General features: G+C 42.0%; 8 protein-coding genes and 2 pseudogenes across 16 annotated transcripts; 4 read left to right on the plus strand and 6 right to left on the minus strand.

Moving 5' to 3' along the window:
* Window positions 1–24,222: 24,222 nt before the first annotated feature.
* LOC135650629 (glutamyl-tRNA(Gln) amidotransferase subunit B, chloroplastic/mitochondrial-like) lies at window positions 24,223–45,714 on the plus strand (annotated as a pseudogene).
* Window positions 45,715–58,759: 13,045 nt separating this feature from the next.
* On the minus strand, window positions 58,760–72,200 carry LOC135651578 (ATPase family AAA domain-containing protein At1g05910-like). Its single transcript, XM_065171767.1, has 11 exons — window positions 72,073–72,200; window positions 71,565–71,885; window positions 69,590–69,694; window positions 67,663–69,456; window positions 67,394–67,582; window positions 67,150–67,292; window positions 62,324–62,569; window positions 61,532–61,718; window positions 61,249–61,314; window positions 60,908–61,154; window positions 58,760–59,195 (listed from the first exon to the last, which is right to left on the minus strand). Exons 2-11 carry the CDS (start codon window positions 71,772–71,774, stop codon window positions 58,792–58,794), a joined length of 3,591 nt encoding a protein of 1,196 aa, XP_065027839.1. The 5' UTR covers window positions 71,775–71,885; window positions 72,073–72,200; the 3' UTR covers window positions 58,760–58,791.
* Window positions 72,201–73,013: 813 nt separating this feature from the next.
* LOC103999960 (large ribosomal subunit protein eL38z/eL38y) lies at window positions 73,014–75,956 on the minus strand. Of its 3 annotated transcripts, none has more exons than XR_010501802.1 (4): window positions 75,873–75,956; window positions 75,353–75,536; window positions 73,964–74,051; window positions 73,014–73,786 (listed from the first exon to the last, which is right to left on the minus strand). XR_010501802.1 is itself a non-coding variant. In XM_009421867.3 (3 exons), exons 1-3 carry the CDS (start codon window positions 75,873–75,875, stop codon window positions 74,029–74,031), a joined length of 210 nt encoding a protein of 69 aa, XP_009420142.1. In that variant the 5' UTR covers window positions 75,876–75,956; the 3' UTR covers window positions 73,843–74,028. The 3 variants fall into 3 exon arrangements, 1 of the variants encoding a protein (XP_009420142.1); XR_010501801.1 differs by having other exon boundaries at window positions 73,014–73,827; XM_009421867.3 differs by lacking the exon at window positions 73,014–73,786 and having other exon boundaries at window positions 73,843–74,051.
* Window positions 75,957–82,703: 6,747 nt separating this feature from the next.
* LOC135650637 (chromatin assembly factor 1 subunit FAS1-like) lies at window positions 82,704–90,291 on the plus strand. Of its 2 annotated transcripts, none has more exons than XM_065170128.1 (13): window positions 82,704–82,842; window positions 83,015–84,024; window positions 84,162–84,261; window positions 85,197–85,344; window positions 85,445–85,568; window positions 87,051–87,421; window positions 87,698–88,057; window positions 88,159–88,240; window positions 88,318–88,455; window positions 88,895–89,302; window positions 89,379–89,516; window positions 89,612–89,666; window positions 89,812–90,291. In XM_065170128.1, the coding sequence occupies exons 2-13, from the start codon at window positions 83,269–83,271 to the stop codon at window positions 89,988–89,990; spliced, it is 2,859 nt and encodes a 952-aa protein (XP_065026200.1). In that variant the 5' UTR covers window positions 82,704–82,842; window positions 83,015–83,268; the 3' UTR covers window positions 89,991–90,291. The 2 variants fall into 2 exon arrangements, with proteins under 2 accessions (XP_065026200.1, XP_065026202.1); XM_065170130.1 differs by having other exon boundaries at window positions 82,705–82,807.
* Window positions 90,292–93,565: 3,274 nt separating this feature from the next.
* LOC135581682 (large ribosomal subunit protein uL18-like) lies at window positions 93,566–98,401 on the plus strand. 2 transcript variants are annotated; one of them, XM_065169881.1, is made up of 9 exons: window positions 93,566–93,651; window positions 94,324–94,393; window positions 94,471–94,562; window positions 94,661–94,787; window positions 94,858–94,937; window positions 95,014–95,130; window positions 97,151–97,285; window positions 97,786–97,955; window positions 98,121–98,401. In XM_065169881.1, exons 1-9 carry the CDS (start codon window positions 93,649–93,651, stop codon window positions 98,239–98,241), a joined length of 915 nt encoding a protein of 304 aa, XP_065025953.1. In that variant the 5' UTR covers window positions 93,566–93,648; the 3' UTR covers window positions 98,242–98,401. The 2 variants fall into 2 exon arrangements, with proteins under 2 accessions (XP_065025953.1, XP_065025954.1); XM_065169882.1 differs by lacking the exon at window positions 93,566–93,651 and adding an exon at window positions 93,805–93,867.
* A 14,488-nt stretch (window positions 98,402–112,889) lies between these two features.
* LOC135650630 (uncharacterized) lies at window positions 112,890–116,408 on the minus strand. The gene is made up of 6 exons (XM_065170119.1): window positions 115,910–116,408; window positions 115,240–115,696; window positions 114,273–115,173; window positions 113,781–114,095; window positions 113,298–113,663; window positions 112,890–113,201 (listed from the first exon to the last, which is right to left on the minus strand). Exons 1-6 carry the CDS (start codon window positions 116,406–116,408, stop codon window positions 112,890–112,892), a joined length of 2,850 nt encoding a protein of 949 aa, XP_065026191.1.
* Window positions 116,409–119,534: 3,126 nt separating this feature from the next.
* On the plus strand, window positions 119,535–124,090 carry LOC103999956 (formin-like protein 1). Its single transcript, XM_009421864.3, has 4 exons — window positions 119,535–121,490; window positions 121,565–121,764; window positions 122,354–122,598; window positions 123,117–124,090. Exons 1-4 carry the CDS (start codon window positions 120,238–120,240, stop codon window positions 123,900–123,902), a joined length of 2,484 nt encoding a protein of 827 aa, XP_009420139.2. The 5' UTR covers window positions 119,535–120,237; the 3' UTR covers window positions 123,903–124,090.
* A 554-nt stretch (window positions 124,091–124,644) lies between these two features.
* On the minus strand, window positions 124,645–129,621 carry LOC135651747 (acyl-coenzyme A thioesterase 2, chloroplastic-like; annotated as a pseudogene).
* Window positions 129,622–130,925: 1,304 nt separating this feature from the next.
* Window positions 130,926–134,650, minus strand: LOC135651887 (acyl-coenzyme A thioesterase 2, chloroplastic-like). Of its 2 annotated transcripts, none has more exons than XM_065172471.1 (5): window positions 133,739–134,650; window positions 132,710–132,890; window positions 131,798–132,285; window positions 131,398–131,526; window positions 130,926–131,307 (listed from the first exon to the last, which is right to left on the minus strand). In XM_065172471.1, the coding sequence occupies exons 1-5, from the start codon at window positions 134,567–134,569 to the stop codon at window positions 131,164–131,166; spliced, it is 1,773 nt and encodes a 590-aa protein (XP_065028543.1). In that variant the 5' UTR covers window positions 134,570–134,650; the 3' UTR covers window positions 130,926–131,163. The 2 variants fall into 2 exon arrangements, with proteins under 2 accessions (XP_065028543.1, XP_065028542.1); XM_065172470.1 differs by having other exon boundaries at window positions 131,798–132,288.
* A 1,144-nt stretch (window positions 134,651–135,794) lies between these two features.
* LOC103999953 (probable thiol methyltransferase 2) lies at window positions 135,795–142,736 on the minus strand. Of its 4 annotated transcripts, none has more exons than XR_010501550.1 (9): window positions 142,468–142,736; window positions 140,758–140,888; window positions 140,151–140,237; window positions 139,241–139,311; window positions 139,059–139,158; window positions 137,240–137,286; window positions 137,012–137,090; window positions 136,423–136,646; window positions 135,795–136,060 (listed from the first exon to the last, which is right to left on the minus strand). XR_010501550.1 is itself a non-coding variant. In XM_065169867.1 (9 exons), exons 1-8 carry the CDS (start codon window positions 142,712–142,714, stop codon window positions 136,209–136,211), a joined length of 825 nt encoding a protein of 274 aa, XP_065025939.1. In that variant the 5' UTR covers window positions 142,715–142,735; the 3' UTR covers window positions 135,795–136,060; window positions 136,202–136,208. The 4 variants fall into 4 exon arrangements, 2 of the variants coding, with proteins under 2 accessions (XP_065025939.1, XP_009420136.2); XR_010501549.1 differs by having other exon boundaries at window positions 139,241–139,341; window positions 142,468–142,735; XM_065169867.1 differs by lacking the exon at window positions 136,423–136,646 and adding an exon at window positions 136,202–136,241 and having other exon boundaries at window positions 139,241–139,341; window positions 142,468–142,735.
* Between the last annotated feature and the right edge of the window lie 326 nt (window positions 142,737–143,062).

Below are 143,062 nucleotides of genomic sequence, written 5' to 3' on the forward strand. Positions count from 1 at the left end.
TAAATACCAACCAAGTCCAACCACTGCTTGAAGTTGTAAACCGGAAGAGGCTTCGTAAGCATATCAGCTGGATTGTCCTTCGTATGAATTTTCTGAACAAGGACTTTCCCCTTAGCAATGGTATCCCATTTGTATCCAATAATTTTCTTACTCGAAGGCGGCTTCACAAGATCCCAAGTTCTATTCTGATGGAGAGATTCTATTTCTTCATTCATCGCAATCAACCACTTAGCGGAATTATCACAAGAAACTGCATCTGAGTAGGAAGTAGGCTCACCAACTTCACATGTTTCTTCTGCAACAGACAAAGCATATGCAACCAAATTTGCATATCTCTGTGGTGGTCGAATATTTCTCCGTGGTCTATCCTTGGCTATGAAATATTGCTCTTCCTCTGGATTAACTTTGTCAGTAGACTCAGGACCATCTACTGGTATTTTTTGAGTAGAAGAGTTTGACTGAAAAGAATTAGAACTACCAATCTCAAGCTCCACCTGCTTCTGCGCACTATCATTTGTACAACTAGTAGATTCTTCTTTAGAAGATAACATAGATAATTCATCAAAAGTAACATCTATACTGATTATAAATTTTGAGGATTTGGGATCAAAACACCATAATCTGTATCCTTTCACCCTAGAAGCATACCCAAGGAAAATGTACTTTTTCGCTCGAGGCTCTAATTTTCCTTCATTTACATGCATGTATGTTGGACACCCAAAAATTTTTAAATCAAAGTAATCAACAGGAGTACCTGACCAAACTTCCTCCGGAGTTTTAAAGTTAAGTGCTGCAGACAGAGCGCGATTGATAACATAACAGGCCATATTAATTGCCTTTGCCCAAAAGTCCTTTGTCAACCCTGCATTTGAGATCATATACCTTGCTCTCTCCAAGAGTGTTCTGTTCATATGTTCAGCCACACCATTTTGCTGAGGCGTCATCCTAACAGTGCGATGTCGAATAATTCCTTCATTTTTGCAGAATTCATTAAAGTCACATTCACAAAATTTCATGCCATTATTTGTTCGAAGTCGCTTAATCTGTTTACCTGTTTGCTTCTCAATCAAAGCCTTCCATTGTTTAAAGGTTAGAAAAATATTATTTTTATGCTTCAAAAAATAAACCCAAACTTTCCTGGAATAATCGTCAATGAAAGTCAATATATATCTAGCACCACCCTTAGACTGAACATGAGCTGGACCCCAAAGGTCTGAATGAATATAGTCAAGAGTACCTTTTGTTTTGTAAACTGCTGGAGAATTAAAGCTGACTCTTTTTTGCTTTCCAAAAATGCAGTGTTCACAAAAATCCAGTGGCCCAGTCCTCTATCCGCAAAGTAGACCCTTTTTGCTCAATATGCTCAAACCTTTTTCACTCATATGACCCAAACGCATATGCCATAATTTGGTGATGTCAGAATCAGATAATGATGATGACGAGACTACAACTGAGCCTGTGACAGTAGTTCCCTGCAAAATATACAAGCTACCAGACCTACAAGCTTTCATAACAACAAGAGCACTTCTAGAAACTTTCATAACTCCACCTTCAACTATGTATTTACACCCAAGGGTCTCTAGGGTGCCTAAAGAGATGAGATTCTTTTTTAAATTAGGAACATGTCTAACATTAGTGAGCGTCCTCATAATACTGTTAGGATCGAGAGCACTAAGAGGGGGGGGGGGTGAATTAGTGCAGCGGAAATCTTACAGCAATTTAAAAGCTAAAGCTGCGTTCGTCCGATAAAAAATGATTTCGATATAAAAGCAGAATCACAGTGCAGTTTGCGTCTAAGCGCAGTTTTGCGTCTAAGCGCAGTTTGCGTCTAAACACAGTTTGCGTCTAAGCGCAGTTTGCGTCTAAGCACAGTTTGCGTCTAAGCGCAGTTTGCGTCTAAACTCAGTTTTACGTCCAAACGCAGTTTTACGTCAAAACGCAGTTTTACGTCTAAACGCAGTTTTACGTCTAAACGCAGTTTTGCGTCTAAACGCAGTTTTACGTCTAAACGCAGTTTTACGTCTAAACGCAGTTTTGCGTCTAAACGCAGTTTTACGTCTAAACGTAATTTTACGTCTAAATGTAGTTTTGCGTCTAAAAGCAGTTTTGAACCTTGAAAAGCGTTTTACGTAGAAAGCAATTTGCAGTTATAAATGGAATCCGAATGTAAGCGTAAACTGCAGTGTGAAGATCGTACGAAAACACGATTTACGTTTGAATGCAGATTCTGAAAGATCAGAGCTTGAAAACTCGTTCGTAAAGGCGCTGAGGGCAGTAGCAATGTAGGAGGTTTGCAGTAATGATAAAGTGCTCAAGGTAAAAGCAAACCAGAGATTTAGAGTGGTTCGGTCAGTCTTGACCTACTCCACTTTTGGCTTCCTCCTCCGACGAGGTTGCCGACGTCAACTAGCTGCCTTCCTTCAATGGGCGAAGGCTAACTGCCCTTTTACAGTTTCTCTCCTTTTGACAGGCTCAGGAGACAACCTTTACAGATCCTTTCTCTCCTCTCTTTACAACTCAAGACTTGAAGAACAGAAGGAGGAGAACTTTAGGACTTTACACAAATTTGAGCTCTTAGAATCACTGAAAAGATCAAGAATTCGGTGTGGATCTGTATCTTTTCAGTGCTGAATGGGTGGGGTATTTATAGGCCCCAACCCAGTTCAAATTTGGAGCTCAAATCGATCAAATCCCAGAATTCTGGGATCAGGCGGTTGCACCTCTTGACTGGAGAGGTGGCACCGCCTGGCAGAGCTCGAAGACTGAGCTCAGGCGATTGCTTCTCTCTGCCAGAGCTCGAAGACTGAGCTCGGTGATTGCATCACCTGGCAGAGCTCGAAGACTGAGCTTGGTGATTGCATCACCTGACAGAGCTCGAAACTGAGCTCGGTGGTTGCATCACCTGGCAGAGCTCCAAACTGAGCTCAGGCTGATGCACCTCTCTGCCAGAGCTCGAAGACTGAGCTCGGTGAAGGCATCACCTGGCAGAGCTCGAGACTGAGCTCAGGCTGATGCACCTCTCTGCCAGAGCTCGAAGACTGAGCTCGGTGGTTGCATCGCCTGGCAGAGCTCGAAACTTGAGCTCTGGCGGTGCTACCTCTTGGCAGAGGAGGTTGCACCGCCCAGTCTAGCTCGACGACTGAGCTCTGGGCGGTTGCACCTCTCGGCTGGGGCGGTTGCACCTCCCAGCTTCGCAGCCCTGGCGGTTGCACCTCCTGGCTGGGGCGGTTGCACCTCCCAACCTCGCTGGAAGACATAGCCTGGGCGGTGCTACCTCCAACCCTGGCGGTGGCACCTCTTTCACTATTCCAGCTCACTTGGTTTGGCTCCAAACTTGGTCCAAACCAGTCCGAACTTGGGCCTAATTGGCCCCTACTTGGGTTATAGGATTAACACCTAATCCTAACCCTAATTAACGTGCTAACTATGAATTTAAAGACATTTTCTAAGCTTTTACAAAGTCCGCAAGTCAAGACTTCTTTTGGCGAGCTTCCGGCAAACTTCCGGCGGTCTTCCGATGAACTCTCGGAAACCATTCTGCGGACTCCCGGCAAGCTCCTAGACTTCACGATTTGTTCTTAGCGAGTTCCAACGAGCTTCTTCGGCAAGCTCCGATCTTTCTCGGCGAGCTCCGCGAACTCCCAACGAATCTTCGAACTTCCGTCGAACTCTCGAACTCGCAACAAATCCTTCGCGCTTGACTCCGACACTTTGTTTCGCTTTATGTCTTCATCGTTATCATAGTTAATCCTGCACAATTAAAACAAAACTTCGATCGAGACAATTAATCCTTAGCAATTAACCAAGTTGTCCGGCATGTCATTGGTCCCTCGACGCTTCGTCTGATTCTTCGGCGCATCGTCCTCTCCTGCGGCCTATTGCCCAATCGGCCAGTTGACTCCGCAACTCCGATATCCTTGGCACAATACCCGCTCTTCTTGGCCTGATGCCCGAGTCCACGGCCCGAAGCCTTCTGTCGATACGTCGACCGATCCACCGGCCCGACGTCCAATCTTCTAACATGTTCCTCCGGCACAACATGATTTTCCTGCTTTAATTGTCTCATCCTGATCAAAGCATCCTGCGTCACTCAAAACGCAGATTAAATCATAAACATATATCAAGTAGTTTCATCATCAAAATACGAGATTCAACAATCTCCCCCTTTTTGATGATGACAACCACTTGATGACGGAGTTAAACTTAACTCCCGGAGTTTAAACAAACTCCCCCTATCAATATGCCATATTGATAGAACCTTGAATTCAAACTGAATTCAAGCCATTGCAATATTCATTTTGAATACTTGCAACACGTCAACATGAACATATGCATAAACTTATGCATCACATGTCATGTCATCAACATACTTCTCCCCCTTTGTCATCAACAAAAAGGAGAAGTACCACAATCAAGTGTTTGTGATATTGGTTCAATTCATTGCATGAAAAACATAGTATCAAGTTTTATCATAATGCAATCTTTGGAGCTAGAAGATTTAGCAAGTATTTCATCATGCTTAGAACATTCATGCTATCAAGTTTTAGATATGCAAGTTTTATAGCATATGAGATAGCAAGTTCTACATCATGTAAGCTAGCAAATTAGAGATGTTCAAGAAGGCAACTCTTGCTTCTTGAAAATTTTGCTCACTTTGCTAGATGCGCAAGTTAGCATTTTTGCCTCTTTTGAGATAGCAACTTTTTGCTTCTCTTTAGACCAACAAGCTAGCAATTTTTACGATATACAAGTTTCACAATATATAAGCTAGCAAAAATTTCGAAAGCAAATACAAGATAGCTTTCTTGTGTAAGCTCATGATTCTTGCTTCCTATTGCAATGTGCAAATTGCAAGTTTTGCTTCAACTAAGATATTCAAGATAGCGATGTTCAAGAAGACAATTTTTCTTCTTGAAATGAGCAAGTTAGCAATCTTTGCTGCTTAAGATAGGCAAGCAAGCAGTCAAGTTTTTGCATCTTCTTGACTTGTACAAGCTAGCTATCTCCCCCTTTGTCATTGTAAAAAAGGAAGAGAGAATACAGTTTTGTACTTCTTTTTTCCTTTTACAACGATTTCAAAATCATGACAAAGGATGAATAATCAAGTTATGAATGTCAAGACAATTTTTCATCATGAATATTTTATCATTGCATGCATCATTATCATAAGTTAAAGTATTACATGCATGATATCATATCACCATTCATAATTACATTAATGTTTCAATATAGCAATTTCTTCTCAAAATGTGTAACTTGGCACTCATAGCATTTTAGATCATGATTTACATCATATGCAATACATCACATCATAATTAGAAAGCAAGTATTGCATGCATAATTGCACATCATAAATGTTTCATATCATGATGGTATCAATTTTGTCAAATTATATCCTACCATGCATGATCAAAACTTCTCCCCATTTTATCATTGAAAACAAGAAGAAGGTAGGGGTAAGAGCATAAAAGTGTTAAATATTTCAATTATTTCAAGGCATTTACATCATAGATCAAGTCATGATTCATGATTCATCATAAATCAAGTTAGTTTTCAATCATCACATAAGGCATTTAAGGAATTTTTGAAACATAGGAGAATGATTAATTTAAGCACACAATGTTTCAATCCAATCCAAGTCATGAATATCAATGCTTTCATATTGTGAGTATCAATTCATGAATACCACAAGATATTATTTGTGACTTCAATTTTGCAAGATCAATATTATGATTTAAATAAAACTTATTCAAATCAATTCATAATCAAGTCATTAAAATTAATTTCGAGATTCACAAAATATCATGAAATCAAAAGACAAGTTGCATTTCATTTGAAGAACTCCTTTTTGATAAATCTAGGGAGCATAATGAACGATCTTGATTTATAAAGAGCTTCATGTTATAATTATCAAGATCATGATTTTAATAATTATTCTCTTTAGCAAAGAATCACAAAAGCACTTTATTTTTGCATTAGAATTCTCATTGTATTATGATTTATAAATTCTTTTTCTGCACATGAATCATAGGAGATATGTATGTGAAACAAATCTTTGCAAGCAAAGACACTATCATTCATATTTCAAGATGGAATTTATAAGCAGGAATCATTTCATCAAATCCATTTTAGAAAAATATTTTTCATAAGTGTATGAGAAAACCCGATTGTTAGGATACCAATTGTTAAGTGAATCCGAAAATGAAATTAGTACTTTCATGCATTCGGATAAGATTTTGCTATAGATTTTCAAGTTCAATTATGAAGATAAAACATGCTCATGATCATAAAAATTTATGTATCCAAAACATATAATTTCCAACATGTTATAGTGTAAAATCATCATGGCAATTAAGTGATTTGAACATTGAATCAAGAATGTCCGAAAAATAATCTTAACACGTTCATGCATTCGAGCACATTTTTGCCATAGTTTTTCAAATATACTCATGAGAATAACACATGCTTATCATTGGCTTAAAACCTCATGCATAAAATTGTTAATCAAAATATTTAATTTCATCATTATGCATTTCTTCAAATCAAACATGATCTTTAATTAAAGTCGAGAAATATCAATGGAAATCAACGTAATACACATTTTTACTTCTTAACCATGATTTCATATTTTCAATCAAGATCATTTTATTTATTTATTATAGCATATGCAATATTATCATTTTCGAAATTACTAGCATGATCATGCAATTTTCAAGAAAATTAATTCTAAACTAAAAAGAAAATACATCATGAAAGCGTCAAGTAATTTCAAAATAAATCAAAGGCATTCTAATTACCTCAACGTCGTAGGCTGTTAAGGCGTAGTTTGCCACCTCGCTTTTGTTGATTTTTTCTTCGTCTTCGGAGGAGCTCGATTCATCCCAACTTTTGTTCTTCTTCTTGCGTTTAAAGCAAGTAGTTCCATTCTTTTTGCTTTTTAATTTTCGTTTCATTTGTAGTTTAAGTTCACCATCACTTGAGCTTATGCTCGAGTGGTCTTCAAATGTTCTATGTCCCAAATCCTTCCTGTTCTTTGGAAGGTTGTTTTGTTCATCATTGTCCTCATCACTTGAGTCATCGCTCAAGTGGCATTCATTTGTCCGGAGTTCCAAATCCTTCCTGTTCTTTGGAAGGTGATTGTGTTCAACATGTTCATCATGTTCATTGTGCACCATTTCGTATGTTATCAACGAACCAATTAGTTCTTCAAGTGGTAAGTTGTTTAGGTTTTTAGCTTCTTGTATTGCAGTTACTTTTGAATTCCACTTCTTAGAAAGAGAACGCAAAATCTTGTTTACGAGTTCAAAATCCGAAAAACATTTTCCAAGAGCTCTTAAACTATTGACGACATCCGTGAAACGGGTGTACATGTCGCCTATAGTCTCGCTTGGTTGCATTCGAAAAAGCTCAAAATCATGCAATAAAAAGTGAACTTTCGAGTCTTTGACTCTACTAGTTCCCTCGTGCGTGATTTCAAGTGTTCGCCAAATGTCAAAAGCCGTTTCGCACGTAGAAATCCGATTGAACTCATTTTTGTCCAAAGCGCAAAATAAGGCATTCATAGCCTTTGCGTTTAAAGAAAAATACTTCTTCTCCAAATCCGACCATTCGTTTGTTGGTTTAGAGGGAAGTTGAAAACCGTTTTCAATGATATTCCATAAATCCAGATTTAGAGAAATCAAGAAAACTCTCATTCGAGTTTTCCAATAAGTATAGTCCAATCCGTTAAAGAACGGTGGACGAAAGACCGAAAAGCCCTCTTGAAGAGCCATTTCTCTCGGGTGTAAATCCGAAATGACAAATACCCTGCTCTGATACCAATTGTTAGGATCGAGAGCACTAAGAGGGGGGGGGGTGAATTAGTGCAGCGGAAATCTTACAGCAATTTAAAAGCTAAAGCTGCGTTCGTCCGATAAAAAATGATTTCGATATAAAAGCAGAATCACAGTGCAGTTTGCGTCTAAGCGCAGTTTTGCGTCTAAGCGCAGTTTGCGTCTAAACACAGTTTGCGTCTAAGCGCAGTTTGCGTCTAAGCACAGTTTGCGTCTAAGCGCAGTTTGCGTCTAAACTCAGTTTTACGTCCAAACGCAGTTTTACGTCAAAACGCAGTTTTACGTCTAAACGCAGTTTTACGTCTAAACGCAGTTTTGCGTCTAAACGCAGTTTTACGTCTAAACGCAGTTTTACGTCTAAACGCAGTTTTGCGTCTAAACGCAGTTTTACGTCTAAACGTAATTTTACGTCTAAATGTAGTTTTGCGTCTAAAAGCAGTTTTGAACCTTGAAAAGCGTTTTACGTAGAAAGCAATTTGCAGTTATAAATGGAATCCGAATGTAAGCGTAAACTGCAGTGTGAAGATCGTACGAAAACACGATTTACGTTTGAATGCAGATTCTGAAAGATCAGAGCTTGAAAACTCGTTCGTAAAGGCGCTGAGGGCAGTAGCAATGTAGGAGGTTTGCAGTAATGATAAAGTGCTCAAGGTAAAAGCAAACCAGAGATTTAGAGTGGTTCGGTCAGTCTTGACCTACTCCACTTTTGGCTTCCTCCTCCGACGAGGTTGCCGACGTCAACTAGCTGCCTTCCTTCAATGGGCGAAGGCTAACTGCCCTTTTACAGTTTCTCTCCTTTTGACAGGCTCAGGAGACAACCTTTACAGATCCTTTCTCTCCTCTCTTTACAACTCAAGACTTGAAGAACAGAAGGAGGAGAACTTTAGGACTTTACACAAATTTGAGCTCTTAGAATCACTGAAAAGATCAAGAATTCGGTGTGGATCTGTATCTTTTCAGTGCTGAATGGGTGGGGTATTTATAGGCCCCAACCCAGTTCAAATTTGGAGCTCAAATCGATCAAATCCCAGAATTCTGGGATCAGGCGGTTGCACCTCTTGACTGGAGAGGTGGCACCGCCTGGCAGAGCTCGAAGACTGAGCTCAGGCGATTGCTTCTCTCTGCCAGAGCTCGAAGACTGAGCTCGGTGATTGCATCACCTGGCAGAGCTCGAAGACTGAGCTTGGTGATTGCATCACCTGACAGAGCTCGAAACTGAGCTCGGTGGTTGCATCACCTGGCAGAGCTCCAAACTGAGCTCAGGCTGATGCACCTCTCTGCCAGAGCTCGAAGACTGAGCTCGGTGAAGGCATCACCTGGCAGAGCTCGAGACTGAGCTCAGGCTGATGCACCTCTCTGCCAGAGCTCGAAGACTGAGCTCGGTGGTTGCATCGCCTGGCAGAGCTCGAAACTTGAGCTCTGGCGGTGCTACCTCTTGGCAGAGGAGGTTGCACCGCCCAGTCTAGCTCGACGACTGAGCTCTGGGCGGTTGCACCTCTCGGCTGGGGCGGTTGCACCTCCCAGCTTCGCAGCCCTGGCGGTTGCACCTCCTGGCTGGGGCGGTTGCACCTCCCAACCTCGCTGGAAGACATAGCCTGGGCGGTGCTACCTCCAACCCTGGCGGTGGCACCTCTTTCACTATTCCAGCTCACTTGGTTTGGCTCCAAACTTGGTCCAAACCAGTCCGAACTTGGGCCTAATTGGCCCCTACTTGGGTTATAGGATTAACACCTAATCCTAACCCTAATTAACGTGCTAACTATGAATTTAAAGACATTTTCTAAGCTTTTACAAAGTCCGCAAGTCAAGACTTCTTTTGGCGAGCTTCCGGCAAACTTCCGGCGGTCTTCCGATGAACTCTCGGAAACCATTCTGCGGACTCCCGGCAAGCTCCTAGACTTCACGATTTGTTCTTAGCGAGTTCCAACGAGCTTCTTCGGCAAGCTCCGATCTTTCTCGGCGAGCTCCGCGAACTCCCAACGAATCTTCGAACTTCCGTCGAACTCTCGAACTCGCAACAAATCCTTCGCGCTTGACTCCGACACTTTGTTTCGCTTTATGTCTTCATCGTTATCATAGTTAATCCTGCACAATTAAAACAAAACTTCGATCGAGACAATTAATCCTTAGCAATTAACCAAGTTGTCCGGCATGTCATTGGTCCCTCGACGCTTCGTCTGATTCTTCGGCGCATCGTCCTCTCCTGCGGCCTATTGCCCAATCGGCCAGTTGACTCCGCAACTCCGATATCCTTGGCACAATACCCGCTCTTCTTGGCCCGATGCCCGAGTCCACGGCCCGAAGCCTTCTGTCGATACGTCGACCGATCCACCGGCCCGACGTCCAATCTTCTAACATGTTCCTCCGGCACAACATGATTTTCCTGCTTTAATTGTCTCATCCTGATCAAAGCATCCTGCGTCACTCAAAACGCAGATTAAATCATAAACATATATCAAGTAGTTTCATCATCAAAATACGAGATTCAACAAATACCATCATACATTTTAATTCGAATTGTTCCTCTACCAACAACATCACATGCTGCATTATTGCCCATCAAAGCAATTCCACCATTACAAGATTCATATGTGGAAAACAAATCTCTATATGGACACATATGATAAGAATAACCTGAATCTAAAATCCATTCATTTTTAGACCTCGTCTTGTCATCAGTAGCAAAGAAAATATTTCCATCATTCTCATCAGCTGCTACACTAGCTTCAACAGACTCAATAGTTTTCTCAACAATTTTTTCCTTTTGTTTTAATTTATTTTTTAATTTAAAGCAATCAGCCTTAATATGCCCCATTTTATGACAATATTTGTACTCCAAATTTCTATGTCTGGATTTAGATCTACTACTGTCAAATTCCCTTTTATCTGTTCTCCCCTTAACAATCAAACCTTCAGCCTAATTCTCTCTACTTTCCCTAGTAATATCCCTGTCTATTTGCTCTTTAGATTTTAGTGCAGATTTAATTTCCTGATATGAAATTATTTTTTTTCTATAAATCATAGTATCACAGAAATGCTTAAAAGATTGGGGAAGAGAACATAAAAGTAATAGGGCCTTATCCTCATCATCAATTTTTGCATCTATATTCTCCAAATCCATAACCAAGGAATCAAATTTATCAAGATGTGAGAGTATAGATATACCTTCAGTCATCCGAAGCATATACAAACTTTGCTTTAAGTAGAGACGATTCTCTACTGTCCTCTTCATATACAAGGCTTTAAGCTTGTCCCACATGCTCTTAGCCGTAGTCTCCGTAGCTACCTCCCGTAAAACCTCATCAGAGAGATTTAGAATAATGCTAGATCGGGCCTTCTTATCCATACCCGCAAGATCTTCTTTTGATGTACCATCTGGAATGTTCTTAGCTCCCTGTAGTGCCAAATCAACTCCGTCTTGAACCAGAATGGCCTCCATCTTGAGTTGCCACATGCCGAAGTTGACATTTCTGTCGAATTTCTTGATAACAATCTTTGTTATTGTCATCATTGCTAAAAGATCCCGAAACCAGGCTCTAATACCAGTTTGTTAGAGCTAGCCCCAGGAAATTTACCAAAGGGTAATTTTGGCAACCCAACAAAGACAATAAAGCGAAAAGATAAAAGCGACAAGAACACCAGATTTACGTGGTTCGGTCAATTAACCTTGACCTACATCCACGGACGAAAGAGGAGCAAATCACTACTATAAAAGAGACTATTACAAATGCCTTAGGAAGATGTTCTTAGGCCATAAAACACCCGAAAATGCTAAACAAGAAAAAACCCAAACTATAAGCCCAAACTATTTAACTAAGTGTGGACTAAAACCCAAAGCAAACACTTAGGTTTTTCTTGTGGTGCCTCTTGTGGTGTTTCTAACTTCAAAACCCAGACCCTTATTTATAGTTCCAATAGGAGATAACAAGCCTGATTTTCCCAATGTGGGACTATGGGACTTGCCAAACTAACAGGAGTCAGTCGAGCCCTTCTGTCGGTGTGTTGGCACCACAATATTAACGTCTCTTTGTCGAGATGTTGATTGGCGCATCGGAAGGAAGGACGCCTCTATCGATCGAGATGGCCTCGCCTCGGACATTGCTGTTTTCCTGCACAGAAGGCCCCGCCGGGTCATTACCGACTATGGCCCCCTCGACAAGTAAGTCAATGTGAGATTCTCTATCTGCCTCCCTTTTTTCTCCTCCCTGATCGGATGCTGGCCAGGGGCTTTTATACTACTGTACGAGGGTCAGTCGTATGCAGGTTTGGCGTGGCGGTCGATCCTCGAGGGATGAGATTATACCTTTGTGCGGCCGTCGTCCCGAGACATGCGGAACGGCGCCATGCGATGTCGTCCCAGGCTTATCGGGACGGGACATACCAAGTGGCATCTTGATACGGTTGCTGGCTCGACGCATGGGGTGCTTCTCTTCCTGACTTGACTGTGGCATGGCATAGCATCGATTGTGATGTGGCCTAGGCCCGAAGTAGACCTTATCACTTCTCCCCCCACCCCACCCCTCCCCCCCACCCCCCCCCCCCCCATCGAGGCATGTCGTTGGGTCGTTGAGGCGCGCTTGGATTGGAATACCACGGTTGTGTTGATTTCTCGCGGGGAAGCTGGATTGGATTGTCGTGAGGCAGTTCGAGGGTGACGCCTTGTGCTTTGGGAATGATTTTGTGTTGTTGGTTGGGTGGCTGGGCCCATGCAGGGTGATGCTGGCGAGTCATTAGTCAGGAGACCGAGCTGTGTGAGCTGAGAGGAGATGTCCTGTTGGCCGAGTAACTAATCTCGAATTTAGGATTGTGGTGGGCGAGTCGTAAGTCGGAACCAATCTGGAGTGACTCGGGCAAGGATTGGACCTATGGGCCGAGTGACTGATCTCAGGCTCAGGTTTGGTGCCGACGAGTTATAAGTCAGGAAACGATCTGGAGCGACTCGGGCAAGGACTGGACCTGTGGGTCGAGTGACTAATCTCAGGCTTAGGTTTGGTGCTGGCGAGTCGCAAGTCGGGAACCGATCTAGAGTAACTTGGGCAAAGATTGGACCTGTGGGTCGAGTGACTGATCTCAGGCTCAGGTTTGGTGCCGACGAGTCGCAAGTCGGGAAACGATCTAGAGCGACTCGGGCAAGGACTGGACCTGTGGGCCAAGTGACTGATCTCAGGCTCAAGTTTGGTGCTAGCGAGTCACAAGTCAGGAAACGATATGGAGTGACTCGGGCGAGGACTGGACCTGTGGGTCGAGTGATCGATCTCGGGCTCAGGTTTGGTGCCGGCGAGTCACAAGTCGGGAACCGATCTGGAGTGACTCAGGCAAGGACTGGATCTATGGGCCGAGTGACTGATCTCGGGCTCAGGTTTGGTGCCGGCGAGTCGCAAGTTGGGAACCAATCTGGAGCGACTCGGGCAAGGACTGGACCTGTGGGTCGAGTGACTGATCTCGAGCTCAGGTTTGGTGCCGGCGAGTCGTAAATCGGGAACCGATATGGAGCGACTCGGATGAAGGCCAAGGGGCATCGTTGGGTGGCGTGTCAGATTTTGCTCAGGTGCCACCGCGCCATGTGGTGGGCCATGTGGAGCGGCGCGGGGCCTAGCGGGAAATTTCTTGTTCCAAATGGCTTTTGGCGGGAAATTTTGTGTGACGAGGCACCTCTGGCGGGAGCTCCGAGACCGACGAATCTGGCAAATCCGAGGAGTTATGATGGGTTTTAAATGCTGCAACCATCTCTCTCCTTGGGAAGCTCAATCGTCGTCTCGTGATGGATCAGCCTACCCTTTATAAGCTTCTTTTAGAGTAGTTGCCCTTTACTTTGCTCATCTGCCATTACCTTGCCCGGCTGCCATTGTCCTACTTGGTCCTTCGTCCTGCAACCTGGCTTCTTTCTTCCAACTTCGAGGTCGGGATGTCTCCGCCTTCTTCTTCATCTTCTTCTTCCTTGTCTTCTTCTTCTTTGTCTTCTTCTTCCTCGTCTTCTTCTTCTGGGGGTCCAAGGGTTAAGGTTGTCAGTTTGTCTTCGGGAGGTGCACCTTCAGAGGCCACAGGGAGTCCCACTGTGCTTGCAAATCTCAAGTTGTTGCACGATGTAGATTCGGTGGTGACCGAGGAACTTTTGGGGGAGCTTCGGGATCGCTATTGTATCCCGGAGTGTTATGGCATTTTTGCCCCTCGGCCTGGTCAGTTGTCTCACGATCAGTTTCTTGATGGGTTCGGGTTGACCGTGGGTGCCCTTGAGGTGGACTGCAGTTCCCGCTGCATCCTGTCATCGAGGCATACCTCCTCAAGTGGGGGATATCACCGTCCTAGATGGCGTCGAACTCTTTGTGCTATCTGGTGGATTTCCTCAGGGAATGTCGAGGGACAGAGATAGAGCCATCCAGGACCCTTTTCCTAGCCTGCTTCCGTTTGTGTAGAAGGTGAGGGTATTACTTGACCTCCCATAGTGGCTTTAAGATTAGCGACAATCCTTCCAACAATAAAGGTTGGAAGAGCCGCTTCTTCTTCGTCAATTGTAGTCGGGGGTGGGGTTTTAGTATTGGATGAACTTCTCGAACCATCGACAACGTCCCGCCGTTGCTTTTTGTTGGAGAGATAGCGGACGTGAACCGATTGAGGGGCATCTTGTCCTCTTCTCGAGCAATCAAGGAGATGATCGAGGAGTGGCTGGTCGAGGCGGGACTGAGCCCAGCCACTAGGGGTATGGTTATTCGAATATTATGGATCGTCCACTCGTCCTGAGCTAGCTTAACTGACCGGGCTTTTGCTTGCAAAAATGGTGGACCTCCAATTAGTGAAGAGGATGCCTCACGCCAAGGCCGCCACGCCACCATCTCGGGGTGGTGAGGGTTCTGGAGTTGGGGGTGCCCCGCAAAAGGGCACACCAAAGAGGACACCGAGGTCTCCGGAGGTGGGTCGCCCTCAAAAGAAGGTGAAGACTACGGTGCGAAAGACATACGCGAGCTCAGCTGCTCGCGAGGGTGTTGTTCCAGAGTCGTCCGGGGCTGCTCCCCTAGGTGACGGCTTGGGGGGCGCGAGAGGAAAGGGGGTGGCCAGACCATCTGGCAGCGACCCCTCGAGAAGGCCTTTGGTGTGCCCAAAATCGATGCGGGACCTGTGCCGCGTCTGGTCGTGGGCTGAAGGCGAGCAGTACGAGGCCCTAAGCATGGCCGACCTTCCTTTTGGGGAGTCGAGAACCCCATACGCCTCTCGGTGGGTGAACCTCAAGGCCGACAGTTAAATCTGGAGCGATGGGCCGATCGCCCAGGAGTTTATCCAGGGGGCGCTCCACTCGGCAATGGCGAAGGAGCTTTATTGCTCCTCCTTGGAGGCACTGGCGGATCGGGCGACCAAGTCGTTTGTCTAGGTAAGCGGTGGTGTTCCTTCCTCGTTCGATTCTTCCTTCTTTGCATGGGTCCTAATGTCGATCTTTGTGTAGGGTCAGCACTACACCATGGTGCTGATTGACCGGGTCCTCGACGCAGGGCGGGTGATCGGACATCAGTCAGATGTCTATGCTGCTCTTCGTCTGGAGAATCTGGAGTTGAGGAGCATATCTGGCCCGTAGGCCATGGCTGCAGCTGAATAGTGTGCCTCGGCTTTGGACGAGGAAGTGAACTGTCTGAAGGCCGAGCTGGAGGAAAGCCAGTCCCACATCCGGACGCTGGACGATGAGTTGCTGACCCTCTCCCATGACGTCGAGTCTGCTGAGTCTTTGGCTTGGGCCGCCGAAGAGGTCCTGAAGGAGGAGTGGCTGGTGCTATCCAAGAAGATCAAGGGGGTGATCACTGAGTACAAGGCGTCCACCGGGTTCGAATGCGACCTGGTGAGGTCGGGGCGGGTGACATACGAGTTCGAGTATCGAGTAGCTTATGCTCGTTTTTGAGCGAGGTACCCGGACCTGTAATTTGAATCGGACCCATTTGCCGACCAGCTTGTCACAGATTTAGCTGGTTTTGCCTAAGTCGTGCGGCACCCTTACGTGTCTGCCCGCAAAGGTTAGCCTCCCCGAAACCTCCCATAGTCCCTTAGGACCTACAAAAGAGAAAATGGGTTAGAGAAAGTGCCTCACTCGGGATCCACAAGCAAACATTCCAGGAAACACTTCATAGACAATGCAAATTATAAACAGACTTTACAAGCTCTAAACAGTTGCACAACAAAGGGTCAAAATGGTCCACTATAGATCGAAAATCTCTCACAAGTGTCTACATAACATAACCTTTATTTACAAGCCTAAAGAGGCCACCAAACCTAACTAAAATGAGAGTATTAAGCCTTCGACCATCTCTTTATATGCTGTGCAAAGCATGAACATACCAAAAGACATGGATATACATAAGTATTACATCAAATATCCTATTTAGAAGTTTGTCCATGACATTCTCCCCCACTCATTCCTTTGACGTCCTCGTCGAAGCCTTTACTAATACTGCAACTCCTCGTCTTTGCTAAGTCTTCAATCTTCTTCTCCAACTGTAATGCACCTTTTGGCTCCCAGCTGCTCTCCGTTGCTGTTGTTGAGTAGTTGAACTTTTGATCTGCCATATTGCTTCAACTCGCTAATGACTCTAACTCTAGTGTGGGGTTGGCTGAGTTGTGTTGATCCTTGTTGGTTCCTGCGAATCCTTCAGATGAAGGAAAAGATCATCCTTACTTTACGCTAGTCTCTCAAATGACTCATGCTGCTTGAACTGGATGGATGCTTGTCGGAGCTTTGACGAGCATCGTCTCACAAAATTTTGAAGTTTTTGGGTCCTTCCTCCATAAAATTTGTCCATCAACTCTTCTTTCACTTAGTTGTCCTTTCCAAGTAGGTTCGCATCACTTATGCTTTCGATTGGCATTTCGTTGGGAAATGAAGCAGACAATCTACTCTCAGTAGCATTGATCATCGTTGGTGAGGATTTGACAACTATTGTCTTCCATTATCTTCAAAGGGTCTTTGAACCTATGTAGAGATCCTCTGTTGGATAGATAAGAGAATTGGGATACTCGATTTCGCCCATTCTCTTAAGAGTTGAGAAGGCAAAGGTTACTTGACTTCGCCCGCCTCCTCGAGGTTGTACTCTATGCATCGAGTTGGTTACTAGCCTTCGCCTGCTCTTTGCTCATACTTCTGAAGCACTTGAAGTGTTTGCACTCCTTGCGTTGAGTTAGTTACTATGATTCACCTTCTCAATGCCATCGAACTTCTGAAATGCAGGAAGTTTTCACCCCAACTTGGAGTAAGTCTCTAGTAGATTTGGTTGCCTCTGGGATTGTACCATCTTCTCCATTAACTTTATCGCTTACTCCATTGAGTAGCTAAGGTACAGCACTACGTACTGCCTACTTTGTTCCTCGGTCGTGCACTCTTGCATGACCTGAAGTCCTTCACATTCGGCTATCTTGATGAGAATCTCGTTGACACTGGTCTTACGAAGTTCCTTGGCCTCTGCCCTTCAGGCTTGTCTTGGTACTTGGAGTTTGTCTCTACATGCTCTACCTCCTCGGCCCCTTTTATGACCAAGTGCTCTCCCTCCATGAGAGCAAGGGATCAATGACCTTCAAGGAAGTCCCGCCTATGCGGTACCATGGCCCTGTCATGCCCATGGCCCTACTATCCGTCGCCTCGCATCTGCATCCCTTTTCTTCACGATCAGTAGATATGCCTCTGTGGCACTCCTTCGAGTCCACCTCCATTCTAACTAATGCTTGATTTTAGGTAGCTAAGTCCCTTTGGACTCATCGTCGTTTCCTCGCCCCTTTCGATCCCCTGCTTCAACACCTTTGTATTCTCCAAGTAGCTCCCTTTAGTCGATGGAAAGACAGACTGCAACTCCCATGTATAGCCTCTGCCATCACGTTGTAGGGTTTGCACCGATTCTGTTCTCCTTAGCTTCCTTGGTAGCAACGTTCGCTTACTCGACCTTGTCCTCTGACTTGTCGGGTTCCCTTAAGCGAATATGGGCTCTAGAGTAGTCCAACTCTTTAGCTGCTTCGATTATACCTCTACATAATCAAGTCCCTCCCATGGGACTCATCGGTACTTGCATTCGAACTTTTCCCTTGATGGAACGCAGCCCTCATATCCTGATGACCAAGGCTTTCATCCGATGCAAAATTTGATGCACGCACGGAAGACCTGCCTCTGCGGTACAATAGTCTTCCCTCCTTAAATCCATAGCCCTTCTTGCTGTCGTGTTGTTCATCGAAGTGGAGCTTCTAGTAGCTCCCGATCATACCTCTATATGATATAGTCTCTCATGGGACTATGTCGTGTGTGTCGCATTGCCACGAACTATTCCACCATGTCGCCTCCTAGTGACATCTCCATTGCATTCTGATCCTTATAGGATGAACTCGAATTGTGATCCCTTCATGTGTGGCCTCTACCAATACATCACAGGATCTCTTTCACCTTCGATTTTGTTTGCTCCTTTGGCAATCGACCTTCATACACCAATTCTTGGGTCACACCTAGATGAAGCACCACTTTGGGACAGTCCATCGCCTAGTAGCTCTCGAAGTCCACCGACTTCGGTATAATTAGTGCACCATTGTTTGGATCCTGGGCCTCTGCCCCTACCAACACAATCTCTACTGCGCACCGCTTCCTGCCTAGCAACTTGATTGGCAACACTGTGGCATATTCTTCAAGAGTACCCGCCTCCACGTCCTCTTGCCCTATGCCAAGGCCTTCTGAACCCAACTTCGCCTCCGCAAGTTGAGTCGCCTTAGTTCCTCCATCAAATGCTTCTCTAAGATAAGGTGCATGTGCCCAGAAGCTCCCTTCGTCTTTGGCACCATGTAAGATAAGTCTGCTCCGTCAGAATAAAGGACCCATGGAACAACATGATCCTGCTCTTGCCTCTGTAAGAGTTCATGTCCTTGACCTCTGTCCAAGAAAAGCACTATGCCTTCGCTCCATGTTCCATCTTCTATGCTAGCTCCCTTCATGCGGCTTGGGTACTTCGCCAAGTTACACCCAAGTTGCTTCGCTCCTCATTTTTGCATTGAGTTGATGGTGGCCCTCGCATCCACCATTCTATGGGTCAGCCCTCCCTTGAGTCTAATCTTCATATCGACTCCAAGTGTGCCTTCATTTGTGTTGCTTTGGGTCGCTCCTCCACTTGATCTCGCAATGCATCCACCAATGCATTCTCTCAAGCGAGATCATGCGACGACTCCTTGCCGCTTGCTCGGTCCATTGAGCTTCGTGGAGTTATTGTTTATTGAGGTACTCCTCCTCAACATGTGCGGTCTATTGCACATGATTCTCCCTCTGGAGAAATCGGGATCTATCCCTTCTGGATAACTGTCCCATTGGAGCAACATCTCTCTTCACTTCTTTCTCTCTGAAAGTTTTGGAGACCACCATCCCCTTCGGACTACTCCGAATTGCTGAACAAACTATGCGTTATTCTGCCTCCTACAAACGCACTTGCCAGATTGTGACTCCACATCAATACAGCCCCCACTACACCACTCAAGGCCTAGCAACATGCTGAACTCGCTGCACACTTTAGCCTCCTACGGACATATCCTTCACATGTCGAAGAGAAAGTTTCAATGCTCTATGGGCCGAGTTTCGGTCGCCTTGGGATGGCCGCGAACATTCCATCGTTCGTATACAAGCCCATGCATGAGTACCGAATTCTTTGAGTTAGCAATTCCCCTCACCTCTGTGAGCTTTGCATAACTCTTTTGGTCGCTGAGCAACTCATTCCACCTTGCATGGTCTCATCCTTTACCAAGTGCCTCGCTTGCCTTGAGCACCATCAAGTATAGTTGTCAACGTTGAGCCGTAGCTCAAACTCAGCCATCCCAACCTTTGTGCGCTCCATATTCTTTCAAGCTTGCTTGTTCTCGTGGTGCCTCTTGCGCGACGGGTTGGCCATTCCTCTGAATGCTAATCTCATGCGTCCGCTCCTCCGAGTGACTCCTTTTCCTTACATCTCCATGCTCGTTTTCCCCTAAACGGTTGCGTGTGTGCTGACTGACCTCAATGCAATCCCGCTAGGTCCCCCACGTTTGCATGCCAAGTGTTTCTATGAGTGTTTGTCCCGCTCTAATACCATCTGTCATGGACTTAGTTGGTTTTGCCTAAGTCGTGCAGTACCCTTGCGTGTTCGTCCGTAAAGGTCAACCTCCCCGAAACCTCCCATGGTCCCTTAAGACCTACAAAAGAGAAAACGGGTTAGAGAAAGCGCCTCACTTAGAATCCACAAGCAAACATTCCAGGAAACACTTTATAGACAATGCAATTTATAAACAAACTTTACAAGCTCTGAACAGTTGCACAACAAAGGGTCAAAATAGTCCACTATAGATCGAAAATCTCTCACAAGTATCCACATGACATAACCTTTATTTACAAGCCTAAAGCGACCACCAAACCCAACTGAAATGAGACTATTAATCCTTCGACCGTTTCTCTACATGCTGTGCAAAGCATGAACATACCAAAAGACACGGACATATATAAGCATTACATCAAACATCTTGTTTAGAAGTTTGTCCATGACAAGCCGGAGGATCAGAATGTCGACATGCCGGCGAGCGTCGAATTTTGTTTTGGTCGACACGGACATACATAATGTCGACACGGACATACATAAGCATTTCTTTTTTCTTTTGCTTTGGTCGGGTCGAATTTTGAAACTGTATCGCCCGACCACAACATGTACTTCTTTTTCATCAATAAAGAAACTTTTGTTTTGGAATTCTGACTTGTCTTTTTCGGTTGTGGATGTGTATGTTTCTTAATAACACATGTCTTTCCCGCACCTCGACTTACTTCCTTCACGGATAGAACTTCTTTAAGTTTGTTGTATTCCACGTCCTCAGCAGAGGGTTTCCCTTTATAGTCTTGAGTCGGTAGGTCCCCTCTCGGACCACATCATAGACCCGATAGGGGCCTTCCCAGTTAGGCCCGAGTTTTCCTCTTGCTCGTGTCGGATCGCTCACCTCTGCCTTTTGAAGGACTAGGTCTCTGACCTTGATCGCTCGTGGACGAACCTTGCGATTATATATCCGAGTCGTAGCCTTCTTGTATGCCAAGATACAAAGGTGTGCCTTGGCTCTTCTTTCTTTGAGGAGACCTAGGTTTGCTCGTAGGCCCTCCTCGAAGTCTTCTTGTTTATAGTTGGAGGTGCGCAGGGTCGGAAACACCATCTCAGGGGGGAGGATTGCTTCTGTCTCGAATGCCAGGCTAAATGGAGACTCCCCCGAGGCAGTTTTGGGAGTTGTCCGCATCGCCCATAGGATGCTAGGGAGCTCATCCACCCAAGCTCCATGCATGCCCGAGACCCTCTTCTTGAGGCCCTCCAGAATCGCTCGATTCATCACTTCGGTCTGGCCGTTAGTTTGGGGGTGCGCAACCGAGCTAAACTTCAATTGTATCCCATATGACTGGCAATAGGCCTTGAACTTGGCAATGTTGAATTGAGCCCCGTTGTCGGTGACGATAGCCCTCAGGATTCCGAATCGGGTAATAATGTTCTTCCACGTGAATCTTTGAACTTGTTTCTCGGTGATGGAGGCAAAGGGCTCAGCTTCAACCCACTTTGTGAAGTAGTCGACTCCAACTATAAGGAAATGTCGTTGTCCCGAAGCTGGAGGAAAAGGCCCGAGGAGGTCGAGTCCCCATTGGGTGAAGGGCCAGGCCACGTCCATCGGGGTAAGAGGCACTACTGGCTGGTGTTGCAGTCAGGCATGCACTTGACACTTTTGGCCCTACTGCACATATGATATGGCATCTTAGCGCATAGTTGGCCAGTAGTACCCCTGTTTGAGGGTCTTGAAGGTCAAGGTTCGTCCCCCGATGTGCTCCCCACAAATCCCCTCGTGGAGTTCGACGAGGACCGTTTCAGCTTCGGGTGGCGCAAGACAGCGCAAGAGAGGTTGAGAGAAAGCCCTGCGGTATAGATTTCTACCGACCATGCAGTACCAGGCTTGGGTTCACCTCAGTCATTTTGCCGCCGTCGGGTCATCGGGCTTCGTCCTGTCCTTCTTGAAGTGGAGGATCTCTTCCACCCAGTTTGGCGAGGCCTCTATCTTAGCGACCTCGTGAGTTGGTACCGTCAGTACTGTTACGGATTCAGTTGTCAGGGTTGCTGCCAGGCTACGAGCAGAGGTCGATCTGGCCAACGCATCGGCCCGCGTGTTCTGTGCCTGAGGTACTCTAGTGACCGAGAGGCAGTTGAAGTGATGGGCAAGCCTTTTCGCTTCTGGCAGATATAATGTCATTTTTGGATTCTAAGTTTTGTAGCTCCTGTTGACGTGTCCCATCACCAGCTGGGAGTCACTAAAGACTTCAAGGTTGCTCGCGTGCATCTCTAGGGTGAGGCATAGGTCGTGAAGTAGCGCCTCATAGTCGGCCCCATTGTTGGTGGCCCAGAATTGTAATCGGAGTGATCTCTCGTAGGTTTCTCCGGACAGGCCCTTGAGGATAAGTCCGACCATGACTGCTTTGGCAATGGTCGAGCCGTCCACATGCAGGGTCCATGAGCTCTCACTATTCTCCTGTCTAATAGCATGATCTTTAGGAGTTAACACGGAGATGAAGTCAGCCAGTACTTGAGCTTTGATGGTGGCTCTGGGGGAATACTGGATGTCAAATTTGTCGAGTTTGACCGACCACCGCATCATTCGACTCGATGTGTCAAATTTAGAAAGGATTTGCCGCAATGGTTGGTCGGTAATCACTTTGATTATGTGAGCTTGGAAATATGGTCACAACTTTTGGGTCGTCTTCATCAGTGCGAGGGTCAGCTTCTCGATCGGGGAATACCGCACCTCAGGCCCGACAAGGACGTGGCTGACATAATAGATAGGCTGTTGCATCGGTGGTGTTTCCCGAACCAACACCGAGCTGACCGCCCATGCCGAGGCTGCAAGATAGAGGCCGAGGGTTTTGCCTAGCTCGGGTGAGGCGAGTCGGGGCAAGCAAGCGAGGCACGCCTTTAACTTTTCAAAGGCTTCCTCACATTTCGGGATCCATGTGAAGTTGTCGGCCTACCACAGAGCCCGGAAGAAGGGGAGGCACTTATCGCCTGATCGCGATACGAACCTGCTGAGCACTGCCAACTTTCCGGCGAGGTGCTGCACTTCCTTGATCGTGCGAGGGGGATGCATCTCGGTTATGGCCCGAACCTTTTCTGGGTTGGCATCTATTCCTCTCTGGTGGATGACGAAACTGAGGAATTTTTCTGAGCTGACTCTGAAGACACTTTGTGGGGTTTAGGCGCATGTTGAACCGCCTTAGCGTTTGGAATGTCTCTGCCAGGTCGGCCAAGTGTGTGCTTGCAATCTTGCTCTTCACAATCATGTTGTCCACATACACTTCCATGTTTCTCCCGAGCTGTTGCTTGAACATCTGGTCGACCATTCTTTGGTAAGTTGCCTCGACGTTTTTCAGGCCGAAAGGCATCACTTAATAGCAATATACTCCTTTGTCGGTGATGAAGGCCATGTTCTGTTGGTCTTGCAATGCCATTCGGATTTGGTTGTAGCCTGAGAATGCATTCATAAATGTAAGGAGTTCATAGCCTACGGTGGCGTCAACCAACTGCTCGATTCTCGGGAGTGGATATCAGTCTTTGGGGCATGCCCGGTTGAGATCAGAGTAATCAACGCACATCCTCCAACTTCCATTTGGTTTCTTAATGAGGACTACATTCGACAGCCATCGAGGGTATTTCACCTCAGTAATAAACCCTGCCTCTTTAAGGCGGTCGACCTCGTCGCCGATCACCATCTGTCGGTCGGGGGTGAACTTCCTCGACCTTTGCTTCACTGCCCTAGCCTCGGGGTTGATGTTGAGCTAGTGCTGGGTCATGTCTAGGTCGATCCTAGGCATCTCCTTAGATGACCATGCAATTTTCTTTTAGGAAGTCTATGAGCTGGAGCTGATTTGCTTCGGGGAGTGCCGTCCCAATTTTTACGATCAAATCGGGCTGATTCCTTTTCAATGGTACCTCGGTGAGTTATTCGAGAGGCTCCAGACACCTCGATGCTACAGCTCCTTCTTAGGGATCCAAGACTTGACGGGGGCGCTCCTTCTCCGGGAGAGTGACTGCTGTAAGATAGCACTGCCTCGATTCTCCCTGATCGCTTCGGGATTCCCCGATCCCTACCGAAGTTGGAAACTTAATGGCTCGGTGGTAGGTGGACACCACTGCTTTCAACTTGTTGAGCATTGGTCGGCCGAGGGCAGATCGACTACCATGAAGGTGGTCATTATTGTCTTGGCCCTCGGCTCTTCCTCGATGGTGGCAGGGAGGATGGTGGTCCTGAGCTTCTTGAAGGCGTCGAGGTATAGCATGTCGGCAGAGCTCCTGGTATCAACCATTACCCTTTTGACCCGAGCGTTGGCAATCCGAATGGAGATCACCAAAGCATCGTCGTGATGGGAGCCCTCGACCTCTTCGGCCCCGAAAGTGATTTCAAGCTCGAGCTCGGGTCGGGGACATTTCTCGACCGTGCTCCGGGCGTAGGCCTTCCTCACCGTGGTGCTGCAACCATCGGTTGCCGGTCCTCCGGAGATGACGTCGATCTATCTTTCGATGGGTCTCCTAGGGTGTAGGGTTACTTCCCGGGGTTCCTTGAGATAGCACCCGAGGTGACCTCTTCGGATCAGGTCCTCGATTTGATTCTAGAGGTCGCGGCAGTCTTCCGTGTCATGGCCGTAGTCTCGGTGGAACCTGCAATATTTGGACTGGTCTTTGTGAGTAGCTTTCATGGGGTTGGGCTGTTGCAAAAGGCCCTTCTCCCTGATTTGGAGGAAGATCTCGATACGAGATGTGTTCAGAGGGAGAGATGGGGGCCTCAAGAGTAGCAGCTCTTATTGGTCGGGCCTCCGGCGGGGTTGCACCGGGGCTGCTGAGGTCGTTCCTCAGGATTGTTCCGCCCTCTGCCTCTTCCTGTTCGTGCGCTTTCCTGCCACCAAAGCTTTGGCGGCGATGTACTGATTGGGGCGCTGGAGCATCTCAGGGATGGTTGATGGTGGCTTCTCGATCAACGACCAGAAGAACCTTGAAGGCTTCAAACCTATCAGAAATGCCTACATGATTAAAGAAGGATGAGCGTCGGGGAATCCTCGAATTTCAGTGGCGAAACGTGTTAGAGCTAGCCCCAGGATATTTACCAAAGGGTAATTTTGGCAACACAACAAAGATAATAAAGCGAAAATAATAAAAGCGACAAGAACAAACAAAACACCAGAACACCAGATATACGTGGTTCGGTCAAATGACTTTGACCTACATCCACGGAAGAAAGAGGAGCAAATTACTACTATAAAAGAGGGACACTTACAAATGCCTTAGGAAATGTTCCTAGGCCATAAAACACCTTCAGCTTCCTAAACAAAAAGACTTCAAACCATAAGCAGGTTTTCTTGTAATGCCTGCTGTACTTCTTGTGGTGTCTGTGGTACTTCTCGTGGTGTGTCTAACATCAAAGCTCAGGCCCTTATTTATAGTTCCAAGACGAGACAACAAGTCTGATTTTCCCGATGTGGGACTATGGGACTTGCCAAACTAACAAATCTCCACCTTGGCATGTCCCAACAAAACTTGCTCCACCTTCTTCACAAAAGCCCCAACGGGCAATCACCAACAATGAACACCAACCAAGTCCAAGCACTGCTTGAACTTGTAAACCGGAACATGCTTCGTAAGCATATCAACTGGATTGTCCTTCGTATAAATTTTCTGAACAAGGACCTTTCCCTCAGCAATCAACCACTTAGCGGAATTATCAAAAAAAACTGCATCTGAGTAGGAAGTAGGCTCACCAACTTCACTCGTCTCTTCTGCAGGACATCCTTGGTGTCTCAAGTCTAAGAACCAGATACACCACTAGGACTACGGAATCGTTGTCTGACAATAAGGCATCATCAACCATCCAGCATTCCGTAAGCGGATCAATCAGTGAACTCATTCTCCAATGAGCACCTGTACTGTATCCCTAGTGTCCCTACACGAGCAGCTATGAGACCAGCTGCATCCATCATATGGACGGGTATACAGCACACCAGTCTATCCGGTTATCACGATGTCCCTCTCGAGTAACCTATGACCGGGATTATTTAGGATATGTGTTTAAAGGTGAATCGATCTCATTATCGTGATCTCATCACGATCCGATTCCCATTGCACAAATCCAAGGACATCACAATACATATGCATTTATGCAATAGTTATAAAGTGATATACGCCAAAAATATAATAAGCAAAAAGATTCTGTATCAAGTCACACGTGCCATCACTCACGTGATTGGCTTGCTGGGCACTTATGACTAGCAATCTCCCACTTGACCTAAAGCCAATCACCTATGTGTCTGATCCCCATCAGACCCCTGTGACGCTCAAAGACAATCTGAGACAATGGCTTTGTTAGTGGATCTGCAATGTTATCTTCGGATGGAACTCTTTCCACTGCTACATCTCCTCGGGTCACGATCTCTCTGATAAGGTGGAACCTCCTCAGAACATGCTTAGATTTCTGATGAGACCTAGGTTCCTTCGCTTGAGCAATTGCCCCGTTGTTGTCGCAATATAGGGAAATCGGCTCCTCACTATCCGGCACGACTCCCAAATCTGTGATGAACTTCTTCAACCAGACTCCCTCCTTTGCTGCATCTGATGCAGCAATGTACTCCGCCTCTGTGGTCGAGTCAGCAGTGGTATCTTGCTTGGAACTCTTCCAACACACTGCTCCTCCATTCAAGGTGTACACATACCCTGAATTCGACTTGCTATCATCGACATCAGACTGAAAACTTGAGTCAGTGTAGCCTTCAACCTTAAGGCTATTACCTCCATATACTAGTAAAAGATCCTTAGTCCTTCTCAAGTACTTAAGGATACACTTTACTGCTTTCCAGTGCTCCAAGCCTGGATCCGCCTGATACCTGCTCGTGACACTCAGAGCATGCGCTATATCAGGCCTAGTACATAGCATGGCATACATGATATACCATATTGTTGAGGCATAAGGTATCATATCCATGTTCGCCCTTTCTTAGAATTTTCAATGCCAAACATTTTGACAATGGTTTCTATGTACCTGGACTGGGACAAGCCAAGCATCCTCTTGGATCTATCTCTATAGATTCTAATCCCCAAGATATAGGATGCTTCCCCTAAGTCCTTTATGGAGAAGTGTCTAGATAACCAAGTCTTTATTGTGGATAGCATTCCTATGTCATTCCCAATGATGAGGATGTCATCCACATATAACACCAAAAAGCTAATAGCGCTCCCACTTACCTTTCTGTATACACAAGGCTCATCTTCGTTCTTAACGAAGTCATAAGATCTGATTGCCTCATCAAATCTTATGTTCCAACTTCGGGAAGCTTGCTTTAGTCCATAAATGGATCTAAGCAACCTTCACACCTTATCTGGGCAGTTCTTGGACACGAATCCCTCAGGTTGCATCATATACACCTCCTCCTCCAGGTTCCCATTGAGGAATGCAGTTTTCACATCCATCTGCCAGATCTCATAATCATAGTGTGCTGCAATAGCCAATAGAATTCTGATGGATTTTAGCATTGCTACAGGTGAGAAAGTTTCGTCGTAGTCAACACCTTGCCTTTGACGATACCCCTTAGCCACTAGCCTTGCTTTATAGGTCTCTACCTTTCCATCTACTCCGATCTTTTTTCTTAAAGATCCACTTGCAACCGATGGGTACAATACCTTCGGGTGCATCAACTAGGTTCCAAACCTTATTGGAGTACATAGAATCCATCTCAGAATTCATGGCTTCTTTCCACTTCCCGGAGTCTATACTCATAATAGCCTCTTCGTAGGTCTGAGGATCAATATCCTCTACATCCTCTGCTCTAATATGTCCCACATATCTCTCAGGAGGATGGGATACTCTATCAGACCTGCGTAAAGTTGAAACTTGTGTATTAGATACCTGAACAGACTCGGGCTGTAGAGTGGTGCTTGAGCTTGGTTCTCCAACCTCGCTCAATTCTATCATTCTCCCACTGTCTCCGTCAAGAATGTGTTCCTTCTCAAGGAACACTGCTCTCTTAGCTACAAAGACCTTTTGGTCCTCGAGATGATAGAAGTAATACCCACAAGTTTCCTTGGGGTATCCCACAAATTTACATCGCCCTGTCCTTGATTCTAACTTATCGGGGTTGTGTCTTTTAACATGGGCAGAGTAGCCCCAAATCTTAACTACTTTAAGATCAGGCTTCTTCCCTTTCCATATCTCATATGGTGTAGACACTATCGACTTAGTTAGAACTCTGTTCAGAAGGTAAGCTGCGATTTCTAGGGCATATCCCCAGAATGAGATGGGTAGGTCAGCGAAACTCATCATGGACCGTACCATATCTAATAATGTACGATTTCTCCTTTCAGAGACACCATTGAGCTGAGGTGTATAAGGAGGTGTCCATTGGGATAATATCCCATGGTCCTTGAGGAAGTGAGTAAACTCTGTACTTAAGTACTCACCTCCTCGATCTGATCGAAGAGTTTTGATACTCTTTCCAGTCTGGTTTTCCACCTCATTCTTATACTCTCTGAATTTCTCAAAGGCCTCGGACTTGTACTTCATTAAGTACACATATCCATACCTTGAGAAATCATCAGTAAATGTAATGAAGTAGGAGTAACCTCCAATGGCATGAGTTGACATGGGTCCACATACATCACTATGTATGAGTTCCAACAACTCAGTGGCTCTCTCTCCAGTTCCACTAAATGGAGAGTTGGTCAGTTTTCCACGAATGCAAGGCTCACAAGTTGCATATGACACATAGTCGAATGGATCTAGATATCCATCATTTAGCAACTTTTGAATCCTTCTTTCATGGATGTGACCTAGCCTACAATGCCACAGGTATGCACTGTTCAACTCATCTCGTTTCCTTTTGGACATATTTATATTCATGATATGTGGAGTGGTGTCTAACATAAATAAATCATTATGCAATGTTCCTTTCGTGATGATCTTATCATCTAATAATATCGAACAACCATTGTTCTCAAAAACAAATTTATATCCACTAACTGTTAAACATGAAATGGAGATAATGTTTTTGATAATAGAAGGAACAAAATAACATGCATCTAATGCAATAAAAGCTCCACTAGGCAGATGTAGGGCGACCTCGCCAACAGCTAAAACAGCAACATTTGCTCCATTACCCATCTTGAGGTCCATCTCGCCTCTCTCTAGTCTCCTAGGCCTTGCCAGAACCTGCAACGAATTACATATATGATAAGCACTACCGGTATCTAATACCCATGTGTTATCATAAGAGTCTGACAAATGGAGACCGATCATGAATGTACCTGAAGCTTCATCAAGCTTTTGTTTCGCCCTTTCTGCAAGGTACTCTTTGCAGTTTCTCTTCCAGTGCCCATCTTTACCACAGTGGAAGACTGGCCTTTGTCCTTTGTTGGGTCTTTCTTAGCAACCTTTGCTTTACCTTGTTTGCCCTTGCCCTTTCCCTTCTTAAGGGACCTTTCTGCTTTCCTTTTCTTTCTGGTCTCACCAGTGTAGAGAACTGGCTTCTCTTTCTTAATAGTACTCTCTACCTCCCTCAACATATTGAGGAGCTCTGGGAGAGTCACCTCAAGCTTGTTCATATTAAAGTTCATTATGAACTGTGAAAAGGAATCTGGTAGGGACTGAAGCACAATGTCCACACACAAGTTATCCTCTAGGACCATTCCTAGACCTGTGAGTTTCTCTATCCACTCAATCATCTTTAGGACATGGTTCTGAACCGGTGTCCCCTCAGTCATCCTAGCGCGGAAAAGGCTCTTGGATATCTCATATCGTTGAGTCCTTCCCTGTTCCTCAAACAATTTACGGACATGTAGGAGAATGGATCTGGCATCCATCTTTTCATGTTGTCTCTGTAACTCTGGAGTCATAGAGCCCAACATATAGCACTGAGCAAGAGTGGAGTCATCAATGTACTTCACGTAGCGAGCGATCTCATCCTCGCTTGCCCCTTCTTCGGGCGTAGGCATCACTGTATCAAGGACGTACACGATTTTCTCCGCTGTGAGAACAATTCTCAAGTTACGGAGCCAATCCGTATAATTTGGACCAGTGAGGCGGTTGACATCAAGTATGTCACGTAAGGGATTTGAAAGCGACATTTTCTGAAAATAAAGATGTAGCAAAAATGAATAACATGCAGATTTTGCAAGAAATAAACTATCAAGATATGGACTTCTATCTTAATATGCTCCCACTATTTTACTAACGAGTCACGCGACACCCTCAGCACGTGAAACAGAAGTCTCCGGCAGACTTCTAGTGGGGATCAGGATCCAATCAGCGTCTTAGTGTAACCTCGAGGGACTCGACCAATCACACTAAGCCTAAAAGGTAGACAACTCTTGCCGATCACAACTCCTTGTGATTCCCGTCCTGTTCGGCCTCCGAATCACCATGGCCTCGAGAGACTCGACCAACCATGATGCTCGGTTAAGTCAACACCTTCGTTACAAGATGAGTCTGATTTGATGATATACCCTCGAGGGACTCGACCAAGCATATCATGCCCTCAGGTCACCGGTGACATCTCTATGTCGTAAGCAAGATAGCGAATCGCGATATAGGTGAGTCTCGAGGGACTCGACCAACTCAACCTACACCGGGATTCGGTTCCTACTCATAACGATGGAAGGCCACGTGGGTCAATCTAATTGCCTCACGTTTACCGACTTAATATTATCGAGAGATGTTTCTATGATTTGGTCTCCTATTATGACATGTCACACATGTACATATTTAATATATATCTACATCGCATGCAAATATATATACATATCTAGTATGTGTATAAGCAATCACACCAGATGATCATGGACCACAACCTAATATGATTAGGCCCGAGCTAGTAGGCCTAATCACTCACATCAAGATCTATGTGTGCAACGGTGCATCTCCATGCCTTGTGATCGTCCATCTCGTCCTCGTTGGTTCCGTCGACATCTTGATGCATCTTCATGCATCACGATCGTCCGTCTCGTGGGTCCCGCTATGGCTTCCACGCTCCCGCTGCGCCTCCTCATGTGATTACAACTTAATCATAGGCACGCAGGCCCGACAATAAACGAGAAATATAATGGAGGTTCGCAGACCTCAATAATAATAATCACAAGTACACACATCACACGGTCCATGATCATCCGTCCACTCATCATACATCACATGTATAAATAATCGTCATTATGTAGGACTACTAGATAATAAAATTAATAATCAACTAAACCTTTTAATTAATTAATATTTTCTGAAATCAGGGATATATAGGGAATTTCTCAATTCCTAAGGGTATTTTCGTAATTTGGACAAAAGACAGAAACTGGAATTTCTCAAATTCCGAGGGGCAAAACTGTCTTTTGCACAGAAAACCCTAATACCCTTTCCCCTTTTCGCTGCTGCGCCGCCGCCGCCGCCACCCTGCTGGCGGCGGCCTGTGCGGCGAGGGCGAGGGCACTGCCCTCGCCTGCAGGTGGCACGCCCGCTGGAGTCGCTGCCGCTGCAGGTGGGCGCCCCCGCGGGCGCCGCCGCCTTCGCGGGCGGTTCTGCCCGCGAGTCAGCGCCCGCAGGTGGTGCTGTCTCGCTGGCGGCCGCCCCTGCGGGGTTTTTGCCCGTGGGAGCAGCGGCCACAGGCGCCGCTGCCCTGCGGTGCCTCAGCCCGCGCTGCTGCCCCGCGGCGCCTCTGCCCGCGGGCTCAGTGGCCGCAGGCGCTTCTACCGAGCGGGCTCCCAGCCCCGCCGGCCGCAAGCCTGCTGCAAGCAGATCGCCGGCCGGCTACTGCAGGCACAGCGCTTGCGCATGCGCCGGCGCTGTGCTGCCTGGCTGCGGCTGCGGCTGGCTGCAGGCATGCAGATCGAGGGCAGCAACTGTTGCTGCCCTTCCTTGCTTTTGCGTCAACGATTTTGACGTCAATATTCTTCCTAAACACAACACACGCAGTTCAAAAACCAATCATTCGCACGAACAACCTGGCTCTGATACCACTGTTGGAAAATCATGGGGGGCGACATCATATGCGCAGCGGAAGAACAAGAAAACAAAAATCCCCGATTCCCAAAAAGATGTTCGTCGTCGTGCGAAGATTGGTGCGCAAAATCCGTAAAACACAAAACTGCGTATAGAGATTGTGTTACCTAGGGAGATCGTATATCCCTGTTTCCTTGCAGATCCTCAGGAGAGGGTGAAGGAGGTCAAGCGTCCTCCTCTCTAGCGGTGATCCACACAGCAGGGTTGCGACGACGCTCCTCAAAACTCCAGGCCTACTCTGAGGTGGAGAGGGAGAGGAGAATAGGAAGGGCAAGCAAAGACTCTAGCCTATGAGGCTGTGAATCCCTCCTATTTATAGAGATCCCGTGTCAAAACCCTAATGGGTCCTTTCCCTAGTGGGTATTGGATCTGCATCCAATAAGACAAGGGCTCCGTCGGATATCTCATATCCGAACCTCTACTCATCGCAATGCCTACCATATGTGTGTGACCCTCTAGGCCCAATATCGAGCTGGCCGTGAGTCATACCTGTCAGAACTCCTTCTAACTAAGTGAATTATTATCTCTGTAATAATTCACTCGACTCATCGACTACGGAAGTACTAGGCCACTACGCCGTAGTCCCCAAACGATACAGGGGAATCCAATCCATTGGACCTGTCTGTCCTCAGTTACCATGTACCTATAGTCCCTCATCCATCTAATATCCCAGAGACCGTATATCGAGCATGGTGCTGTCAGACCCATACAGTTTCTACTTGAGTCTCGCTCTAATCGGATTCTCCCGGAGAACTCTTTCTCTCTCAACCCGAATGACCCTGGCCAGGGATTTGTCTGAGCAAGAACACATGGGATATTCCTCTCATGATACCGAGAGTGGATGATCCTCTATCGACACTCAATAGCCCTCGTAAGGTCGACTACCACTCCCAATGACCAGTTGTACTAGATCTGGGAACAGCCAAACCTATAAGTCTGGTATCAAAGAGTGGAGCACTCATACAGGACATCCTTGGTGTTTCAAGTCTAAGAACCAGATACACCACTAGGACTACGGAATCGTTGTCTGACAATAAGGCATCATCAACCATCCAGCATTCCGTAAGCGGATCAATCAGTGAACTCATTCTCCAATGAGCACCTGTACTGTATCCCTAGTGTCCCTACACGAGCAGCTATGAGACCAGCTGCATCCATCATATGGACGGGTATACAGCACACCAGTCTATCCGGTTATCACGATGTCCCTCTCGAGTAACCTATGACCGGGATTATTTAGGATATGTGTTTAAAGGTGAATCGATCTCATTATCGTGATCTCATCACGATCCGATTCCCATTGCACAAATCCAAGGACATCACAATACATATGCATTTATGCAATAGTTATAAAGTGATATACGCCAAAAATATAATAAGCAAAAAGATTCTGTATCAAGTCACATGTGCCATCACTCACGTGATTGGCTTGCTGGGCACTTATGACTAGCACCTGTGTCAATCACCCACTCAAGATCCTGACACACACAAGAAAAAATATCATCAGAAGGAGACAAAATCAAATAATCACCACCCTGCATTATAGCTATGATATTATCTTTAGACTCTATAGACTCCACTTCTTTTCCCTTTTTCTTTTCCTTCTTAGGTTGTTTACATTGGTTCTTGTAATGTCCTTTCTCACCACAATTATAACATACAATATCTTTTCTTGATCTTGACTTGCTTCTACCCATGCGTGAACTGCTTCTAGACTTTGACCTTCCTCTGTTCTCTGAGATAAGTGCCTGTGAATTATTCTGAGATGTTGCCGAACTCTTTCTTCTCAACTTTTCATTCAACAAACTGCGTGTTACTTGACTCATAGTGATAACACCATCTTGCGCAGAATTACTGAAGGAACCACCAGTGTCTCCCAACTTTCTGGTAATGAACTGAGAAGTAACAATGCCTGCAACTCATCATCAAGAGATATTTTCATAGAGGACAACTGGTAAGTAATACTCTGCATTTCATTCAAATGCTCAGCAATAGAAGCACCCTCTTTATATTTTAGGTTCACAAGTTTTCAGATAAAAAAAGCTTTGTTTCCCGTTGTTTTTTTTTCATAGAGACTTTCCAACTTTTTCCAAAGAGAATATGTAGAAATTTCAGTAGAAACATAGTGAAAGACACTATCATCAAGCCACTGTCTAATAAACTCAATTGTTTTTAGATCTAACCTCTTCCACTCATCATCTGTAATAGTTGTGGGTTTTGCACTATCCCCATGCAAAGGTCCATACAAATCTTTCCAATACAAGAGATCTTCCATTCTTGGTTTCTATATCATCCAATTGTTTCCATTCAAACTAATCATGCGAGAAACATTACTGGCCTCCATGTTCAAATACAAAAATTAAATCACCAAAACCCCCTGCTCTGATACCAATTGATGGGGATATAAACAGGAATAACCTTTGTATATGAACAAATACTAGAAGACTATAATACGTAGCGGAATTAAATGGAAGCATAATCAAACAAAACACCAAGATATACGTGGAAAACCCCTCCAATGTGAAGGGTAAAAACCACGGGGTAAACAAGAGATAATCCACTATGAGAATAATGAATATACAAATCTTAATCTCTTGCCCTAAACCCTAGCAACAATCTCAAGAGAATAACTGGGATACAAGGATCACGTCACTGCCCACAATATCTAAAACCTCCCTAAGTAATCACAGCAAGAGTCTACTGTAGATTTGATCTAACCTGTGATAGAACACTACAAGATGATTGAGAACAACCTCTCTGCATTGTCCTTGTCTTCTTCCCTTTCTTTCTCTTCCTTTTCTATCTTGTTTTCCTCATTTTCTTTGAAATCTCATGGATGTTCTCTTCTCCCACGTTGCTGCCCTATTTATGTCTTTTTCTGCCTCCAAAACATAGCCTCCATACCCCCCCTAATGTTAATTAGGGTTAGATTAAGAGGGGGTGAGCTGTGGGCTGCCCAAGCCCACTATGGACTGAATTTGTGGGCTGCCAGCCTAACAATTCCCATGTCAGTTTCTCTTGTTATACTTGCAACTATTTGTAGTTTGCTAACATGATATATGCATGGTGATATCAAATGCTTTGTGGTGCTTTTTTGGCAGGTGGATCTGAATAGGGCAGGGGTGCCTTTACTGGAGATTGTCTCTAAGCCCGATATGAGGAGTTGACTTGAGGCTGCAGAATATGCTGTAGAGATACAAAGGCTGGCTAGGTATCTTGGAATAAGCAAAGGAAATATGCAGGAAGGTTCACTTCGTTGTGATGTAAATATTTCTGTTCGTCCAGTAGGATAATCAAATTTTGGAACAAAGGTACTATTTGCTTATTTCATAATCCACATGGTCTACTGTTAGTCTTTCATATAAATAAAACACCGAGTCCTTGTCATCTAGTGTTGACCGGGGTTTTTCTTCTCTTTCATCGGTAGATAAAAGTAGTTGTAACCTTGCAACAGGTCAACATTTGACCATGTAAATGCATTTTTTTCCCAATTTAACTCCTGTTAGTTTAATACAAGTTACCTACTCTTTCACCAGCATTAATCCAGCCTTAACACTCTTTTAAGTCTCACACTGACCGAGTAATTCAAGGGCAGTGGTACAGTAACATGGTTTTTGACATTGTAGGGATATATATAATATATGCAATTTTACATGGGTATATAGGATATTTCATGAAGTTACCGGGTTACACTAGAAAATTTTTCTAAACAAAATTAATATACTGTAACAAAGAAAGATAAACAGAGAAACATAACAATTTATATGTGCTTACAAGCTAACATATGTATAAGTTGCTAAAATGGCTTGTGATATTTATTTTTGAACCCTCGTTATTCCATGAAATCCCACGAAAAGTGATTTTGAAACCCTCTAAATTATATGTACTGTTAGTAAAATGTTTTGTCTAACCTATATCATGCCATAGGAAGACCATTGGACGCTAGTTGGGCTTATAATAAGATCGCAAATATTTCCTAAAATAACTACTAAAATGACAAAATTATTCCAAAAATTACAAGAAAAATGCTATAAGTATCACCAAGAGTCGTTACAATGTAAATCTGCCTTCTTCTTTCCTAATTTTATTAGGAGTGCAATTTGAAGCTGTTTCCCATCCTGACTTATACTAAGATTGGGCTTCTCTTTCCTATCTTTGTCTGCTTCTTCTAATCTCTATAAATACCTTTTTTTTTAATTATTAGGCTCTATTGGGCTGTAACATGCTGAACCAACAAAAAATGTTGGCCCCTTCAATGATCAAGAAGGCTGATCCATGGCCAATTAGACCCAGGTTATGCATAAACTTGATTTAAACTGGTCCTCGATAGGGTTCCACGGTCAATTAACAGTGTATCAGTTTATTATTTCATTTATTAAAGATTTATTATTTGACTGTTGTTAGTGCTTCTATTTGGTTATAACTGTTGCTTGATATAGCACAAATGATCTTAAATTTTTATCACAGAGAATTGATGGTTAGCACACTTTTGCTTGTTGCATTCACAGGTTGAAATAAAGAACATGAATTCATTTTCTACAATGAATAGGGCCATAGAGATCTCAATATTAGAATATGTGGCCCTTTTATAATTGAATAAGATATATAAAAGAATAACTAATTGGATTCCATTGAGATATTTTAAACTAAGTCCCCTACGGAATGATTCCTCGGAGATATCTTGATGGGAGAAAATCTTCTGGGAGGATCTCTACGGGTTGAGGGTGTGTTAGTGTGTTAGAGCGTCATAACGTTGACACGTATAGACGCACCTCTCCGTTGGGGGATTCAGTTATTCTCCTCGACTCTCTCCCCAAAACCCTCTCCCCAAATCCATCAGGATAGGAACCATCAATCTGTGTGATCCTGTGAAAGGATAGGAAGAGAGGAGAAAGGGTCTACTCTTCGCACTCCCTACAGATTCCGCAGCGCGATCGGATTAAAGACGGAGCCTGCAGCAATCTTGGATCATGGTGCTGAGCAGATCAAACAAGATCTCTGAACGGATGGCATCAAAAGGTACGCATCGTATAATTAGATCTATGCATTAATTTCAATCCTGGCATATAGGTTAATTCCGCATTATTGACATAGCATAATTACAGATTTTTATGCTTACAATTGGTATCAGAGCCAAGTTTTTGAAATCATGCATTAGATCTGTAAATTAATTTACAATGCATAATTACCTTTATCTTCCAAGAACTGTTAAGCAGTAATGGTCACCGTCGACCTCGCTGCAAATCTGCGGTTACGCCAAGTAGCGTGCGCATCACAGAACCCGTCCCATATGCGGACATCATAGAACCCGTCCCATATGCGGGCATTACAGAACCCGTCCACGTGACGTCATTACAGAACCCGTCCACGTGACGGCATCACAGAACTTCGTCCGTGCGACGGCATCACATAACTCCGTCCGCGCGACGGCATCACAGAACTCCGTCCGCGCGACGGCATCACAGAACTCCGTCCACGCGACGGCATCACAGAATCCCGGTCGCACACGGCCAGAATCCGTCCATGCGACGGTCGGCCGCACGCAGGCAGACAGCCCAGGTGGCGGCCATGCGTGAGTTGGCCGTGCACAGGCGGCGGCCGAGTGCTGGCAGCAGCCACCCGCGGGCAGGAACCGTCGCAGCGGCACCGGCCGCGCATGAGCAGTAGCAGCCCTGTGGCGGCAGTGGCCGCGCACAGGCTAGATCTACCGCTGGCAGCCGCGCACAGGCGGTCGCTGGCATCCGCGCACAAGCGGTAGCTCGCAGCCGCGTACAGGCGGCCAGGCCGCAGGCAGTAGCGGCAGCGCCGCTCGCGCAGGCGGTGGTAGCGACGATGGCAGATTAGGGTTTTGGTATATTTACGATTTTGTCCTCGAGGCTAGGGTTTTGAAAAATTACAGTTTTACCCTTTGCAAATATCGTAATTACAGTTTATGTTCTGTCAACATATTTACGGTTTTGCCCTCGGGTCTAATTTCTGCCAAATTACAGTTCTGCCATTCGCATATTTTCTATTTATTTCCTATCAAATATTTTCGTTTTTTATCATTATGAAATTGAGAAATTTAGGTTATATTATCAATTATAAGATTGATAAATATCATTTATTATAATTATGATTAATTTTAATCATGATTATATTTTTTGATTATTTGATTGGATTTAATTTTGATTAAAAAAAAAGACTATAAATTATGGTTTATTTTATGGTTTTCTCGTATGAATTATTCATTATATATGTGGTAAATAAAATTAAAATCCAATTATTATTTTTAGAATTTTCATTTATTTATTCACATGTATATGCTTGAAATTATCATATGAGTTTTATTAAAGTTCAATAATTGTTATGGTTATTTATTATTGAACTGCTTAGCATTAAATTTTAATAATTATTATTGTTATTTATTATTGAATTACTTTGCTTTAATGTTCAATAATTGTTATGGTTATTTATTATTGAACTACTTAGCATTAAATTTCAATAATAATAATTATTATTTATTATTGAATTACTTTGCTTTAATGTTCAATAATTGTTATGGTTATTTATTATTGAACTGCTTTACATAAATGTTCAATAATTATTATGGTTATTTATTATTGAATTACTTTACATAAATGTTCAATAAGTGTTATGGTTATTTATTATTGAACTGCTTTACATAAATGTTCAATAATTATTTTTGTTATTTAATTATTGAACTGTTTAGCAAAATTAAAGAAATATTGATGAAAATTATTTGTAATTTATTTCCCTAAGTTTTATCTGACTAGTAGCTGCCAAAGTGGCCTAGGATGATAAACTTTTGTGATATGAATTACAATAAAAGTTTTGTCATTTATAGGACATTTTTATTTTATATTATTGCATTAGTCTTGAAGTCACCAAATGACCTAGACTAATGACTTATAAAATAATATTAAAGAATTAATCCTAAATGACATTAAGGAAATAATATTCATAATGGCACATATAATTATGAGATTTAGATAATCCCAAAGGAGAATCTAATTCAAATAATTATGTGATGGGGTAGGATGATACTATTTTAGATATCCTTGCAGTTTAGGGTTGTATACCCAAAGGTAACAATACCTATTCCTCAAGGATGGTATCAGTCCTCCAAAATATTCTTGAGTGAACATTAGATATGTCAATATTTCACCCAAAGGTGTAATATAGATGATATCAATAGTTCATTAATTTTTGACAAACTCAAAGCATTAATGTTGTTATATATCTTTTTGCAGTGGTACTTCCGCATATGCATTCATATGCTTCAAGTGTCCCTGTACTATCTGGATCAAATTATTCAGAATGGTTAGAGCATGTGCAATTCACACTGGGTGTATTAGATCTTGATCTAGCATTACTTGTTGAAAAGCCTACAGACTTGACTGATGAAAGTACTGCAAAACAAGTTAATGAAATGAAGGCTTAGGAAAGATCTGATAGGCTTAGTTTAATGTTCATAAGAATGACAATTACAAATAATATAAAGACTTCATTACCGATTGCAACTAGCGCAAAGGAATATTTAAAGGTTATTGAAGACAGATTTAAATCTGCTGATAAGTCATTGGCTGGCACATTGATGAAAGAACTGACTACGGCTCAGTATGATGGTACTCGAGGAATTCAGGATCATATCCTCAATATGGCTGACAAAGCTGCAAAACTTAAAACATTAGGCATGAATGTTGATGAATCTTTCCTCGTGCAATTTATTCTTAATTCTCTTCCTTCTCAGTTTGGCCCATTCAAGATTCACTACAATACAAATAAGGATAAGTAGGACTTGAATGAGTTGACTAGCATGTGTGTTCAGGAAGAATTGAGATTAAGGCAGGAAAATTCATATAATGTCATGACGACTACTCAAGGAGGTGGTAATAAGAAAAGAAAGTTGAAGCATCATCCATCAAAGAGATTTGCTAAGTCTGGAAATGTTAAACAGACTAATGAAAAGAAAGCCTTTACTGTAAAGTGCTTCTTTTGTGGCAAGAAAGGACATGTGAAGAAGGATTGCATTAAACGCAAGACTCGGTTCGAAAAGAAAGGTATTAACTCGACCTTTGTATGTTTCGAATTAAACATTACAGAAGTTCCTTCTAACACTTGGTGGATTGATTCCGGTGCTTCAACTCATGTTACAAATAACATGTAGGGATTCCTTTCAATTCGGAAACCAAAAGAACATGAAAGATTCATCATTATGGGAAATCGTCTTAAAGCAAAAGTGATATCAATGGGAACTTATCGTCTACGCTTAGAGACGGGTCACTTGATGGATCTTGTTGACACATGTTATGTTCCTACAATTTTTAGAAATTTGATTTCTTTTTCTAGAATTGATGAGTTGGGATATTGTATTTCTTTTGGTAGTGGCAAACTCAGCATATTTTACGATTCAATAAAAGTTGGTTCTGGAATTCTTTGTGATGGTTTGTACAGAATTAATTTGGATCTTGAGTTTGCAAAGACACTAATGACCCTGCAATCAAATGTTGGATTGAAACGTAGTTTCAATAATGAAAGATCTTCTATATTGTGGCATAGACGATTGGGGCATATCTCCAAGGAAAGAATTGAAAGATTAGTGAAGGATAATATTTTGGAACATTTAGACTTCACTGATTTTGATATTTGTATAGATTGCATTAAGGGAAAGCAAACTAAACAAATAAAGAAAAATGCCACAAGAAGTAAAGAACTCCTTGAGATTATTCATACTGATATCTGCGGACCACTCCATATTCCTTGTTTTAGTGGAGAAAAATATTTCATCACATTTATAGATGATCTGTCCAGATATGACAAAGTTTATCTAATACATGAAAAGTCTCAAGCCGTTGATACTCTTGAAGTATACATAAATGAGGTTGAGAGACAATTAGATAGAAAAGTTAAAATTGTTAGATCTGACAGAGGTGGTGAATTTTATGGCAGATATGATGGATCTGATCAGAATATTGGTCCTTTTGCTAGATTCCTAGAACAACGGGGTATTTGTGCTCAATATGCATTACCAGGTGTGCCACAGCAGAACGGTATTGCTGAAAGGCGAAATCGTACTCTGATTGATATGGTTAGGAGCATGATGAGTTATTCCTCTGTACCTGAGTCGATGTGGGGTGAAGCTCTTAGGACAGCTATGTATATCTTGAACAGGGTTCCTAGTAAGTCAGTTTCATCGACTCCATTTGAGTTATGGACTGGTAGGAAGCCCAGTATGAGACATTTACATATTTGGGAATGTCCTGCAGAGATAAGAGTATTCAATCCACATGAAAAGAAATTGGATCCAAGAACTATTTCAGGATATTTTATTGGTTATCCAGAAAAATACAAGGGATACAGATTTTATTGCCCTAATCATAGTATGAGAATAGTAGAATCTGGTAATGCAAAATTCCTAGAAAATGGTGAAATCAGTGGGAGTGAAAAATCTTGAAGGATTAATTTTGATATTAAGGAGATTCAAGTTAATTCTCTCATATCATCTCTGTCCAAGAGATTGTTGTTCCTCAAATCAATGAGAGTATTGATGGGGGTGAACAACAAAATAACATCCAAGAACTCTCACATGATGTTGATGTCGCCGCTGATGATCTTGTAGAACAATCACAATTGGCAGATTTGAGAAGATCTCAAAGGAAAAGGAAACATGCCATTTCTGATGATTATGTTGTATATCTACAAGAATCAGATTATGATATAGGAATAAAAAGAGACCCCTTATCGTTTTCACAAGCCATAGAAAGTAACGATTCTAAAAAATGGTATGATGCAATGAAAGAAGAGTTAAAATCAATGGTACAGAATGATGTCTGGGATCTCGTTGAATTGCCCAATGATTGTAAAAGAGTCGGTTGTAAATGGGTCTTTAAGACAAAACGTGACTCAACGGGCAATATCGAACGATATAAAGCCAGACTTGTGGCCAAAGGTTTTTCTCAGAAGGAAGGCATCGACTATAATGAGACTTTTTCTCCTGTTTCTAAAAAGGACTCATTGAGAATCGTTATGGCATTAATAGCTCATTATGATCTTGAGTTGCATCAGATGGATGTGAAAACAGCATTTCTGAATGGGGATCTGGATGAGGAAATCTATATGGAACAACCCGAAGGATTCATAGAAAAGGGAAAAGAAAGTTGGGCTTGTAAACTTAAGAAATCCATTTATGGCCTTAAACAAGCTTCCAGACAATGGTATATAAAGTTTCATAATACCATTACTTCCTTCGGATTTAAGGAAAACACTGTTGATCAGTGTATATACCTGAAGGTAAGTGGGAGCAAGTTTATTATATTAGTCTTATATGTGGATGATATTTTACTTGCCAGTAGTGATCTTGGTTTATTGCACGAAACCAAGATATTTCTCAACAAGAACTTTAAGATGGTTGATATGAATGAGGCATCCTATGTCATTGGCATTGAGATATTAAGGGATAAATCTCAAGGATTATTAGGATTGTCTCAGAAAGGATATATTGATCGTATCTTGGAGAGATTTAATATGCAGCTTTGCTCAACCAATGATGTACCTATTACTAAAGGTGAAAAATTCAGTCAAAATCAGTGCCAAAGAAATGACTTAGAAAAGAATCAAATGAAAAATATTCCTTATGGATGCGTAGTTGGAAGTCTATTATATGCTCAAACCTGTACAAGACCAGATATCAATTTTGCAGTTGCAATGCTGGGAAGATATCAAAGCAACCCAGGAATGGAATATTGGAAAGCTGCAAAGAAAGTAATGAGATATCTACATGGGACAAAAGATTATATGCTCACATACAGGAGATCTGATCAGCTTGAAGTAACTGAATATTCAGATGCTGATTTTGCAAATTGCCTCGACAGCAGGAAGTCCACTTCAGGATTTGTATTTATGTTAGCTAGTGGGGCAATTTCTTGGAAAAGTGTAAAGCAATCGCTTATTGCATCATCAACAATGGAAGCTGAATTTGTGGCATGCTTTGAGGCCACAAATCAAGCTTTATGGCTGCGAAATTTTATCTCAAGACTTGGTGTGGTCGACTTAATTGCCAAGCCGCTGAAGATATTTTGTGATAACACCGTAACAGTTTTCTTCTCTAAGAATGGCAAGTACTCTAGTGGTTCCAAGCACATTGAAATAAAGTACTTGGTGGTTAGAGAAAGAGTCCAGAAACACCAAGTGTCAATTGAGAAGTTGAGCACCACTATGATGATTGCTGATCCATTGACAAAAGCCTTACAGTGCAAAATACTCAAAGAACATGTTCTTAGAATGGGGCTTGTGAGCAAGTCATAAAGGATATGGTGATGCATGTTTATGTGGATGCTATTATTGACATTTTACTTAATTAAAGTTATCTGTTTCTGCTATCCTGTTTATATTTATGTTTATGCATATTATGGTTGAATGTAATAACAGGATTGTCTTGACAAGACAAATTACAGGGGTCATTATGGACTATGTTAGGAAATACTAACAATGTTGTGGTATATAGAAGGGAGTATGACATTGATGAAATACAACCGCTATGACTCGCATTGATAGTTGGACTTAATATAGTATTATTGTGTTTATTGGACTTATTGGCTTATTTTTAAAACATGGCCATGTATAAAATGCTTTTCAAAATTTTTTGGAATCCAATTAGGTAAAATTGTTTTCAAACAAATTTTTGTTTTGTTTGTTTTGATTTTGTATCTCTTTTATATCTTATCAATTAATGGGCCAAGTGGGAGAATGTTAGAATATGTGACCCTTTTATAATTGAATAAGATATATAAAAGAATAACTAATTGGGTTCCGTTGTGATATTTTAGCCAATATAGACTAATTGGGTGTGTTAGTGTGTTAGAGCGTCATAACGTTGACACGTATAGACGCACCTCTCCGTTGGGGGATTCAGTTATTCTCCTTGACTCTCTCCCTAAAACCCTCTCCCCAAATCCATCAATCTGTGTGATCCTGTGAAAGGATAGGAAGAGAGGAGAAAGGGTCTACTCTTCGCACTCCCTGCAGATTCCGTAGCGCGATCGGATTAAAGACGGAGCCTGCAGCAATCTTGGATCTCGGTGCTGAGCAGATCAAACAAGATCTCTAAACGGATGGCATCAAAAGGTACGCATCGTATAATTAGATCTATGCATTCATTTCAATCCTGACATATAGGTTAATTCCGCATTATTGACATAACATAATTACATATTTTTATGCTTACACTCTAAGACAGGTTCTTCTTCATAGCCAAGGTCAAAGTGATCAAATTGTACAAGAAACTCGTTTATGGGAAGAAGGTGCTCAGGTTGTCATCTTCCTTCTAGTACGTAACTCCATCTCCATCAGTTGTACATGTAATTTTTTATATTTAATCGTGACTTTTTCTGTTTGCAGAAAACTTTTACAATGAGGAAAAAGGAAGGACTAGCAGAGTACATATATTTTCCTGAGCCTGACCTACCTGAAGTTATTCTGACAAAAGACTATGTTGACAAAATTCAACAAGTTTTGCCTGAGCTCCCAGAAGCAAAACGCAGACGATATGAAAAATTGGGTCTCAACATGCAAGATGTTCTCTTTCTTGCCAATGACAATCATGTAAGTATCAATTATGAATGGTAAGTAACTTTAGAAATAGTAGCTGTTTTTTGTTAAGCTGGTAAAAGATGACCACACTGAGCATATAAATTTCTCAGGTTGCTGAATTTTTTGATGCTTCTGTTGAGAATGGTGCTGATGCAAAGTTGGCTGCCAACTGGATTATGGGCGACATTGCAGCTTTTCTGAAGAATGAATGACTTTCAATGAATGAAATCAAATTAACACCAGTAGAGCTTTCTGAGTTAATAACTTCAATAAAAAATGGAACCATTAGTGGGAAGATTGGGAAGGAGGTAAAAGTGTGATCTTTTGCACTTCCTTGGTATGAACATTTTATTCAATACTTTTATTATGGCACATCTGATGTAAATGAAACTGTTAAAGATAACTAACTAGCTACTTGTCTCATCAAGAAAAATGGTTGTGGTCTCCTAATTTTTTTCTTTATTGTCACATTTTCACTACCTGGTGTGTTAAGCTAATTGTTACTTGTTGGCATTCTCACTGGGAATCTGACTTTAATTAAGCATACTATGTTTCTTTTCGGAGAAACAATCAATCGTTGGTTATTTCTCTTTTGCCTTGTGCTTTGACCTTAAATCTTATGTGATATCACATTTTTAATTGGGTTAAATGCTCTTTCTGATAAGTTTTCTAAGAACATGATAATATCATAAAAGTCATTATATTGATAAATAACTTATATATGATAAAGTCGTTTGGCTTTATATCTGTTGATCACACTGAGTAGCTCTCTCATATATCCTCCTACCAAATAACTCACAAACTACAACCAAACCAACATGACTGCAATTTATTTATTTATGGTCTTACTGTGGTGGCTTTTATAGGAAAGGATGCTAGTGTTGTTCCTATGTATGCATTCATGTGTCACATGCTAAAACATCCATACATGGAGTTCAAATAACACATTGTGTGCATCACAAAAGTTTAGTGCTGTCTCATTTTACCCCTTTTTTTCATTAGTTTTATTGATTCAATGTCCGCAGATACTTTTTGAGCTTTTATCAAAAGGTGGAACGGTAAAGTCATTGATAGAAGAGAAGGATTTAGTTCAGGCAAGTATAGTTTATTCAGATGCATGATAACATTAGATAATTTACTGATGCGAACAATTCCAATTAACTTGTAAGCTTCTTTTCTGCATATTTTGACATATTTTCATGCCTTTTATACTTCTGTTCAGATGCATGATAACATTAGATAATTTACTGATGCGAACAATTCCAGTTAACTTCTAAGCTTCTTTTCTGCATATTTTAACATATTTTCATGCCTTAAATAGTGAGTCACTGAAACAAGTGATCTTTTCTGCATATTTTGACATATTTTCATGCCTTAAATAGTGAGTCACTGAAACAAGTGATGCACTTAGCACATGTAGTTTTTGTGTATGCCCCACAATCCAACTAAGGAGCTTATATGATTTTGGAAATCATTGTTCTTCTCAATATTAAAGAGAGATGATGTAGTCCGTGCATATGCATCTGGTTATCAACCAAATGATAACTAAGTCTAGTATTTCTTAGTCTCTTCAGGATTTTAAGCACCGAAACTATTTTGAGTTCTAGTAATTATGAACAGAGAGCACTTGTTAATGTTTTTTTCTATTGTAAGCAGTTACACAATTTGTTTTTATTTTCAATTGTCTGTAGTAGACCTTTAATTGTTTCCATTTTAGATTTTTTTGCTTCTTATGTAGTAGTAGACAAGGATGAGTGCTAGGCATGTTCTAACAATTATTTCAAGTCAAAAACTGTGTTCCACATGCAATGAGACGTGTGTCTGGACATGTGATAGGCCTTATAAATATTGGTTTAAAGGGATACTTTTGAAATCCATGTATTAGCTCGATTAATGCATGCAGCCGTCTCCTTTTACATCAACTTCTGACATGTACGTCTTCAACTCTGTTTAAGAGTTTTTTTTTTTGTTAAATAACAAGTGATAACTTACGATTTGTGATTATACTCGAAACAACTTTTTGATTTGAAAAATAACTGCTAAAGTACTAGCACTGCTGAAACATTAAAAAAACAAGATAGATGTGTACCTTGCGAAACTTTGTATATCATTTGTGATTTCTGGTTCAAATTGCTGTAATTCTCGGTTGAAAACCTCTGTCTTGAATATGGTTTTAAAGTTTTAACCTCGGTTTTGAACAAAATCCTCGCTGATAAATTAAATGAAGTGAACCGACAAAAGTCAAAAAGCTTGATGAATTAGTATGAAAAGAATAGAAGATAAGAACAATTACTGAAAAAGTTTTATTGAAATGAAAAATACTTCAATACATTAAATGTTTCCTCTTCTATTTATATAGATTAGAATACAAAAAGCAATGAGGTTGATTCATTTTTTGTCCACAAATAGGTGAGAGTACATCCATCAACTATTTATATCTATTTTGTTAGTATAAATGGTGGCCCAAAATCTTCTTTTTCCTTTTGAAGCCTCAGCGCTGTAAATGTTTAGACGACCAACGCATCGACAAATGCATTTTCATGGTCTATGTTTACAATAGTCTGATGTTTACCCCGGGCATTGCCTCAACACGTTTTCCTTTTGAAGTCTTACAACATGCATATTCTTAGAATTTACATGTTAATGTCTTGCTAATTGGTGAGGTCATTTGGCAAGCTCATATTGGTTTAATGCAAACTGTTTAACCTTAATTTCAGATTTCTTCTACTGTGGATCCAGAGTATGCTTTAGAAATGTTGGGAAGAAACCTCTTAAAGCGGAATAATTCTTTCTCTCTTTGTGTATCAAAAAAGGTTCCTTATCAAAATACCAACTTGATATCCAAATGAAAATATCAACCAGCACAGCATAAATAATAGAGCAAAAATCAATCACACAGTGAGACCAAATCTTTTTAACGTGGAAAACTCAATGTGGGAAAAACTACGGGACCGTAGTCCACCTCAAACTTTCACTATCAATAATAATGATAACAGGTTTACAATAGGTCTTCTCTAGAATAACTGGAGGATCAGAATAACATCAAGAACATAGATCTTGGCTCAACAATAGCATTTCTTCATCATGTAGGATGGATCTCCTCGAAAGATAATTCTAGGTCTCACGGAGTGGATATCATAGAAAAGTACCTCAGAGAGGGTAAACTGCAGATCAACACCGTTAGAATTGTAGAGTTTGCGGTAAGGATTCTCCACATAAAATTTGGGCCGAAACTGACAATGTTTGGCCACCGATCGTCAAGTAGAAAACTCAGAAACCTAATCTTTCTCTCTCCTCTTTCCTCCACACGCCGCACGCTACACGCTGATCTATTTTCCTCACCTTCTCTCTCCTCTTTTTAATTTCTTTTATTTACTGATTTGGGCTCAATAGGCCCAATTATCCAAGCCCACATATGGGCTGGACCCAACAATTCTCCCCCTCCAGCTCATATGGTGGGTTGTACCAAGCCCGCTCTTCGCCTACATGCTTCAAGTTTCTCCTTCGGTAAAGACTTTGTCAACATATCTGAACCATTATCATTAGTATGCACCTTTTCCAACTGTAATTCTTTCAACTCAAGCACATCACGAATCCAGTGATATCTCACATCAATATGCTTGGATCTAGAATGGTATGTTAAATTCTTAGAGAGGTGAATGATGCTCTGACTATCACAGTAAACAATATATCCTTCCTGTTTCAACCCTAATTCCTGTAGAAACTTTTTCATCCATAAAGCTTCCTTGTAGGCTTCAGAAATTGCTATGTATTCTGCTTCTGTGGTTGATAGAGCAACACACTTCTATAACTTCGACTGCCAAGAGACTGCTCCTTCTGCAAATGTCATCAAGAATCCCGAAGTGGACTTCCTGGAATCAGTATCACCTGCCATGTCTGCATCTGTGTAGCCTTCTAACACAGGTTCATCACTGCCAAAACATAAACACAACCTGGAAGTATCTTTTAGATATCTTAATATCTATTTCACTACTGCCCAATGTTCCTTTCCCGGATCAGAGAGAAATCGGCTGACAACTCCAACTGCATGAGCTATATCTGGCCTAGTACAAACCATAGCATATATCAAACTGCCTACTGCAGATGAGTAAGGCACTCTGGACATTTCTTCTTTTTCTTTCTCACTTGTAGGACATTGTTTCGAACTAAGCTTAAAATGACTTGCAAGTGGGGAACAAACTGCTTTGGCTTTACTCATGTTGAATCTTTTAAGAACCTTTTCAATGTAAGTCTCTTGAGATAGCCAAATCTTCCTTTTCTTCCTATCACGAAGAATCTTCATGCCAAGTATTTGTTTCACCGATTCCAAGTCTTTCATGGCAAAAGACTTAGCTCTCTTTTAAACTTTCTAATTTTTTCAACATCATGGCCAACAATCAACATATCATCAACATATAGCAGTAAAATAATAAAATCATCATCTGAAAATTTCTTCATAAACACACAATGATCAGATGTGGTTCTATCATACCCTTGGCTCATCATAAAGGAATCAAACTTCTTATACCATTGTCTAGGTGCCTGTTTGAGTCCATATAAGCTTTTCTTAAGCTTACATACCATATTTTCTTTTCCGTTGACTTTGAAACCTTCTGGTTGCTCCATGTAAATTTCTTCTTCTAAGTCACCACGAAGAAATGCTGTTTTTATATCAAGTTGCTCAACTTCTAATTCAAGCGGGCAGCCAAACCAAGAACAACTCGGATAGAGGACATTTTCACAACCGGAGAAAATATTTCTTCAAAGTCAATACCTTTCTTCTGACTGAATCCTTTCACAACTAGTCGTGCCTTGTATCTCTGTTGTGAGCTATTATTTTCAGTCTTCAATTTATAAACCCACTTATTCTTGAGAGCTTTCTTCTCTTTAGGCAACTTTACCAAGTCATAGGTGTGGTTCTCAAGCAAAGATCTCATCTCTTCTTGCATGGCTTTAACCCACTCATTCTTATTCTCATGTAGAATAGCTTCTTGGTAAGTTTTTTGCTCTCCCCCGTCAGTAAGCATAACATACTCATGTGGAGGATATCTGGTAGAGGGTTGTCGCTCTCTAGTGGATCTTCTCAATGGAATCTCAACTGGTGGTGGAGGTGCTGGTTCAGTTGGTTCAACATCATCAACTGTAGGTGTATCATCACTTATATTCTCACCATGATCTTCTTGTTCATCTCCCCCATGATCATCATGAACTACAGGTGAAGGAACTGGACCCAAACTCCAAGGAATATAAACAGAGGTTTCTGGCTTCTCAATATTATCACCATCATCAAACAATTGGTCTTCAAGAAACACAACATCTCTGCTTCTAATAATCTTCTTGTTCACTAGATCCCATAATCTATACCCAAACTCTTCATGACCATATCCCAAGAAGATACATGCTTTTGGCTTATTATCAAGCTTGGACCTCTCATCTTTGGGAATATGAACAAATGCTTTACACCCAAAGACTCTCAAATGATTATAAGATATATCTTTTCCTCTCCATACTCTCTCTGGAACATCACCTTGCAGAGGAACTGATGGAGAAAGATTTATCAAGTCAACTGTAGTTCTCATAGCCTCCCCCCAAAATGACTTTGGTAACTTGGCGTGAGAATGCATACACCTAATCCTTTCTTCAATGGTTCCGTTCATCCTTTCTGCCACACCGTTCTGCTGAGGAGTTTTAGGAACTGTTTTCTCAAGCCTGATACCATGAAACCTACAATAATTCTAAAAAGGACCCTTGTACTCGCCACCATTATCTGATCGAATACACTTTAGTTTTTTGCCAGTTTCTCTTTCAACACTGACATGAAACTCCTTGAAAGCATCGAGTACCTGGTCTTTAGATTTCAAAGCAAAAGCCCACACTTTTCTAGAATGGTCATCAATAAAAGTAACAAAATAAAGAGCACCTCCAAGAGTTCTAGTTTGCATAGTACAAACATCAGTATGAACTAAATCAATAACATCTGATCTTCTAGATGATGGATATGTCTGAAATGCAACTCTATGTGTTTTTTCAGCTAAGCAATGATCACAAAATTTAAGAGATGTACCTTGCAACTCTGGTAAGAACTGCTTTCTAGCAAGAGTTTGAAGTCTCTTCTCGTTGATATGTCCAAGCCTCTTATGCCAAAGATCTATACTTTCACCTTTTTGAATTGCATTAATCTCTCCTTTGTGTAGCTTAGCTTCCATGACATAAAAAGAGTTAATCTTCTTTCCTTTTGCCACTATTAGAGAACCTTTAGTGAGTTTCCATTTGCTTTCACCAAAATAATGTGCAAAGCCCTCATCATCAAGTCTACCTGTAGATATCAAGTTAAGACGAATATCTGGAACATGCCTTACATCTTTGAGTATCAATTTGCTCCCAATACTGGTCTCCAAGCAAATATCTCCAATACCCACAATCTTAGATGTACCGTTGTTTCCCATTCTGACATTATCAAAATCACCAGCAGTGTAAGATCTAAAGAAATCTCCATGAGAAGTAACATGAAATGAAGCACTAGAGTCAATTACCCAATTATTGTCCTGAGCTACAAGGCTAACACAACCTTCATCACAGACAATAGTGATATTACCTTCAGCAGTAATTGTATTGGTCTCTTTCTCATTTTTCTTCATTTCATTCTGTCTTGCTTCCAAAACCTACACTCTTTCTTCATGTGGCCTGGTCTGTTACAGTGAAAACATTTGATATCTCTTCTAGACTTGGATCTTCCTTTATATCCATGTGGATTTCTGTTATGACTTCTTCCACGTCTTTCTTGTTTTTCAGTAACAAATGCACCAGAAGAAGATTCACCCTGTTCTTTCCTTCTGGCATATTCATTTAGCAAACTGTCTTTAACCATATCTATAGTTAGAGTCCCCTCTGGCGTGGAGTTACAAATAGTCACCACATACGTTTCCCAACTTTCTGGTAAAGAGCTGAGAAGTAATAATCCCTGCATCTCATCATCTATATTCATTTTCATAGCAACCAACTTGTTTGCAAGACTCTGAAATAGGCTTATGTGCTCAATAATGTTACCACCATCTTTATACTTCAAATTTACAAGCCTTCAGAGGAGAGAAATTCTATTTCCCACTGTCTTTTTCGCAAAGAGGTTTTCTAACCTTTGCCAACCAACATCAGCTCTGGTTTCATCTGAAATATGCTCATGCAAGTTTATATCCATCCATCTTCTAATATAGGCAATAGGTTTTCTATGTTGAACTTCTCATTCTTCCTCGTCCATAGTAGAAGGTTTATCTTTAACCTTGATAGGCTTATACAAATCTTTGCAATATAGCAAATCTTCCATCAGACGCCTCCAAGTGGAATAATTTGATGAGTACAATTTAATCATACCATCAGACTCCATTTCAATCACACAAGAAAAACTAGCACCAACCAACCTGTTGCTCTGATACCACTTGTTGGGAAAAACCTGATAAAGCGGAATAATTCTTTCCCTCTTTGTGTATCAAAATAGGTTCCTCATCAAAATACCAACTTGATATCCAAATGAAAATATCAACCAGCACAACATAAATAATAGAGCAAAAATCAATCACACAGTGAGACCAAATCTTTTTAACGTGAAAAACCCAATGTGGGAAAAACCACGGGACCGTAGTCCACCTCAAACTTCCACTATCAATAATAATAATAACAGGTTTACAATAGGTCTTCTCTAGAATAACTAGAGGATCAGAATAATATCAAGAACATAGATCTTGGCTCAACAATAGCATATCTTCATCATGTAGGATGGATCTCCTCGAAAGATAATTCTAGGTCTCAGAGTGGATATCGTATGAAAGCACCATAAAGAGGGTAAACTGCATATCAACACCGTTAGGATTGTAGAGTTTGCTGCAAGGATTCTCCACATAAAATTTGGGCCGAAACTGACAACGTTTGGCCACCGATCGTCAAGCAGAAAACTCATTAACCTAATCTTTCTCTCTCCTCTTTCCTCTGCACGTCGCACGCTGCACGCTGCAATCTGATCTATTTTCCTCACCTGCTCTCTCCTCTTTTTAATTTCTTTCATTTGCTGATTTGGGCTCAATAGGCCCAATTATCTAAGCCCACATATGGGCTGGACCCAACAATTCTCCCCCTCCAACTCATATGGTGGGCTGTACCAAGCCCGCTCTTCGCCTACATGCTTCAAGTTTCTCCTTCGGCAAAGACTTTGTCAACATATCTGAACCATTATCATTGGTATGCACCTTTTCCAACTGTAATTCTTTCAACTCAAGCACATCACGAATCCAGTGATATCTCACATCAATATGCTTGGATCTAGAATGGTATGTTGAATTCTTGGAGAGGTGAATGGCGCTTTGACTATCACAGTAAACAATATATCCTTCCTGTTTCAAGTCTAATTCCTGTAGAAACTTTTTCATCCATAAAGCTTCCTTGCAGGCTTCAGAAATTGCTATGTATTCTACTTTTGTGGTTGATAGAGCAACACACTTCTGTAACTTAGACTGCCAAGAGACTGCTCCTTCTGCAAATGTCATCAAGAATCCCGAAGTGGACTTCCTGGAATTAGTATCACCTGCCATGTCTGCATCTGTGTAGCCTTCTAACACAGGTTCATCACTGCCAAAACATAAACACAACCTAGAAGTACCTTTTAGATATCTTAATATCCATTTCACTACTGCCCAATGTTCCTTTCCAGGATCAGAGAGAAATCGACTGACAACTCCAACTGCATGGGCTATATCTGGCCTAGTACAAACCATAGCATACATCAAACTGCCTACTGCAGATGAGTAAGGCACTCTGGACATTTCTTCTTTTTCTTTCTCACTTGTAGGACATTGTTTTGAACTAAGCTTGAAATGACCTGCAAGTGGGGAACAAACTACTTTGGCTTTACTCATATTGAATCTTTCAAGAACCTTTTCAATGTAAGTCTCCTGAGATAGCCAAATCTTCCTTTTCTTCCTATCACGAAGAATCTTCATGCCAAGTATTTATTTCACCAATCCCAAGTCTTTCATGGCAAAAGACTTACTTAGCTCTCTTTTAAGCTTTCCAATTTTTTCAACATCATGGCCAACAATCAACATATCATCAACATATAGCAGTAAAATAATAAAATCATCATCTGAAAATTTCTTCATAAACATACAATGATCATATGTGGTTCTATCATACCCTTGGCTCATCATAAAGGAATCAAACTTCTTATACCATTGTCTAGGTGCCTGTTTGAGTCCATATAAGCTTTTCTTAAGCTTACATACCAGATTTTCTTTTCCCTTGACTTTGAAACCTTCTGGTTGCTCCATGTAAATTTCTTCTTCTAAGTCACCATGAAGAAATGTTGTTTTTATATCAAGTTGCTCAACTTCTAAATTCAAGCAAGCAGCCAAACCAAGAACAACTCGGATAGAGGACATTTTCACAACCGGAGAAAATATTTCTTCAAAGTCAATACCTTTCTTCTGACTGAATCCTTTCACAACTAGTCGTGCCTTGTATCTCTGTTGTGAGCTATTATTTTCAGTCTTCAAGTTATAAACCCATTTATTCTTGAGAGCTTTCTTCTCTTTAGGCAACTTTACCAAGTCATAGGTGTGGTTCTCAAGCAGGGATCTCATCTCTTCTTGCATGGCTTTAACCCACTCATTCTTATTCTCATGTAGAATAGCTTCTTAGTAAGTTTTTGGCTCTCCCCCGTCAGTAAGCATAACATACTCATGTGGAGGATATCTGGTAGAAGGTTGTCGCTCTCTAGTGGATCTTCTCAATGGAATCTCAACTGGTGGTGAAGGTGCTGGTTCAGTTGGTTCAGTATCATCAACTGTAGGTGTATCATCACTTATATTCTCACCATGATCTTCTTGTTCATCCCCTCCATGATCATCATGAACTACAGGTGAATGAACTGGACCCAAACTCCAAGGAATATATACACAGAGGTTTCTGACTTCTCAATATTATCACCATCATCAAACAATTGATATTCAAGAAACACACTTGAACTCGGGTTCTTCGATCCGTCGAGAAGAAATCCAAGAATACCATGTGCACTTGGTGTTGAAAGTCAACCGAGGTAGGAACACGGTGAGACCATTTCAGTTGCTGCAATCAAGATCTCGATGGTAACTGCTGCTGCCATTCTTGAACTCGGGTTTAGCTTGCAAGTCATCTGATTGGGTTCTGCATTCTTGTTGGAAGAGCTAATCGAGTTTGAGTGGCACGAACTGGTTGATAAGAAAGGCATCAAACCTCGTCATGCACTGTGACAAATTTAGATGAGTGGAGATGAAGGCGGCATTAATTTGAGATGTTAAAGTCAAAGAAGTAACATTTCCGTCAACCATAGGAAATATTGGCCTCTAAGTGTGGTTTTTTGTTCCTTGGTTAATCGGTATACCCCAAAGTCACAAGCCACCAAATGTTAAAGTCAAAGAAGTAACATTTCCTAGGAAATGTTCCTTTCTTGGCTTAATTGTCATTCACAATTTTGCATGATATCATCATTTACCATCTCATTCTTTTATAAATCATGATACATGTGTGCTACCAAAAAGTCTCTCGCCCACAAGATATTCAATTAGTAGACTTCCTCAACAAAGTCTCTCGCCCATAAGATATTCAATTTCATTGGTCCAATATTAACATCCTTCATAGAAGCTCAATCTTACGAGAGTATGATAGAAGATCATGACAAAGGCACACATTGAATAGCATTCATGCTTTCTTATATCCTCGATCAATCTATAATTAAGGATCAATCGTATATTTGAATAATTGATGTGTGATTTGGGTGATTAATCGAGGGAAATCTCTCTATCAAAACTTGTATAAATACTTGTTACCTCAATGAATAAAATTCATCTCTTTCACAATCTATTTTTCAATTCTATATTAAACACATATATAACATAGAGGGCTATCATCCTCCATTACATTATCAACTCTCCAATTATGATGATAATCTTAACTCAAACAACTTAGAAAATTACTTCAACCACGATAATCACTATAACTATATATATAGTTCCGATGTCCTAGTAATAATAATTAATAAAAAAAATTATTTGACAGCTCAATAAAAAAATTGAATATACAATAAAACTTGATTGATCTCACCCCAAGCCAACTACTAGACTCAATATACACGATAAATCATTTGTGTTTATTAATACACACACGAAAATATGACATTAACGTAGGTAGGAGTCATTAATTGGTTGTTCAATTCGATTCATCTATGCCAATCTAAATCAAAACTATCTCATTCTTTTTTACCCGCATCCTCTTGCTCTCTTATTTGAACTCTCTCTCTCTCTCTCTCTCTCTCCTTTGATCCCTGATGAACTTATCGATATACTGAGACAAAATTAACCTCCTCAACATCGACACATAAACTTGAGCACAAGTGGTCTCGTAAACGTAAAGGTCAGTGATATTTTATCTATAACGTCATCAATCATGTCATCAGCCACCTCGATAGTATTTAGCTACCTCAGTGGCTCGGAGTTGCCAACCTAGAGGTGGTCACGCCACATCACTAACCGTGATTAGTCATCTCAACAGTCAAAATCGTCATTGCCGATGTGATTATGCCATATCACCTGTCATCTAGTTAGTGGTGCTAACTTTGCGATCAAAACTATTACCTTAGAGACGATTAGACCACATCTTCAGGCCTCCAAACAATTACTTCAATCGTCCTAACCAGTTTGTATGATCAACTTTCAGGATAACACTTCGTGATGTGACAAGACAAACAAGCTAATATAGAAAGAAAAAAAAACAAAAAGATTATCTTGAGACATCCGTCTATATTTTTTATTTAGCGGCAATGTGTTTATTTTGGAGTGATTCTACAATGGAAGTAAGACAATTGATCCCACATTAGTTGAGTTAGTAGAATATTAGAATACATGGAATTAAAGGTTAGTTGGTTTGAGCATGAACTTATCGACTTGACTCGAATATATGGAATTAAAGGCTGAGTTGTAGAAGTGTTTTGGTTACTTTGAGGATGAACTTATCGACTTGACTTGAATCGAGCTATGTTGTCGCCCTGAGTTATGTCAACCTAAGTTGATTTCTTGGACCGAATTGATGTTGAGCTGATGAAGAAGGATGAAATGTCATCCACGTTATTAGTGGATATTATTTATTCACCCTGCACTACTTGTTATCCAATAAAGTGAGAAACTGTGAGCTACTACACATAAAGAGTCAAAATTGCTTCGGGATTTGGTCAGCCAGGCATCGAGTCGGCGTTGAAGATTTCATGGGATTTAGGAACATCTCCGTATGCTCATTCTGCACACTTCAAACATATTGTAAAAGAAGAAAAGCGGTCAAAAATATTGATGAATAACTCGATGTACAAGGGCTAAAAACAAAGGAGCTTATTACTTCAAAAAATTTCATCATCCTCGACAAATTTCAAGAGATGCCCTAAAACCAATAGCCTACGATCTTCTTCTCTACGTTCACTTCCGATCGCCATCACGCCTTTAATTACTCGGGCATAGAGCCGCTCAAGCTGTGGCACGCCGTAACCCCCAGTTCGCTCCATGAAATGTTGCTTCACAGAGTCTTTTTGCTTGGAGATGTCGGTATCAGTCATCACTGCATCAACGATGTTTTCATTTGCCGGTGGACTGGAGGCTACTTCCGATGATTCTGGTAGTCCAGTGTTGGAGTGGTCTTCTGGTCCTCCCGATGGACCATTTGTATCGGGAGGATCTTGGAGTCCTGGATAAGAACTGACCGTCGTGGAATCAGGTTCGACAGGAGCTCTTTCATCCCTGCCAGAGCCTGCCAATACAAGAAGCACAAATTGCAGTGTCAATACCATACGATGAACTATAATTTCATGCTCAATCGTCCTTCATTTATGTTAAAAGGAAGCAGAATAACTTGAGAAGTGAATAACATTTAATATAGCTAAATAAATTCCTCATCATTCTGAACGTTGATACCAGTTGCCGCCAAGGGGGGAGCAGCAGGACACAGTTGTCAAGAATACAAAAGGCAAATAGGTTCTGTACTCTTATAAGTACAGAACTGGAAGTTGATCAAGATTTATAATGAACTTATTGGCAGACTTCCATATAAGTATCTTACAAACCAAACCAATCACAAATTCGTAACTTATTGGAAACAATACAAGAGTTATGTTAATGAATGAAACAAGCTATTATAACGAACAAGTGCACTAAACCCCCTAGGGTGGTGAAGGAGATGAGGAATTAGTAGTGGTAAACTAGCTAGTGTTGTCGAAGGCCCACAAGCTGTCATGGCATGGCCCTGAAAATGGAGGTACAATGGCTTGTGTTGGCTTTGTTTGATATGCTTAGCAGGGTCCCAGAGGTAGATGTAAACTTTGTGCCAGCATGATCCACAGGCTGGAGTGTTCGGAGGCCCACAAGTTGACATAGTCTGACCCACTTAAGGCCCACAACTACATGACATGGCATGGGTCACACACTAATGTTAAATAATATAGAATATATAGTATAATGGTATCATGGAAATGATGAAGAGAGCATATACGATGTTGAAGAGTAGTGCAGAGGTAAAAGGACTAGCGAGGAGATGGAGATAGGTCAACAAAAAAGGAAGTAGGAAAGAGGGTGGAATAGTGGAGCGAGATAGAGGGAAAAAAATAGAGAGGACTAGAAAGCGGGGATGAGGTGCGAGAATATCTCAGAAACCTTACTTAAAACACGTGCTATTAAAGAAGGCTCACCGATAAAACTTATCAACTATGTCCTCAACCAGGAAGTCAAACATTTATTCTCCCATTGTCATTTCTTGTTGTTTCTTCATAGCTTGAGATGTGAGAAAATTGAATTGGTCCGACTCTATCACTCTTTACAAAACTCCCTCCCCAGTTTACTCTCTTAATTCTGAACCACTATAATCTCTTTACAGAGCTCACACCCTCTCTGTTTACCTCTAGCTGATCTCCTCTTTGCCCTCCTACCTCTGCCTCTCCCAACCCCTTGACTCGAATCCTCACTTCAGCTAACCTGGGTTTAGCTAGTGATCATAAATATTGTGGTCGATCGGCCCTGCCTTAATCTAGTCCAACCAACATGATGCCCAGGCCTGATATGTTGACAATGAAAGAGACCTTGAGAATTGCTTCGGGATTTGGTCAGCCAGGCATCGAGTCGGCGTTGAAGATTTCATGGGATTTAGGAACATCTCCGTATGCTCATTCTGCACACTTCAAACATATTGTAAAAGAAGAAAAGCGGTCAAAAATATTGATGAATAACTCGATGTACAAGGGCTAAAAACAAAGGAGCTTATTACTTCAAAAAATTTCATCATCCTCGACAAATTTCAAGAGATGCCCTAAAACCAATAGCCTACGATCTTCTTCTCTACGTTCACTTCCGATCGCCATCACGCCTTTAATTACTCGGGCATAGAGCCGCTCAAGCTGTGGCACGCCGTAACCCCCAGTTCGCTCCATGAAATGTTGCTTCACAGAGTCTTTTTGCTTGGAGATGTCGGTATCAGTCATCACTGCATCAACGATGTTTTCATTTGCCGGTGGACTGGAGGCTACTTCCGATGATTCTGGTAGTCCAGTGTTGGAGTGGTCTTCTGGTCCTCCCGATGGACCATTTGTATCGGGAGGATCTTGGAGTCCTGGATAAGAACTGACCGTCGTGGAATCAGGTTCGACAGGAGCTCTTTCATCCCTGCCAGAGCCTGCCAATACAAGAAGCACAAATTGCAGTGTCAATACCATACGATGAACTATAATTTCATGCTCAATCGTCCTTCATTTATGTTAAAAGGAAGCAGAATAACTTGAGAAGTGAATAACATTTAATATAGCTAAATAAATTCCTCATCATTCTGAACGTTGATACCAGTTGCCGCCAAGGGGGGAGCAGCAGGACACAGTTGTCAAGAATACAAAAGGCAAATAGGTTCTGTACTCTTATAAGTACAGAACTGGAAGTTGATCAAGATTTATAATGAACTTATTGGCAGACTTCCATATAAGTATCTTACAAACCAAACCAATCACAAATTCGTAACTTATTGGAAACAATACAAGAGTTATGTTAATGAATGAAACAAGCTATTATAACGAACAAGTGCACTAAACCCCCTAGGGTGGTGAAGGAGATGAGGAATTAGTAGTGGTAAACTAGCTAGTGTTGTCGAAGGCCCACAAGCTGTCATGGCATGGCCCTGAAAATGGAGGTACAATGGCTTGTGTTGGCTTTGTTTGATATGCTTAGCAGGGTCCCAGAGGTAGATGTAAACTTTGTGCCAGCATGATCCACAGGCTGGAGTGTTCGGAGGCCCACAAGTTGACATAGTCTGACCCACTTAAGGCCCACAACTACATGACATGGCATGGGTCACACACTAATGTTAAATAATATAGAATATATAGTATAATGGTATCATGGAAATGATGAAGAGAGCATATACGATGTTGAAGAGTAGTGCAGAGGTAAAAGGACTAGCGAGGAGATGGAGATAGGTCAACAAAAAAGGAAGTAGGAAAGAGGGTGGAATAGTGGAGCGAGATAGAGGGAAAAAAATAGAGAGGACTAGAAAGCGGGGATGAGGTGCGAGAATATCTCAGAAACCTTACTTAAAACACGTGCTATTAAAGAAGGCTCACCGATAAAACTTATCAACTATGTCCTCAACCAGGAAGTCAAACATTTATTCTCCCATTGTCATTTCTTGTTGTTTCTTCATAGCTTGAGATGTGAGAAAATTGAATTGGTCCGACTCTATCACTCTTTACAAAACTCCCTCCCCAGTTTACTCTCTTAATTCTGAACCACTATAATCTCTTTACAGAGCTCACACCCTCTCTGTTTACCTCTAGCTGATCTCCTCTTTGCCCTCCTACCTCTGCCTCTCCCAACCCCTTGACTCGAATCCTCACTTCAGCTAACCTGGGTTTAGCTAGTGATCATAAATATTGTGGTCGATCGGCCCTGCCTTAATCTAGTCCAACCAACATGATGCCCAGGCCTGATATGTTGACAATGAAAGAGACCTTGAGAAATTCAAGCATATATGAGCTCAACATAGATTGAGAAGAGAACAGAAAATTAACAAATTTTCAGCTCCGTAAAACATAAGTGAAGAATCCCTCATCCCACCCCCCCCCCCCCCCCCCCCCCCCCCCCCCCCCCCCCCAACGATTCTGATCTTAAATGTCAGAACCCTTTTGTTTAGACCAAAGCTTCAACCCCATATAACCTCCTCGATCCTCAGAACTACATGGTGCAAGAAATGCCAACGATATATTATTTTCCACTAATAAAGCATCTTCTCATCCAAGTATGAAATACGAGCACAATGGAACAAGAAATCAATAAAATAATAATCATTTTCTAGAGGATATAGTTCTAATTCATCAAGAACAAATAACACGATCCAGATACCTGGGTCGTGGTCGGCATTTTTCTTTGGCCGCCTCAATGCTTCATAACTTTGTGCCAGATTTACATCTGGCTGAACATTCCGAAGTCGGGCACTTGTTCTAGTAACAGAAGCAAGTTGAACAACAGGTGCTGCTGGAATATTCAACTCTTCCATGTCATCTGCCAAGTGCAGCGGACCACCTTGCACTGCAATTTTGTCACAAAATGAGACTAGAGCTGGGTCCATCTGTGACAACATACCTTGCACCTAAACAGGAGAAGAATAATTTAGCAAGAAAATTAACAATATCAATGAGATATCTGATTGCTTAGCACAATTAATACGAATAATAGCAAAATACCACATCTCGAAGCTCATAAGCTCTGCTAACAATTCTGGCTCCATTGTAGTCATCTCCATTATATGCCTATACAAATAGTAAGCATCAAAACTGAATGCAAATTTATCAAGCTCCTAACTCATTCACAATTGGAAACGTGGAAAACATTAATGCAAGTAGATATCCCATGGGAAAGTTCAGAATCAGATATCATTCTTTCTGAATTTCAAATCCAGATAATATACTAAGTGGAAAAAAAAATCAAGTTAATAAAGGAAAAAAAATCCATTCTAAAAGTGGATACCTTAGCATTAGCCACAATAAGGTCAATATCTCGTAAGAATGCTGCAAGAGTGAGATATTGCCCACAATCAACATGCTGTAACAAAGTGGCCACATCCATGGGATTATGAATGATAGAACGATAGTCAGGTGCATCCTCATCCAAGACTGGATAATGAAACACACTGAATCGCTTATCATAGAGAAGCCTGCAGGCACATAACGATTTCATTAATGCAAGGCCATGTAAAAAGTCATGCACTGCCAGTAATATGCCTGCAATAAGAATGAAGCTGTATCCAGCTCATGCTCATTTATTAACAATGGGCTGGTTACTTGCATGGGATTGGCATCAACATGGTACGAGGCCACATCATGGTCAATGACTACATGCCACCGAACAGCAATAATTAAGCCTTTGCCTAATAGTTCCCAGACACAGGTCATTCCTTGCATTATATAACTTGATGTAAAGTGAAAAATTATGGACCAAAAATAGCAGTAACTAAATCCTTGTCTATTATATCCGATATGCACAGCATTTCATCAGGTTATGTAACTAATTTAAAGTATTGATGGAAATTGGATACAACATGCAGTGGTGCTGATTATTAGACCATTCCCACGTGCCTAGGCACCTGATCAGGCTTAGTAAACCATGTACCTGTTTTGTGAAATTATTAAATGGTTTTAGTGTACCCTGCAGCTTAAAAATGTCAAAATCACTCTATAGGTCTTTTTCCATGATAGTGCAATGCTTGTCCCAAAGACAAAAATTACCAAGTACTTCATAATAGGAAATTAAGAGACAAACCTATTGCAAACATCCCGGAGACACATCCGCAGCCGACGAAGGGCATGTTGCTCAGCCTCTGCTTTTGCCTTGAGTTCTGAAGCTTTTGGACCACTAACTTCCTTTGGGGCCTTGGGGAGTTCAGGAAGAGATGTCATTTCTTCCAATTTATTCGTTGACTCATCAACTTGCATAGATAAGACAGCTTCGACCAGTTTCCCCAAAAATTGTGACCTGTCATCTGCAGTCGGTTTATCCACTTGATACCTAATAAAAGAAACTTCTCAATTAGTTGACAAATCCACACAGATTTTTTTTTTCTGGACAAGGAACATATGCACAATCTCAGGAAAAAGTCCTCAGATTTTGTTCCGATAACATATTGCATCATGTTAAAATCCATTTTTAATTCAATGAGTCCTGTTTGCACAAATAACAAAATCCACATTCATAGGATAAACTCTGCAATTGAGCAAAAAAAATTTTAGTTAAATACATTGAATCCAATGAAACAAAATAGAATTAAGAATAATAAAAGAAAAATCAATCATTAAGGATTGCCATATTTCACTTATAATTTATCTCTGCCTATTTATTTTCTTATGTGATTATGAGCAAATAAAAAGAGTGTCTCCAGACAGTAACTTATTTATTTAAGATCAGTGTACAAACAAAATAACTAAAACAAAGTCAAGAAGCTTCAGATAGGTTTTTAGACATGTTTGAAAGATGTTGTGTTTTTAGCCAGATTGGGATCAACTGCTCCAGATCTGAAATTCACTCAGAGCCCCAGTTTTGGAAGTCATGGCAGTTTTCACGAGACAGGTAATACAGGATGATTCCACTAAAACTTCATTTTTTTCAATATTTTTTTCAAATTTTACTGTTGTTTACCCAATCCAAACACTGTTAATAAGAAATGTAAACCAGGAACTAATCAAACTTCCAACTTTCTGCAGTTCTTTCGAGAAGGTAAACTAATACAAACTGCAATTCATTATTTCATTGTGAAGCAAAATCAATCAAACTAGCTCCAAAAAAGTTTTATGTAGACTAAAGGTGATCTAGCAGTGTATGAAGAGATGGCAAAATTTCTTTTTAGTTGGGTGTTAACAAAATATCAAGACTCTATATTCAATTGAGTTAATAGCCAGAAATCCTAATTTAGATAATTAAAAGCAAACATTAAGCAACATAAAGAGGCCAGCAAAATAAAGCAAATTTATTTAATTTCAAAATTCTTTTATCTTGGAAAAGTTTGGATAATTTAATTTCTAACTATTAAGGATTGGGGGTTCATCATCTCATGAAGCAAAATGAATTGTTTTTGCTGGTCAAGAAAAGCATGATTTTTTCATCGTCAACTGCTGTTGTGCAGCTGCTAACTATTTTGCATATGCTTGGACCAATATTATAGGGAGCATAACAATCTTATAGTGCCAGTAACATACAAAACCCCTCATGTCATGATGTCATCAATAGCTAAAACTTGACAACCATTTTTCCCTAACCACAAAATTGCCCACATTTTCCCTTTATGTCACCCATTGCTGTGACCAACCTCCCAGTTATGTTGCCTCCAGGACAACCATTGTCACCTTACGGCTTCACAACTAACAACCACAAACAAGACTGGCATCTCCTCCCTACAGAGCAATGATTTAAAAAGCGCTAGGCGCCAAAAGGCGCCAAGGTCTACAAACGCCCGAGGCGCTAGGTGCTCGCCCAGGCGCTCGCCCGAGCGAAGCGAGACGCTAAATTATAAAAATATATAATATAATTATTTAAAATTTTAAATAAAAATATGCTATTAAATTAAGAAAATTAATCATTTCAAAATTCAAATAAACTTAATATTAAGAGTATACTAAGCCTGATGGAGAAACGAGGGAGCAGCGACGAGCGGCGGCGGCAGCAGCAACGGCGAGCGGCGGCAGCAACAGCGGCGAGCGGCGGCAGCAGCAGCGGCGAGCGGCGGAAGCAGCAGCAGCAGCGGCGAGCGGTGGCAGCGGCGAGCGGCGGCAGCAGCAGCAGTAGCAGCAGCGGCGAGCGGCGGCAACGGCAGCGGGAAAGAGAAAGGGAGCGGAAGGCGCGAGCAGCGAGAGGCCTCGAGGGAGGCGCGAGCAGCGGGAAGGCTCGCAGGAGGGCTCGCAGGAGGCGAGAGGGCTCGCGGGAGACGCGAGCAGCGAGAGGGCTCGCGGGAGGCGTGAGCAGCGGGAGGGCTCGAGGGAGGCGCGAGCAGCGGGAAGGCTCGCGGGAGGGCTCGCAAGAGACGCGAGCAGCGGGAGGGCTCGCGGGAGGCGCGAGCAACGGGAAGGCTCGCGGGAGGCGCAAGCAGCGGGAAGGCTCGCGAGAGGGCTCACGGGAGGCGCGAGCAGCGACAGCGGCGAGCAGCGGCAGCGAGCGACGAGATCGCGATCGGGATCGGGATCGGGATCGAGAGCGGCAGCGGCAGCAGGTTAGTGTTGGGTTAGGGTTAGGGTTAGGGTTGGGGTTATATCGGTTTAGTTGGTTCGATTGAACCAACTAACAACCGAACCAGGACCGAACCAGACCTAAAATTCTGGTTCGGTCGCCTTGGTTTACCCAGGCGCTCGCCCGAAGCGCCCAGCGCCTGGGCTCGGGCGAGCGCCCAGGCGGCGCCTGTTTGAAGCGCGCCGCTTGGGACATTAGCGAGGCGCTCGGGCCTCGCCTCGCCTCGCCCGAGCGCCTAGGCGAGCGCCCAAGCGCCTTTTGCAATCACTGCTACATAGACAGAAGGAAGAAAAAAGAACCTCAATTGCACCACACCTACCAAACACTGCTACCTGTATGAACATATAAGGAACTAACTGGTTGAAAAAATTATGGCTTACATGAACATTTTTCATTCTACAGTCATCTAATCATTAAATGGCATGTCTCTGTTTATAATACTCTGGAACTTTAAATCTTTTAGATCAAGAAGATTCTCAAGATCCTCAAACTAATCCATGATCCAATCGAACCAAACACCATATACAGTTAATGAGACCCTCAAGATCTTGACAATATTTAAAATGTAGGAAAAAAAAAAAAGAATCAACCAGGCCTCAACAAGTTAAAAATTCTTCATTCAATGAATATACTTCAGGCAACAATCAATAAGACAAGAATTTGCCGTCTTACCATTAGTGTCTAGAGCAAAACAAGGTCACCAAAGGCCATAAATACTGGAAAAATGTATCCAGATATTTCATATATAGTTTCACAATATTTATCTCAAACATATTATAAGGCCTTTCATCTACATTAATATGTTATACTCAATGATTTAAAAAGCGTTAGGCATCAAAAGGTGCCAAGGTCCTAAGATGACCGAGACGCTCTGAAATATTAAAATATAAAAAATATAATATAATTAAAAAAAATATAATTATTTAAATAAAAATATGATATTAAATTAAATATATACTATTAACGGTATATTATAGTTAAAGGGGGAGAAAACAACTGTTAACAATAACATGGGGGGATAAAAGGGTCATTGACCGTGGAAACCAACGGAAATTGGCAACGACAGCGATGAGAAGGTTACAACGAGAAGCTGGCAGTAGCAACGGCGGAGGATTAGTTTATGACAGCTATGGCAGCGCAGCGAACAGCAACAGCGGAAGCTGCGGACGGCGGCGGCGGCGGCGATGGAAGATGCGGACAGCAACAGCAACAATGATGGAAACTGCGGACAGCAGCAGCGGTAGCGACGGAAGTTGTGGACGACAGCAGCGACAGCGACGGAAGCTGCAAACAGCAGCAGCGGCAACGACAGAAGATGCAGACCGCAGCAGCAGCAGCGGCGGAAGCTCCAGAGGGCGTCCGTCAATGGCGAAGGAACCTGCAGTCCTCTCCGTCGATAGTGGAAGGAACTGCACACGGAGCGACAATGGAAGGAAGCTATGGCCTCTTGCTAGGTCGTCAGACTCGTTCATCGACGACAGAGGAAGGCTCGGTCCACTACGTTTGTGGCGGAGGCAACGACAGAAAGCATCAGGGGTGGAGGCAGAAGCATTGCTAGGGTTGGCTTGAGGTCGCGCAGGCATGAAGGGTGAGGTAAGAAACTGCGTTATTGAATCGAACCAGACTTAAAAGTCTGGTTCGGTTCGCTTATTTAAATCGGGTGCTCGCTCAAAGCACCTGACGCGTAGGTTCGAGCAAGCGCCCAAGCGACACCTCATTGAAGCATGCCACCTAGTCCACACACGAGGCGCTCGGGCCTCACCTCACCTCGCCCGAGCGCCTATTTAAATCACTGGCTATACTTCAGATCATGCAAGTGAATTCCATCACATCCCAGAAGAAATTGTCAATCACTTCCTTTTAGAAGGTGAATGTAGCACCACAAAATATGGTGATGCTTAGTTGTTAATATATCGAGTTATCCAAGCACTACAAAATATTGTTAATTTTCCCTAAATTCATTTGCTTTCCATAGGGAAACTCCCTGATTGTCTTCCAGTAAAAGTTGTTGGCAACTTGGCTGCTTGTATCTTGTTGATGAACCACAGACAATTTAAAATAGACAGAAAATTAAAATGCTTAAATTATTTTAACGTTAGTCAGTTATTAGCAACTCTTTCTCTATTTCATGATATTCCTGCTGAAAAACCAAAGTAGCTGACTGTTGCTATTCTTGCTTGAAATCATCAATGGGCAAGGTAGTGCAACAACTTTGCATTTTATTGGTAAAAGAAGACATGGAGACATTAGGCCTTCTGTTTTTACTCTCTATACTTGAGGATCCGAGTACACCAACCATTTCAGCTGAAGTCTTACTAATGCACAAAATAAGTAGAAAAGAAAAGGTTTATTCTAAGGATGAGGAAGCATACACATTACGGAGAGCAAAGATGGAAGTAGAGTCTTCATCCATTTTGCTCAAGGACACTGACGATGTTCCTACAAGTAAAATTGGAAGATTGGAAGGCAATTCCTCCAAGAGAGACATCAAAACAGCCTTAAGCTGTTCATGTGCCTGTAGAAGTGAACAAGTTACATGGTTATGCATCTTAATCCTATTCAGCAAATCAGCAAAAATTCATCTTGCAAAACTATATTATTAATTTGTGCACTCACTGTCTCCCACCAAATATGGAACTGAGGTAGGTAGAGTATAGAAGGAGTAGTTCTTCTTGCTTCACCAAATATATGCACCAAAGCCTCTTCTGGTGTCTTTGCACTAGGATCAGATAGAAGAGATGGAAGCCCAAGCGAGTGAACAGGAAACTTCTCCAATTCATGAAGGACAGCAGGCCCAACATGGTCCTGTCGAGCTAAAAAAGCTTTAACCACAGCACCCATCAAAACATAACTGTCAAAATATTAGAAAATTATAAGATTCATACCAATCCAGCATTTTCATCTCCATATATCAGAAGGCGAGGCCTATAAACAAGAGGAAGTGCAGAGCTATACGAAAGAACAGACAGCCTGCTGACATCTACAGCTGAAAGGCAAGGAAAAATATCGGATATGTGTTCCATTATTTTCTGCAGATGTCTCTGCAAACATGGAGCAACAACTGAAGACAGAGGCCTGGAGTGCACAATAGATCCCCTATGAGCAGCAGGAGTAATCGTAGACATGGCCTCTAAGAAGTGATGTTTCTCGACCCTAATCGAATCAACATCAATGACAAACTTGTCATCGCTAGTATACACCTGAGGGTACTTCTCACGAAAAGCACGGATGGCAGCTTCTGTGCATAGAGATTTCAGATCCGCTCCACAATATCCCACACAATTAGCTGCAAGTTCCATCTTTAGTTCTTTTGATGGGGGTTCCTTCCATTTGCGTGTATGAATGTTCAATATTTCAGCACGTGCCTCATAACCAGGTAAAGGAAAAACAAACTCCCGGTCAAAACGCCCAGGGCGACGCAAAGCCCCGTCAATGGCATCAATTCTATTGGTTGCACCTATCAGGACCACCTGTCCACGAGAATCAAGTCCATCCATCAAAGCAAGTAACGTTGAAACAATAGAATTGTGAATCTGCTCTTGTTTGCTAGATCTAACTGGCGCAAGGCCATCTATCTCATCAAAGAAGATAATTGATGGCTGATTTCTTTGAGCTTCTTCAAAAAGCAGTTTTAACTGTCTTTCAGCCTCTCCAACCCATTTACTGAGAACATCAGCTCCCTTACGCATGTAAAAGCTAACCTTCTGACCAGCCTTTGAAGCAGCACATGCTAATGCCCTAGCTATTAATGTTTTCCCAGTGCCAGGAGGACCACAAAGCAACACTCCTCTTGGAGGAGTTATGTGATATTTGGCAAAGAAATCAGGATACAGTAAGGGAAAGAATACCATTTCCTTTAATGCATCAATATACTCTGATAGACCTCCTATATCTTCAAAGCTCACACTTTCATCAACTTGCAATGGCTGAATGTCTGCCCCTCCCTTTGAACTTGGCCCGGCAGTTTGAACACCTGTAGTTAGAGAAGCAATATTGTCACCCTGAAAACCCCATCCAGATGCAGCAACATTTAGTCCCCATGCTGTTGCACCATGCATGTCTAGACCACCTAAGAGCCACGGTGTCCCACTTCTACTTCCATTTCGTGTCCAAGGAATAGAGGGACCTTGATCCATTTCATCCACTAGAAGAGAGTCATCAGAATCATCGGGTAATGACAAACGATGTCGTCTATGTACCCGAGATCCACCTCTTCTTAGATATCTATTGCTTTTGGAGCCCATTCCATGATGAAGTACTCTACGAGGGGATCGGGGTCTCTGTTGTCCATCCTTTTCACTTGATAGTCTACGAACCTCAGCACGGTTCCGTAAGTCATATCGTCTCCTTCCTTCTTGCTCTTCTTCACCATCTTCATCATCCCCATCTTCTGCTACTTCATCTCCCCCATCACCATCCTCTTCATTTCCAATATCCTCCTCTGCATCATTACCATTTTCAGTCTCATCTTGGGCAGCCTGCTCTTCAGAGCTCTCCTGGTCTTCTTCTGATTCTTGATATAGTTGTGCTCTTCCCCCACTCAACAATCTTCTAGGACGTAAACCCTCACGGCGTGGAAGGGAATTAGTACTTGTGATCTTTTTATTCCTCGGACCCAATACTTCATCATGGCTAACATTGTTCTCTGCCTTGTTTCTTGAAGAACGATACCTGGGAGTCTGAAAAAGAACTAGCATCAAAATACAAAATAAATCATAAAAAACAAGAATTACACAGTTTAAACTCCTGTGGCACCATGCTAATCACTGAGTTGTGTAAAGATTATGCATACAAGCAAGGTTATAAACATACCATTAAATCATCATCTTCTGTTCCTGAAGTGTCTGTCTCATAGTCTTCCAGGTTTATTGACATCTTTCTTTTTCTCGTAGAGCGGCGTAAGTTTGTTGCAACAGACTACACAAAGAATAAGCAGACAGAGAACCAGAAATATGCTTGATCAAACAAAGAGAAGGTGTTGAGTTAAGAATACCATTATAAGCAGAATACGTATGACCTAATGTTAAAAGCAAGCAGACTGCTGCACAAAACATATCTAAAATTTTCTGGGAATCATTTCAATAAATTTTTCCCTCTTTTGTGGTTTGACATAACAATAAATATAACCACCAAACATCAAGGATTAATGATTCAAGGGACTCAAGCTAAAGAACTTAATATTGTAGCTACAGCAATTAAATCCTTGAACCTGGAGGAGCAAGAACCACAAGAAAAAAGGCAACCCCAATGATTCACAAAATAAATCAATCACCATAGCACAAAAAACTGAACCATTTGCGAAGACAGCATTCTACTACCATGCTTACCCAGAAAGGAAGATTAAAACTAGAATATATCTATCAACTAAAGAGAGGCAGAACCATACCGCACATGCTTTGAGAAAAGAGATGGAAGATGAACAGTTCAACTAGAACATAATTTATCCATACACTAAGAGAGACAGGACATGTACTGCACCTGCTCTAAGAAAACAGAATAGCGAAACCTAGAAGCAAGCAGAATTTCAAGCATTATGATGCAGACAACAAAAAGAAAGATGAACTCAGGTTCAAACAAACATCAAGTACTCGAACAAAGTTGGCCTCAATTACGCAAATCTAAGTTAAAAGTAATAACCTATGCATCCAGAAAATCCACAAGGCAGAGAAATTAAGAAGTGTACCAAAAGAACAATCTTGTTATTGCCGGTAAGTTGACAGTGTATTTAAAACAGATCACAAATTTTAGCAAATCAAGAGTTTTAACTGCATAGGGTCCCTGTTTCACTCTTAGGTTCTTAATTGGTTACCGAGAAAAAGCTGGTAACTACACATGAAAAGCATGAAAATAATGACCATTTATCACATATCATCCTGTTGCTCGTTACAAAAGTTGGTTTAAAAGAATCAGCAACAAAGAAATTATAGACAGTATGGATGTTCCCAAAGGAACCATGACTTCAATAAATAAAAATTGTTTCATTCCCAAAGAGGCCTTCTATTGCAATATTGCTTATTAAAGATGCTGGACTTGCATTTTGGCACTTTGTAGTTATTATTTGACAGCCAAAGTTTGTATATATTTGGCTATATCATATGACTGACAAAAACCATTACTGTAAGATGCCTTAGAAGTCTTGGCAAACAGGGAAAGTTCATTTTACAAGTTTGGTTTCTGAATCTTGTGCAATGTCTTCTATCATTATATATGTACTGCTCATGTTCTAAATCAGATATAGCAATTCAACATCAAGTACAAGCAACTACATTTTCTTTTCAAGATGTAACACGAATGTCGACCATCATCCTCCTAATGAAGGTCAAGCCAAAAGAAAATTTTATGTTTTGATGGGTTGTGGTGAAAAAGTCTCATCTTTTCTAGGGTCAGTTAGAAAGTTCAAATCATGCACTAAAATGTGAACGACAAGCATTTTCATGCATGCACCAATTTCTATGAGATGTGTACTTGCCCTGACATTTATGATGTGTGATTACCCAGCATACACCACCCCTTTGAGGTGTGTGATGTGTGCTTGCACTAACATTTATGATCATTTTCCACTGCATGCGGACAAACATAAACCACTATAAAGAAGGAAAACATGAAGTTTGACAAACCATGTTTCCAGGTGACACTACATATTTGAGGTTTTGTTTGTCATAAAACCAAAACTTTCTATCCGCAATTCCACACAAACAATCATTAACATTGAAGTGGAAACTAGGTCCATTTGAAATGTAACGTTCCAATATGAAAGATCTTAACTACCAAAAACATAATCTCTTACATCCGAAGGAGGCATCTGAACAGAGCGGTTTCTAGGCCGGAGCAACTTCTTAGCAATCTGGGAAGCAGCAGTCCTCTTCTTAGATTTCATCTTCTTCCTTATCACAGGCTTGTAGTACAAATAAGGCCGGCCAAAATACTTAGGCCGCTGACGGAGCCGATCACTGGTCCGCAATGGCGTGATCGCTGCGCCATCTCCTTTCGAATCCATAACGCTCTTCCACCTCCACTATGGAGCTAGCACTCCCCGTAGCACTACCCGTGACACCGCGAGCAATCAAAACCCAGCCAAAACCCAAAAGGGGGGGCGCATTTCCAAACCCTAGCAACAAGAAAACCAACCCTCGATCAGGAGGTAGCCCACCAAACAGCGATCCCTACAAAACTATAAAATCCAACGGCTTTTGTCCGTTGCGATGATCAAAAGATCTTTTTGCCGGTCTCGAATCGAAAAATGAACGAAGACGGAAAAAAAAAGCATCAAGAAGTGGTCGGATAGAAACCCTAACCTCAGGAGTCTGCCATTGGAGACCGGAGATCAACAGCGAGAGGAGGGAGAAGAGTGGAGCGGGGTGGCGAAGGCGAGATTTCGGTGAAACAGGGAGAGCGCTCTGCTCTCGGGTCAGGGGCGACGAGGGATTTCTACCCTCCGGCAACGAAACCCTTATATAGCACGTGCACGGCGCGTGAGTTACAGTGAAATTACCGTAGAGGGCTCTCCCTCGGCGTCGTCTCCTCGGGCCGCGTTCCGGTTCGTGGAAGCCCGTGGTTGGCAACTTGATCCGATATAGCGTCCGTCCGATCACGATCGAACGGCTGGAATCTAGTTTCCAGCAAGGAATGGAGAGACAGGTACAAGCCAAATGGTTCGGGTGATAGAAATCGAGATCGAGCCATCGCCCCTTTTCGACGGTTGTGACAGTTATATGGATTTTTACCCGTATCAAAAACGGCTCGATATATGACAGTTCACTCAGGAGAGACAAAAGATAAATATTTATTATTTAAAATATTTTCGTGAGTTAAACCCATTAATCAAAGCTTATCATGCTCCCAAAGATGAGGGTAGTAACAGTTTGCTAAAATTACTTCCTACAGGGTTACTAACTTAGACATTGGGATGATCTGTGTTGAAAATTTTATCAAATCTTGATTTTTTATGTAAATCGATTATAAGATAAATAGGAGAGTCGATAATAGCCTTCCAAATTAACGTTGAAATCTTTCATCATTATCGAATTTTTTACGCATATGAATCCAAATTAAGTTAGACTGATCTAAACATTATTGATATCTTTCTTATTAGATGGGAGCACATTATAGATCCACTTAGCACCCCCGACTTATCAAATATCTCTAGTTGAGTAATGTTTATTTGTTATTGTTTTTGGAGTCTAAATATCCACTATAGTAATGCGAGAAAATAATATGAGTCTAAATATCCACTAAATATTATGAATATGCAATGATAGATTTCGCTAGCCATATTGACCTGAAAAGTAGAACATGGAAACGCGCACATACACACAAAGACCAACACTGGTGGCCTACCACATCACTAATTCCCTGCAACAAATCAAGCCACTTGGCCCGAGTAGCAGCTTTTCCGGGGCGTGAAGCACCTCACAGGACTCATCGCTGCTCGTTGCAACCTCGACCGGAAGTACCTCAACACCCTCACCCCGAGCCTCACGTCGAACACCTGGTCGACGATCTCGGAAAGGAACGCCTTCCCGACCCCGCCGGCCTCCCTCAGGTTCCTCCGCAGCCGGTCGCTGAAGCTCTCCCTGACGGTGAACTGGTAGCTGCGCAGATAGGCTTGCCGCAGCAGCAGCTCGTTGCGGGACCTCGGCGGTCGAGGCAGCAGCAGCTGCTCAGCATCGCTGGCCTGCTTTGCCCGTCTGAACTCCATCGGTGGTCTGGTGGCTGGAGCGGGATGAAGGATGAGCCTAAGCTATACATCTAACACCATATCTAACATGAAGACGTCATTGCTACCAAGTTACTGTCAGTGGTTGAACCAAATCCGATGAATTTATGGGTTATGGGTGGTGGGTGGCAATTGTTATACCCAAGCTTCACCAACTCTGGATAACTCTGCTCCGCACGCAATCGGTTGATGTGTCTTCCACGGGTTTTTGGGTCCTTCCCAAATCGATTAGGTTGGGACCTTGTCACATGAGTTGCATGTCGTGGATCCAAACAAGATTCCGATTCGGGACACTGGATCAGTTTAAAGGATCACAAACATCTACTTTGTTTCACTGAACATATAAGAGTAAAAGAGTAAAAAAGATCAGAGCATAACATATCATATCATTCGTTATGTTTCGAAGCACTAACACTCACTAATTCCATTCAAAGTTGGAACAGAAGCGATTCACCGAATTAAAACCTTACATGTCGAAACAAACTGCGTCTGCTTGAAAGCTAAAGCAACAGACTGCAAAATTGAAACTTCGTCTTCAGACTTCCTGGACGCTTAAACCTGCAACATTGTACAAATCAGATCACTATCGACTTGCACTTTAATCAAATAATTCAGCAAACATTGTACAATTCGGTTTCTTCGTAAAACAGTGTGGAAGCTACCACTGTGATTCAATGCGTTAGAAGTTCATACTATATACCCTTTGCAATTATCGATTAGCTTAATTTGGTATGCATAGCCCCATAAAAAAAATAGAGATCATAATGACTCTTAGCATGGAAACAAATGTTTATAAGCAAATATCATTAGCATTATTTCTAAAACACTGAAATTATCACTGTGATTCATTGTGTTAGAACTTGTTAGGACAATATTCGTTTCGCCATTACCAGTTGGCTTAGTTTGGTATACATAGCCCCAAAAAAAAAAGAGAGATCATAATGACTCTTAACATGGAAAAAGATGATCAGCAAATATCAATCCATTTTCTCCCTGAAACACTGGAAATTTTCACCACAACTCGTTGTGTCGTTATTATATACCTTTTTTTCTAATTATCAATCGACTAATGTCAGCCATAAATGAATAACATAATTTGGCATGTATAGCACAGGAAAGAAAGAAGATATCATAATGCCTCTTAGCACAGACACAACTTTCCTCTATGCGGGGATAAGACCGCACATTAATCGTCCCCAAATTGCAGATTGACAGGAGACTCATGTGTTGGGTTCCCCTTTAACATACAGAGGTTTTACAACAGTGACTCCTAAAAAATATCAAACCCAGGTATCATCAATAGTTCGCTCTCCGTCCAAAGTTCTTATGCAGTTGCTCAGAGTTCCAAAATCAGCTAAAGTTCATTGCATGTATAACCCTATTTCTAACTCCGTCGAAAGTTCTTATGCCGTTGCTCAGAGTTCCAAAATCAGCTAAAGTTCATTGCATGTATAACCCTATTTCTAACTCAGTCCAAAGTTCTTATGCTGTTGCTCAGAGTTCCAAAATCAGCTAAAGTTCATTGCATGTATAACCCTATTTCTAACTCAATTGCAGCCCACATATTGCCTACTGATAACATCAAGATCAACAGACTGTTCCTTGCAAATAATCATGACACCACAAAACTCAAATCAGGATGCATGTGCAATGTTCTTGAACATGGAAACTGAATCTTGACTTTACCCTGGAGCTCCATTGCTATGGCAGACAAGGATGTTGGCAATTATAATCTTTGAATGCGAGATCGCCTAATTAATGTCATATTTTTTGCATGAATTAGACCTTTATCACTTATAGTACAATGCCGATCTCATAACAAACGAACGAGGATTACACACGAGCATAGCAAATCTAACCTGGCGGAAGAGACTGCTTCAGCTTGTCTGCCTTCTCGGGGTCGAACACGCAAAGTGTGTAGAGGTACTTGGCACAGCGGACTTTGAACTTGACCACATCCTTTCTCCTCTTTATCCTCACCGACCGTGCATCCTTCCTTCTCGCGGTGAGAAGGAAATCCTTAATCTCGTGAATCTGCTTCGGCTGCAAACGCATCGATGTGTACAAAACCAATCATTCAAGAGAAGGATAAGCAACACGGATTCAGAAGAACCAAGAACTAATTTTGATCAGTACAAGTCAACATAACACTATCATCAATGCAATGAGTCCAATGGCCAAAACTGCTAACACCGGTCGGTGCTCCATCAACTAAGAAAAACCTCATCCCACCGTATCAAAATGGGAACTGAAACCAGCATTTTACCGAAGCAATGGGAACGCTATACATCTGACTACGCATACAGAACCAAAACCTGCGTTGCGACTCGACATTTGACACGATTCGCACGGGGAAGAACGATCGAAGGAGAAAGATACCATCTTTGATGCGCCTCGACGGGGAAGGCGGCTGGATTCCGGTGCTGCGCCTCTCCGTGGAAAACCCTAATCCGGGAAGGCGGCAGTTGACACGTCATTTAGTAGCGCGGCGAAAAACCCTAGTTTCCAAAATTTACCTGATGTGACGTAAATGCCCCTAAACTAGGAGTATTATTCCCGTCCCAATCGATTGGGTTTGGGTCAAGTCCGGTCCGAGTATGGACCCCAATTTGGGCGTGAAAGCCTCGAAACCGAAAAGGGCCTATTTGACATTAACTCTATTTGTTGTGTTCTTAAATTCCTTTCTCTTTTTGTTTTTGTTTTTTGTTATTGTGTGCGATAGTATTAATTAAAATTAAGACCAACATAGGAAATTTTGTTTGGGAGCTCTATTTTTAATTTATTGGTGTCCTAAATTATTAAGAATTTTTCTACCCATTTAATCACCATTCGAAGCTTTCTAACTTCATTACGGTTTATATTTTTCTATACAACAAATAAGTTTTCATTTAAAAATTTAAAAAATAAGTGAAAATTAATATTTATGCTATAACGGACTTAAAGGCTTGTGGTTCATTACATTGGTTCGATCGGATCGATACATATTGGTCGGTATTTATTAAATTGATTAGAAATAAAGATCAAATGATATATTTTTATTTAAGTTTAATCAAACATACTATTCCTTAGTTCAATCATGTTAAGGTTAGTAACTATATTAAGAGTCTTAATTATGTTTTTAACTATTTTATGAAAAGTCATAATTAAATTTAAATTATGAATTAAAACAAACAGAGTCATTGGAGAATTAGGATTTGTTTTGAGTCTCGAGGTTTTGGTGAAAAAAAAGATTGGGATTTGTTTCTATATGAGAGGGTTTGTAATGAATTTCAACCTTGAGTGTGAGTTAACTTAAATGAGAATGATTTCTTATATTATTTTTTAATTAAAAAATTATTTTTTATATAGAAATTTATCAAATCACATAAAAACTTATGTTATTTTTTTGGTATGCTCTTTATTTATTGATATATAAAGTTTTTATGTTGGGTTTGAGTTATTTTTCGTCCCCGATAAACCAAACAACAAAATAAACTGCAGATGACCATGAAACCTTCATCCATCCACCTTTATATAGAATAAATATAAAGGCCATGGTGTTGATGACTTCATTTTTCTAACAACCATCAGAATTTTGAGGATGAACAAAGAGTTGATCCTTACAACAATTGAATGATGTAGAGGGAAAAAAAAAAAGAACCTCAACAAGCTAATGTATATTTCTGCCAACAAAGAGATATTGCCAATTAGAACAAAAGAAGAGAGAAGATTTTTATTTATTGCCCCACTGAAGGTTGGATTGAGGTTATATACATCTGCAGCTACTATGACAATCTACTGAAAACTCTATATACTGAACCAATAAAGAGAAAAGAAGTTTATAACCGATGCAAGAGGACATGGTTTTAGATCATTTATCAGCTAAGAGGACCATGTGCCAGCTCCAGTCATCTAATCTTTCATCGGAAATGACGGCGGACATCGTGATACATACATAGACCACAAAATTGTTTGGAGGATGGAGTTGGCAAGCTATTCAACAACATTAACATGAAGCGGTAGAGTTGGAGAGTTGTCATTTGTCTCAATGCTTCAGGAAAAAATTTAACCTGCAGAACAAGTAACAAAAGTTAGAACAATTAGAAGATATATGAAGCTGTATATATCCTTAATTAAAGTGAAAAATGCCTTTCCAGTTTGTGTTTTGTTGTCCACAACAGTCACTGGTCGGATAAACAAGTCTGCATCATTTTGGTTAAAGCCTGAAAGAATATATGTCGAGGACAAAGTCAGGAAATGGCAAAGCCTCCTTTGTGAGATACACAAGTGGTCAAAGGTATTATCCGGAGGAAAACTGCAGTGCGTTATCTACTTGGAGTTTCAAATGGCTACTGCAAAGCCTTTACATGGAAAGTTGAGCAGGTAGCAACAAAACAAAAAGCACATGAAAAGGTAATCAGAATACACCGATGCATAATTTGTAGAAGTTCTAAAAGTAAATTGAATTAGATGAAGCCTCCGCTGTAGGAAAGATATCATTTGAATTACATGGGCGTGAGTGTGTGTGCGTGCGCACGCGCTCAAGATAATCTTAACATACATTCTTGTCTTGGCATTTTAACTGTTCCAAATAATTGATCCATATGAAGTATCAAAAGGAGCTTCCCTGATGATTACAAGAGCTGGAAGCAATAGAAGCATCGATACTACTGGATTCTGTGTCCATCGAAAAGAAAGGATTTGGGAACAGAAACACCCCAAAGCATACAACAAAAACTAGATATAATGTTCAACAGAATTCTTCTTCAAAATAGAAGATCCAATAGTATTTATGGAAGTTCTCATCGCTATCCACAGGTAGGCAGAATAGATTTCTAATTTCCGTGACGACATTTTAACATACTATAAATTGACATAATTTCCATGATGTCTACATTGAACATTTGCAGGTTGTCATCAATTGGGCTGATGGCCTTGTTGAAGGATCTAAACCCCCTTTTGAGGAATAAATATCACGATAGTTTTCATTAAGTTGATCGATGCATTATTCCGATAAAAAGACAGTAACATGAGAAAATCTCTTTGCAAAAGTAACTTCATTCCTGAAACGTAAGACTTCTCAGTGCAACTTTTAGTGATGATATCAAGATTCAGTGGACCATATCTGGTATACTTGCAATACTTTTCATAACGAAGTAGCATGGCATACGGACTATTAAAGTAGAATTCCATATGCAAGAGCAAGATTAATGTGTATGGCTTTCTGATGTACAATACTTTTGGGACAAAGCAAACAAATTCCAGATGTGCAGTGAGATTAGCATGCCTGGCATAGTAATTCAACATGTAATAACTAAGATGAGCGTTTCTTAATTGGTATAATCTAAAGTAGGGGGAAATAAATTCACATACAAGCACAGAAAATATGCTTTCACATTTAAAATCCAATTGAAAGCATACAAAACAAGATCTGTGAAACAATAAGGTCTTTCAAAAGTTTGGTTGTCGTGTCAGTGAATGCAATACTCTAGGTATCTCAGCAACTTAAACAGATTGAATGACTTCCAAGTACAGGATTAAAAACAAATGGGCCATCTTAATAAGTTTTAGCAACATATTTCAGGTATTGAGCATGTTTCTATTTTTTTTGCCAAACTGCTAAATATCAGGCTAAATCAAATTAATTACATATTTAATTGTTAGCTAGCTAGCTGCCAAGTATCACAAAAGTCCTAGATAGACAAGCAGTGAAACAGAAAAGCCAAATATTTTAGCAATTACAAAGGAAATGCCTTTATGATGCTTACATTTTCTTATGTCCGAATTGTGAATGACCTTTATCCACGGCCTCTGTGTATTATTTTGTCAAAATTCTATATTATCAGATGTTGACTGGGTTGTCATCTCCCAAAATATTTCTCTTCCTTTCAGTTTTGAGTTATACTCTTTCAAGTGATATCAAGTCTGTCTGAGCATATCCAGGGAGTAGCATAGCAGACTCAGAAAGTGAATAAAGATACTCCCTAGCTCAGTATTGTCATGGTTTTAAGAGATCGTCTTGGTAATGGAGAATCTAGCAGTACATAGTCCCATGGAAATTCAAATCCAAAATCATTTAGAAACTACATAATCTAAAAAGGCCATATGATGAACATCTAGGACTTGGTCAAACTCGCCAAATGTCTGCTATGAGTAGACCATGTTTAAATTTGTTTATCGTCCATCTAGATATTGGCGAGTCACTGTCATCACCTAGTAAAATCTGCAGCTTAGATAACTATGACCTTCCTTCATACATGAACCAAAATTCAAGATTTTATAGCTAAGATTCTATCAGTTGCGGCAAGTCGGTAACACACATTCATCAACCTATTGTTACCAGGGAATGCATGATCAACATTTAAATCATTTTTGTCCGTCCATCAGTGCAGCTGTGCCTAGGTAAATGCATCTGGATGGACAATGAACCAACCACTGTTCAATATGCTAGATTGTATATAGATCTCTGGAAACTTAAATGCATATAAAGTACATTCTAGTGACGAGTCTGCAACTTATGGTTGTCAAAGTGAAATGAGTATGCCCACCGCAAGGAATGGATTACTGGTGAATTGTAAGTAACTTTTTACTATCAAGTATCAATTAACAAATGCTAACAGAAGGTGAGATTCCAGTCATAATGCATGTGACCTACCATTGCAGCAGTTATATAGATCTTCTTTTCTTTCTTTTTCCATTTAATTTTGATTTCTTGTCATAGTTTCAGTAAGGTAGCTTGTAGATAGGCTAACTAGAAATGTCAAGGTTTAATGGCACTGAAACACAATACAGCCTGTCGACGACAAAATCACCTTTGAGCAACATACATGGCTTATCGATCAGGATTGAGATCTAACATCTTATGATACTTACAGTCAGTGATTGGTAGCACACAGCCACATCTCGAATTGTTTTATTTGGCAACTTCTTGGCAATTGTGGCATATTGGTCGATGCTCGGTTCTGAAGCAAATCTGCAAGCAAGTGAAATTAATTATGAGAATCTTGTTTTCCATTTATCATTACGGAGCATAAAAAACGTTAAGGTACTTGGATAGATGAAATTGATCCTGTTGTAATAATCAAACCTCAAGCATGACAGTAGTGACTAAAAATGAAAATTTTCTGTTATTACCAGTGACTGTGACTAGTAAATCAAGTAAAAGATTATCAAATAAAATTGATTGTAGCAACCAAAACTTGCACATCCGGTTACCATGTCATAAAATGTTTCTCCTCGTAAAAGAAATGAAAGAGATGAGATATAATATATATTCTCTGATATAGGCACTTAAAATGTGATAAAATTCTCGCTTTACCAGTTAAGATGGATGATGAACACATAACCTTGTAATAGCCCATTACCGTGAAACCCCTCACCGGCATTTGTCGATAAAAGCTCACTCCATGTTGACATCTCCAAATATGTATTATAAGGTAGATGTTTCAACTTATATCAATTTTGCCTCAAGGAATATGCTCGTAGATGGATTCTTAAAAACAAAGCTAGCAGCCGAAACACATGGATAAAATCGAAGACACTGTCTTCAAAAACAAAGGCCAGTAATTTACGAACTTCATTCTATCATCAAAGAGGTCCCACTAAAAACAATCACTCGAAACAATTTCGATCGGAATCTTCTGCAATTTGAAGGACATTTGGTTTCGGTCTTACCCAATCAGATGCAAGAACAAGCAACCAAGATATCATGTTCGAACAAATGTCAAGATTAAGAGTAAACACTCACATAATTAGCAACCATGGTATAAACAGCACACTCATGAACTCCAGCATAAAATATTTCTAGGCGAAGGATGTCCATCGCCTAAGAATCGGGGCTTAAGCGAAAAGATCAGGCAATGCTCACTCTATAACGCCTTCCTCGAAAATGGCCCGCTCCGCCTCCGTCCAATACGTCGACGAGCCCGGGTTGTGCTTCAGGCCCGACCCCTCACCCACCGCGACACCCAAGCGGGCATTGTTCAGGCCTCCGACTCCTCGGCCTCCATTCACACCCACAAGATTCGACCTTCCCCTGGATGACATTCAGGAACCTCTGCTGCATTTGCTTCGACGAGAGATTCGGGGAAGGAGGGATTTATAGCGCATGGCAACGAGGGGGGAGGGAGCAGAGGAAGGCATGGCAATTAAAGCGCAGCAGGGTCGTCTTTTTCCTGCCGCTTGGGAATCCAAGCCAGATAAGGAGGGATTCCAAGTTGACTTCCCGTCAACGTGGCAGCATAAATCTTCCAAAGATATACTTGTTTGACTTTTTGGTGGATATGAATTACATATAGCTTAGTCGATAATAATGTTCGTGAACGAAGCATTTTCCAAAATGGTACGGCGACAAATTAAAGATCTTTTTCATCTCACGATAGTTATGACAAATTTGATGAGTTCTATTGTGAATAAGAAGAATCTATTCGAGTCGAAGTTTGTCGATTTGATATGACAAAATTGATCCGATTCTGTTTTCGAATCTTATAGGGATGATGACATCCAAATGTACAAAATGCTCATAAAAGAGTCTTAAATTTAGGTTCATTTGATTCTTAAATTAATAAATGCACAACATAGATAAAATATTAAAGGTTAAGAAGATATGTATACTAAACCCCCTATTTATAGTATATACTAAAAAAAGTATCTTGTAGTTATAAGAAACCCCCTATTTATAGTATGCAATAATCGACCATTTATGTCTACTAAAATATTCTCTAACATTCATGATTCTTATAATATTTATGAACCTTCTTTCGATAAATATGAGTTTCATGTGTCGACGAATTATTTAAATTTAAGTTAGAGTTAGTATATTATTTCAATGAAAATAATATTTTAGGTAGATTAGGCATGTTATGTTTTTAATTCATATCAATTAATATTAAACTAATTTATGTCGATAATAATATTAAAGATGTATCGATTATATATGAATATTAATGAAAGAGGCGTATGTATTCTTAAAATCATAAGGGTAATTGTGTTATTTTCAAATATTACAGGGATAGATACGTCAATTTGATTGTTTTATAACGGGAATTGGACCCTCACCGACTCGCGTAACGAGGGAAGAAAAGGTGCCATTGGCGGGAAGATTTCGCTGCCGTCGGACGGTCCACGTATCATCTGCTCTTCGTCGAGTGACATCGTCCGTTGGATCAGATCACACGCAGCGAGTTATTAAAGCCGTTCGATGTGATGGCCGCTCTCCCTCCCCACCCCGTCGCGTCATCGAACACAGTGGAAAGGGTGGCCGTAAGGGGGGCGAAACGAGAGGAGAAGAACGCGCGCTTACTCGTCGGAGAAACCAACGAGCTCAGCTGATCCATGTCCGTTACTATCCATTTCTCGGATCGATTTGCAGGTGACGTTTAGATTCTGTAGACGCGCGGGTTTCGGTGGGAATGAGGGTTTGTTTGCATGTTCTCGCCGTGGATTTGTGAGGGATTTTGGGGGTTCGCTTACGGATTTGATGTATTTTGGATTTCTTAAAGGTTTGTGAACTCTAGGTTGGATCTTACTCTTCGTATTTCTAGGTGTACGGATCTGGAGGCGGCGCTTCAAACTAAAGTGCAAGAATGTGGTCGAATTGAGAGTATCTGAAGGGCTGTAGCGTCGAACGGGTGGTCTATTGTGCTCCTAAAACCCCAAAAGTTTTTTCTTTCGGGCAGCGACCGTTATTTTTGTCTACAGTGTGGTTCGTTGTGTGATTTTTATGCTGATCTCAGGAGAAACCTTTAAGATTCTGAGTCTTAATTCTTTTGAGTTGTGGTGTGAACTAGTTTAAACAATGACAACGGGATGTACTGGTGGTGTGATTCCTGACGCTGATCGAACTGATGAATGTAATCCCCCCAAAGTTGATGAGGATGCCATGATTTTGGAAAAAATCCCAGTGAAAGAGGAAGAAAGTGTCGTTGTCAACAAAGCCCCTGAATTTGATGGGGAGTTTATGGATCCTGAAGATACCCCCGATGAAGAAGCAAAAAGGAACCAAACCAAAGCTGATCATGATGAGAAGGGGGTCCATTGTACAAATACAATGTCCCTTGATATTCCAGCACAAGGCTCAAAACATGTTTTGGGAAAGGCCAAAGACAATTCTCATGTCAAGAAACGGAGAAACTGCCACACTGAAGTGAAAGATGAGCAGAAGGGGGCAGGGAAGCAGTTGAAAAGAAAAAGAGTTGCTACTGATGGGAATATGAACTCTGATGATAAGGAATTTCTTACAGCTGAATGCCGGCGTGAAATCAAAGAATTGTTTGAGTATTACAAGGAGTTTTCTGGTCTTGGGCTGCAACATGATGATAGTGAATGTCATTCCAACAATTTGATGATTGGTTATTTGCTGGAGGAGAGAAGTCTTTCATTTTCCAAACTAGTTGAGGAAATTTATGACAAGTTGAAGGGAAGAGAGGGGATTACTCTGGCTTCTGTTCGCAGTACTGTGCTTTTTGTAGGACAGAGAGTGATGTATGGTATTTCCAGTGCGGATGCCGATGTATTGGAAGATGAGTCAGAGTCATGCCTATGGTGCTGGGAGGTAATGATGTTGCTATTGTTATTATTTTCCCTTTGGCTGCTTTAATCCAATTTATCTTTTTGCAGTCTCAATGGTTAAATTTTTGTGCTGGAAAGCTAAATGCAATTGCTCTTGATATTTGATATTTTGTTGATCAGACAAGAGATATCAAATTGTTCTCTGCTGCTCTTCGTGCCATTGTCAACATTCGACGCATAGCTCGGAAGAAGATTCATGAGAGGATTTCTGCCCTCTGTGGTAAGAATCTTTGTTGTTTTGACTTTTTGTGCTATTTGTTGGCAGAGACATTGTGATCGTTTTAATATACTTAAATTACAATGTAACTTTAAAACGTGACACTGGCAAGATATCAGTGTAACGACTCAGGACAGAGCGAGATTTGGATACTCTTTTAATGCACACGCCAATAGATGCTTGATTGGGTTGGCTATAGTTTTTTTTCCTCATGGGCAGTGCTCTAGAAAAAGGAATATTCCTTTCATCTTTCTTGGGAAATACACATATAGTTTGCTTTAGTAGTAAACCAATGAGTTCTTTTCTATTAGCACAAAATTTATACTCCTTTCGCATCATGGAAATGGTTTTATCTTTGTTGCAAGCTATAGTATTTTTACGTAACAAGCAGAAGATAGAGCTTGTTATTTTTGACAATTTAAAATACACAATAGTTCATCGTCCTCTCCCTTAGTACCCAAAAGAATGTCCTTCTTTTGATGGATTGTTTGGTTTATTTACCCTGATCTAATTTCTTAATTTCTGATGAACTTATGCTTAAGATGACTGCTGATTTTTTTTGTAAATCTCATTACTTGGCATTTGTTTATTCTGAATGCCTTCATTATGCATTGTTTCTATGTTTTGTACCCTTTCACATTTGTTGTATTAACTATCTCATGTTCTTTGCATCCTAAAATACTTTTTGTTGCATTCTTCATTGCTCATGAAAAGAAAACATTCAATTATGGGAATTATGTTTTATCATTTCATTATACAATGTTAGGTATGCATATATTTATCTATATCACTTTTGTTGGAATCTAAAGCATTAAAATGTTTTAGTATGCTATGCTACACCGCACATAATTGTATGAAATCTTTGGTGCAAAATCTTAATGTTTTCTTCTTTTTGCATTAAAGATTTCAGCTGAAAGTATACATATCTTGCATTTCAGCAACATTATCTGTGTTGACAAGTTCTGAATATAAAGATGGCCAAAGAACTGATCTGATGAAGCCATCGATGATTCTTGGCAAGATATTGAATAAGCAAGGGATTTCTTCATTAGTTGAAAAGTTGACCCAGAAGAAATGTGTCGACAAGTATGCATTCTCTTTGACTTTTTTCTGAATATTCAAATTGTCACTACTTATTTCTTTTAAATTGGCACTAACCTAAAATATTATTCTTTTGTCATGAAAGTGCTGCCAAAGAAGCCAGGTTACAAGAAAAAGAATTAATGAAGGAAGCTGAGAAAAATAAACGGAGTGCTGAAAAGGAAAAGAAGAAAATGGATCTTGAGCTTCAGAAGGAAAAATTGCGAATAGTAAGTAAAGGATTTAAGGTGTTATTAATTGGGTCGATATATTGCTTCTTTATTTATGGTGTCATGCTGTCTTTGTTTTTCTTGAACTCTATAAATTTGAAATAAGTTATGTATGCTTTGCAATAGAGAACATCCAGCAAACATATACTGATGGAAATTAAGGTTTTAAAATTGTTGATGCATGATGGCAGGAAAGTTCAATTGACTAATGTATCAATCTAGATAAAATCAAGCTAATTTGTCTTAATTATGAGCTCAATCTTGGTCTGACCTATAAGGTTGCCACTGTATTAGGCTAAATTCAGAGCTGATTGTACATTTCAAATTGATTTAGTCCCTCTCATGTGAATATATCTGTCTGTTTCATGAATATGTTGAGTCGAAAAGCTTAATCTGGTACTTGGTTCAGATAGTCTACATATATGTTATTGGAGGCCAATCCAACTAAATTTTTTAGTAAACTTCTAGTTTTCTAACTTTTATTTCTTTTTTGATGTCTGGATGTTTGAAATTTTACACATTTTGACCCCTTCTCTAGAAAAAGTTGCATTTTTTTAACATCCAGAATTTGAATGTTTGATAGAAAGATGTACTTGTAACAATTGTTTTAGACACAGGACAATTGGCATTTTAACAAGTAAAGCAGCACAAATGGATTATGCCAAATTGGATGGTATGTTGAATTACATGTGGCTTATCAACAAGGTTTAACACCAAAGTGGTTTTTGGTTTTTGGGTTTTAGGGTTAGTGGCCTTTTGAAAATGATTCTTTTAAAAAGCAAAAGAAAAATACCTAAAACTAAGGTTTTTTGGTAGTTGGATTTTATGGTTAGTGGCCTTTTGAATTTGATTTTCATAAAAAAAAAGCAAAATAAAAACACCTAAAACTACATTGTCAGTATCATATTAGATATACCATACTCGGTACTAATCATCTTTGCAATAAGAGCACATTCACAAGAAATTAGCAAACATTTTTTGTATTCATTTATGGAACTTAAGAAATCATGTCCTTTTTAGTCATTATGGAAATTTGTACCCTGATTTGTCATTTTTCATTTGTATATGATACCATTAAATATGACAAGCACTACAATATCTTCGTTATTATGTGACTGGATTAAACTGTTAAGACTCCATTCTTCTTGAGTTCATCCAGGTCAAAACATGTATGCTTCGTGATTCAGTGGTTAGTGTAATATTGGGGCTTGAGTTATGTGCAACATAGAGGCATAGCCTCGTGGAACCCAGAAAAAACATTAAATTTGGACTTTAGCCTCATTAGGTAAGTTCTTGCTGAAGATATGTTTGTCTGAAGCCATCAATTGATCTTGGTGTGCATTTAGATTCAGAAATTTTAGACAGTTTCTTTGGTTGTGAAATTTGGCAGTAACTTGATAATGGTTTGCTAGCCATGATCTCACTAAATTTAGGCTGTCTGCATTTTTTCTCACTGGTTTACTTTTCCCCACTCAATTTTAGGAGAAGGAACGAAAGCGGTTGCAAGAAGAAGCTGAAAGACAAGAAAAACGCCGTGAAAAAGAAGAAGCTGAATTGAAAAAACAAAATAAGAAGCGACAAGAAGAAGCTGCCAGAGAACAACGGCGTCGTGAAAAAGAGGAAGCTGAGCAGAAGAAACAGCTTGCCATGCAAAAGCAAGCTTCTATGATGGAATGTTTTCTTAGAAGTAAAAAGAGTAGCAATAGTTCAGATAATTCTGATAGATTGTCACCTATGAAAAGCCAATCAGTTGATACAGCTTCCAAAAATGAAGGAATAACTAATGCAGTTACATCATCAATGGACTGTGCTTTCTCTCAGCAGTATAGTGTGTCTATGGAAGACCTTTGCAGGTTCATCAGAGAACCTTTATTTTTTCTTTGTTCTTTAAAATTTAGCTTATATTTTTTGAAGTTTTCTATTCTCTGGATACTTTATAATTACGTAAGTTCGACGGAGTTGGAATCTAGAATCATTCCTTACTCAAACTTCAGGAAGTACAGTTTTAAAGTTGAATGCACCTATAGTACTACTAATTCAGGATCTGCTATCAGATATATATTTAGTTGCAGCTGAAGGAGACAGTTTAAGATTATCTCAAATGTGTTATTATTCTGCAAATATCGCAGGTTGCATATTGCTGGCTGGCATAAGTTGACTCACTGTAATAGGTCTTGCCACTGGGGTCAACGGCGTAATCCTAAGATGGAATTGATCAAGGAGCTTAAGCTGCAAAGACCATACTTGTTAGGCGAATCTCCTGACAAAATGGCAACGCCAATGAAGGATGCTTCCTCTTATGAAGTGAATAATAGCAGTGAATCAAGCTATTATAAGTTTGATGACGAACTGGAATCTTCTATAAGCAATATATCACATCAAAATGATCCTATTGTTGTCTCATCATCAGCCAGGAGCTGGATTAAAAAGCTGTTGCAGTTTGACAAGAGCTTTAAGCCAGCATATTATGGAACTTGGCACAGGAAAAGGCATGCTTTTATTCATAGAAACAAGCTGCAGATCTTTTTTCATTTTGATTTTAATTGAAGTTTTGATAATCATGTTCTTTGCTGCATTGTTGATACTACAGTGGTGTTGTTGGTCCAAGGCACCCATTTAGAAAGGACCCTGAATTGGATTATGATGTTGATAGTGATGAGGAATGGGAAGAGGTACTTGTCTCTGAAACCTTTTAGTATATGTTACTGAGGCCCAAAAGTGTTACTTGTTTTTTTTTTATCTTGTGCAGGAGGATCCAGGTGAAAGTCTTTCGGATTGTGAAAAAGATGTAGAAGAAATTTTAGATGCTGAAAACTTGAAAGATGAGGATGACATCGAAAGTGAAGACAGCTTTGTTGTTCCTGATGGTTATCTTTCTGAAAATGAGGTTCGCCTTAAAACACTGATGCGATGATACATGTTTGTGCTTTGCTCTGTTCATAATGATCTTCCTTTCCAAATTCATTTGTCCTTACAATTGTTACTGTAAATTTTTCATTTCTTTTGGAAGTTTGCACTTTGATCTGAAATGTTCCAAAATTATATATGAAGCTTGTAATTTTTGTTATTTATCTTTTCTATTCCAATTTATTTAATTCTTTTTCTTGACAATGGCCCTGTTTCAACTCAGATTGCATATTTCTCCCAAGTTTGCTGCAGAAATATGCTTTTGTCATTACTGATTGAGACAATTGTATCTCAAAACATGCATGCAAAACTAGTATTATGCTATATTAATTTTGATTTTTTTGTTATTTTAATTTTATATTCAGCCAGAATGCTTGAACTTTGTTCTTTGTATGAACTAAACCCATATTTTTTTACAGGGAGTACAAATCGAGACATCTGAATTCCCAGATGATGAGGCAAAAGTCTCAGAGTGTTGTAAGTTAGAGGTTGATAATGAGGAATTTAGAACATTGCTGCAGCAGCACAAGATTCTCTGCACTTTTACAGAAAGGGCTCTTCGAAAGAGCCAGCCACTGGTGATATCCAACCTAAGTCATGAAAAGATCAAACTTTTGTCGGCCGAGGATCTTAATGGGAAGGCAAAAGTTGAGCAGGTCTGTTTGCAGGCTCTCTGCATGCGGGCCATCCCTGGAGGAGCCATTGTAGATATCTTTACAAATCCCAGCACATCCTATGAGGATCAACAAGTGCCCCTGGCTCCTGAGGAAAGTGCTGCACAAGCAGCCACTGCACCAGTTGTATCTGATAAGGACTTGCCAGAATATGTAAGCATCGCAATGATGTATGGCCAGATTGTTCATACTTCATAATTTTCCTTATTTTGTGGACCTTGAACTGCAGGCTAGGTTGATTCAATCTTGTCCGCATGGAATTAATAAGCTGGTAGATGTGTTGCTACAGAAGTTTCCAAGCATCCCAAAGTCACAATTAAGAAATAAAATACGGGAAATATCAGATTTTGTTGACAATCGATGGCAGGTAAATTCGTTTATTTTACAGTACCAAAGCTTGTGACAATTGTCCGAAACTTGCTGAAACGTTGCTCTGGTTTCTGTTTATCTTCACATGAACAGGTTAAGAAAGATGTCTTGCAAAGGCTTGGCTTGTCTGCCTCCGAGCCCTCTCCAGGTACTGACAGTCAACTGAATCGAATAAGTTATCAACTTGCCAAGCATCTCAAAAGCAATTTCCACTTTATCAGTATGGTCTGTGTAGGTATCAAGTTTGGGGTTGTTATACTGAATGTTAACATTAGCTTGTTGATCTTTGACAGACAAGGGTGGGAAGCAGAAAAGTATAGCAATGTATTTCTCCAAAAGGTGCTTACCTCCTGAAGGGCAATCCATCAACATCTCTGAATCCTCTCCTCAGTCAAGCACAAAATCAAAGGCACAGAACTTTGGAAGTGATGGCCAGTTCCGAGAGAGTGGTTTGCAGTTTAGGGATCTCTAAGAAATAGTTTCTGGTGGATTTTGGGTTATCCAAGGCATTGGTAGTGTATGTATAACACTGTGAATCATGGTACCAAGTGTTTGTTGTATACGAGGTATTAAGAAATACCTGTTCTGTTAACTGGGTTGACCATGTGGCCGGTGTTGGTAGCACTGAACTTGTGAATTTTCTTTCTATTTGCAAATTTTCTTTAAGTTTCTAACAATACATTGATGTTTATTTTGGCCGTCATGGTTTGAAGCTGTGTTTGGAAATGTATTTATAATTTTGATGTGTATCTGTAGAAATGGGTTCGAGTGAATTTACTGTTGTTTAAGTGTTTGATAAATAATAAATAAAATTATATTTTAGATATGTCTTACAAGTATTGATAAATTATATTTTAAAAATTCATTAATATTATGTGATAATTTTATTTTTATTAATATTTTTAATGTATTTTAAAAATAAATATATATATATATTATATAAATATATTTAAAAAATAAATGAGTCTGCATAGTCTTATAAAAAATTTGTATGATCTGGATATATATATATATAAATATATATATATATATATATATATATATATTTATTTATTTATATCATCTAGATATATAATAAATAAATAAATATAATCATATAAATGACTGTAAAATAAATGTCTGCAGATTCCCACCCCGCCCTCCAAAAAGAAAATAACTGTCAATTTCTTTATCCAAATAATAATGTGTAATTGCATACACGTGTGTGACATATATATATATATATATATATATATATATATATATATATATATATATATATATATATATATATATTATATCTACGGATGACCAAAATCATATATATATATATATATATATATATTATTTCTATCACCTCGGTAATTAAAATGTTGGAAATCTAGGGTGACATCGGATACACGAAGAATAGAAAATAAAAATCCTAAAATTTTCGTACAAAAAAAGTTTTTTATCGTCAGCAAAAGTTAGTGCATAAAAATATGCGAAATCAAAAAATAATGCATAAAAGAATTACTTAGAGGGATCGTGTATTCTTGAATTCCTACGTATTTGTGAGATTGGTAGGCGTTACAAAAGTTTAAATGCCTCTCTCTATAGCCGTAATCCACATGGTAGGTGTTACAAAGATACTCCTTAAATCACTGCCCAAAACTCTTCTTCGCGTGCACCACACAATCAAGAATGGGTTGTCCTTTCTTACTATCCATACGTCCAAAATAGGAGAGGAGGAGAGGGAGAGAGAAGAATAGGAGGTGGAAACCAAAAAGAACCTAGCTCATGGCTCTTTGGTTCCCTCTTATTTATAGAGGCCTCGTATCAATTTAACACTGATGGATCCTACCGTATTGAATATTGGATCTCCATCCAAGTACCTAAGCCTCTTAGATTAGTGGGTCTCTACCCAATAATCTTTTATTTGTTCTTATTATATCTCATCCATATGATCCAATAATTCAGGGCTTATTTGATATCCAATAAGATAGGGGCTCTAACAAATATTTTATATTTGAACCTATACTCGTCGCAACACCTATCATATGTGTATGACTCTCTAGGCCCAATATCGAGCTAGTTGTGAGTCATACCTATCTGAACTCCTTCTAACTTAGTGAATTATTATTTCTATAATTATTCACTTAACTCATCGACTACGAACGTATTATACTATTATGCCGTAATCCCTATACGTTCAATGTGAATCTAATCTATTGTACTTATATATCATCATTTACCGTATATTTATAGTCCCTCGTCCATCTAATACCTCATAGACCGTATACCGGATATGATGCTATCATGCCCATATAGTTTCTACTCAAGTCTCGCTTTAATCGAATTATTATTGAGAATTCTCTCTCTCTCAATCTGAATGACATTGACCAAGGATTTGTTTAAGCAAGAATATATATGATATTCCTCTCATGACACTCAATAGCCCTCATAAGGTTGGTTACCACTCCCGATGACCGATTGTGTTAGATCTAGAACTTTCAGACCTATAAGTCACGTATCAAAGAGTGGAGTACTCTTACATGACATCATTGATATCTCAAGTTCAATGATTATATACACCACTAGGACTACATAATCACTGTCTGATAATAAGGTATTATCAACCATCTATCATTCTGTGAGCGGATCAATCAATAAACTCATTCTCCGATGAGCATATGCATTGTATCCCTAGTGTCCCTGCACGAGCAACTATGAGACCGTCCCTGCACGAGCAACTATAAGACCAGCTGTCTCCATTATATGGATGGATATATAGTATACTAGTATGTCCGTTTATCTCGATGTCCCTTCGAGTAACCTATGACTGAGATTATTTAGGACTTATATTTAAATGTGAGTCGGTCTCGTTATCGTGATCTGATTACGATCCGACTCCTGTACAAATTTATGGATATCATAATATATATTCCTACAATAAGCAATATAAAATAATAAAATATTAAATAATTTAATAAATAAAAAAAAGTACATGTCATGTCGCACATGTCATCACTTACATAATTGGCTTATAGGACACATATGACTAGCATCATCATCTAGCCATAGTAATTTTTTCTACTAATTTTTTTTATTTTTATAGTAAATATATAATACCATCAATATATATTGATTCATCCAACTGTCATCAAATATAATTTTATAATTCATATAAATACCTTTATCTATCTTTCTAGTGAGAAAAAAAATCTATTTGACTACTTATCACTATTATAAGTAATTAAATATTTATATATTTTCTTATAATAGATATTTATAATTATAAAATTATAAAAAATTATAAGATTTAAAATTATATCATAATCTTCATTTCTTTCCTCGTAATCAAATCCTTCGTATACCCTTTTATATTCACAATAAACATTTCTTGAATGGTATCAAATTATATCATCATCTCGATTATAAACATTTCTTGAATGGTATCATTTTTTTTTTTAAAATATCTTTTAGTTGATTATCAAAAGGGCATAAGTACTAATGACATTTAAAATATCTTATTGTATCAAAAATCTTAGAACTATAATTTTATCTCTAAATCTGTTTACATTTATAATATTATTCTTAATATCTTTATTAGCAACAAATCCTACATCATTTTTATATTTAATTTTTTTAATATATCAAATTTTAAATATAAATAATAATAATTATTTTCTTCTGATCATAATGTTTAGCAATTCTAATATTTTATTTCAAATTGCTAACCTAACTTTTTGTTCTTGGATTAACTTTTTTTACTTTCATTAGTACCTCGTGTCACTTTAACATTTATATTCACGAAATCTAATATAATTTTACATTCATTGTCATATCTAATATAAATCTTCATCTTTTTCATTCATTCGGACGGACTCGGACCGATATTACCATGTTATCGGGTCAGAACGGTCCTTACGAACCAAATCTGGAACCTAAATCTCGTTCTTATTGGGTCAGACAGCAGAACCGGACCCAAACCCGGATCCGAAACCTATCGGGCTCAGATAAAAGCCAGATGTAAACCAGAGCGATCGCGACCGTCGGATCTTTCGATGGCATGATGGTGTCCTAGGGTTTTCGATAACGAGTAGCAGCGTCTCCCTTATAAGCCCTCCCCTCCGCTTCGACGCCGCGAAGGCAGCAGCGGAGAAGGAGAGATGGTGAGATGGCCTCAATCTCTCGCTCCTCTACTTGTTTCCTTCAGATGTATTTTCTGATCTTTAATCGATCTGAATTCTTTCGGCTTGTAGTCGTAGCTTGGGACATCTCTACCTCCGTCTTCCTATTCTCTGGCTAGACTTCAATTTCCGGCAGTTGTAGTGCAATTGTTCTGCTAGTCAGTAGGATGTCGACTTCCGGAGGTCCTCTGAATTGATGTATTACGATATTCTTCATTTCAATCTTGTTCTTCTCTTTTCTACGATTTCTTGAGTTGCTTTGTCCTTCGTGGTCGTCGATCCGTCGCTGCGTGCTTTTAGTTTCTACGGTTTCTTAGTTGATCTGTGTCAAAGCTGATTCACGAAAAGATTGGACTGTGTTGCTCACTATTGTCTGCAGGCTCTTTTGTGCTCGTAGCTGTCTTCTTATTTTGCACAGAGTTATTGTACCAATAATAACGCCTTCACTCGCAACATCTTATCAGTTGTGGCTCTAAATATCTTTATTGTTTTTTGATAGATGCGCTTTCTCCATTCTTCCTTTAATGTACATTTCTTAGATGAAATGTTACAGCACGGTTATAGTGGCATCCACAGCTCTGTTTTGTCTGTCTGTAGTCAAATCATTAGATGTATTTCTGAATACCTGACTTAAGAATGGTGTCAATATTTCAGGCCTTTGTCAAGACTCAAAAAACGAAGGCTTACTCCAAGCGCTATCAAGTCAAGTACAAGAGACGGAGAGGTAGTATTTATCTTCCAATTTTTATTCTGTTGTTCGAGTGTTGCTGGTAATTTATTATGTCTTTGCGGACTGGACAGAGGGGAAGACCGATTACCGTGCACGGATCAGGTTGATTAACCAGGACAAGAACAAATACAATACACCTAAATATCGTTTTGTTGTTCGATTTGTATCCTCAAAAGAAGATTTCTGTTTTTGACTTTTTGTGCTTCTTTTATTCTTTTTTGTGGTAATTAGGATTAAGTTCTTAACGTGATATGATATCAGAGTAATAAAGATATTTGTGCACAAGTAATATCTGCAAGCATTGCTGGTGATCTGGTTCTCGCATCTGCTTATGCTCATGAACTGCCACGATATGGACTTGAAGTTGGTCTTACTAACTATGCTGCAGGTAATATTTTTTTGTTTTCCTATTTATGCATGTTCTTAGTTGTTAACAAACCATATTTGTTGGTGATTAGCCTATTGCACTGGACTTCTCCTGGCAAGGCGAGTCCTGAAGATGCTTGAAATGGATGATGAATACCAGGGGAATGTAGAGGTATGTGTTCCATGTTTGTTGTTTTTACATATAACTAAAATGTTTTCTGCCTAACTTGCCTAAATGTCTTGGTTAGGCCACTGGCGAGGACTTCTCTGTTGAACCTGCTGAGAGCAGGAGGCCCTTCCGTGCTCTGCTTGATGTTGGCCTTGTGAGGACAACAACTGGCAACCGAGTGTTTGGTGCTCTTAAGGTAATTATCTTCTCATTACTAAAATTTCATTTTTTGCTTTATGGGCATCTGTGCTTCCAAACTTATCTCAATTTTCTTTTCTGTGATGGGATGCTGCTTTGCCTTTAATAACTAGGCCCCATCAAGTGGTATTGTTTCTCACAATATATCATTTTAATAAAAGAGAACAGCATTATATCTTGTTAAATGTGAATATTGAATGACTTTGGTTATACATATAGTAATAAGTGCAGGACAGGATTTCAGAGATAGATCAAAAGATGAATTGTTGTTACTGCCATGTGTGGTTCAGAAATTTATTGTAGCAAAATCTCATCTTTCACAGATTGTTGAAAAACTCAACAGAATACCGGAACCTTTGAGGGACTTGGTTGATGTGTATGGAAACTTGTGCCAATAGCAGGTGCATTTGGTGCAAGGTGGGATCCTGTTCCAATATCAACCTGACGTGGTCTGATATTAGCCTTGTAGGTTTTCATTTTGATATGGCTTATGTATGTTTAATGCCTAATGAGAGTTATTGAATTAAACTTAATGACAAGTCAAACAGATTACTATCTTATAATGAACACCATTCTTTCTTTCTCGCTTGAGACCATGGTCTGCTTAAGAGATATATTAAACCATTAACATCTTTTTTGCATGGCAGTGTTTTTGAGTAGGTATGATCTATTGAACATTCATTCAGAATTCTGTGCTAAATTTTTAACTATACAACTTAATATTGTTACTTTAAACATGGTTGGAATAGTTCCTCACAGGTTTTAGTGGTGTCGATATTGGTATCACATTGTTTTAAAGGCCATACCTTTTAGTTATATTGAATCATTGGAAAAGCTGGTGACTTTATTGATCAATCACATTAGTCTAAAATTATCTGTCTTCACCATGCTAATAGATTCTGTGTTTTAGTTCTGTACATTTTCAGATCAGTCTCATACAGGGATTTGCATTCACATACTGTTGGTACCTGGTGGCCCTCACCTTGATTAGACGTTGCTTGGTGCTGTAGCCTTTTGTTTGATATATTGTTGAGTAGTAAGATATGAATAGATATTCGTATGATGACATGCATTTGTCATCCTATGTTGCCTCCAAGGTGTAGGATATCCCACCATATCTGACTTCCTGTTCATTAATGAATCGGTAATCATTCTCATGAATGATACATGTGCTGCTTCTTGCTTTTGTCTATAACAAGTATCATCTTCCATTTGTCTCCCAAGATGTAGGGTTCTTCGCCACATCTCCTTACTTCCTGACCATTATGAAGCATAGCATTACATGCTTCAGCTTCTCTTAGCTTTTCTTTTAGGCTGCATTTCATTCAATAGTTGGACTTGATCATTCTAATTCTGGCTTGTTAATTTTAATCCTTTTCTGTTCGGTTGGTAATCCTGCTAATTAACTGGTTATCTAAGTCAAGACAGAAAACAGAGCTTATTTTAATCCATCATTTATTTTAACCTAGTGTAGCTGTATTATGAAGCATAGCATCTCCTTGCTTCCTGACCATTATGAAGCATAGCATTACATGCTTCAGCTTCTCTTAGCTCTTCTTTTAGGCTGCATTTCATTCAATAGTTAGACTTGATCATTCTAATTCTGGCTTGTTAATTTTAATCCTTTTCTGTTTGGTTGGTAATCCTGCTAATTAACTGGTTATCTAAGTCAGGACAGAAAACAGAGCTTATTTTAATCCATCATTTATTTTAACCTAGTGTAGCTGTATTACTCCTTTGAACAGGTTAATTTGGTCGCTAGTTCTAGAGCATTTGGTGGGTCAAGCGTCTGGCATTAATTAAATCCTACCTAAACCTGGATCATAATATTTCTCTATCATCATGTCATTAATTAGCTAGATGTGCATCTGCACTGGGCCACACATCTTATTCTGCAATCTTATCAGTCCTATATGTAAAGATAGTTTTAAATATATGATTCTCAAACTCCACAACATATATCTGTTTCGTATGTTTGTTATCATATGTTCGACTAACTGGGGTCATTTTGAATGTAGGGAGCATTAGATGGTGGACTTGATATCCCTCACAGTGATAAGAGATTTGCTGGTTTTAAGAACGACGAGAAGCAACTTGATGCGGAGGTTCACAGAAATTACATTTTTGGTGGTCATGTTGCCTCTTACATGAGGGTTGGATGCTCAGTCTTTTCTTACTTTATATTGTTTATGTTACTTATTATATACATGTATGTGATGTGATGTGCAAATTGTTTCTCACATTATATTGTTTCTGTTACTTGTTATATACATGTATGCGATGTGATGTGCAAATTCATAATATCAAGTAAATATGCACACACATGATATTTTATTTATTGTATGTTATGTGAATGCGTGTGCATGCATGTCTATTTTGTTACACAATTTTCCTGGTAAATTCAGTATGTTGATGTATTGATCTATGGCCTTATCATGCAGTTGGATGGATATATACTTTAATATTCTTTTGAGTACTTTCATTATATAGTTGCACATGTATATTTCTTTCAACCTTTTATTTGCTTTTGTTTCCTTGATTTGACACCTCAAGCTTGTTTTCCTGTATGCTTTCGGTGAAGCAAATTGGAAGTTCTCTATAAAAAATTATCATCCATGATTGTCAATTACCTTCACCTTCTCTTTTCTCCCAGGCTTTGATGGAGGATGAACCAGATAAGTTCCAGACACACTTCAGTGAATATATCAAGAAAGGTATTGAGCCTGATGACATCGAAGAGATGTACAAGAAAGTTCATGCTGCCATTCGTGCAGATCCAATTGCAATAAAATCTACAAAAGAACCACCAACGGAGCACAAGAGGTATAAACCAATCACATTTAAACCAACAAGATTAGGTGTCATGATTCTTTTGTGAGTTATCATCATTGAATTGACGGTGCTTGGATTAACAGCAGATTTTTGCTGATGGAATCATGACCGTGCAGACATACTGCATGTTCTCACTAATTTCAACTTGCATTGCAGATATAACTTGAAGAAGCTTACTTATGAGGAAAGAAAGGCTAAACTCATTGAACGATTGAATGCCCTTAATGCATCTGGTGGTGCTGATGATGATGATGATGAGGACGAAGATGATGAGTGAACATTATTTATTAGTACCAGTCTTGTATCGGGGTTGCAGCTTGTTTTACCGCATTTGATTGTTATCCAGTTTTTCCTTTTGCATAGGCAGGTTTCTGTTTGGTATTAAACCGTGATCGACTTTTATAATTCACTTTAAGTTTTATGCTTCAGTTTATCAATTAAGTAGATGTACTGTCTATATATGTCTATGCGGTTTGTTTCCTGTCTTAAACTTGTAGCTGTAGAATTCATGTGATACATGCCAACACATCATAAATCTGCTGTTCAAATATATATTTGCTAGTCTAATGATCCCGGGTTGATGATAACATATTTATAATCTGTTCTTTATCGACACAGCAAAGGTAGATCCCATTATGTATGTTAATTAAGATATCTTGTAGCATATAGCATCCTAATTTACATTCAAACTGATCAATGGTGCATGGTATTGTCACTATGAACATCCTAATTGATTACGATTAGTGATTCTGTTGTAGTTCCAAAGTTTGAGACAATTCTTTCACTGTATTTTAACTCTCCCCTCCATGTGAAATTAAGCATTACCTATTTCTGCAGGCACAAGGAAAAAATAACACTCATATTATACTAAGAATATGTTTTAAGTATGATACATTGCTACATTGAGGATTGATTTTGTGGTAAATTTAAGTAGAGGTTGCTCTCTCAGCACCTGATATACCATCAACGTATCGGAGACACTCTCCCAACATCCCACCAAAGCTTGCCCTATAATGAATGGGTTTAACAAAGGTGGTTTGAGTAATTTGATGTAATCACAAAATGTTGGAATCCAAGAACTTAATGGGGTATGTCAAAAGGTTGTGATGGAAGACTAAGGTATCAAAAGAGACAAGATCTTGGCCTTAATTGCCACTTGTTGTTGTGTCTGTGAAACCATTAGCTACAACTCAAAACTAAACCTTCCATGTGGAATGTTCTTTGTACTTTTGTGCTTGTGCAGTTCAATTAGTATATGAAGCTTGCAGTGGCTCTACATATGCTTGTTGGGTCAATCATCACCCATCCACCATTTAGTTGTTTCTAAACTCTCTGTTATTTGATTCCATATGTTTTTAAGGACCACCATTTCATCCTAAAAAATTGTGATTAGTTTGGAGCAGTCTTATGTTATATACCATTGTGGACATGACAAGGCAAAGAAAATGTCTATTATCTTTTTGATGGAACAAACATGTTACCAACCACATGATCCTGTAATTTGCCAAATAATAATAATAATAATAATAATAATAATAATAATAACAATAATAACAATAATAATAATAATAATAATAATAATAATAATAATAATAATAATAATAATAATAATAATAATAATAATAATAATAATAATAATAATAATAATAATAATAATAATAATAGTGTTACGGTAAGTAACTCTTTGAGCTGTGACCTTGGGGTCGATGCGGCTGGTTCAGGGCTCCAAACGGTTGGGATCAGCAGCGGGGAAGCGCCGGGACGCCGAGTGGATTCAGCAGCGGTCGAGTACCTGCACACAGGTCGGGTCGGTAGTGCGGCCCGATCCCTCCGACGACCGAGTCAGTGACGCGGAGAGGAGTGTTCAGAGAGAGAGAGAGAGAGAGAGAGGGAGAGAGAGAGAGACCCCCTTGCCCGTTGGGCGCTAGGGAGTATTTATAGAGGGGGTTTGATGTTACCTGATGTGCCGTCCTGCAGGAGCAGGGTCGTACCTCTGATGGCGTCTGTCGTCGTCGCGGACATTGCGTGGAAGGCCGGGCTCCCGCAGGGTATGGGGAGCGTCAGTCAGCGCCTTGCTCTGCCTCGGCCGGTCGTGAGGGGTCAGCTGAGGAGGCCGTTTGGGTATGGTGCATGTCGCGTCGTCGTTAATGCTCGCTCGGTATGGGCGCGTGTCATGTCGGTGTTAATGCTCGCTTCCTAGGGCAGCGCGCCGCACAGGGGCGACTGACGTGGGGGTGTATTATGTCAAATCCGGGATATTATGTCAAATCAGTTTTTACCCCTATCATATGTCCCCCCCCCCCCCGAAAGGAGCTATGCGTCGGTTTTGCCTGCAGGGAGTCCGAGGCATGGCTTCTTGCTTCAAGCGGGCTGTTTACGCGGGTCTGAGGGGCATGGTGTAGCCGGACCGATCGCGCGATGCGTGGAAGGCCGAGCAGGATTGGACTCGGGAGCGATGGCGACGAAGGCCGAGGAGCACAACGCAGGCGGGGTGACCGCGCAGGTGTGGTCTCGGGATGGCGTAGAGTCGAGGGCCGAGGAGTACAACGTAGGCGGGGTGACCGCGTAGGTGTGGTCTCGGGATGGCGTAGAGCCGAGGGCCGAGGAGCACAACGCAGGCGGGGTGGTCTCGGGATGGCGTAGAGCCGAGGGCCGAGGAGCACAACGCAGGCGGGGTGACCGCGCAGGTGTGGTCTCGGGATGGCGTAGAGCCGAGGGCCGAGGAGCACAACGCAGGCGGGGTGACCGCGCAGGTGTGGTCTCGGGATGGCGTAGAGTCGAGGGCCGAGGAGCACAACGCAGGCGGGGTGATCGCGCAGGTGTGGTCTCGGGATGGCGTAGAGCCGAGGAGCCGCGGAGGCCTCGGGTATTATGCGTCCGAGGTTGCGGGCTCGGCCGGAATGAAGCCGAGGTATTCGGCGTAGGCAGACTGCGGCCGAGGCGGTACTTGGCTCTAGGCCAGCGATCGGTTCCGGCCAGCGATTGGCTGTCCGAACGTGCGCGGGCGCGGGAGGTCGGGTCGCTTTTCTTCTGGGGAAAGTAAAGGGCTCCGCCTTTTGGGGGCTGCCAGTTTTCGAGGCTGATATGATTGGGCGCCTCCGTACTTCGCACCGCGCTGCCGCTGGCTGCTGTGTCAGACTGCATTTATGGTGAGGTGATGCTCTCTATTTTTCGAAGCGTTCTTTGGGAGACGAGGGGTTGCCTTTTGGCGGGACGCGGCCTGCTTATAGGTAGCCCGAGGCTGGCCGCTGGGTGTTTCTTCATCTGTTTTCGTCGCGCTACTTTGTACACCCTCGCTCGTCTCGCGCCAATCGTTCCTTCTTTCCTTGCTGAAGGTCAGTGAGAATGGTGTCTTCTTCCTCCCATTCATCTTCTTCGAAGGCCGCGGAGACGGCGACTTCGTCGAATCCCGCCTCGTCGTCCGATGAGAAGGCGGCCCGGGCCCTTAAGGCCCTGATGTGGCCGCACGACCACGACTCTACCATGGGTGAGTCGTCGCTGAGCCTCCTCCGGGATCGTTACGGTATCCCGGAGGAGTTTGTCCTTCTTGCTCCTGAGCCCGGTCAACGGGCGTATGACCCAATTCCTAAGGGCTTCGCCCTCACCCTAGACGCTTTCGAGGCCGGGCTACGCCTCCCCTTACACCCCATCATAGCTTCCTGTATTTCCTGGTGGCGTATCTCTGTTGGGAAATCATGGGGGCGACATCATATGCGCAGCGGAAGAACAAGAAAACAAAAATCTCCGATTCCCAAAAAGATGTTCGTCGTCGTGCGAAGATTGGTGCGCAAAATCCGCAAAACACAAAACTGCGTATAGAGATTGTGTTACCTAGGGAGATCGTATATCCCTGTTTCCTTGCAGATCCTCAGGAGAGGATGAAGGAGGTCAAGCGTCCTCCTCTCTAGCGGTGATCCACACAGCAGGGTTGCGATGACGCTCCTCAAAACTCCAGGCCTACTCTGAGGTGGAGAGGGAGAGGAGAATAGGAAGGGCAAGCAAAGACTCTAGCCTATGAGGCTGTGAATCCCTCCTATTTATAGAGATCCCGTGTCAAAACCCTAATGGGTCCTTTCCCTAGTGGGTATTGGATCTGCATCCAATAAGACAAGGGCTCCGTCGGATATCTCATATCCGAACCTCTACTCATCGCAATGCCTACCATATGTGTGTGACCCTCTAGGCCCAATATCGAGCTGGCCGTGAGTCATACCTGTCAGAACTCCTTCTAACTAAGTGAATTATTATCTCTGTAATAATTCACTCGACTCATCGACTACGGAAGTACTAGGCCACTACGCCGTAGTCCCCAGACGATACAGGGGAATCCAATCCATTGGACCTGTCTGTCCTCAGTTACCATGTACCTATAGTCCCTCATCCATCTAATATCCCAGAGACCGTATATCGAGCATGGTGCTGTCAGACCCATACGGTTTCTACTTGAGTCTCGCTCTAATCGGATTCTCCCGGAGAACTCTTTCTCTCTCAACCCGAATGACCCTGGCCAGGGATTTGTCTGAGCAAGAACACATGGGATATTCCTCTCATGATACCGAGAGTGGATGATCCTCTATCGACACTCAATAGCCCTCGTAAGGTCGACTACCACTCCCAATGACCAGCTGTACTAGATCTGGGAACAGCCAAACCTATAAGTCTGGTATCAAAGAGTGGAGCACTCATACAGGACATCCTTGGTGTCTCAAGTCTAAGAACCAGATACACCACTAGGACTACGGAATCGTTGTCTGACAATAAGGCATCATCAACCATCCAGCATTCCGTAAGCGGATCAATCAGTGAACTCATTCTCCAATGAGCACCTGTACTGTATCCCTAGTGTCCCTACACGAGCAGCTATGAGACCAGCTGCATCCATCATATGGACGGGTATACAGCACACCAGTCTATCCGGTTATCACGATGTCCCTCTCGAGTAACCTATGACCGGGATTATTTAGGATATGTGTTTAAAGGTGAATCGATCTCATTATCGTGATCTCATCACGATCCGATTCCCATTGCACAAATCCAAGGACATCACAATACATATGCATTTATGCAATAGTTATAAAGTGATATACGCCAAAAATATAATAAGCAAAAAGATTCTGTATCAAGTCACACGTGCCATCACTCACGTGATTGGCTTGCTGGGCACTTATGACTAGCAATCTCTCACTTGACCTAAAGCCAATCACCTATGTGTCTGATCCCCATCAGACCCCTGTGACGCTCAAAGACAATCTGAGACAATGGCTTTGTTAGTGGATCTGCAATGTTATCTTCGGATGGAACTCTTTCCACTGCTACATCTCCTCGGGTCACGATCTCTCTGATAAGGTGGAACCTCCTCAGAACATGCTTAGATTTCTGATAAGACCTAGGTTCCTTCGCTTGAGCAATTGCCCCGTTGTTATCGCAATATAGGGAAATCGGCTCCTCACTATCCGGCACGACTCCCAAATCTGTGATGAACTTCTTCAACCAGACTCCCTCCTTTGCTGCATCTGATGCAGCAATGTACTCCGCCTCTGTGGTCGAGTCAGCAGTGGTATCTTGCTTGGAACTCTTCCAGCACACTGCTCCTCCATTCAAGGTGTACACATACCCTGAATTCGACTTGCTATCATCGACATCAGACTGAAAACTTGAGTCAGTGTAGCCTTCAACCTTAAGGCTATTACCTCCATATACTAGTAAAAGATTCTTAGTCCTTCTCAAGTACTTAAGGATACACTTTACTGCTTTCCAGTGCTCCAAGCCTGGATCCGCCTGATACCTGCTCGTGACACTCAGAGCATGCGCTATATCAGGCCTAGTACATAGCATGGCATACATGATAGACCCTATTGCTGAGGCATAAGGTATCATATCCATGTTCGCCCTTTCTTCTGGAGTCTTTGGGGACATACTCGTAGAAAGCGATATCCCATGTCTCATCGGTATGAGACCTCTTTTGGAATTTTCCATGCCAAACCTTTTGACAATAGTTTCTATGTACCTGGACTGGGACAAGCCAAGCATCCTTTTGGATCTATCTCTATAGATTCTAATCCCCAAGATATAAGATGCTTCTCCTAAGTCCTTCATGGAGAAGTGTCTAGATAACCAAGCCTTTATTGTGGATAGCATTCCTATGTCATTCCCAATGATGAGGATGTCATCCACATATAACACCAAAAAGCTAATAGCGCTCCCACTTACCTTTCTGTATACACAAGGCTCATCTTCGTTCTTAACGAAGTCATAAGATCTGATTGCCTCATCAAATCTTATGTTCCAACTTCGGGAAGCTTGCTTTAGTCCATAAATGGATCTAAGCAACCTACACACCTTATCTGGGCAGTTCTTGGACACGAATCCCTCAGGTTGCATCATATACACCTCCTCCTCCAGGTTCCCGTTGAGGAATGCGGTTTTCACATCCATCTGCCAGATCTCATAATCATAGTGTGCTGCAATAGCCAATAGAATTCTGATGGATTTTAGCATTGCTACGGGTGAGAAAGTTTCGTCGTAGTCAACACCTTGCCTTTGACGATACCCCTTAGCCACTAGCCTTGCTTTATAGGTCTCTACCTTTCCATCTACTCCGATCTTTTTCTTAAAGATCCACTTGCAACCGATGGGTACAATACCTTCGGGTGCATCAACTAGGTTCCAAACCTTATTGGAGTACATAGAATCCATCTCAGAATTCATGGCTTCTTTCCACTTCCCGGAGTCTATACTCATAATAGCCTCCTCGTAGGTCTGAGGATCAATATCCTCTACATCCTCTGCTCTAATATGTCCCACATATCTCTCAGGAGGATGGGATACTCTATCAGACCTGCGTAAAGTTGAAACTTGTGTATTAGATACCTGAACAGACTCGGGCTGTAGAGTGGTGCTTGAGCTTGGTTCTCCAACCTCGCTCAATTCTATCATTCTCCCACTGTCTCCGTCAAGAATGTGTTCCTTCTCAAGGAACACTGCTCTCTTAGCTACAAAGACTTTTTGGTCCTCGAGATGATAGAAGTAATACCCACAAGTTTCCTTGGGGTATCCCACAAATTTACATCGCCCTGTCCTTGATTCTAACTTATCGGGGTTGTGTCTTTTAACATGGGCAGAGCAGCCCCAAATCTTAACTACTTTAAGATCAGGCTTCTTCCCTTTCCATATCTCATATGGTGTAGACACCACCGACTTAGTTGGAACTCTGTTCAGAAGGTAAGCTGCGGTTTCTAGGGCATATCCCCAGAATGAGATGGGTAGGTCAGCGAAACTCATCATGGACCGTACCATATCTAATAATGTACGATTTCTCCTTTCAGAGACACCATTGAGCTGAGGTGTATAAGGAGGTGTCCATTGGGATAATATCCCATGGTCCTTGAGGAAGTGAGTAAACTCTGTACTTAAGTACTCACCTCCTCGATCTGATCGAAGAGTTTTGATACTCTTTCCAGTCTGGTTCTCCACCTCATTCTTATACTCTCTGAATTTCTCAAAGGCCTCGGACTTGTACTTCATTAAGTACACATATCCATACCTTGAGAAATCATCAGTAAATGTAATGAAGTAGGAGTAACCTCCAATGGCATGAGTTGACATGGGTCCACATACATCACTATGTATGAGTTCCAACAACTCAGTGGCTCTCTCTCCAGTTCCACTAAATGGAGAGTTGGTCAGTTTTCCACGAATGCAAGGCTCACAAGTTGCATATGACACATAGTCGAATGGATCTAGATATCCATCATTTAGCAACTTTTGAATCCTTCTTTCATGGATGTGACCTAGCCTACAATGCCACAGGTATGCACTGTTCAACTCATCTCGTTTCCTTTTGGACATATTTATATTCATGATTTGTGGAGTGGTGTCTAACATAAATAAACCATTATGCAATGTTCCTTTCGTGATGATCTTATCATCTAATAATATCGAACAACCATTGTTCTCAAAAACAAATTTATATCCACTAACTGTTAAACATGAAATGGAGATAATGTTTTTGATAATAGAAGGAACAAAATAACATGCATCTAATGCAATAAAAGCTCCACTAGGCAGATGTAGGGCGACCTCGCCAACAGCTAAAACAGCAACTTTTGCTCCATTACCCATCTTGAGGTCCATCTCGCCTCTCTCTAGTCTCCTGGGCCTTGCCAGAACCTGCAACGAATTACATATATGATAAGCACTACCGGTATCTAATACCCATGTGTTATCATAAGAGTCTGACAAATGGAGACCGATCATGAATGTACCTGAAGCTTCATCAAGCTTTTGTTTCGCCCTTTCTGCAAGGTACTCTTTGCAGTTTCTCTTCCAGTGCCCATCTTTACCACAGTGGAAGCACTGGCCTTTGTCCTTTGTTGGGTCTTTCTTGGCAACCTTTGCTTTACCTTGTTTGCCCTTGCCTTTTCCCTTCTTAAGGGACCTTTCTGCTTTCCTTTTCTTTCTGGTCTCACCAGTGTAGAGAACTGGCTTCTCTTTCTTAATAGTACTCTCTGCCTCCCTCAACATATTGAGGAGCTCTGGGAGAGTCACCTCAAGCTTGTTCATATTAAAGTTCATTATGAACTGTGAAAAGGAATCTGGTAGGGACTGAAGCACAATGTCCACACACAAGTTATCCTCTAGGACCATTCCTAGACCTGTGAGTTTCTCTATCCACTCAATCATCTTTAGGACATGGTTCTGAACCGGTGTCCCCTCAGTCATCCTAGCACGGAAAAGGCTCTTGGATATCTCATATCGTTGAGTCCTTCCCTGTTCCTCAAACAATTTACGGACATGTAGGAGAATGGATCTGGCATCCATCTTTTCATGTTGTCTCTGTAACTCTGGAGTCATAGAGCCCAACATATAGCACTGAGCAAGAGTGGAGTCATCAATGTACTTCACGTAGCGAGCGATCTCATCCTCGCTTGCCCCTTCTTCGGGCGTAGGCATCACTGTATCAAGGACGTACACGATTTTCTCCGCTGTGAGAACAATTCTCAAGTTACGGAGCCAATCCGTATAATTTGGACCAGTGAGGCGGTTGACATCAAGTATGCCACGTAAGGGATTTGAAAGCGACATTTTCTGAAAATAAAGATGTAGCAAAAATGAATAACATGCAGATTTTGCAAGAAATAAACTATCAAGATATGGACTTCTATCTTAATATGCTCCCACTATTTTACTAACGAGTCACGCGACACCCTCAGCACGTGAAACGGAAGTCTCCGGCAGACTTCTAGTGGGGATCAGGATCCAATCAGCGTCTTAGTGTAACCTCGAGGGACTCGACCAATCACACTAAGCCTAAAAGGTAGGCAACTCTTGCCGATCACAACTCCTTGTGATTCCCGTCCTGTTCGGCCTCCGAATCACCATGGCCTCGAGGGACTCGACCAACCATGATGCTCGGTTAAATCAACACCTTCGTTACAAGATGAGTCTGATTTGATGATATACCCTCGAGGGACTCGACCAAGCATACCATGTCCTCAGGTCACCGGTGACATCTCTATGTCGTAAGCAAGATAGCGAATCGCGATATAGGTGAGTCTCGAGGGACTCGACCAACTCAACCTACACCGGGAATCGGTTCCTACTCATAACGATGGAAGGCCACGTGGGTCAATCTAATTGCCTCACGTTTACCGACTTAATATTATCGAGAGATGTTTCTATGATTTGGTCTCCTATTATGACATGTCACAAATATACATATTTAATATATATATCTACATCGCATGCAAATATATATACATATCTAGTATGTGTATAAGTAATCACACCAGATGATCATGGACCACAACCTAATATGATTAGGCCCGAGCCAGTAGGCCTAATCACTCACATCAAGATCTATGTGTGCAATGGTGCATCTCCATGCCTTGTGATCGTCCATCTCGTCCTCGTTGGTTCCGTCGACATCTTGATGCATCTTCATGCATCACGATCGTCCGTCTCGTGGGTCCCGCTATGGCTTCCACGCTCCCGCTGCGCCTCCTCATGTGATTACAACTTAATCATAGGCACGCAGGCCCGACAATAAACGAGAAATATAATGGAGGTTCGCAGACCTCAATAATAATAATCACAAGTACACACATCACACGGTCCATGATCATCCGTCCACTCATCATACATCACATGTATAAATAATCGTCATTATGTAGGACTACTAGATAATAAAAATAATAATCAACTAAACCTTTTAATTAATTAATATTTTCTGAAATCAGGGATATATAGGGAATTTCTCAATTCCTAAGGGTATTTTCGTAATTTGGACAAAAGACAAAAACTGGAATTTCTCAAATTCCGAGGGGCAAAACTGTCTTTTGTGCAGAAAACCCTAATACCCTTTCCCCTTTTCGCTGCTGCGCCGCCGCCGCCGCCACCCTGCTGGCGGCGGCCTGTGCGGCGAGGGCGAGGGCACTGCCCTCGCCTGCAGGTGGCACGCCCGCTGGGGTCGCTGCCGCTGCAGGTGGGTGCCCCCGCGGGCGCCGCCGCCTTCGCGGGCGGTTCTGCCCGCGAGTCAGCGCCCGCAGGTGGTGCTGTCTCGCTGGCGGCCGCCCCTGCGGGGTTTTTGCCCGTGGGAGCAGCGGCCACAGGCGCCGCTGCCCTGCGGTGCCTCAGCCCGCGCTGCTGCCCCGCGGCGCCTCTGCCCGCGGGCTCAGTGGCCGCAGGCGCTTCTACCGAGCGGGCTCCCAGCCCCGCCGGCCGCAAGCCTACTGCAAGCAGATCGCCGGCCGGCTACTGCAGGCACAGCGCTTGCGCATGCGCCGGCGCTGTGCTGCCTGGCTGCGGCTGCGGCTGGCTGCAGGCATGCAGATCGAGGGCAGCAATAGAGCAACTATTGCTGCCCTTCCTCGCTTTTGCGTCAACGATTTTAACGTCATAATTCTTCCTAAACACAATACACGCAGTTCAAAACCAATCATTCGCACGAACAACCTGGCTCTGATACCACTGTTGGGAAATCATGGGGGCGACATCATATGCGCAGCGGAAGAACAAGAAAACAAAAATCTCCGATTCCCAAAAAGATGTTCGTCGTCGTGCGAAGATTGGTGCGCAAAATCCGCAAAACACAAAACTGCGTATAGAGATTGTGTTACCTAGGGAGATCGTATATCCCTGTTTCCTTGCAGATCCTCAGGAGAGGGTGAAGGAGGTCAAGCGTCCTCCTCTCTAGCGGTGATCCACACAGCAGGGTTGCGACGACGCTCCTCAAAACTCCAGGCCTACTCTGAGGTGGAGAGGGAGAGGAGAATAGGAAGGGCAAGCAAAGACTCTAGCCTATGAGGCTGTGAATCCCTCCTATTTATAGAGATCCCGTGTCAAAACCCTAATGGGTCCTTTCCCTAGTGGGTATTGGATCTGCATCCAATAAGACAAGGGCTCCGTCGGATATCTCATATCCGAACCTCTACTCATCGCAATGCCTACCATATGTGTGTGACCCTCTAGGCCCAATATCGAGCTGGCCGTGAGTCATACCTGTCAGAACTCCTTCTAACTAAGTGAATTATTATCTCTGTAATAATTCACTCGACTCATCGACTACGGAAGTACTAGGCCACTACGCCGTAGTCCCCAGACGATACAGGGGAATCCAATCCATTGGACCTGTCTGTCCTCAGTTACCATGTACCTATAGTCCCTCATCCATCTAATATCCCAGAGACCGTATATCGAGCATGGTGCTGTCAGACCCATACGGTTTCTACTTGAGTCTCGCTCTAATCGGATTCTCCCGGAGAACTCTTTCTCTCTCAACCCGAATGACCCTGGCCAGGGATTTGTCTGAGCAAGAACACATGGGATATTCCTCTCATGATACCGAGAGTGGATGATCCTCTATCGACACTCAATAGCCCTCGTAAGGTCGACTACCACTCCCAATGACCAGCTGTACTAGATCTGGGAACAGCCAAACCTATAAGTCTGGTATCAAAGAGTGGAGCACTCATACAGGACATCCTTGGTGTCTCAAGTCTAAGAACCAGATACACCACTAGGACTACGGAATCGTTGTCTGACAATAAGGCATCATCAACCATCCAGCATTCCGTAAGCGGATCAATCAGTGAACTCATTCTCCAATGAGCACTTGTACTGTATCCCTAGTGTCCCTACACGAGCAGCTATGAGACCAGCTGCATCCATCATATGGACGGGTATACAGCACACCAGTCTATCCGGTTATCACGATGTCCCTCTCGAGTAACCTATGACCGGGATTATTTAGGATATGTGTTTAAAGGTGAATCGATCTCATTATCGTGATCTCATCACGATCCGATTCCCATTGCACAAATCCAAGGACATCACAATACATATGCATTTATGCAATAGTTATAAAGTGATATACGCCAAAAATATAATAAGCAAAAAGATTCTGTATCAAGTCACACGTGCCATCACTCACGTGATTGGCTTGCTGGGCACTTATGACTAGCAATCTCCCCGTCCCAGATGGCGCCGAACTCATGACGCTATCTGGTGGCGTTTTTGGGGGAGTGTCACTATGCCCACATAACCCCGACCCATGCCCTCTTCATTTCCTGCTTCCGTCTTTCCAAGGGGTCGGGGGGCTACTATTTGTCCGCCCGAGCGGGTTTTCGGGTGAGCGGGGCCCCTTCCAGCAATAAGGGGTGGAAGGAGCGTTTCTTTTTCGTCAACCGCCCGGGAGATTGGGAGTTCGGGATCCGCTGGGGGGCGCGTGCGATAGACAACACCGTCCCGGTTTTGGACGACGAGGGGCGCCGAGAGCTCCAGAGGCTTAGAGAGATCCTCCCGGCCTCCCGAGCCATCCGGAATATGTCCGAGCGGTGGTTGGTGGAGGCGGGTCTCAGCCCGGTGCCTCTAGGTATGCTCCCCGGGGCGGTTCTTTTAGGGGTTCTCTTCTTTTTGCTCATGGGTTGCCCGCTTAACTGATTGTGGTTTTGGCCTTTCCTCGCAGAGATGGTGCGTCTCAAAGCCCTTCGAGGTGGAAAAACTTCTTCGGCCGCGTCGGGCCGTTCGCCTTCCGTTGCCAGGGCGGGAACGAGGGAGGCCCCCGTGGATGTCGAGGCCGGTCATCCTCGGAAGAAGGCACGGGTGCTTCCGAGCGACGGTCCTGAGGTGGTCCCAGCCTCGATGGAAGGTGCCGTGGTGCCGGCGGCGAAGGCTGCCGCAGCACCAGCGGTCGAGGCCGCCGTAGCGCCGGCGGTCCATGCCGCGGGGAGTCTGGAGGAGGGCGAGGCTGGCCCGAGTGGGCGTGCGGCGGTGGAGGCACCTCGCCAGCCCTCCATACGCGAGCTTCTTCGTCTTCCGCTCGGGAGAGAGGACGAGCCTTACCTGGCGCGGGAGGTGGGCGCTCTCCCGGCGGCGTGGCCACTGACCCGTTAGTGGGCCGGTGGGACGATCTCACCCGGGGCAGCCGGGTGTGGGCCGACGGCGATTGTGCGGCCAGGTTCGTCCGTGGAGGGCTGCATCCCGACATAGCTCGGGATTTGTACACTTTATCCTCCGAGGCTTTGCTTAGCAAATCCGCTAAGTCGTTGTTGTGGGTAAGTGTCGTCTCGTCCCCTTGCTTGTGCATTTCGGGACGTGCCTGGTTTTGACCTCTCCCCTTCCCCAGGGCAACCACTATGCCGCCGCGCTGATGGATCGCGTCCGTGACGCGGGATGGGTAATTGCTGCCCTGAGTAGTCGCAATGCCGAGCTCCGGAGGCAGGCGGATGAAGCTCGGGCTGGAGCGGGCCCTGAGGCTGTCGCGGCGGCCGAGCGGCGCGCCTCGGACTTGGAGGCGGAGGTGGTGCGCCTTCGATCTAGCTCCAAGCATCCACGAAGCGATCTGTGGAGTTTTAGGCGCGGCTGGAGACGTCCGAGGAGCATAATAGAGAGCTCCAAACGCATTTGAAAGCATCGGTGGCCGAGGCTCGCTCGACGAGGGCAGACTCCCTTGAGCTGATCCGACGCCTCGAGGAGTCGCGAGCTGAGGCACGGGGGGTTTCAGAGGCTCTTGATGCCGAGATCCGCCAGAGGCCGGGGAGGGATAAGAAGCTGATCGAGGACTACAAGGACTCCCTGGGATTCCAGCTCGGACTTGTTCGGACCGGGCGGGTTTCATACGAGTACGGGTATCGGGTTGCCCTTGCTCGTTTCAAGGCGCGCAACCCTGGCTCAGAGGTCGTGGAGGATCCATTTAGTTCCTTCCCCGAGGATCTGGACGTCGGTATGCCAGCCGATGTTCCCTTCGATGACAGCCCGGATGCCTCCGAGGGATGAAGATTTTTGTACTTTTTGCTTTGTTTTGTAATGCGCTTTTTGAATAAACATGGTCTTTCCCTTCTCCAGTAGACTGTCTGCGTCTCGGCATGGCTATGTCTTTGGCCCGGTCTTTACTTACGGAAAGTATTTTTTGAGGTTTTGGGCGTTCCAAGTCCTCGGCAGGGGATGACCCATCATTGTGGTGAGTCGGAATGTTCCGATTTTGATGACTTCGGCCACCCGGTATGGGCCTTCCCAGTTTGGGGCTAACTTGCCTCTTGCCCTGGTCGAGTCGCTGACCTCGGTCCTCCGCAGGACCAAGTCGCCTAGTTTGATGGGTCGGGGTCACACTCTTCGGTTGTAAATCCTTGCGACCGCTCTTTTATACGAGAGGGCTCTTACATGTGCGTTGGCGCGCCGTTCCTCCAGCAGATCGAGGGCTGCTCGAAGTCCTTCGTCTGAGGCCTTTTCGTCGTAGCTTCGTGTTCGGAGGGTGGTGATGGCCACCTCAAGTGGCAGGACAGCTTCAGTTCCGAACGCGAGGCTGTACGGGGATTCTCCGGTTGCGGTTTTGGGAGTGGTGCGCAGCGACCACAGCACGCTGGGGAGCTCGTCTGTCCAGGTCGATCGGGCTGCGGACACTCTTCTTTTGAGTCCGTCCAAGATAGATCAGTTGGTTACCTCCGCTAGCCCGTTGGTCTGAGGATGGGCCACCGAACTGAACCTCAGTTGGATGCCATGATCGGCACAGAACTCCTGGAATCTTCTGCCGGCAAACTGAGGTCCATTGTCTGTGATAATGGCCTTGGGTAACCTGAACCGAGTTACTAGGTTCTTCCACACGAACTTCTCCATTTGATGTTCCGTGATTGTCGCCAGTGGTTCGGCCTCGACCCACTTTGTGAAATAGTCCACCCCCACAATTATGTACTTCCGCTGTCCAGAGGCTGGTGGGAAGAGTCTGAGCAGGTCCAAACCCCACTGCGCGAACGGCCACGCGCAGTCGATGGGACTGAGCGGAACCGCGGGCTATCGGGGTGCGCGGGCGTGCTGCTGGCATGAACTGCACCGCTGAACATAGGCTTTGGCGTCCTGGCACATGGTCGACCAGTAGTAGCCTTGACGGAGTATCTTGTGCGCCAAGGTTCGCCCGCCGATGTGCTCACCGCATACCCCCTCGTGGGTTTCGGTTAGGACCATCTGGGCTTCGTCAGGCTCTAAACATCGCAGGAGGGGATAGGTGAAGGACCGTTTGTAGAGGCGGCCACACTCCACGGTGTACCATGTGTGCGTACGACGCAGGCGCCGAGCTGCAACTTCGTCGAGGGGAAGGGTTCCATCCCGCTTGAAGCGCAGTAGCTCTTGTACCCACGTGGTCGGCGCGCCGCCTGGGGCTGTAGTTGCTATTTCGACGGCGCGGGCAGGGAGCTCCTCAACCTCTAGCTATGCTTTGGAGGTCGGCTTCGATGCCAGCTTAGCTAGTGCGTCGGCTCGCTTGTTCTCCTCCCTCGAAATGTTAGACAGTGTAAAATAGCAAAACTTGGCGGTCAGGTCCCTTACCCGTGCCAGGTATTTCGCCATGGTTGCGTCCCGAGCTTCGTATCCGCCGTTGAGCTGCTCGGCCACAAGTTGCGAGTCGGTGAGGACGCGTATCGCGGCCACTTGCATCTCGAGGGCCAGCCTTAGTCCTGCTAGGAGCGCCTCGTACTCCGCCTCGTTGTTGGTGGCCTTGAACCCGAAGCGAAGGGATCGCTCGAACGAGCGTCCGTCAGGGGCGAGGAGGACCAGCCCTGCGCCGGCGCCCCTTGAGTTGGCCGAGCCGTCGACGTGTAGGGTCCAAGCTTCGGGAGCCTGCTTGAGATCTACGTCCTCCAACTACGTCAGCTCCGCAATGAAGTCGGCTACCACCTGGGCCTTGACGGCGGTCCTGGGCGAGTACCTTATGTCATGTTTGCCGAGCTCCATCGCCCATTTGAGGAGCCGTCTTGCAACATCAAATTTTGTTAATACCTGCCGAAGGGGTTGGTCGGTGATGACCTCCACCGGGTGTGCCTGGAAGTAGGGGCGCAACTTCCGAGCTGAGAGCACCAGGGCGAGCGCGAGTTTCTCTATCGGCGGGTAACGCTCCTCGGGTCCACTTAGGACGTGGCTGACGTAGTAGATCGGGAGTTGTTGGCCGGGGCTTTCCTTGACCAGGACAGAGCTGACTGCATGCTGGGAGGCCGCCAAGTAGAGGTCCAGCTTCTCGCTCGGGGAGACGGAGGCGAGCCGGGGAAGGCTGGCCATGTGCTGTTTTATTTGTTTGAAAGCTTCCTCGCATTCTGAAGTCCACTGGAAGTTCTTCGGGCTTTTGAGCGCCTTGAGGAATGGGAGGCAGCGATCGCCCGATCGGGCGAGGAAGCGAGAGAGAGCGACAAGTCTTCCGTTAAGTCGCTGCAGGTCTTTAACCGTCCGGGGAGACTGCATGTTGATTATTGCTTGAACCTTCTCCGGGTTGGCGTCGATTCCCCTCTCGTGCACGATGAACCCAAGGAACTTCCCGGAGGTGACGCTGAAAGCGCACTTCGTGGGGTTGAGCCGCATGCCGAACTTGCGCAGCGTGGCGAAGGCCTCGGCCAGGTCGGCCAGGTGTGTTCTGGCCTCTTGGCTTTTCACGATCATGTTGTCCACGTAGACCTCCATGTTCCTCCCGATTTGATGGGCGAACATCTTGTTTACCATTCTCTGGTATGTGGCCCCAGCATTTTTTAGCCCGAACGACATGACTTTGTAGAAGTACACGCCTTGATCGGTGAGGAAGGTCGTGTGCTCTCTGTCTCCGGGCGCCATCCTGATCTGGTTATACCCTGAGTAGGCGTCCATAAAAGAGAGTCGCGCGTGATCGACCGTCGCGTCGACCAGCTGGTCGATCTTCGGGAGAGGGTAGCAGTCTTTAGGGCATGCATTGTTGAGACTGGTGTAGTCAACACACATCCTCCAGCTTCCATTGTATTTCTTCACGAGGACTACATTGGACAACCATTGAGGATATTTGGCTTCTTCTATGAAGCCCGCGGCTAGGAGCCGGTCCACCTCCTCTTGTATTGCACGTTGTCGGTCGGGGGCCTGGCGCTGGGACTTTTGTTTCATCGGGCGAGCGTCAGGTGGGATGTTGAGATGGTGCTCCGCGACCTCCGGGTCGACACCCGTCATGTCCGATGGGGACCAGGCGAAGACGTCGGCATTTTCCCGTAGGAGGCCGACGAGCTGCTCCCGTTCCCGCTCTGGTAGCTCCGAGCCGATCTTCACGGTCTGGTCCGACCGAGCTTCTCGCAAAGAGATGTCAACGGTGGACCCCCTCGGCTCGGGATGCGGAGTTAGTTTTTTCGTTTCCCGCGGATCTTCCAGGGGCGCCTCGGTCCTGGCTCTCTTGCCCAATGATACGACGGTAAGGTAACACCGCCTGGACTCTCGGGGGCTTCCCGTGGCTTCCCCGACTCCAGCATGAGTTGAGAATTTAATGGTCTGGTAGTAGGTCGAGACGACCGCTCTGACCTTGTTGAGGGTCGGCCAACCGAGTATGGCATTGTAGGCGGTAGGAAGGTCGACCACCAGGAAAGTGGTCATCACCGTCTTCGACCTCGGCGGGGTCCCCAGAGTCAAGGGCAAAGTAATGGCCCCCAGGGGTGATATTGAATCTCCCATGAAACCGGTGAGCGCCGAGCACATCGGGCTCAGATTCTCCCTGGCCAAGCCCAGCTTCTGCAAGGCGTCGAAGTAGAGTATGTCGGCCGAGCTCCCCGTGTCAACCATGATCCTCCTCATCTGTGCGTTGGCTACCTTGTCCGATATTACCAAGGCGTCGTCGTGGTCGGATCGCTTGGCAACTCCGGTTGGGAAGGTAATCTCGGGCTCCGGCTCGTGCCCCGAGGCTTCGTCGGGAGCGGCTCGGGCATACGCCTTCCTGCCCGACATGGAGCCTCCTCCTAATGCGGGGCCCCCGGCTATCACATCGATGTGCCGCTCGACGGGGCCCTCTGGGCGAGGTGACTGCTCTTTGTTCGGCTGGAGGTACTGGCCGAGGTGACCTCTGACGATGAGCTCCTCGATTTGCCTCTTCAGCTCGTAGCACTGCTCAGTGTCATGTCCGTGCTGCCGATGAAATCGGCAATATCTTGATCGGTCTGCGAGCTCCCGCGGGTTCCTCATCGGGCGAGGGTCCTTAAGCAGCCCCTTCCCCCTCTCGTGTAGGAATATTTCAGTCCGGGACGAATTCAGGGCGGGAAGAGGAGGCCTCGGGTCAGGTTTGTCCAACTTTCGCCGGGAGGCGGCGGGTTATTGCTGTCGGGGCGGCTCTGACTTGACCTTTTTGTGTTCCTCCCGCCTTCCAGCCATCCAGGTCTCCGCGGCGATAAACTGACTGGCACGCTGGAGCATCTCGGGGACCGCGGCGGGGGGTCGTTCCACGAGCGACCAGAAGAACCTGGAGGGTCGCAGGCCTGTCATGAATGCCTGCATCAAGAAAGACGGGTGAGCATCCGACAATCCGCGGATTTGTGTCATAAATCGGTTCACAAAATGGGAGAGGGGCTCGTCCTCCTTCTGGTTGAGCCCGAGGAGCAATGCCATGGACGGCTTTGGTCGGGCGTACGCCAGGAAGTTAAGCTCGAAATCCTTGGCGAGCTGGTCGAAGGAGGCGACGGTCCCTGGCTTCAGGCCGCTGTACCATGTGCGGGCTAGCCCCCGTAGAGTTGTTGGGAACGCCCTGCACATCAGGGCGTCGGAAGTCCCGAATAGTGCCATCTGAGCGCGAAAAGCGGTCACGTGATCCGCCGGGTCGGTGGTGCCGTCATACGTGTCCAGTGAGGGGAGGCGAAAGTGCGGCGGGATCGCCTGATCTTGTATCTCGGGTGTGAACGGAGATCCTTGGTGTCCGTCTGCCCCGAGCTCTCCCTTTGATTTGCGAACTTCCTGTTGTACCTCGTCAAGCCTTTGACTGACGAGGCGTAGCTGAGCTCGTAGGGCATTTGTCAAGTCGGCGATGGGAGCCTCGGGCTCAGGGCGGCTCGCCGCGTCTTCTGCTTCTCGGCTCCCGGGCCGAGCTGCGGGGTTTCGAGGTGAGATGGGGAGCTCAGGAAGTGGTGCGTGAGTCTGGACAGGGGTCTCCTGTTGCGGCGCGGGCCGAGCCGCGTGCGGAGGGGTCCGCTGGGAGACGATCGGGATGGTGGTCTGGACCATGCTTGTCAGGGTTCGGACTTGGTGGGCGAGGTCGTGAAAAGCCTCGGGCGATACTAACGACGGGCCAGCAGGTGCGCCATCGGGAGGCGACAGGCCTGGGTCATTGAACAGTCGCCAGTAGCGTTCCGACACCGCTGCGGGGCGCTCGTCGTGGGTCTCATCATGCGGGGGATGTTCCCCCAAGGCGGGGAGCCCAGCGGTTGAGGATCCGTTGAGGTGGATTCGCTGATCACCTGACATTTGGACGGCCCTCCTTCTAGCGCTAATTTGTTACGGTAAGTAACTCTTTGAGCCGTGACCTTGGGGTCGATGCGGCTGGTTCAGGGCTCCAAACGGTTGGGATCAGCAGCGGGGAAGCGCCGGGACGCCGAGTGGATTCAGCAGCGGTCGAGTACCTGCACACAGGTCGGGTCGGTAGTGCGGCCCGATCCCTCCGACGACCGAGTCAGTGACGCGGAGAGGAGTGTTCAGAGAGAGAGAGAGAGAGAGGGAGAGAGAGAGAGAGACCCCCTTGCCCGTTGGGCGTCGGGGAGTATTTATAGAGGGGGTTTGATGTTACCTGATGTGCCGTCCTACAGGAGCAGGGCTATACCTCTGATGGCGTCTATCGTCATCGCGGACGTTGCGTGGAAGGCCGGGCTCCCGCAGGGTATGGGGAGCGTCAGTCAGCGCCTTGCTCTGCCTCGGCCGGTCGTGAGGGGTCAGCCGAGGAGGCCGTTTGGGTATGGTGCATGTCGCGTCGTCGTTAATGCTCACTCGGTACGGGCGCGTGTCGTGTCGGTGTTAATGCTCGTTTCCTAGGGCAGCGCGCTGCACAGGGGCGATTGACGTGGGGGTGTATTATGTCAAATCGGGGATATTATGTCAAATCAATTTTTACCCCTATCAAATAGCATATTTAAAGATACAATAAAAAGATTTATCAAGAAGATGGCATTAAGAATTGATCCTTCTGCAGAAGGAAATATTCCATCTGCCTGATGCAGAATGCAGATGAAAGATAAACACAAGAGGAACAGTGCACAAGAAGGGATAAGATTGATTTTTGAATGGGACTCTAAGACACTGAAATGTTTCTTCAGTAAAAGTCAAGTAGGCAAACCATCTTAGATGTGGACATAGTTGTTGTTCACCTCTGGGGTTATTAACATCATCACTGCAAATTCTAACATTTAACTGTTTGTACTCGGTGCCTATTATGATCCAAAAATGTAGTGCTTGATTATGAAGTCACATATCTAATTAATGGTAACCACATACAAATTTGTACATTAGGGATATTTTTTTTATAAGAAATTAGTATACTTGTATAATTTGGAATATCACTTCTATAATTTTCCAATTTTGTTAAAGATATTTTTTATACTGACAATTGGAATTGGTAGCTAAAGATTTTGATCTAAATCACCTTTTTTTTGTCAGCCAAAGATTATTTTATGACTAGCCTTTTTATGTTTAATTGGAGTGGTTGCAAGGTTGACTAGATCCCATTTTGGCTCATTGTAATGGCCAAACAAGTGTTGCAGATTCTAATCACCTCTTTTTTGCCTTTGAAGCTACTTAACTATGCCAATAAACACTGCACTCTGCTGCCATTCATGTGATGGATTAAAGTGCTGCAGTAGATTATGAGGATTAATTGATCAAGCTGCTATATTGTTTATGCCAATTGAACTGATAGGAGTTAAAGTGTTCTCGGCCTGTCTTTGTCCTGCTTTGACTTGACTGTCTTCTGCTTCATGAAGTTTCTTCCTCTCTTGGCCAACATCAGCAAGAGAGAGTTGTTGATCACATGATGCAACATTGCTCCAGTCAATCGAGAAACTTTTTATCAGGGAAAGGTAGAAAGCTGACAGCAGATGTGTAAAGATATGAGTTTGCAGGAGAAGACTGCACATGGAAGAAGCTGCAACAAGTCGATGCAAGTAGTACATGGAAGAGAAGGGGGTGCCATTTAACCATGCGCAAGCGAGTGGTGGTAATATTGAAATGGAAAAGACCTACGTGTTTAGTCGCCATGCATGCAGGCTGTCAGAGCGAGTCTTTATTCTTTGATTTCTCTGAAGCTTGGCAGGCACGCGAGTCTTCAGTGACCACTGTTCCCTCGCCATGGCTTCTTCTCACCCACTCGTTTTTGACCTTTCTTCCAAGCTTGAATTCCTGCTTTTTCTGCTCTCCTTCTCATCACCTTTCGAGCAGCAGCGAGTCCCAATCCTTGTCTTCTTCTTCTCACTTGATTTCCCTACTCATTCACCTCTCTCTCTCTCTCTCTTTCTCTCTATTTCAGTCACATTATTGACCTTTCATGCTCTTCTTCCAAATTTGAAGTCCATGGATTTCTGCTCACCTTCTCATCACCTTTCAAAAGACAGCAAGTTCCAATCTCTGCTTTTTCTTCTTCTCACTTGATCTCCCTATCATTTCACCTTAATATCCTTCTCTCTCTCCACTCTCTTCAATCATACCATTGACCATTCATGCTCTTCCTCCCAATTTGAAGTCCAGCCATTTCTGCTCATCTTCTCATCACCTTTCAAACAATAGCAAAGTTCCAATCCTTGTCTTCTTTTTCTCTTCTTTCTCTCCATACACCCACTTCATCTCCCTACTCTCTCTCTCTCTCTCTCTCTCTTCCTTTTCATCTTCTTCCCTACTCTCTTTCACATGCATACCTCTTTAACCTGTCACCTGCTCTGCTTGTGAACACTGTGAAGTAGAACAGACAATAAGCAAAACACTCCACTCCTTCTTCCCTCCCTCAACATTGGCTTCCTTCTCTTCTCTCAGTTCTCTTGCCACAATGCCATCAACATCGATGTCGTGCTCGCCTCCCGTTCCTATCAGCAACAGAAGGGCACTACACCTGCCTTTCTTCCCTCTTCCTTCCACTGCTCCAGCTAAGTCACCTTCCGCCTTGCCCAAGTACCCCTACTCCACCACCTCGCATCAGCCGTTCTTCCCGTTGAACTCCTCCCCGCCGCCCCCACCGCCGCCTCCGCCTTCCCAACAGCCCACCTTCCCGGCCAACATCTCCTCCCTCACCTTCCCTGGCTCCGCCCCCGCCCCTCCCTCCCGCCAGAGCTTTAAGGTCGTCGTCACCGTCCTCCTCCCCCTCCTCGCCATTCTCGCCGCTACGGCGGCGTTCTTCCTCCATCGCCGCCGCCGTCGCCTTTTTTCCGGCAAGTACGACGCCCGGTCCGACTCCCAACGACTCGTCCCCGCCGAATCCGCCGCATCCGACGGCGGCGCACCCAGGCCCGCCCCCTCCGCCGCTTCTTCCTCCTCCAAATTCCTCTACCTCGGCACCCTAGTCGACACCCGCCGCGACGGAGGCCCCCGACCTGGCGCAGACGGTATGGTCGGATCGTCCGTCCGGAAACTGGAGTCCCCGGAGCTCCGACCTCTCCCGCCACTTCCGCGCCATTACCGGCACGGGTACGGGAACGGGGAGGCGGAGGGCTTGTCGGAGGACGAGTTCTATTCGCCAAGGGGGTCCTCCGCCCGGAAGGAGAGCCCCGGGAGGTTGGCTTATGGGCGGGCGTCGAGCTCCCGGCGGATGTTCCCAACCGCAGCGGAGAAATGTGGATCCCTCAGCTGGAGAATGAGCACGCCATCATACTCGTCGTCGAACATGGCCTCATCTCCTCGTTCGTCGGCGCGCTTCGGATCGAGCCCCGGCCAATCCACCCGCAGATCATTGAAGTCCCTCTCCGAGAGGTTTCTGACCCGAGATCGCGAATTACTTGCTCCGCCGCCGCCGCCACCACCACCACTTCCAGTCGTGGTCACTGCTGCCCCAGGACCTCAACAGAGCCGTGCTCCACCCCTACAGATTCCTCCTCCTCCTCCCCCACTGCCGCCGGTCGGATACTGGGAGAGTCAGGTTCGGCAGCCACAGGCAAGACAGCCACCGCTTCTCGTGCCGCCCAAGCTCAAGACAGAGAAGAACGAGGAAGCCCAGCGGCCAAAGCTGAAGCCTTTGCACTGGGACAAGGTTCAGGCGAGCTCGGACAGAGCAATGGTGTGGGATCAGCTAAAATCCAGCTCCTTCCAGTGAGATTCCTCACCATGTTTCCTTCCTCCTCCCTTTTCCTTCTCATCGAGTTACACAACTGAGGAATCAACAGGGTGAACGAAGAAATGATCGAGACTCTGTTCGTCCGCAATGCAACCAACGCCACCCACAGGGAGACCAACCGGCGGCAGGTCCTTCCTTCGTCACCGCGAGAGAAGAGGGTGCTCGATCCGAAGAAGTCTCAGAACATTGCCATTCTGATGAGAGCATTGAATGTGACCAAAGAGGAAGTCTGCGATGCTCTACAAGAAGGTCAGGTTTCTTTGGCTCGATTTAGCTGCAATGACAAGTCTTCTATTGAGTTCTTTCTGGTTCTTGTTCTTCCATTACTGTCTCATTCAGTGTAACTCATTCCAATTAGAGGTCATAACAATGGCAATCAAATCGCCTGTCAAAGCATCACTTCTTGATGCCATTACATCTTTCTGTGAGGAGAAGCACATGAACTTGTTGGTGCAGAAGGTGTCCATCGATTACTCTGCATTACTATATAGGTTTTGTTGGATTTGAGGTATCAGTAGTGAGCAACAATGATGGAATATAAATCTTTCTGTCAGAATCCACAACCAACAGTTCTAACTTATGACAATAATTTTCACCTATTCCTTTTTCCTCTATTTTCCTATGAATTTACCTAAAACACTGCTAGAAAGTAATAATAATTTTGTTTTGTGTTATAGCATTTTCAACAATACTAGGAAAACATTACGAACAGAGTGGCAATGCTGAGAGATATTTTTTCAAAGAATTCGCCATTTTTTCTGTGCCAATAAAAATAAATAACACCTTCAGAATTACAACATTATTTCCATGAGTATCTAATCCTGATTTCTGAAAGCAGGCAATGCTGAGAGCTTGGGGACTGAGCTGCTGGAAACACTGGTAAAGATGGCTCCCAGCGCAGAAGAAGAACACAGATTGCAAGAACACAAAGATGACTCCCCATGCAAGCTTGCACCAGCTGAAGCTTTTCTCAAGGCATTGCTTGATGTACCATTTTCATTCAAGAGAGTGGATGCCATGCTTTACATAGCCAATTTCGATTCGGAGGTCAATTTTCTCATCAAGTCCTTCGAGACTCTCGAGGTACATCACTTGGTTCTTTCTGTAGTTTCTGTTCTGCTAGCAAAGAGGCTAATCCTAAGATCTTGTTTTTTGTGTTGCATTGACTCTTTCAAATGTCCTGCATGTTGTTTCCTAACAACATGAAAACCATCTTCTGTTTGAAGTTATTCTGATCATAAACTCATTATAGTGTTCAGCCATAAACTCGTGATGACATTACTTAGCTCCTCGGAGTTAAAACAGAACTTTATTTTCATTTCAATTGGCAACCTCTCTACTTGTATTTTTGATTGATATAGAGTCGATTTTGCTTCGCTTATCAATGATCAGTATAAGTTTTCCGTGTTTGTGTTTGAAATTACTTAGATATAGCTTTGACTATGGTTTGATTCGAATCGGGGCAGGTCTACTAAGATCAACTTAGATCAATAGATCAAGTGTTGCTTACTTTAAATGGATCCCATATGAGGATCTAAGCTCTCATGTTTGTTGGATCTGAGGCATCTCTCTGCCATTATAACTGAATTTGCCATCATCAGGCTGCCTGTGATGAGCTGAGGAGCAGCGGGTTGTTCCTCAAGCTTTTGGATGCCGTGCTCAAGACCGGCAACCGCATGAACGTCGGCACCAATCGGGGCGATGCACGCGCCTTCAAGCTCGACACCCTCCTCAAGCTAGTCGACGTCAAAGCCGCCGACGGGCGGACCACGCTGCTGCACTTCGTCACCCAGGAGATCATCAGATCCGAAGGCTCCACGGGTGCGCTACGGGACGAGCTCGAGGGCAGGAAGCTCGGCCTCCGGGTCGTCGCCGGCCTTGGCGGCGAGCTGGGCAACGTCAAGAAGGCGGCCGCGATGGACTCCGCCACCCTCAGCAGCTACGTCGCGCGACTCGCCGGGGGGCTCGGCAAGATCGACGAGGTCCTAAGATTGAACGAAGCGCTCGGCGCGGAGGAGTGCAGGCTGGGGTTCCGCGACGCCATGGTTCGGTTCTTGAAGAGGGCGGAGGACGACGTCATAAGAGTACAGGCACAGGAGAGCGTGGCGCTGTCGCTGGTCAAGGAGACGACAGAGTACTTCCATGGCGACTCCGCCAAGGAAGAGGCGCATCCTTTCAGGATCTTCACGGTGGTCAGGGATTTCCTGGCAGTCCTCGACAACGTCTGCAAGGATGTCGCCAAGATAAACGAGCGCACCACCGTCACCTCGGCACGGCATCTCCCGGTGCCGATGAACCCGACGCTACCGCCTTCTGCGTTTCCGAGGCTTCATGCCCTGAGACATGAAAGCTCTGATGAGGGGAGCTCGTCGTCGTCGTCGTCGTAGAGCGACACTGCACACTGCACACTGCACACTGCAGATGGAAGTGACAGCAGAAATGGAATTATCAGAGCTCTCTTTTTTTTTTGTATTAATAGGATTTTAATGTAAAAGATTCTTTTTTTTTATGGATTATTTTGCTCCTATCTGTACACAAGTTAGAGAAAAAATAAGGTTGACTACACTGACATGCTTTCTATAGTCTCTGCCATCAAAGCTTACTTCCAATAAGATATATACACAGCTACTAACAGCAGGTAAAGTGCAAATAGGTTGATCATATGTAATCTTATTGAATCTTTAAAGATTTTATATCTACAAATCTACAGTGAATGAGATGTAAATAGGTGAAATATGATGATTAGTTTCAACAATGCCCAGATTTACTAAGTTTATTTATTAGTATTCTACATGATCTTGGAATGATAAGATGTGATTATTTATATGGGTGGTGAGATTATGATATCTGTTAATTATCAATTGAGACTAAAGCATTCAGTAGGATATGTAGCAGGAGAGATCCTTTCCAGAAGTGGAAATATGATTCATACCCCCTCTAATTGGCAGGAGCAGCAGCAGCTGCAGATCTCCTAATTGACAGATTCTCCATTTACAAGACACTAAAAGAAGAATCATAGAATACAAAGAACAATAGACCACACAAGTATGTTGATAAATAGTGCTGAGAATAAGGTAATTAATTGCCTTGAATCCTTCATCCCATAAGTCATGACAAACAAGTTTGCCAACAGGAAAAGAGGTGTAATTAAACTTTATTTCAGAAACTATGCTTTATACAAATTTTATTCAGAAAAGTTTGCGGCAAATTATGTTCAGTACAGAGACACTCGTAAATGGTGTTCTTACTGCACAAATATATGGATGTAAACTGGCAGAAAACAGTCTTCCCATTCAAAAGGTAACCATCTATTTATATAGTTAAGCAAATATTTTATCGGCATCCATTCGCTCAAGGACCCGACAGGCTTCTTCTTCTGTGGGAGGCACTACATTGTGAATCTTTACTCCATTCTTTCGGGCATCAGGATTTAGATTAAAAGTGAAGTAGAATGTGTTTGGTATCTGCGCATCAGGCACATAGACAAGGTGAAGCTATTCATATAATCAAAACAATAAATAGCATGTTCTTTAGTTGTGTTACCTCACTGGTCTGGAGCTCAGGCCTCATTACATGAGCAACAACTTCAACGTTGATCAAAGGCTGAGCTGGGTTCTCTAGTTGTGTGTAAAGAATACAAGATTTGAGGCCAAGGAAGTCTCCCACGTCAACCTGAGTAATGTATAGTAAATGATTATGCCATGAAATGTCATTTCCAGAGGAGCAAAATGTTGATCTATGTAGACATCATCATGCCATGCATACAGATAGTATCTAATGCTTGCATATTAGACAGATAACAGGTGTAAAATCAACTGTAAGCATGCATTATGCATGAGATGTTCCTTTGTTCTATTGAAGTGAAAGAGAAAGAGTTTGATGTAATACACACAGAAATATCAGATTCAGTAAAGATGTAAGACTTGCGACTCACAGGTTTTAAGAAATCAACATGGTCCACTTCAAGAAAGCATGGCGTCTGCCCAACAAATGCATATGCAGTTGAAAAGGCAAGTTCAAATGCTAGGGTCATCAGAAAAGCCCCAAAAATACGACCACGGAAATTCCTTTGTTGAGGTTGGCAGATCAGTGAATTCTCAAGTTTGGTATCCCTTATTTGAATGCTGTCTCTATCTGCTAATGCAGGCAAATCACAAAACACACACCCCTCTGCCAACAACATCTTTAGCCTCATTATATCGCCATGCAAACTCTGCCCACCATTCTCAAAAGTTCTTTTTTTCTGTTCCTCTGGTTTCCCTTTCCGAACTTTATCCCTTTCTTCTCCTTCCTCAAAGAGCAACTTTTCTTGTTCAGTTTCTGGTAACAGGTGATTTACAGGAGTTGACTTTCCAGTCCTAGAGTCACATGCGACAAATGTGAAATTTACTGTCAAAGCCAGTGGATCTGTGATTGAGAGTCATCTGCCATACAGTGCACCATAATGAAAGTCACCAGAGAAAAAGCAGGGTGATTTAATGCACTAAACATGCTTGACACCTGCATGAATTCATATAGCAAAATTTAAGCAAATAAGTACTCATGAGATAGGAGATCATGAATTCTTTTCCATCTTGGAGACTGCACTGGAATTGAGCAGTGACCTATTGGGTCTATCATTATAAGGATATGAGAACTCATGGACAGATAATTGCTAGAGTTGGTAACTTCCAGATTTCCAAAGAAAAAAAGGGTCACAAGTTCATGATTATGACTGGTGATGAGCCTCCTTTCCTATATATTCCTGTATGATTATTAGTGGTCATACCAATGAGACCTATAAATGTCCAATATATGAACCAAAGGTATGAATGAATGTTTTCACTCCATTTACCAGATAGAATCATCACAAATACCTTGTTGAGTAACTTCAATCTGTACCTCAATGGATGAATGACCAACCCATGTGACAGCACCTGCTATCCTTAGGTCAGTGTCTACACGCAATGGCCTCTTTAGAACCATCTTATCTACCGAAGCAGTGACCAACAAGAAAGGCCTTGTAGTGCTATCATCATCAGAACAATGCTGGTCTCATGCAACAAATGCACTTCAAAAACTTACATATAAATGCCAAATTTCAGATAAAATGAAATTATCAAAAAGTTTATGTTAATGACTAGAAAGTTTGGCATAGTGTAAATCATAATATAACAATTTTATAGTAAAAAGCAAATAGAAGGTGCAATTAAAGTTTTGTAATTGCAGAAGGATCTTGTTCAATTTAAACCAAGTGATGCATTACGGAATTCCACGCAAGAAGTGATGCTGTAAATTGTGTTTCTTTAAAAATTCCATTTTGTTGAAAGAGAGCCATGAAGCTGAGAATTCAATAACCAGAAATTTTTACAACATTCTTAGTTTAATTTTATGATAGGTTGTAGTGGGTTAACAACCAAAGTTCTACTTATAGAGTATTTCTAAGTGTTTTGTGTAACTTCATTTACTTGTAAGTTGCAAGCAACAAGATGACAGGATCTGTGGTTTTTACTCACAGAAAGAAACTGAGTTTACATCATTTGACCTGCCAATGAACAGATCAATAGGTTCCAATATGAAAGTTTGTTTTTTAGTTTATTTATCCATCTTCTAAACATGATAATAGCTTCGAAACACCAAGAACAAATTAGTCTGCCAATGACAAGGTACCCAAAGCTTATGTGAAACTAAGATGGGAAAATGAATACACCTCTCGTTCTTCTTATTGATGCCAAGCTTCATTTCAACTATATGCCTAACTAGAGGAACATATAGACTCAGTCTAGTGACTACCTTCATATCAATGGGGCGACGTCGCCTCTCTCTTCTCCCTATGGGGCGACGTCGCAGAAAAATATGGCGACATCGCCAAAATCTTATATATATATTTATATATAAATATTTATCTATAAATATATATATTTATATATAAAATATTTTTTATATATAAATATTTTTATAAAAGGCGACGCGATGTTGCCTTTTATAAAAATATATATATATAAAATATTTGTATAAAATAAAATAAAAATTCGACGCCATCGCCTCTCTCTTCTCCCACAGGGTGACGTTGTAGAAAAACGAGGCGACGTCGCCAAAATCTCATATATATATTTATATATAAATATTTATCTATAAATATATATTTATATATAAAAGATTTTTTATATATAAATATTTTTATACAAGGCGACACGATGTCGCCTTTTATAAATAAATAAATAAATAAATAAAAATATATATATATATATATATATATATACCGTCTGGTAATGGGCGGTCTATGTATTGATCTGTTGACGGACCGGTACGTACCGCCCATATCGGACGGTATTATTTAAAATTGAAGACCTTGGATAAAACAATAATTTGAAGACACCCACCTATTTGGGCTTTGACTTTATTTTAAGAATATTGACCTACAACCATTTTCCAAGATCGAGTATGTTTCTATCTGTTTGCTCTTTGGCTAAGATGTCTGTTAGGGCATTGTTGGCTCATTGTTGTTTGATTAGCAACTTGAATTAATTACAACAATAATTATTATGATTCAATCATCTATAGTTCACTTTACTGAAACCAACCTCCTTACCAGTTTAATTAATCATTCTTGATTAGGATGATCAGAAAGTAACTTGTACATTTAAATTTTTTTTAAAAAGATACTAATTGGTTATTTGCTATCGGATGTCTTGGTCGCTTGAAGGTTATTACCTCCTTTTCTTTCATTTGGTTCATTGTTCTAAAGAAAATATTTTGTCCACCAAACCATATTAAGTTATGATTTCCACACAAGAAGCCAATATTATTTTCCATAAAGTTTCCTCAACCACACCAAGATTACAGCAAATGATGCTGTAAATTGTCTTTCTTTACTATACAAAATCCATCATGCTTAAAGGGATCCAATTATACATCAATCTCTATAACTAGCAACTCTCACAAGTGTTAGTTTAATATTATGACATTATAATGTATTTCTAAGTGTTTTGTGTAACTTCATTTACTTGCAAGTTGAAAGCCAAAAAGGATTGGAGGATTTATGGTTTCTACTCACACAAAGAAACTGAATCCATAATGATTTCGGCTGCCAGTTAACAATTATAAAAATTTGTCTTTGGTTTATTTATCCATTTTATCATGATACATCATAATAGCTAATCTGCTGATGACAAAGTACTCAAACCTTAAGTGAAACATAGATGGGTCGATCAATACACCTCTTTCTTCTTATCGATGTCAAGCTTCATTTCAACTATAGAGATAACCAGATGTTATAGTTGATAACCAGATACCCATAGAGACTCGAGTCTAGTGGCTACCTTCACTGCAATGGCGCCAGCAAGCGCATCGAGATCCTCAAGCAACTTCCCAATCCTGACGTCGTTTTATGGATCTCGGTACTGCTCCCGTAGGATGTAATCACTCGAAAAGTTGAAGATGATGCTCGTCCTGCTCTATGGTGGTGGCCTCGTGAGCAACTCCGACTGCGCCCCGTCCTCGGAACGCGCCTCCCAGAGAGCATTGGTCACCGGGGAATGGTACAGTCCCGACCACAAGCTAAGCGGCTTCCTGATCGACGAGCTCGCATCGATGTGAGGGGAAGACTCATCGAACGGCGATGCGAACGTCGAAACGACTTGAATCGGCGAAGGCGAATCTGGACTAATGGCGGCGGGAGACGATCCTTGAGGCGGTTTTCCGGCAGCAGAAGACGACATGAACCTGATTTGAGAGGTGGAACGGGGCGATTTCGGATCGAAAAGATTCGATCTTTCAAGAGCTCGAGCTGGTCTCGCTGCATTCGGATTGAAAAGACGCCATCTCGGGATCAATTGTCGCAGACAAGAATTCGGATTGGGAGGAAGAACAGAGCGGTTTGGGGGCAGAAAGATCCGATCTTGGTGAAGAATTGGGAGTGAAAAGGGGGAATTGGGGAAGGCTTTGGATGGGGATAATGGAAGAATGGGTGAGGGATTCGGAGGCTGTTGAGTTGAAGATGGAAAGTGAGAGTGATGTGAGGCTGAGGGTTTGCTTTGGGTGAAGAAAGCTGTGGTGAGAGAGATGTGGAGGTGAGAGGGAAGGTTACATCATGCAGTGGGAGGAATAGGAGACAGCTGTGGAACCAACCATTGAGCAAAGTTAGGACAAGTAATGGTTGGTTGGCGAAGAAGATTGCAACACCCCAAATGTTGTAGTTTTATGATTATTGGCCAAATTAGCTTTTAATTTATTACTTGCTCCATTCAAATATTTAAGATTTGCCAACATTATGCTTTCACCATTAACATATATTTGCTTTCATTATGTATGGTTTCATGTGATCAATTAATTTACCTTAAAAGAATCTTCACGATATAATTCATCAAGTTAAAATTTATTATTATTATTTATAAAGAATAAATGATAAAGATGAAATTCATGTTAAAATATTGATCAATTAAATTTGTTGAGGTCTTTAAAATTGATAAAAATAATAATTTAAACACACCCACTTAGTTGGACTTTGACTTTGACTTTGTTTGAAGAAGATTAACCTTTTCCATTTGTTTACTATTTGGCTAAACCAAACCATTGCCATTCTAATTGGAAGCTTAGAATATCCTGCCAAGCCATTGTTAGCTCATCTTGTTTGCTTAATTAGCAACTTAATTCAATTACAGTAATAATGATTATTAATTTATTTTTAGATTATTGGTGTAAAATGTTTAAACTCATGCTAACAGTAATGCACGGATGAATCAATCTAATTCTTTACCCACATTTCAGACTAAATCAAGATATTATATTTTCTAGAAAAATAAGAGTGGCTTCACTGAGGTTTGATAATCTGTTCTTCAGAGCTTACTTTTAATGAGGTATACATACAGTACTAACAGAAATTAATGTGCAAATAGATTCATTGTATGTATTCTTATTGAATCCTAACACTTTGTCCCTTAAGGATTTTAAATAAGATGTTACTATAATTATGCATCTACAATTCTGCAGTGAATGAGATGTAGAACTTTTTTATAGCTTCAGACAGGTGAAATATGATGATTAACTTCAATAACATCCAGATTTACTAAGTTTATTTATTAGTCTTTTACATGATCTTGAATGATATACTGTGAATATTTTTATGGGGTGAGATTATGATATCTGTTAACTATCAGTTAAGACTAGAGCATCTGGTAGGCTACATAGCAGCAGCGATTCTCACCAATGCTGAAAATAGGAGTCATGCCCCCTCTAATTGGCAGCAGAAGCAGCAGCTGCAGATCTCCTAATTGATAGATTTCTCATTTACAAAACACTAAAAGAAGAATCATGACACACAAAGAACAATAAACAACACCAAATACATTGATAAATAATACTGAGAATGAGGCGATTAATTTTCCTTGAATCTTGAATCCCATAGGTCACAGCAAACAAGTTTGCCAACAGGAAACAAGGGGTAATTAAACTTGATTTCAGAAACTACTTCCTTGCTTTTACAAATTTTATTCGGAAAAAAGTTGCGGCAAAAATGTTTATACGTAACAAAGCCTTATAAGTTGCTGTCGAATTATGTTAAAGACAGTGACATTCCTAAATGGTGTTCAATCTTATTGCATAAATATATGGATGTGAACTGGCAGAAGACAGTCTGGCCATTCAAATGGCACATGCCTATGTATATAGTTAAGCAAATATTTCCTCTGCATCCATTCGCTCGAGTACACGACGGGCTTCTTCTTCTGTGGCAGGAACTACATTGCGAATCTTTAGTCCATTCTTTAGGGCATCAGGATTTACAGTAAAAGTGAAGTAGAACATGTTTGATATCTGCATCAGGCACACAGACAAGGTGACACTACTCATGAATTCAAGTTGCAATTGAATACTACAAATCACATGCTTCTTCGATTGTCTTACCTCACTGGTTCGAAGCTCAGGTCTCGTTACATGAGCAACAACTTCAACGTTGATCAGAGGCTGTGCTGGGTTCTCTAGTTGTGTATAAAGAACACAAGATTTAAGTCGAAGGAAGTCCCCCACGTCAACCTGAGTAAGTGTAATAAATGATTATGCTATGAACATGTCATTTCCAGTGTAGCAAAATTTTGATCTATGTATACATATAGTGTCATGCATACACATACAGCTAGTGTCGAGTGCTCGAATATTAGACAGATAACAGGTATAAGATTCACTGTATACATCCATCGTGAGTGAGATGTTCCTTGGTTATGTTGAAGTGAAAGGGAAAAAAGTTTGATAATGTACACAAAGAAAAAATATCAGATTCAGTAAAGATGTAAGACTTGCTACTCACAGGTTTTAAGAAATCAACATGATCCACTTCAAGAAAGCATGGCATCTGCCCAACAAATGCATAAGCAGTCGAAAATGCAAGTTCAAATGCTAGGTTCATCAGAAACCCGCCAAAAATACGACCATGGAGATTCCTTTGTTGAGGTTGGCAGATCAGTGAATTCTCAAGTTTGGTATCCCTTATCAGAATGCTGTCTCTAGCTGCTAATGCAGGCAAATCACAGAACACACGCCCCTCTGCCAACAATGTCTTTAGCCTCTTTATATCACCATGTAAACTATGCCCACCATTCTCAAAAGTTCTTTTCTGTTCCTCTCGTTTGCCTTTTCGAATTTTATCCCTTGCTTCTGCTTCTTTAAAGAGCAACTTTTCTTGTTCAGTTTCCGGTAAAAGGCGGTTTACAGGAGCTGACTTTCCAGTCTTCGAGTCCCGTGCAACGAATATGAAAGTTGCTGTCAAAGCCGATGGATCTGATGATTCAGAGTTATCTGCTGCACAGTGCACCATAATGAAAGTCAGCAGAGGAAAGGCAGGGTGATTTAGTGCACTAAACGTGCTTGATACCTGCATAAATTTGTAGAACAAAGTTTTAAGAAAATAAATACTCATGAGATAGGAGATTATAAATTTTTGTTTTTCAGACTGCACTGGAAATGGGCAGCAAGCTACTGGGTCTATCATTATAAAGATATGGGAACTCGTGGACAGATAATTGCCGGAGTTTGTAACTTCAGATAGTGAACAAAAAAAAGTGAGGAGTTCATGATTATGGCTAGCGATGAGCCTCCCTAATTATATATATTCCCATACAATTACTAGAGGACATACTACAAGACCGATAAATGCCCATAAAGAAATGAGACTACAAATGGATATTTCCATTTGCTTATCAAATAGAATCATTCCAAATACCTTGTTGATGAGTCTGGGTAACTTCAATCTGTATCTCAATGGATGATCGACCAGCCCATGTGACGGCACCTGCTATCTTTAGGTCAGTGTCTACACGCAATGGCTTCTTTAGAACCATCTTATCTACCGAGGCAGTGACCAACAAGAGGGGCCTTGTGGTGCTATCATCATCAGAGCAGTGCTGGCCACATGCAACAAATGCACTTCAAAAACTTACATATAAATGCATTGTTTCAGATAAAATCAAACTTTCAAAAACTTCACAGAAATGACCAACAAGTTTGGCATGATGTAAATAATAGTATAACAATTCTATATCCAAGAAGCACATCAGAAGATCTTGTTTAATTTACAAAGCTCTTTAATCAAATGTTGCATTCTGAATTGTTACACAGCAAGCCATATAGTTTTCCATAAAATTTCCTCAACCACACCAGGATTACAGAAAGAGATACAGTAAATTATATTCCTTTACTATATAAAATTCCATCATACTGAAAGGTAGACTTGAAATGACAATTATACAACAATCCTTGTAACTAGCAACTCTCACAGCAGCGTTTGTCTAATATCATGACACATCGTAATGGGTGAGTTAACCATCAAAGTAGGACTTATAATGCATTTCTAAGTGTTTTGTGTAGCTTCATTTACTTGGAAGTTGGAAGCAAAAAAGGATTAGCCATTTTACCATGAAGCAAAAAAGATGGAAGCAAACACTAATAATGTATTTCCAAGTGTTTTCTGGTTTCTACTCACAAAAAGAAACTGAATCGATAACGATTTTGCCTGCCAATGAACAAATATAAAAGTCTGTCTATGGTTTATTTATCCATTTTACCATGAAACATCATAATAGTTTCTAAACACTAAGAAAAAGTTAATTCTGCTGATGACAAAGTACCCAAACCTCAAGTGAAACTTAGATGGGGCAATGGATACACTTGGTATTCTTCTTATCGATGTCAAGCTTCATTTCAAGTATAGAGGATAACCAGATATCCATAGAGACTCGAGTCTAGTGGCTACCTTCACAGAAATGGTGCCGGCAAGTGCGTCGAGATCCTCAAGCAACTTCCCGATCCTGACCTCATTCCATGGATCTCGGTACTGCTCCCTCAGGATGTAATCACTCGAAAAGTTGTAGATGATGTTCGTCCTGCTCTGTGATGGCGTCCTCGTCAGCAACTCCGACTGCGGCGGCCCTTCCTTGGAAGGGTCAAGAAGCCTCTCAAAGATGCTCGAACGCGCTTCCCAGAGAGCATTGGTCACCGGGGAGTGGTACATCCCCGGCCACAAGCTAAGCGGCTTCCTGATCGACGAGCTCGCGTCGATGTGCGGGGGAGACTCATCGAACGGCGACGCGAACGTCGAAACGACTTGGATCGGCGAAGGCGAATCTGGAGTCATGGGGCCGGGAAACGATCGTTGAGGTGGTTTTCCAGCAGCAGAAGACGACACGAACCTGATCTGAGAGGTGGAACGGGGCGATTTCGGATCGAAAAGGTTCGATCTTTCAAGACCTCGAGCTGGTCTCGCTGCTTTCGGATTGAAAAGACGCCATCTTGGGATCAATTGTGGCACTAATTCGGAAAAGGCAGACGAGAATTTTGGTTGGGAGGAAGAACAGAACGGTCCGGGGGAAGAATAATCCGATCTTGGTGAAGACTTGGGGTGGTTGAAAAGGGGGGATTCGGGGAAGACTTTGGATGGGGATGGTGGAAGAATGGGTGAGGGATTTGGAGGACGTTGACTCGAAGATGGAAAGTTAGAGTGGCGTGAGGGCGAGGGTTTGATTTGGGTGAAGAAAAGTGTGGCGATGGGGAGGTGCGAGAAAGCCGTTCTTTGGGAATGTTTCATCGTCCAGTGAGAGGAGGAATGGGAGATTGGTGTGAAGCCATACGGGAGAGTTCGTTAGGGAATGGTCGGTGGGCGAAGAAGGTTGGTGTGAAGCATTTAACATGCTCCAAATATATTGGAACGGGTGGTGGGTGGTTGATGGTATCTTTCAATACCAATTTAACGAAAATTTCATTGTTTTCCCCCAAATTAACAGACATCACTATAATTGCTCAGGCGATTTACCAAGAAAAATCCTTTGGCTGGCATAGCTTACCTAAAAGAGTATCATCAATCTTCGATATTTTTATAAAGATCTAATATTAATTTGTGTTTTTTTTTTCTGAATCAAACAAAGAAAAAATAAAGGATGAGTCTCTAAAAAATCTCACTTTTTAGATTTTCTTCATAATTCTCAAAAAGTAGTACTCTTTTTTTTTTACATAATACTTGAAATATATATTTTTATTTTCTTATGGACCGATCCATAAGGTAAATCAATTTAATTATAATATTTGTATATTATATTATAGTATTTTTAATAATACTAAAAAAATACTATTAATATAATATTTTTAATATTATGGACCTGACTCAAATGGCCTTTCTCTAGAGAGAGAGAGAGAGAGAGAGAGAGAGGCCTTGAAGCATTTAAGCCAACCCCCAACCCATCCTGCCATCAGAATACAGAGGAAGAACAGTGCAAGCTCTGCCACCCTCGAGCTCTGTAGATTCATCAAAACCTAGTCAAAACGCAGCATGCCAATGTCATGTTGACGTGCCGCAGCAATGATGACATGGCTGAGCTTTGCATGGGGCCGGTTCTTGTACACTTGGCTGTGCTATCCATCTCCATGTGTGCCATCTTCCTGCATGCCAATGGAACAATCATGATGTATAAAGCTCACACAATTAGCATAAATCCCTGGTGCGTTAGGAAGTATAGTCATTGAAGGCAGACAGATGAGAACTCTTCAAATGAAACATCTTCAATTCTTAGATGCGGAGTATTATTGAAAGGCCTCTCTAAACTGCCAATGCTTGAGAGGAACAGCAAGAGGAGAGTCATTCAAACTAGTTATCTTCAGTGCTTTCATCAAAAGGTAAAAGAAAAAGAAACACAGCTACCAGAGATGAAATTATGTCTTGGATCTAACCATCTCTTAATACAATGGGTATGGGATCAGAAATGATTGCAGGTGAGACAACATGAGAAGGATTCATTCTACCAACTTGTGCTCCAAAGTGATAACAAGCTCCACAACATGAAATTGAAACTTAAAGATTATCTTTCGCATACATAAATACTGGAATGTCGCATTTAAATCTGGTGCCTGATTTTTTTTTTTTTTTGTGTATACTAGGCTAATAAAACCAGGAACAGTTGTGCCAAGAATGGTATGAGGAAAACAATCAATGTCCAGTTATTGTGCACTGAGGTCTCCCAATAATGCCTTGTTATAACAACGATTTGTTTGAAAGCCGCTTCCACCTCCCAAGCTTCTCATTTCCCTGAAATGTTGTAATGAAATTTCAGAAGCTACACGAAACAAGAATTAGTTTCTGAGCTGGTCCCTTCAAACAAAAAATTGAAGTTGCAAACCAGGGCAAAAGTCAAAGATTACTGGTTTGTTCATAGATTAGTGTATTTACCTTGTATTTAGCTCACATATCGACAAAAACCTCTTGAGTACTTCACATCATACGAAACAAAATGAAGAACTACATTTAGACAAGCTCACAGTTGACTCATGAAAGAGACAAACAAATAGTCCAACAATTTTCCAACAGTTTCAACATAAATGCCTTAATATCTGTAAACTGTTAATTAAATTGCCATGTAACTTAAGAAACTCATGAACTCATATCCTTACCCACTGCCTAGGCATCTGCCACCTTTTTCTTTTGTCCCCTTATGAATGTTTGAAGGATTTTATCGAGCTTCCTAGTGATTTTCTCTCAGCAAGTTTTTAGGAGAAGCCACCTGAACTCCAATCCTTTAAACATAAATAGGACATGGTCTAAAAATGTAATTTGTGTGGATGAAGACAGTAACATCAACCACCACCAGAGGCCTTGATGTCACCATTGCCTGCAACTAGAGATTTAATGACTTGGTGAGAACAGCAGGTAGAGGGGGGGAAGGGATATAGGAAGTACACAGAAGAAGACAGAAGCATGAAAAGGAAGACGAATGCTGCTATTAGGCCTGCTGCAACTATGGTGTGATAGCTAACTCCCACTCTTTTTCCTTTACAAGTTTAAGTCATAGGATAGCCACGAAGGGATGCAATTGCAAGGGTGCCCACAAAATTAACAGGTAAGAAAGAACCCATTTAGGCTCCTAAGTGGCTTCCTTGTATGAGCTCCAGCCTGGACATGTCCCAATATCCAGAATGCGCAACAGGCAACATACCAACATGTCTAACTAAAGATGATATTTGCTATAAAATGTGAGCACACCTTGCGTGGCTTGACTGCTAGCTCATTGTCTTCAATTGAGAGTGCTTTGAAACCCACAGGATTCAGTACCTGCTCATAGCTGCAAGTAAGAATTGTTAGCGATTCAAGATCACATTAAGTGAAAAGAAGTCTTTTATATATATTTTTTTCTGCTATAAAAACATGAGATGCACAGTGCTTCTGAAGTTTTGAGTACAATAAGGACGTTACACAAGTAGAGACACTTACTCAGCTACAGTTGTATTGTATGGCGGTCCTCCTTCCTGGCCACTGATCTGTGATACATATGTTAACACAATGTAACTCAAACAATCTTCTATTACAGCTACAAACATATATAATATACAGTTAATAGATATCATGGTCTTAAATCCCACTCCATGATAGTAAAGTTAACAAAAGAAAATTATTATACTATATTTTAAAATATCATCTACAATATCGTTAAATAGATTATTAAAAATATAATAACATTTTAAAAATAGGGATAACATACTAACTTTGCTTTCACCTTTATCCCAGATTCATCACACCTTAAGAAGCTTTCATTTAATAACCTTCTATTACCAAGATCAACTTCGTAATCAATGCATGTCAATTTCAAATGAAAACAATAAGAATTTACAATTTTTGTACTTGCTTCAAGATTACAGACAAGCAACAATAGATGTTTTAATTTGAGCATTAACTTCTGCCACAGTCAAAACTAATCGGTTATGTAGAGATAGGAATGTAGAACCTAATAATAAATTCTAGGAATATTTACTCCTAGAGTTATTGTTGAATTATTGTTCCATATGCTCGAAAATTTACTCTCTTCATTTTGCAGATAATACCATAAACTTTGTGGAGCTAAACAACATACAGCCATAAACTTAAAACTCATTCTTTAGTAGAGGATTATAAAATGCAACTTAGAACATCTCCCTCTATCTTCTCTTCCATTTCTTCAAATATCGGACTGCTCTTCAGCCTTTTACATTTAATTATTTAGGGAGATCCTCCAATGTCTAATATCTTAATTTGGCTTGCATTTGAAACCAAAAATTGTTATGTGATGCTCTTGATCAAAATTTGCAGCTCCTCTTAAACCCAATAGACATATTCACTTTAATTGTCTTTTGAGATTCAGCTTTGTTTTAGTGTCTTGGAGTTTGCCTTGTATGGCTTTGCCATGCTCCTATTCTGTATGTTCTGAAAACCCAGAAGTTCAAAAGATTTTCATAAGCATTGAACAAGAACCTGAATACTTAATAATATAAAATGATAGATTGATACTTTTCATATATAATTAATATTTTGAAGATGATATTCCAAAGATTCCTACTCTTTCTTCTATCCTTAAGATCAAGCTGCTTGAAGACATTGAATTCATTTTTCCCCTCTATTTTTCGTTTTCTCTCCTCTTCTTTCTCTTATTATTTTCTCTACCAACTCTTTCATTTTCTCAACGAAATAAAATGGAAAAATCTTTTACCAACCATTTGCCTTTAAAAAAAAGGCACATAAGTACTTTTATGCCTCACAACAAAAAAGCCATTCTATCCTTATATTAGGGATCGTACTGCATAAATCCAATAAGCCATTCTATCCATACCAACAATTTGGGTCAGTTAACACATTTATACATGTTATCAGGTACCAATCCATGATCAATGGCCAATCCAGTAATGCTAATGGATACAAAATAAGGACTAAAATAAAATTTTGGATCCAGGTTTAAATTGAGTTTCCAGTAATGGACCCCCTTGTCATCTCTACCTTATGGATGAAAAGGGATTTTGTATTCTATAGCACAACACAAAGGCAAAAAGCTGTTGAATTTCTTTAATAGATTTCTACCTAAAAACTAGTTTGTGAGAAAAGTCCGTAGACCACGATTGACATTCTGTCATTTACTACAAAAAAAAAAGGAAAAAGGGAAGATGCTTAAAATCCTGCAGAATAAGTGGAAGGGTCATAATTATAAAAATTGATGGTCATTGTATACATCAAAGCATGTTGCATTTCATAAATTCCATCATTCACAGATACAGAAAGGCCTCACCAGATATATCAGTGTTATAAGCTCTCCGTCTGGTTTTAAAATCTCTTGAATTTTCTGTGCCCAGGCTGGCCTCAAGCATGGGTCAATTGCACAAAAGAATCTGCCATTTATATTTTGAAATATGAGCTTCCTCTAGGAAGGATATAACAAATTGGCATAGAAACATGATTCTGAAGACTTACGTATAATCAAAGATAAGATCAAACTTCTCTGTTGGCTGCCAAGTGAAGAAATCTGCTGCCATGAAGGTGAACTGGTTTGCATTTGGTAATGAGGAAGACAACTGAAATTGCAGTTACAAGAAAATTCAAACTTGAAAGATCTATCATAAGAAGACCAAAACTTTGGAGCAATTGACAAAGGAAGGCATGTTCCAAATGTTTTGGCTGTTTAGAAACAAGCAAATCATCTTTCCATCAAGATGTTTATTGTTTGAGCAAATGAAACAAGGCTATTGCATTTTTGTGCTTTTGAATATATAAATATGCAGTTCCATTATTTTCAGTAACTTCCAAGGTCTGCCATACTGAAGCATACCGCCCGTACCGGGCGGTACGTACCGGTCTGACAGATTACCGGTACACGGATCGCCCGGTACCGCTACAGTGCTACAGTATCATACTGTAGCACTGCTACAGTATGAAAAAATATAAAATTGTTCGATACACCAGGGTGTACCGCTCGATACGCCCTGATGTACTGCCCGGTACACTGGTACCATACCGTACCGAGCCCGGATCGAAATGCCGATACGATACGGTATGACGAACCTTGGTAACTTCTATTGAAGTAAGATGATTGCCGAAAAACATAAAATACATATAAAGCACAATATCTGTCAGGATCATAAGTAAATAGAAATTAGCCAATTACCCTATCATTTTAGCTTCTGATCTTTCCTTAATTTTCCTTCATCTTACATGCTTTTCCCATTTTCCACCAACTTCATTCACTTTTATTATTTATTGCAAAGTACCATATCAAAGCATGGGCATTCAATTTAAACATCTCTACTTTAATAGGCTCTGAATGCATAAGTTGCTGAACCCATATTATATTAGTATTATATTACTCTCTTTATCAAAAACATACCTCTTTTGCTTTCTCAACAGCACTAGTTGATATATCCAAGCCTACAACATAGCGCTCAGGGCCAGCAATAGCAACCACATCATACCCCTATATTTAAAGAACAAAAGAAATACTTCAATCATTAAAACTAGACCAGCTAAGTTCAAATTGTTAACTTTGAAAATTAGCAGTTGGAAGATCTAGATGAGATGTAACCCAAACAGATAAGAATCAATTTCCAAGATGAAAAAGGTTCCATTTAACTTTACTGATCGTGATAATAAATAACACCATCAGTAGCTCCATTCTGCAGAGTGCAGACTGCTATGGTCAGGGACATTAGCATATATGCTACCACAGTTAGCACACAGAATTTCCAAATTTCTTGTACAAAATATATACAACATCATTTCCATTAGTAAAACTAATGTATTTTTAATTAAAAAATAACCTGATATCCTTGTCTGGTTTGTAAGCATTAGGATATTCTAATAGAACAAGAGCTTCAGAGAAATGTTCTACTCTGAATTAATCAACAAAACTATAGCTAAAGTGTGACAAAATATCAAATTTGAACAGAGAATGTCCTAGGAACTTAATGCCAATTATACAAGGAAATAGGCCTTACACTGCCACATCCAGGAACAAGAACCCTGCCTCTTGGAAGAGACCCAGTTCTAACAAGTTGCAAAACTGCAGGTGTTGCCTGTCCCAAATCCCATGGGGTCAGTCCTTCCTCCCAGCATTTTTCCCAACCATCTGATCATTAAAAACCATTTATGTAAATAAACTCACAGTACATCTTTAAATATGTACAGTCTGTGCATATTGAATATAGTGAAGGATACATATGGTTAGTAAAGAATTGTACATGATTCATGCTATCGATCTATGATGCCATTTGGGGTATCTACAGAAACTTGAGTAATATCAAGGAAAATCATAACATTGATGGTGCTAAGATGTCTGCTCTAATATTATATCCAGTTCACCAACAGACAACTTCCTTGTATGCTATGTATATACACAATTATAAGCTAATATATGTTGTTCTAACTTTTAGGAACATCAACAGAGTTTTAAGCCCATTAGTTGCTGTTGTTTGGCAACATATTTTTCCAAGTCTTAGTTGCATTTCACATAATTACTTAAAAAACTTCCTTTTCAATTTCTATAATTCATTAAACTTCCAAAAAGTTAATGTCAACTTAATTTTAAAAATAAAGTAAAATATGTGCATTCAATACCACAAGCAAAAGGATGCTTGTATTCTGAGGTTATAGTGTCCTGAAAAAGGAAATAAAAAAGGTACTCTAGACTAAGTGATATTAAGAGAAAGAAAAATATGTATAAAATAAGTATTTCAATATATATAGACATGTATATATATATAGTAATGCCTTAAACCTCTAATGTCACTTTTTTAGCTTCCTACAAAACCTATGACAAATATTAGAGCATTGTTCCAGGTTACAAGTATGACCTTATAGTGCATCACGAAAAGGTCCTCTTTTGTTTCAGACTTACTGAATGGGAAGTCAAGTTTTTACTAGGTTGAAACATATTGTATCAGAAGTTGGGAACAGATTTGAAGTTAAAGCTCAGTGATGATATATCTGAGTCATACAACCATGTCAAAAATGAAGGCTACCGCCATAGATAAAAACAAGAGTAGGACTCTGTTATAACACCAACATAGACACCAAGACTTGCTTGTTAAAGTTTGAGATCAAACCCAGTAATATTCTTTTTACTGTTAAATGCATTTGTCGTCTGAGGTTTTCTTGAATGGATTGTTGGTAGAACAATCAAAGGTCCACCACCACATCCACGATCAAACAGAAAACAAAGTAACGATGGACAAAGCACAGAAAACTTGGACTTTTACATGGTTCGGTCTTCCCGCAGGCGATACAGGACAAGAATCCTCATTTTCACTGTCAACAGAGAGAGAACCACGATATTTAATTATTAACCCCACAAAGAACTCAATTGTGGTCAGGTTGATAATGAGCAAGTTATCCCATCAAGTCAAGTTTGTGCTGAGACCCGCAGCCCCGGTGGCTTAAGTTGTAGGTGTCAATGTTTCGGCATAACAACAGCGGTCCAAAAGAATCCATAGTGTCCATGCTAAACCTAACGCATAAATCATAGTTAAACCCCCCAAAATAAGGTCTCCTAGTGAGGGAAAAATAGTTTCTTGGTGAGAAAACCCCCAAAAAAGGGGTTTTTTTTAATCTGGTGACAAAGAGCCTCGAATCACCGACAGCACTGATCGAGATGGAAAGGGCAATCTTGAAGAAGGATATCCAAATATGAAAGAACAAAGAAGATCAACCTGTTGCATCGTCGTTCACGAGTCCTCGAATCATGACCACCTTGGGGTTGGAAGCCGGATCACGGGCTGGGTTCTCAGCTCCGCCGTCCGTCGCCATCCTCGCCACCATGGCCGGTGCCGGGACCCTGAGGCGATTTATAGCCGTCGGTAGCCGCGGCAGTCTCGGCCGCCGTATCCAAGGCGCCCCCGGAACTCGTGGCGGGTGACGCGCGCGCTGACATATGCCTACCCGCAAGAAGGGAAGCATTCGCTGCTCATTGCGTCACCCATTACACACAATCCTCATATATTTTAGGCAAAATTGCCAATTAAATCCCTAAATATTTATGGGTAATTTATCAGAAAAATCTCAGTAATTACTTTGTACCGAATGATACCCGCATAATTAATTTTTACCATTTTTTTTTTATTTTTTTGATAATATAGTTGAACTAATTTGTTTAAAGCCATAACATTTAATTTGAGCATCATCGTTTGGGGTAGGACGGTTCAATCGAGTCCCATCGAGTATAATCAATGAACCATCAAATCAATCTGAATTTTTTCAAGACTATTTGTACATGAGTTTTAAGGTATTTAATTTTTTTTTAATTTT

This window comes from Musa acuminata, chromosome BXJ3-10 (assembly GCF_036884655.1).
Source record: "Musa acuminata AAA Group cultivar baxijiao chromosome BXJ3-10, Cavendish_Baxijiao_AAA, whole genome shotgun sequence".
Taxonomy (NCBI): Eukaryota; Viridiplantae; Streptophyta; class Magnoliopsida; order Zingiberales; family Musaceae; genus Musa; species Musa acuminata.

Bases quoted from the DNA above. Each gene is read 5' to 3' on its own strand.
- LOC103999953 (XM_009421861.3), bottom strand. From the start codon at position 142,714: ATGCTTCCCTTCTTGCGGGTAGGCATATGTCAGCGCGCGCGTCACCCG. The intron at 139,159-139,240 runs GTAAGTCTTCAG...TATAAATGGCAG, and splicing joins GATCTTATCTTTGATTATAC to ATTCTTTTGTGCAATTGACC. The intron at 136,061-137,011 runs GTGTGCTCACAT...ACAACATTTCAG, and splicing joins TAGCAGTCAAGCCACGCAAG to GGAAATGAGAAGCTTGGGAG.
- LOC135650630 (XM_065170119.1), bottom strand. From the start codon at position 116,408: ATGAGGAACCCGCGGGAGCTCGCAGACCGATCAAGATATTGCCGATTT. The intron at 114,096-114,272 runs GCACACCCGGTG...GAGCTGACGTAG, and splicing joins AGTTGCGCCCCTACTTCCAG to TTGGAGGACGTAGATCTCAA. The intron at 113,664-113,780 runs GTAAGGGACCTG...TCCAAAGCATAG, and splicing joins TGGCGAAATACCTGGCACGG to CTAGAGGTTGAGGAGCTCCC.
- LOC135651887 (XM_065172470.1), bottom strand. From the start codon at position 134,569: ATGAAACATTCCCAAAGAACGGCTTTCTCGCACCTCCCCATCGCCACA. The intron at 132,891-133,738 runs GTAGCCACTAGA...GCATGTGGCCAG, and splicing joins CCGGCACCATTTCTGTGAAG to CACTGCTCTGATGATGATAG. The intron at 132,289-132,709 runs GTATTTGGAATG...TGCACTGTGCAG, and splicing joins TACCCAGACTCATCAACAAG to CAGATAACTCTGAATCATCA.
- LOC103999960 (XM_009421867.3), bottom strand. The intron at 74,052-75,352 runs GTTAGATTTGCT...ACAATGTTGCAG, and splicing joins GAAGCAGTCTCTTCCGCCAG to GTTTAAGCGTCCAGGAAGTC.
- LOC135651578 (XM_065171767.1), bottom strand. From the start codon at position 71,774: ATGGATTCGAAAGGAGATGGCGCAGCGATCACGCCATTGCGGACCAGT. The intron at 69,457-69,589 runs GTATGTTTATAA...GTTCTTTTTCAG, and splicing joins CAGAAGATGATGATTTAATG to ACTCCCAGGTATCGTTCTTC. The intron at 61,155-61,248 runs GTATTTTGCTAT...TCTCCTGTTTAG, and splicing joins CTTATGAGCTTCGAGATGTG to GTGCAAGGTATGTTGTCACA.
- LOC135581682 (XM_065169881.1), top strand. The intron at 94,788-94,857 runs GTAATATTTTTT...GTTGGTGATTAG, and splicing joins TCTTACTAACTATGCTGCAG to CCTATTGCACTGGACTTCTC. The intron at 94,938-95,013 runs GTATGTGTTCCA...TGTCTTGGTTAG, and splicing joins AATACCAGGGGAATGTAGAG to GCCACTGGCGAGGACTTCTC.
- LOC135650637 (XM_065170128.1), top strand. From the start codon at position 83,269: ATGACAACGGGATGTACTGGTGGTGTGATTCCTGACGCTGATCGAACT. The intron at 88,241-88,317 runs GTACTTGTCTCT...TATCTTGTGCAG, and splicing joins GTGATGAGGAATGGGAAGAG to GAGGATCCAGGTGAAAGTCT. The intron at 89,517-89,611 runs GTAAATTCGTTT...TCACATGAACAG, and splicing joins TTGTTGACAATCGATGGCAG to GTTAAGAAAGATGTCTTGCA.
- LOC103999956 (XM_009421864.3), top strand. From the start codon at position 120,238: ATGCCATCAACATCGATGTCGTGCTCGCCTCCCGTTCCTATCAGCAAC. The intron at 121,491-121,564 runs GTGAGATTCCTC...AGGAATCAACAG, and splicing joins CTAAAATCCAGCTCCTTCCA to GGTGAACGAAGAAATGATCG. The intron at 121,765-122,353 runs GTCAGGTTTCTT...TTCTGAAAGCAG, and splicing joins CTGCGATGCTCTACAAGAAG to GCAATGCTGAGAGCTTGGGG.